This window comes from Schistocerca nitens, chromosome 1, assembly GCF_023898315.1.
Source record: "Schistocerca nitens isolate TAMUIC-IGC-003100 chromosome 1, iqSchNite1.1, whole genome shotgun sequence".
NCBI lineage: Eukaryota > Metazoa > Arthropoda > Insecta > Orthoptera > Acrididae > Schistocerca > Schistocerca nitens.
Window position 1 is genome coordinate 579035895 of NC_064614.1, and position 144179 is coordinate 579180073.

Sequence of the window (144179 nt, forward strand, 5' to 3'; positions counted from 1 at the left end):
TCAATTTATTGAACTACTTAATCACAGTGACTATGTTGCAGCTACCTCTGGTTTTACCGATGTAGAATTTTAAAGTAATCATTGACCACTTACACGGTTTTAAAATAAAGTTTGACTGTTGTTGTTGGGCACAAGTACTTAGTAGCATGTGGCAGGCAGAGCTGAATTGGGTGAGCTGCACGGTCTGGTTGATAATATGAACGGGCCAGCACTGTCCAGTTGAAGTTGCTAATCCGTATAGTATATGATTATTCATGCTAAGTTATTTCGTATGGGAGTTCCAGTGTGAAAAGATCAATGTTGTACAGTGGCATGCAAAATATTAATTAACTGGTTATTTCAAAGTATTTGCTATGAGTTGTGTTTTTGATAATAAATTGTATTGTTTGTTATCCACTAACAATCACTTCTCTTTATCATGCCAGACATTATCCACTTCCTTTAATTTTCAATCACTGTCTCTGAATTAATGAAGTTGAAAGAGACGGCAATATTGGTGTAATATAGCATGCAGCTGACTGTCCCAGAAAAACATTCTCCTCAGAGGATGTATAATTATTTTGGACAATATTTGTAGCTCTGATTAGTTTCAAAAAGCACAAATACGTCCATGCCATATAGATAGTTATGTTTTACTGCAACCTGAATATTGACACCCTGGAATGACCACTTGCAAAAATGAATGGGCATGGACAAACATTCAACAATAAAGGAAAAAAATATGCTCTGCAACGCAAAATGTCTCCTGTCCCCTGCACACAAGCCATATGGATGGCAAATTTACATCATGAGATGCATAAACAACAACTTGATCACCTCACTTATTCACCAAAATTACTTTATTTCCTCTATGTCCTATATCTCCAGTTAAGAACACAATTCACAACTGTACTTTGTTCCTATCATTCATATACCTTCTTTCATGCAAACCTATTTTATTACTTCCCCCTTTTATTCTTATGCACTATAGTTCTTCCTTCTTCTTCCTGAGTTCGCCCTTTAACTAATACTATTAGCATCTTCTCTTTTCTTTTATACATAGTTTTCTGTGATTCTCATCAGCTCCATGGCTGTCAACAACTATCTCTTCTGCTGTTAATTGGCTTCTTAGGGTTCCAAAATAAATATTTGACTTCTCTTTGTATCTAGCTGAAGATAAATGTCCTAATGTTTATGGCTCTCTATTGGCTGTATTCTGCATTCCCCCACTAGCTACTGCATTTCGACCAATTTTCTGAATATTTTTTTCCAGTTTTACGTAAACTTACTTACTCTCAGGTTTTTCCGAAGCCAGGTTGAAGTCTACATTTTACATTGTTAACTGTTCAACTGCTGCTTTACAAAAACAGATCTTGAAATAATTTCTTCTAGGGGATTTAGAAATATTTAACACTTTTATTCACTTCCTTTGGAAGCAATTATATATATACAAACAACGCAATCGAGTCTTACATTACAATTTTACCAAATATCTATTTTACTCTACATAAATAAATTTTATGATAAAGGAGGAAATCTTCTCAGCAACTGATTTATTTGCTTGTGACTTAAATTTCTTTCACCAGGTGTTAAAATACCCAGCTTTTCCTGTGTATCCTTCAATTTCTTCTTTTCCTGTAAGCATAAGAACATAATATAATAACCCCTTCACAGATAGCAAAATCTGTGAGTTACTTTTTTCCTTTCACCTGGTGTGTGAATAGCTTATAAAAGATAGGATAACAACAAACACTTCAAGTACAGCACAATGTTCATTCCAGACCAGTACAGAGATACCTTAAACAGCAAAAATGTCACTGTGAAGAAAATAAATAATTACATAATTACATTCAAGACACTAGGGAGGAAGGCAGAAATGTCCCACTGACAATGAGATCACAAGGGATGGAGCACAAGCTTGGATTGGAAAATGGTATAGTAGTAATGATATACCTTTTCATAGGAACCACCCTGGCATTGGTGCAAAATGATGTAGAGAAATCTAGAAAATCTGAATGGTTGGGTGATGATCTGAAATCTTATTCCTTTTGGATGTGAGTCCAGTATCTTAGTCACTGTGTCACATTGTTCAATTCATTATACTAGTGAATGCACTAGTGAAACCTCTATAATCTGATTTATTGTATTCTCATTTGAGGAGTATATCTGTTTGGTACACATATTTTCTTTAAGTGTGTTTCCAGTTCTTGTTTCTCACTTTCAAACCTAAGGCCATCAACTCATGCTTGTATGGTTCATTATTACACAGAGGCATCTGGTCCAAACTCATTGGTAGAAATAATTTTTTTTCTATCCTTTGCTGCGTAGGCAGAAAACAATTTATGATTGCTTGCATTGGTGGTAACACAGAGACCAGTGGAAAAAACAGTGAATGGCTAACTGAAAACATGTCCAGAGTGTAACAAAATTGTCTTAAGCATATACAAAAGCCCAGGGAGCAATCCAAATAACAAACATAACACAGGCAAGGTCAAAACTCTACTATTCAATGGTGCATAACTAAAGGCTTCAAAGACTAGCAAGAGATTGGCTAGCAATGGTCAGACTGCAGTATTTACCAGCATAATCTCATCAGTGGTTGGCTTCATATGACATGCTGGTCGCAGCGGGAATGTTTTGCATGGGAGCAAGCTGCAGATGGAATACTAAGCCTGAGTATTGCTGTCATGTTCTCCCTATTGATACTTGGGCTGTGCAGTGAATCTGAAACACTGTTGGATACTAAATCCCTCCCCCATTTAATTGACATTTAGGGCTGGAAATGGCTAAACCTGCACTGACCTTCACCAGAATTGGGGGAGAGAGGTGCTGGGATCCCCGCCAAAGTTTCCTGTGGTAGTTACTCAATGAGATCGGCTGGGCCAGAAGGCAATGCAATATGTGGGAGATATGGACGATAGATGGGTTCTGGGGCACAGCTTGGGCCTGCCTATTGGGTACTGAGTGCCAGCCATGGCAGAGATGTTGCCAATGATTCAGCCTCCATGGGGGACTCAGTCTGGAAATGCTCAACTTCTGTCAATGGCATGGTGAGGGACCACCGTTGATGGTTGTGGGAGCCAGAAGCGGATTAGGAGGAGAAAATGGTTCCACCCCTATCAATGGTCATTGTCGACCCCATGTCGACATGTAAGACAAGGATTAGGAGGAGGAAATGGTTCCACCCCTATCAATTCCTATCAATGGTCATTGTCGGCCCGATGCCGACACGTAAGACAAAGGTATAGGTTGTATCATGTTGTGGATGGAGGTGATTCCAACGCTGGACAAGCAGCTCTTGGTACGCTACAACCTCAAACAGTTGCCACCCTGTACTGCTGAGGATGAGGCCTTGGGTCCACCTGGGGTTCCAGCCAGAAGTACGAGCCCACACACAAAAGACCACATTGTAGTACAGCTGTGTATTGGGCCCACTGCGTCAAGTGCAGCAGATCGAAGTGGGTGCACAGTTTGCACCCAAGTAAAGAATCGTCCAGGCTACGTCCATGTTTGGAGGTGAGGTAAATGATGAGAACTTCCCCACAGTCGGCTGTCATCATTATCTTGTGCATCTGCGTTTTCAAACTCCTGACCATCTGCTCAACTTGGAAATTGGATGCAGTATGGAATGAGATGGTGGTCAAATGTTAAGTTCCACTGTATTTACAAAAATCCTAATACACAGATGCTGTTTATTGAGGGCTGTTGTCAGGGTGGAATGTGGCCATTATATCCAGCACAAGAAGTTTCATTCAAGCTTTATCATACTAAGTTTCATGCGATCACCAAGCACAAGCCTCTCATTTCACTATTTAGCCCCCACTCCAAATTTCCTGATAAGACAGTGCAGCAGCTTGAAGAGTGGTTATTGTTCCTTGTTAAATATGATGTGCAGGGTGCAGACAGTAGCTGCTGTGGCAGTGATAGTTATCTATGTCACATACGGAAAGTTAGAGGAGGCATCAACAACCAGAAACAACATTGCTCCCTGGAATTGTCCAACAAAATCAACATGCACTCTTTGCCACAGGTGGTCTGGGCATGACCAAGGGCTGAAACACTGTGCCAGACCTGGCAATTCCGGACAGTGTGTTCTCCGAAATGTTGACACGAGGCCAATACATTGCCTTCATTCTGCAGAGTTGTGAGGATCGCTAACTACTGCACTACTATGTACTGCGAACTACTGGGCAAATGGATGCTCCATAAATCAGATGGTGACATTGACTGGAAGTCATCGGTTCATCACAGAGCACAAGGCGACTAATACCAGAAACAACGCAGACACCAGAGGAATAGTGAAACAAAGTTTTTGCTGATGTAGTTACTTTGTGAGCTTTGTCAATTCAGAACACATTGCTCAGGGCTGGATCATATGACTATAAAGCTTTTACACTACCTCCTCTATCAGGAGAATGTCAGATTAATGAGTGGGCATACGATGTGCCACACTGTTTACAGGAAAAATCACACTTGGGTGCTAAGCCTTGCAAGTAAGCAGCCCACACCTGTATGTCTGCTGATGCTGCTTAACACACTGGCTAAATTGGAGCCTATTTACAACTATGTGGGTTTAGTGACCATAACAGCAAGCATCAGAAAAGCTCAAAATACTGTTTTGGGAGTAAGCATAGTTTTTGCACAGCTTTTTACAGTTTGTTACTAGATGACAGTAAAACTGTACACTGATATTCATGGTCAGTGACTTGAATTGCCTTGCAGTGACAAACAAAACAACATAAATAGAACTCCTAACTCTCGCCTGCCTCTTCGAAGCAAGCAAATGGCTGATGGGCAAGCGAGAAAACTGAAGCTGCAGACTTTTGTTAGTTTTGCAGCAGCTGTGTCCGCAATTTCTGCTGTTGTTGATGGAATTTCCACTGCTGTTGCTGAAGCTCCCACTGTTTTTCGAGCTGTTGCTGCAGCCACAATTTTAGAAACTCAGGATCCATGCTTCACTGGGTTAGCTGCATGGTGAGAAAGTACTAATTGCCATTTTGCTATCCTACACTGTGTAGGTAGAACACAGCTTATGATCACTTGCAATGGTGGTAACGCAGAGACCAATAGGACTAACAGGCAGTTCCTGAGGTCAATGACAGTGGGTTTCACAAAGACAATGGCTAACTAAAAACAAGTCCAGAGCATAGCAAAGTCATCTTAGGCATATACAACAGCCCACAGAGCAATCCAAATCACAAATGTAATACAGACAAGTTCAAAACTCTACGTTCAGTGGCACATACCTAAAGGATTCAAAGACTAGCAAGAGATTGGTTAGCAAGAGCTGAGCCACAGTATTTACCAGCATACTCTCATCAGCAGCTGCCTCCAAATGAGGTGCTCGCAGTGGTAGCAATGCTTCATGAGGGAGCAAGCTGTGGGTGGAATATGTAGCCCAGCTATCTCTGACATGTTCTTGGATACTAAAATTTCTATCCTAAGCATCTGGCTGACAAGGAGGGCAGAGGTAGTGGTGTAAAGCTCCTGGTCCTTTGCTTAATTGCCCTCAATTAAATTCCAAACGTCTCTTCAATGTCTTATGGTGAGAGACCAAATAATACTGTTGAATGTGATCTGTCCTTTGGATAGGGGCATTTGACTTGGCAGCCCTCTTGGTGTTATTCAAGAAGACCAGGCTAAGAGCTGGTACCAAGTTTCAGTCACTCCTTTCTCTTATATTCATCATCACCAACAACAACACAAAATGACATGTTCTACATGCTCTCATCGCAGCCACCTACATTAAACACTAACATCAGTTACTTCAAACAAATTTATTTGTGACTGAAACATCATGATCTTCATGTGATCCCTCCCTCCCTCTTGTTCCAACATGACCATACCCAGTGCAGAGCTCATCCTTTTCACTGTAACAAGTAAGACAGTTCGCCTGTCATCTGGACCAAAATTAGGCAAGGGGGAGACAATTGTGTATTGTTATCTTTGCAGTACTAAGGGAAAGGTAAATCACTGGCCTGCTGTTCCAATTGCTGCTGCTTATTACATAATTTCACCAATGCTACTGTCAATTGGAGACTACATACAGTAAAAGCCCATTTTTACATTCCTAAATTTTACAATTTCCTGCTTTTTGCATTCATTTCTGCCGGTCGCAACACAAGTCTTATTCTCTCAGTACAATGCTTTCCTGTCATTAACAAGTCCGTGTTACAACATTTCCCACATTTTACATTTTCTTTGATGTTATCACGACCTTTAACATTGATTTTCATACAGATTTCTGCAAAAAGTGCATTATATCCCTGCTCAAAGTCGGCCTTGGAACAAAGCAGAGAACACAGATTCTACACAAAGTTAATGATCATGTAACATAGCATTAGCACAGTAAGCAAAATTTTAATTGTTGGCATGTTGGGTCATGGCCACCTGCATTATGGGTTTGTGGTATTTGGAAGCATGGGAAGTATGCTGAGTCACTGCCTTAATGATAATCACATTCTGACAATAGTGACCCTAGTAGCAACCTTCCTTCTGCTCACTGAATTGTATAACAGCTTTAATATAATTTCACAGTCATTTACACACATAAACACTGCTTCTGAAGATAGCCATCTCTATAATCGGCTTTCATGAATTGTCGTTACTTCAGCATGAAATACACTAATCCATATGAGGCGCGCAATTTTAGGTTGGTATGACCTGATGTCACACATAAACATTCCTCCTCAAGATGCTCCGTAACATAACAATTTCCACCCTCTTTTTCACACAATCTGATGTTCCTGAACTGAGTGAGCTCCTTGTTGGCAACAAGTTGCAGATTTCGTGTCTGTTGTTCTCTGTTTATGAAGACTATCAATTTCAGTGTTTTAACCAATATTGTGTTACAAGTTTTATGTACCGTAATTTTATAATGATTATCAATAAATAATAACTCTCACATTAGAACAAAAACATCTTTTTGATACTGTTTCGCAAAAGACTTTTGCTTCTGTGTTTTATTTACACCACTGGGCATGATCAAAACAAACAGGGAAACCCTCATTCGCATTCATGTGTGTCAGCATTCAGCCAAGGCCTTTCTGACTGATGCTTTGTATACTATGGAGTGACAAGTAGAGCTAATTGCTCTTAGAAAGAAACAGACACAATTAATTATTTCAGGTTTTTTAAATAGGCAAGATTTAAATTGGTTTAATTTCAGATTTTGAACACTGTAAAGAAAAAGGCAGTAAGAGCAATTTATTAAGTTTTGAGTGTTGTGTTTTCTATGCTTTCCTGTATTTTACACTTTTCTGCATTTCACACATTTTTGGTTCAGTCCACTGAAAAGTGTAAAAAGGGGATTTTACTGTTGTTGGAGTTTCTAACTCAGCAACTGAAATTAGATGATGGTGCTATATAAATAATGGACAAAGTAAAAGTAACAACTCCCCGTACACCTGAGGTACTGAATGGCCGATATCAATTTAGTAAACTAGTGGAGAAAATTGGAAAAAAACCAAAAAAATTCTGAGGGAATGTTGCTCTAATAAACAGCCATTTTTATTTACAATTACGGTACTTTTATTTATTTTTTAGAGAGTATCCACACCAGTTCCACTTTCACTTTTATTTAAAACTATGACTGGTTTTGGCTTCTAAGTGGTATCTACATAGTATCAAACAACGGAGTAAAACATAATTAGTCAAATGATAGCAATAAGCAACATCAACAATAATTTAAAGACATAAATGTTCAAAACAATTCTTCCATCTACTTCAAACAAGCAATAAACTAACATAAAGCATTGTGAACTAGTCGACTGTTAAAATATATATTATGTAAATTAAATACTGCTGAAAGACACTTTATCAACAAATATCATAAAAACACCATCTAACATAAGTCTCCTGACTTACATGTCAGGTGTCCTGAGTGGGTACAGGACAATTGCCCAGGTGTGCCAGGAGTAACACTCAAATAGAGGAGAGGCAAGTTACAAGTAGGGCCCACTGGAAGCAGGTAAGTAAGAAGCAGGAGGTAAAAGCTGACAAAATGTTTTAAAGGTTAAATAAAATACATAACACATTGGAATTAAATGACTGACATGGATGCACAATAAAGTTGTATAAAAGTATTATTATGAAAGGAGAAAGCACAGCAGATGGTGCCCAGAGACCATAAGATGAACGAAAAGTCCATCTAGGAACCAATGATTACAAAATAAATGGAAGTAGCAAAGAACATCTCTGCATGCAAACACAATGTTAAAATGACCTGTAGCCGCAAGGAACTAAGCACAGCCTACAGTTTACAATAAATGGACGTGCTGCACTGTGGAAAGAGACATAACAGCATTAAAATTAATTACATTATGATACACAAATGCGTTCTGAAAGCCATCCAAGTAAACGATATTTCCCAACCTTTTATTTTCATTAAGAATATTGCTCTCCTTGCTGTGCACATGATTGTAGATTTCAACTTCCTCAAAAATGTCTATTGGGTACCTTTCTCCATTTTTTTGCAATGTTGTGAGGTTATTGGCAGTACAGCATTAGTGACACTGTTGTTTTGAAATTAAGTGAAAAGTAAAGGTAGTTTTGTCTTACGCATCCTTTCTGCCTTCTTCTATATGCTCTTTGAGTATAGTTTTGAAATTCTGCCTGTTTGGCCAATATAACAGGTGTTGCAAACAGCGCAGCAGATTGTATAAACGCTTGCAGTTGCAGATTTGTTGTTTTCAGTACTGATATTGTGTACAAGTAACTGACATAGTGTGTTGTTGGTTTTGAAGGCAATTCCAACATCAAATCTGTGAAACAACGCACTAAGCTTATGAGAAACATTCCCATAAAAGGGAAACAAGAAGAATTTTATCTTCTCGGTCACATTGTCACCAGCTATGTTGCCTGTTTTGAAGAACCTCAAGTTTAGAATTATATGTCTTATTAACTATGGAGAAATGATATCCATTTTTGCAGGCAATCTGGCACAGCATATTCAGTTCTTTGCTATTTTCTGTATTATTAAGTGGAATCTAAGTAATATGCTTATCATTGCTTGGAAAAAATGCTTTCTTTTGCTGCTCTGTGTGGCAAGAGTTCTGAGAAATAATGACATAAATTGTAGTAGGCTTCTGACAAATGACTTTGATTGATGTTAGTAATGAATAATTTCAAAAAACTAACTGACATATTGTTGAGTATTAACATTAGTAATTCCATAAGTTTTATTACTGCACCTTGTGATAATGTTTTGTGGGCTAGGAGATGATTTTTGATTATCTCAATAGTTTTGTCTACAGGAATGTTTGTGTAGAGATTGGTAATGTCAAATGAGGAAAATCTAGCTCCTTGTGGAATGATAACTGGTCTAATTGGCTCAGCAATCATGTAGCAGTTTTTTACTCGGTAATTATTATACAAACCTGTCCTGGACAGATCACCTTAAAGAAGCACTGTCTGTGTGGGCAGAGAGGTTTGCGTATTCAGATGACACTAAGAGCTATGCCAGAGGTAATGTAGCTACTGGCATGGCCTCCCACACCAGACAGGCCTTAGTCGATGAACCAGACGAAGTGTGGCTCACAACGACCTATCTTTCCACTCCCTGTCCTTCATCCTTTCATATTTTTAAGAAAAGGGGAGATGATCCTCGACAGCTGAAGAGAAAGCAATTCACCTAGGGGAAGATTACACCAAAATCAAATACCCCGGTCCTCTAGGTTGGGGGTTGGCGATGGGTTACCATCCCATCATGGAAAATTTGTTAATGGTAAACAGACTACAAGGAAGCCTCGGAATTTGGTAGAGGAGGAACCTTGTAGCAGTGCACGGTCTCCTGGGCCTGATTGCATAAAGTAAAGTAAGTAATTATCATACAAAATGTAATATGTTTGAGACAGTGTGTGTAGTTATTTAGATATTAAACAGCTCAGATTGTCAACTGCATTAACAATTGGTCTTTAACTGAGCTCTCAGTCTTGGTGCCAATGGATTCATTAACTTTACAAACAATTCTCAATTTTATTAAGCAAAAAATGAGAATTTTCAACAGCCTTTTTAATTTATGTTTGAAATGTTTGGTAGGAGCAGACTTGATCCCAATGATGGTTATTTTCATTGAAAAGCTGAGTGTCTGCCCATGCTCAGTTTCTTATGGCTACATGTTATATTAACATCATGTTTGTACACAGAGATATCCTTTGCTTCTTCTGTGTGTTCTGCTATTGTTGGCTCACAAATTGACTTTTCGTTCACCAGAGTATCACTGAGCATCATCTGCTGTGCTTTCTCTTTTCGTAATAGTACTTTTTACATAACTTTTTATTATGCATCCATGTCAGTCATTTAATTCCAATTTGTTACATATTTTATTTAACTTTCAAAGTATTTTATCAGCTTCTATCTCATATTTGCCTCTTGTCTGCTTAATGGTCTGCCCCCTGCAAGACCTACTTGTAACCTGCCTCTCCCCTATTTAAGTGCCATTCCTAGACACGCCTCAACAGTCATTCTGCACTATATAGGGGGTGGATTGAGAACTCTAGTGTTGTCGAGATGATGGAGCATGGAGTGTGGTTAAACAAGCTGGTTGGCATGATAGATGCTTATGATACACCATTAGTGAAACAAAATTTATTACATTAAGGTTTACAATTGTATATTCTTCTCTATGGCGACACTAAGTAGAGTGGCAGCACAGCACACAGTCCGAGACTCATTCACATAAACATGTTGTCGCATGGGTGGCAGATCTTGCTGGTGGCCGGCGTAGCCTGTGCAGGAGGCATTACTGCCCTGGACAGTGACTACCTATTACCAGAGCACTCTTGTGAACATTGAAGGTGTGTGCTTGGCTACTCTCTCAGCAGCTCTGCACAGTTTGGAGATGGACAATGGACAACAGCATAGCCCTCCCTCCAAACGAGACCAGGGATGTCACTGACAGCTTTCAGGTACTAGTCAGCGACAGCACTGGCTAGCGTGCTTTCCGAATACTGCAACAGGTGGACACTGTGTTGAACATCATTCATTCCACTCAGCAAGCCAGAGGTGGAAGTATCCAAGTCTTTTCATCATTGGTTGCAAAGTTGGCAGCACATAGTGACAGTGTACAGCAGACCACACAGGTAGCACTTTCAAAGGCAGAAGTTATCTTGGCAAATAGTAACAGCACATCACAGGTTTGCCTTCTAGCTGGTGTACAGCTCAGAAGCCTGAATATTTATTCCTTCTCAGCTGAGGCAATGACATTAAGCTTAACCATTGATGATTGAATGGGGTCTACTTCTCCAGGCTGATCAGCAGTCTTCACCATCCCTCTATTTCACAAGAATGGGTTTCATGGCTTCAGCTTGTTACCATTCAATCGTATCAGTAGGTATACAAGTGTTCTTGTGAAACTTTCATTCTCTCTTGCAAAATTAAGCTGTGCTGTTAAAACAATGTTATGTCTCTTCCTTGCTGAGGTCAAGTTGCTGAATTTATGATTCAAGACCTCTCACTTGCACAAGGAGAAGAAATATGGATATGGTCTGCTATTTGCAATGTCAGCTTTCTGCTTGTTTGTTGTTCCGATTGTGATATAGGGCATTGGCCTGGCTTGATGCTGGCTGGAGAGGACTTTGAGAAAATTTTACATTTGCACATAATAATACATTTATGCTGAGTAACATTCCCCTTTCCTATAAAAAAATTCATCCCAAATTTTTCTTAGTTTGTATCTGAAACAATCTCATGACATGCATGTTGCATGGATGATTACATACTGTACAATTTTCTTTTACTTAAACATTTGAAAAGCATATCCATGAGGTTTTTATGTTCTGTTCTTAAGCCTGTATTATCTCTGCCGAGTTCTTATTCTCTAAAACAAGTTGACAGTCTTACTTATGCTACGCTTTTTAATTGCTTATTACTACTATTGACCCACTTGACATTTATTTGATGGATTGATGATTCAGGTGGATAAGTGGTTTTACATCTCAAGCAAAAGTAGAATGCACAAACTATTAGTAGAATCATGGTAGAATTGGTAGTGGAAATGCTTACAGTAGTGATGTTATATCATTTATCTCTATAGTTCTGAATATATTGGAATATTGGAACATTTGCTCTGCCAACAATCACCCTTTTTTGTGACACTTTTGCTTGTACATTATGTAACTTTGCTGATGACTTGAGGATGTAAAGTTCCCTTTGTTCTGAGATTAATAACACTTCTTGCATTTGTATTTGTTCTGCTTGTTTACAGTTCTCCATTTTATCACACATTGTAACATGCAGCAATTCTGCAGGGACTTCTTTTTGTGCCTGCCATAATCCTGCTAGAAATTGTGTTTGAAGCAATAGTGCAATCCTTGCACTGCATGGTATACTGCTTCTTGCAGTGTTGCTGCTTCTAGCCTAGTATCATTCAAGCTATCTGCTAATGCTCACAACAGCCCATCTGAATTCTTTCAAAGTCATTGATCACTGTCCGCACAATACTTCTTATACATTGTGCCAATTCCATAGTCAATTTTCATGTTATTACGCACATTCTGTTCTATATTTGTTAGTTGTGCAGTATGCCATTCTACTGTAGTTCTGGTGGTATCAATCACTTTGTGATTGTTTTACTATAATATTTAAGTTTTGTGTATCTTCACTGTCTGTCATGCCAAATATGCATCTAACCGTCCTCTTTTATTCCTGGTTAATGTCCTGTGCTACCATTCCCATTAACTGGTTTAGTTGTGCACTCAACTTTTCACATGACAGTCTTGGCTTATGATACTTATTTTGTATTTTCTCCAAACCATTCTCTCTCTGTGCTTCCTCATGTAATTTCATGAACATTTCCTGCAACCTGTGCATCTCATTTTGTATTTCCCATATGTCAAAAGTTAATCTTACTATCGACCAATGACTAGTTAATAGCACATCTGACTGTCTGGAGAATGAACTGTATTCTGTACTCCTCCCTTGATGAAGTGAAGCGTTATCAGGACTATGATAACCTTCCTGTATGTCCATGCTGCTACGCCATACAAGAGTACACCACATAAGAGAAAGGAATGTTTCATCAATTCCTTTCCTCTTCCAAAAATGTGTATACATGTAAAGAAAAAAGAAAATAAACTCTACTCTACCCAATACAAATTCCAGAACTCTACTGTGCATGATATGTCAAAAAGTACATAGCCACACTTAAAAATAATGAATGTACAGCAAAATCTAAACAACGTAAGAAAAATCTGATCATAACTTCTTATTTCACAATCTCAGTTCATAAGGAATATTATGCATCCCTTGATAGTCACTAGATACCTGCTTCCTAGCAGTTTTGGATGCTTTTTTTGAGACTGTGCAACAGATGGAAGTTGTGGTAAATTACTAGCAGCTCTCTGAATGGTTTAAACTGGTTTATGTGTACAACACATGCTTTTGTTGACAATTGCAACTTAACATTTACTGGTGATGTCACTTCAAAGACTTGTTATGGACCATGGTACTTTGTTAAAAACTTTTTCCTTTTGGTGTACAAGGTTTAATTATTTTCTTCTTTGCCAAACTTCACATAAAAGTTTTGCGAATTATTTTACTGACTCGCTGTTAGCTCCAAGCTTGGATTTTATCATGGCGAAGGAGATGGCAGCTTTTTGCCACATACAACTTTGTATGGTGAAAAACTGGTACTGGTGTGCACTTTTGAATTGCATGCCGAAATTATGAGTCCCAATTACCTTATTGGCTGTTAACATACTGGCTTAACATTTGGAACCCTTTCTGTTCATCAGAGACACGAGTATTGATAGGTGTGCTCCAGGGAAGTGTGATAGGACTGCTTATATTTCTACATACATAAATGAATTAACAGAAGTGGTAAGCAGTAATTTACAACCATCTGCTGATGACACTGTCATGCAGGGGAAGATGTCATCATTGAGTGACTGTAGGAGTATGCAAAATGGTGTGATGAATAACAGCTTGCTGTAAATGTGGAAAAATGTAAGTTAATGTGGATGAGTACAAAAATCAATCCAGAAACATTCAAATACAGCATTGACAGAATACAGCTTGACACAGTTAAATATCTTCGTATAATGTTGCAAAGTGATATGAAATGGAATGAGCCCTTCAGGTTGGTAGCAGGGAAAGCAAGTGCACTTAATTTTACTGGGAGAATACTGGGAAAGAGTAACTCATCCAAAAAGAAGATGGCATATAGAATGGCAGTGTGGCCCATTCTTGAGTACAGTGTTTGGGATCCTCACCTGGTTGGACTGAAAGATGACATCAAAGGAATTCAGAGGTATGCTGCTAGATTTGTTACAAGTAGGACTGATCGCTGCTAGATTTGTTACAAGTAGGACTGATCAGCATGCAAAGTGTTGCGGAGATACTTTGTAAACTCAAATGGGAATCCCTGTTGGGAAGATGACGTTCTTTTCACAAGGCTCTACTGCAGAAATTTAGAGAACTGGCATTTGAGGCTGTCTGCAGAATGATTCTACTGCTACCAACATACATTTCGTGCAAGTTCTATGAAGATAATATGCGAGAAATTGTGGCTTGTAAGGAGACTTTTAGACAGTCACTTTTCCCTCACTCTGTTTGCAACATGTAACAGGAAACAAAATGACTGGTAGTGGTATAAGGTACCCTCCACCATGCACCTTATGTTTGCTTAGTACGTATGTCAATGTAGATGTTCATTCATTTGCTTGTGGATGGAAGAGACTTGTTCTTAACTCTTGAATGCTAAGCAAAGACACAACTGCTTTATTAGATTCGATATGAAATTTGTACCTTGGTCTGTTGTAATGGTATCCAATACTCTAAACTTGAGGCTCTGATTTTTTACTATGGCTTGTACTACTGTGTCTAGCTGGGCGGTCTGAGGTTGCTACCATTTCATGTATCGAGAAAAGTGATCCATTATTGTTAATATTTACTTATACCGCACAGGGTCCCTATTAAATGGTCCTAAGAAGTCCAATGCAATCTTTTCAAATTGTCTGTCTGCTTCTGGTAATCCTTGCAATGGAACTTTTCGATAGCTAAATCAGCTCTTTGGGCACAAGTTACACAGTTTTTTTTATGTACAATTCACATCACATTTCCTAGTTTTCCAACAGTATTTTTCAGCATCTCTCCTAACCACAGATTTGCAACCACCATTACCTGCTAAAATGTGGTCATGTGCTTGTTGCAAAACATAGACCCTGAACACTGCTGCAACTATCGTGCGTGGTCCACATTTTGTTGGTCTGCAGAGTAAACTGTCGTGCATGATGAACTGTCACTGCAGTTTGAATGCCTGGTACTCTAAGCTTGTGCCTTCTACCAGTCAGCTACACTTTTATCTATTGTTTGCAGTACACCTGTTTTTCTGCTCAATGCGCCTCTATCAGTAAGCTTCTTTCCTGATTTATGAATTACTTAATAATCAAATTCACTCAGTTTGAGTGCCTATCTCGTTAATCTACTCCAGGCATTTTTTAATCCTAACAACCAGTTTTGCAATGCATTGTCTGTTACTACTTTGTACTTTTGGCTGCAAAAGTATGTAATTCCATAAATCGCTGCTAGCATCTCCTTTGCTGTCATTGAATAAGCTGTTCTGATATTGAGTTGTCTAGTCTTGTAAACCACAGGGTGTTCTTTACCATCTACATTTTAACTGAGAACGCACCCAAATGCACTATTACGATCATCACAAGAAAGGATGAATTCTTTTTTGTAATCCGGGAATATCTACACTGGATCTGATGATAGTCTGCTTTTTCAATGGGCTTTTTCAACTTTTGTTTGTGAAAATGGCAATTATCCATGCTGAGGGTCAGATGTGCTGCTTGTGGTCTGTTAAATACTTCTTCCAAATGCTTCACATGTTCTTCCACATCTCTCGAAAATACAATGCTGTTGTCTAAGAATATCATATAATTTTAGGTTTCAAACCATGAAGTATGCCATCCAACAGTCTTTGAAATGTAGCTGCTGCATTTTTAAATCCAAATGGCATTCCGTGATGCTGGTAATGACTTGATGGTGTCATGACAGGAGTTTTTGGCCTATGTTCTGGAAGTACTTCTGGATGGTGATACCTGCTTCTTAGACCCCTTTGTCAAAAAGTATCTGCTTCGTCCCAGACTGTCCAATGTCTCCAGAATATTGGGGATAGGATATGTGTCAGTGAGGGTTTTGGCATTCAAGTATCAGTAATTGTAACAGAACATGTACTCTTAGTACCATCTGGTGGTTCCTTCAAGACAATGGTGACACTTTCACTCCATGGACACTCACAATGTTCTATTATTTCTTCTGTCAGTCGCTGATCAATAAATTTTTCTATCAATAATTGTATACACTTCGGCACGTGGTATGGTTTCCTATAGACTGGAGAATTGTTACCTGTGTGTATATGACGATGCTTAACAGGCCTCACTGGTAAAGGACTGTTTGTGTTAAGCAAATAGAGATATTGCAGTAACAAAGGTTCCATCAACTGTCAATCACTTCCTTGCAGGTGATTCACTTTCTTACATAATACAGATTCATAAACAGTTTGCTTGTGACTGGTGGTCTCATGGCCTCTCAATACCTTTTTCATCCAGAAGATCTAAATTAGCAATCATCAATTTGGCAGACTGACCCTTGTCCATGCCAAAATTATCTGGGCTAACAGGAACTATATACTCTCTGCATATATTACTAATACACATCATGCGTCTGCACAACAAACAATGCATTTTATCTAACTCTTCATTACTCTGTAGTGGTCCTACCACATTCAACACTTCTTGTAGTACATCAGTACCTACAGGAATACAAAGCAGCTTTACTGTACCCGGTGGTCCACTATCGTGGGAACCAAACTTTAGTATACATGTTTGCAGCTCAGTCGGTAACACCTTCACAATTGGTGCCCCTTGCGGCACTGTCTCACTTGCAATTGTTGTTTCCAGTGGAAACAAAGTTCCACTGGGTTCAATTGTATACCACAAAAGATTGATTCTGGCATGATGTTTATCATGAAAGTTTAGTCCGAGAATTGTAAGATAACCTACATCAACATTCAGTAACCCTTTCAAGTACTCTCAAAAAATCTTTGCTCCAGTGATACAGTTGAGCTGTGTTGTCCCTAATGATTTTATGTCATTGTCATCAGCTCCACGTAACCTGTATTGTAGAGACCTAAGCCTCTTCCTGCCTAAGAGATCCAGATCGACCGACATGTGCACCCAGGGCTACTAAAATGTTATGCTTCTTGCCCTGTGTTCTACCTAACAAGCAGCATTCTATTCCCTTCTATTAGGAATGGCTTGCACCGGGTGATGTATTCCCATTTGTGTTTAACAGTCCCTTTTTCGGGTGATGTTTCCCTTGTTTCTTATTTCTGCATTTTTGTGATTTATGACCGACTTCACCACAGTTATAGAATCTGGTTGGCAACATTGCTTCTGCAGATGTCCCTTATGTCCATGTCTGTAGCCCTTTACTTCAGTGGTGAATACTTGATGGTCATTATGCCATTTTGTAGCAATACTTATTTCTTATAACAATGAGGCTATTCTAATAACTTCACTCAGAGTAAATGGATTCTTCATCCTGACTCTGTGTGACATTTCGGTGGATAAACTCCTTAAGAAAACACTGACAGCCTTATTTTCAGCTCCACACAAGGTAACTGCACGAGCTTCTGACCTTTGTGTCAGCTCATATGTTCATGCATTAATCTTCTGGATTCCATCCAAAAAAAGATTCCACTGACCATTTGGCTCCTGCACTAATCTACTCAGTTTCTCTCAAAAAAATCTAGCACTTTTTTCCTTTCGGTAGCACTGGCGCAAACCATCAGCCAGCTTCTAGAATGTCCCTGCCTTGCGAAGTACCTCATGATACATTACATACCTTTTAGCTTCACCCATGAACCATAAGTTAGCCATATGCAAACATGTTTCAATCGTCCAATTACACCATTTGATGGCAGTTAATATATCTCTAATGAAAACATACTCTGTTGTTTTTCTGGAAAAAGTCATTAAATTTGCTGCTGGTGGATCGAGAGGAGAGGAGGGTGCACTTAATACAATCTTAACTTCTCCTGACCCTGATTGTAACTGCTATACCATGGCCTGTAAGGTTTCAACTTGCTTAAACAGGTCTCCATTTTCCCATTCATATATTTTTACTCTCTGTTAAAGCAGTGACAGTTTCATCCACATGCTTCCACCATTTTGAGGATTCTCCTACCGCCATTACAAAAGAAACATAAGGGAAAACTACACTTATATTACACACAACAATACAACAAATTAGTTCCTACAGCAGGTAATGGCCAACACAACTCTAAACAGTCTTGTGCCAAGTGCCCAACCCTTCTACAAAAGTCAAACGTACCTGTTATTGACTTAGTGTGTGGCAACACATGACCTAATACATTACAAAATTTGCATCTCACTAGCTTTAAAGACATTTCCCTAGTATTTTGTCTGACCAATGACAAGTCTACAGGTTCTTGTGGTTCAACAAATGATACTTTGAGAGTAGAAATAATGTCCCTATGATTCAAAGGCCACAAACAATATCACAATCAGAAAGGCCAACAGAAAAGTGCCCGCTCATCACACTGCACTGAATCAGGATTGAGGTCCAGATGGTGATTATGATGCTGCTGCTGCTGCTACGATAAGGGCAGCCGACATAAACACCACTGATACAACATTAGCAGAACAAGACTATTACATTAAAGTTTACAATCATGTATTCTTCTCTGTGGTGGCATCCAGTCTAGCAGCAGTGCAGTGTATGGTTTCAGAATGTGCTGATGTTGTCTCAGCAATCTATGTTATACCTGGCTGCCAATGACCGAATATGGCCTATTTTTCCATCAGTGGTCTTCATTACTCCTTTATTTCACAAGAATGACTTTCTGGGCTTCAGCTTGTTGCCTTTCTGCCATGTCAACAGGCTCATATTTTTTTCTTGTGAAACTTTTATTCTCTCCTGTGAGATTCAGCTGTGCTGTTAAAATGACATTATGCTTTCTCCTTGGAGAGGCTATGTTGCTGAGTTTATGATCAGGCCTCTCACTTGCATGAGGTGAGGCAGAAATCTTCTGGGTTTGTTCTGCTATGTGCAATGTAAGCTTCCTGGCTGTTTATCATTTAAATTGTGACACGGGACATTGGCCTGGCTTGATGATGGCTGGAGAGGACTTTAAGAAAATTTTACATTTATCCATAATACATTTCTGCTGTGTAACAGCCCTCTCAAGACGCTTGACAACAGGAGACATATGAGGCGGTCCGTTCCAAAACTGGTCTTATCCAATTTTTTTACGAAATGAGTGAAGCCTACTCCGATTTTCTTCAATACCCAGTGCATTGACTGATTAGTCTATACTCACTCGAAAGTTGTTCTTTACCGTAGAAATCGTTAGCTAAAACTCGGTCATCGTTCCAAAACTTGCCTTATTTACTCCAAGTGTCGTTCCAATAGTCGCCTTATCCTAACAGCCAATGAAATTCTTCATATTCCAGTCAAAGGAAACTCGCGATATTTTTCCCGCGTTTTTACAGCTGTTGTCAGTAAAGTCTGAAGATGTGTGCAGCTTTGTGACAAAATAGGATTACGATGGAAGAAAGAATTACTCCAGCTTCAAAAGGCAAAGCAAGATGCCGTAAAAGTGATCATGCTTTATGGAAGAAAACCAAGGAAAAATATAAAAGGTAAGAAAGACGTCAAATTTGTGCAGTGTGTTTACATGACTGCTTTAGGCTCTGGTGTCAATGATCAGTGAATGTATAAAGGTTAACAAAACGGTGGTGGTGGCTGCTGAAAATAAATTTTAGGTGTTCACAAATTTTTAGTAATACAATAGATTGTTTGAGCAGATATTTTTTTTAATTTATGGTGACGAGCAGTTTCAAAACTCTCAGGGCTTTATCATCTGCAGTAGATCGCCCCAACATTTACTCCATACAAATTTTTTGATTCAGATAAACCTCAAAGTGTGAAATAGCATTTTCTGTAACAGTTATGACGACGGTCTGAACAAATTTATACAGCTACAACCACTGAGAATAATAATAGTAGTAATAATGGTAGTAAAAATAATTATTCGCATATTTGAGGAGTGTGCTACCATCTAGCGGGATTTATGTCAATCAAATGGGGACATACGTCTTGCAAATGTCTGTCGTAATGTGCTGCCACCTAGTGGCATTGACGTAAACTCTGTTACATTTAACAGTATTCAAAGAATTTAATAACTACTACATCCACAAGGTGTCAAAACTTTGGGTGTCCACATGCTCTTGTGCTCTTACACAGCAGCTGCCACTGCAAAACGGGAATGTAACAATATTATGTTCCTCTGATTTAATCAAACACCACGTAGGGCATTTATTATTAGTGTCCTCTTCATGTCCCATTTACATCTGGAGCTATTTTCAGGCCATTATTTTTATTGTTACAGGCATGGGCCAATGGAACCACCACAATATCCACAATGCAGTCATAATGGACCAACGTACAAATGCAGGAAATTAAGAATGTTAGACATTCAACAGTTCCGTAAGAACTTCTACAGCTCTCCCAATAAAGTTGAGCAAGACACTTTTATACTGAAATATCTGAGAGCAGAAAAGCCTAAAAGAGACAGACGTGCAAAAGAAGGTAGCAGTAGGAAGAGTGTTGCTATTGAGTATTTTGTTAAACTTGCTAATACCGATAAATTTCAAGTAAAAGTGTGCCAAAAAACATTTATCAATAGTTTACATGTCAGTAAAGATAGAATTCAGAGAGTTGCCAGAAATCACTACCAAACTGGTGAAATGCCTAAAGAGAAAAGAGGTGGCACTAGAGACAGGCCACAGTATGATGCAAAGAGACAATCTGTAAAGTCTTTTATTGAACGTTTGAAGTGCTGTGAAAGTCACTATTGCCGAGGAAAATCGTTGCAAATAAAATATCTTCCCGGAAACTTAAGCATTGCAAAGTTACACAGGATGTATAATGTAGAGGTTTGTCATGATATGAGTGTGAAGCGATGGTTCTTTCGCAACATTTTCACAACAGATTACAACATCGGTTTTGGTTCACCTGTAAAAGATGCATGTTCTAGGTGCATTGAACTTAAGGGAAAAATTGAGCATGCAAAGGATATGTCAGAAAAGAATTTGATGATTATTCAGTTTAGGATTCATAAGTTAAAAGCTAAAGTTTTTACGCAAAGCTGTTAAGAAAAAAGGGATGATATGCTCACAATGTCATTTGACTATCAGAAAAATCTGGTTAATCCTAAAATACCGGATCAAATTGCCTACTACAGTCGTCAGATATACACCTATAATTTTACAGTTGTGATGGGCCATTCACATACTGAATTGACAGTACAAAATGTTTTCACATATACGTGGATGGAACACGAATACAAAAAGGGATCAAATGAGATATCCTCTGCAATATTTGACAGACTTTCTAAATGTGATTTATCGAACGACTTTGTGCTGATGGCTGCGGAGGACAGAATAGAAACTCTACAGTGATAATGATGTGCTGCTATTTTCTGTCAAAAGTGAGTCCCCCAAATGTGAAGCGTAGTGAACTGATATTTCCCATTCCAGGACACTCCTTTCTGCCATCGGACCGAGTATTTGGACAAATAGAGAAGGACATTAGGACCAGGCCAGTAATTTGCAACACAAAAGAGTATGAAGATATTTTCGCATCACATGCTCAGATCTCTAAATTGGGTGTGGATTTCACAGTGAGAGACTGGAAGAAGGCTGCTGACAATATGATGAAAAAAACCAAGTAGCTGGCATTTCAAATTTTCTTCAGCAAAGTGGTTCATCTTGTGTAAAACATCTGAAGGAAACGTGACAGTACAAGGAGAACCGAATTACAATGTAGACTGTGGTTCAGGAAGGTCTGTGATGAAGAAAGGTAAACGTTTGATGAATATGGATGTTCCACAAGTTGTGTCCTCAGGAGTGCCCTTGAACCCAGTCAAGATTAAGGATGTAGAGCATTTGCTGCAAAAAAATTTTGGATTGCAGTGGAAGGTGAATGAAGAACTGGCTTTCTCAAGAATTTGTTAGCGTCCAATACTGGAGAAACAAATTACTCCCGTGAAGAGACAATCAACGAATATTGTGAAACTCATGAGGATTTGACAGACTTAGTTATTTGAATTCTGCTCTATGAATAATTATGTAGAATCATTATTGTTTACTATGAACTGTGTTTTTTAGGTTCTAATAAATGAGTATCAACTGAATGCATCAGCACTATCACAAATGCACAAAAAAAGTATATTCCTGAGTACATGAACTACGCACTTGCAGTTTGCTGCAACAAAACTTGTCTAATCCTGGATATAAAGCAACATAACCAATTTCTCAATGGGAATAATTATATTCCCAATTAATCACGACTTTATTTATTAAAATTATGCATTCCTACCAGGAAAAGAGTTCAGTTTCTGTCGGCATTAAGAAGTTTTTAGTTTTTTGTGTCTCCTGTAAAATTTCTTATCATGGATAAGGCAAGTTTTGGAACAGACTGCCTCATATGTTGATTTGCTAGACCGTAAGTGACTTCTTACAGTGTTTAAGTTACTATGATGTGTTTATGATGTTTGTTGGCAAGGTGCCTTTCAACATTATTTAATTTACATAACATCTTCGTATTTTGATAGTGGATGAGTTCACACTACATTACGATATCCATTGCTTTTATGAAGGGTGTGGGAAGTGTTTGAACATTTATGCATGTGAATTATTACTGAGAATACTTGATATTACCATTTGATTAATTCTGTTGTACTTTGTTGTTTGACACTATGTTGAGGCCACTAAATAATGGCCATGGAGATCGCAACTGATCATGGTTTTAAATAAAAAAATAAATACAATGTGTACAACTTTGCTTCCGCTGCTTTTTCGCCAACATTTGAGGCTTTACAAATTGGTTACACATGTATCATTCAGTGTACAACTTTGCTTCCGCTGCTTTTTCACCAACATTTGAGGCTTTACAAATTGGTTACACATGTATCATTCAAAGTATTTTCCATTGCTGGCCACTACTTTCTCCCATCTTTCGGGCAGTGTCCGAATCCCGCATTGAAAAATTTTTTCATATTTTGAAGTGATCCACGAATCGATCCCATTTGTGACATCTTCATGAGATCAGAAGTGTTGGTCAGCTAGGCCATGCGCCACTGATCTAAACAGGTGATAGTCAGAGGGAGCAATGTTTGGAGAATTTGGTGGGTGAGTAGGACTCCCCATTTTAACGTTTCCTAGTACATTTTGACCTCTTTTGCAATGTAGGGTCATGTGTGGTCGTGCTGCAAAATCACTTTATCGTGCCTCTCGCTATATTGTGGCTGTTTGTCTTTTAACACTCTGCTCAGATGCATTAATTGTGTTTGATAAACTTGGTTTTAACACCTCATGGTACACGACGCTGAGCTGGTCCCACCAAATGCAGACCTTGATCTTGGAGCCATGAATATTTGGTTGGGCCGTCGACGTGGAAGCATGGCCGGGATATCTCCATGATTTTTTTCATTTAGGGTTATCGTAATGAACCCATTTTTCGGAACTGGTCACAATGCAATGCAGAAATATCTTCCGTTTTTGCCTCTGAAGCAACTGTTCACAAACACACAAACGTCGTTCAACGTCTCTTGGTTTCAGCTCACGTGGGACCCAAGTCCCTTCTTTCTGAATCATGCCCATAGCCTTGAGACATTCTGAAATGGCTTGCTGAGTCACTCCCACTAATTGTGCCAATTCTTCTTGAGTCTGACGCAAGTCTTCACTCAGCAATGTCTCCAATTCTGCATATTTGAAAACATTCTTTCTTCCACCACTATGCCGGTCTATGACGTTAAAATCACCATCTTTGAAGCATTGAAACCACTCACGACACATTCTTTCACTAATAGCGTCCTTACCATATGTACTTGAGAGAATTTGATGAGACTCAGCCATTGTCTTCTTCATATTGAAACAAAACAGTAACACCTCCCACAAATGACGAGAATTAGGCTCGTAAACTGACATTTTCAGTCAAGAAAAGCTTTATGATGCAGTCACAAATCGACTAATGGTTTAATAAGGTTATGTTGACCGAGGTCCAAGCTAACTGCCTAACATCCACGATCTGTTTCTTTCGACCACTAATTACCGTTGTCGCCACCTATCGGCTAATGGTGGAAGCAAAGTTGTACACCTTGTAAATAAAACAAACTGAAATTTGCATGAACATTTTCATCAAAAACATTAATTTTAATTTTTGTCATTGCAATAAGAATGTGATTTATAAGGAGTGTACATAGTGTTCAAAAGCACTATTTTGTTGTTCACTTTTTTCACAAAATAATGTTATTTTAGATTTGCTATTCTGTATACTTCAAAGCATTTGTGACACAGTTAGCAAAAAATAGCATCAACGTAATAGAAAATAGGTTTTTTAATGAAGTGTTTGGTTCTGATAAATGATGTTATGTCACAGATCTGCAAAGTGTTGCAATTATCATGTAGCAATTTCATTCTTCCAGTGGTAAAATTTACCCGTACAGGAGGAGGTAACCATTCACCATGTAGATTAAGTCTTGAATAGCTGACAGGCACAAAAACAACGAATGAATATGTATATGAGTTTTCCTTCTACAGAGCTAACAAATTCCTTTTTCCACACTTCTCTCCATTCCATCCCAGTTCTTACATTTCACTCAATTACACAGTGAAACAAATCCTTGCATTCAGACCATACATGATGAAAATAAGATGGCATGACAGAGGATGAAGAACTGTGGATTTTCAATATGTTTGAGGCCTTGAGATGCAAAAAAGTCTAGCCCCATCTTGACAGACAAAACCATTATTGAACAACAGAAATTCGAAGAAAGGACATGAGATATGTATATTTCCAATGACGAGAGGCGGTACAATGGATAATGTACCACACTAGTATTCTGGGGAATGAGATTCCTGTCTTCATCCAGCTTCTAGACTAAGTTTTCCATGATTTCCATAAATCAATTAAGGCAATTATCAGAAAGATTCCTTTGAAAAACAATATGATTAATTTCCTGTTCTATCTTTTGTCTATCTCAGCTTGCAATTCATCTCTAGTAACCTAGTCATCAGGGAGAAGCAAAATCCTAATCTTTCTTCTTTTTCTTTCGTTAATGTTTCCATATTTGCACAGGCAAGAAGAGAACAGAAGCGTTTGAAATATTGTGTTACAGAAGAATGCTGAAAAATTGAATGGTAGGTAGGATAACCAATAAAAAGCTGTTGCATCAACTTGGAAAGAACAGAAATTTATGACACAACTTGACAAAAGAAGGTGTATCAGTTGATAGGACACATCCTGAGGCATCGGATTCAATTTGATGTTGGAGGGAAGCATGAGGTCTAAAAATTGTGAGGGAGGCCAAAGCATTATTACAATAAACAAGTTAAAGTTGATGTGAGTACTGTAGTTATGCAGAGATGAAGAGGCTTGCACAGGATAAACTAATGTGAGAAGCTTCGTCACAGCAGTGTTCAGACTGGAGACAACGATGACAAGAATAAAAACAAGAACAACATTTCCGGAACTTCTATGGAAGGGATGGATAAAGGCAAAGAAAAATTTTGGAATTTTAGTTTATGAACAACTCTGATATACTGATGTCTTAACATTTCAGTTTTTCTAATACCCGAGAAAGTAAGAAATCTAATGTGTTCCAGAGATTCACAAACAGAATATATGTGAGAGAATTGTTCCTTCTCCATCAGTCATGCAGTTAGGCACAAGAAGTCATGAAATTTCTCAGTGGCCACTTTACATATTCTGGAATCCTCTGCAGCGGTTTTTATGATTATGGAACTGAGTGTCATCTAACTTAAGAAACCCGTGTAAATTTTACACATAGCCATTTTTAGCATATAATCCAACTCTAATCCATTTAGAAGGACCTTACACCTGCCACACTTAGCCACAATCACTTTTGTGAATCAATTATTTTCTTTGGCATTCCAGCTTATTTATTCCACAATTGCTATGTGTTGACATTTCTTCACTTTAGGTTATAGCACGTTATTGGGACTGCCTCTGAAACTTATTTTGGTTGGTGGAATCATGTCTTCTTTCTGACAGTTTTTTTAAATTCAGAAACAATTTTTTCAGATTCAATTAAATTTAATTATTTGCCACATGAATACCAATTACAGTTATGACCATTGTTTTAATAATACAGCCTGCAATTTTATAAGTTATTACTTTCATTTACTACGTTACTAAAACTTTATGATTGCACATTTAATCAAAAGAAAAAGAAACCTACTGTAGAATTTGGTAATTATGCAAACAGTAGCATACAAAAAATTCTCATCCCTCCTAATTTCTTAGCTGCAGATTCTTTCTCGAGATGCAAAACAGAGAAAATGGAAAAAGAGAAGCATATAGAAAGTCAAAGTAAGTCCTATAATACTCAGCTTCAGTGACAGGACAGACACTACCCATCTTTGTTGATTAGTAGAAATAGTTTGCTGTGCATTCTGCTGGCAAGTCAATGAAGTAGAAAGTGCATGACAGTATTAAGAAGAGGAATGTGATTAATGTGTGCACTAGTAGTAACATCTAGTGTGTTAGCAAGCAAGTGTTGAGTCTTTGGCTATGTGATAGATGGCAGTTGAATTGTATATTACTATGTGACTCATTTGTTTTTATACAGAAACAATCAGTCTGAAGGGTGGTTCTGTCAATCGGAGACTTTTGAAATATATATGGTTTTCGGGCAAGACGTCGGATGTCATAGTGAAACCTCCACAATATTTCATCAGTGCAACTGGCCGACATCTTCAGGTGCGACGAACACACTGCTAAGGCAGGACCAGAGCCCCCTATTTATGCCAGTGTTAGGCAGGAAGTGCGTATGTGTGGAGGCGCCAAATTCAATGGCCAATAGTGACGATATCAACTGATAGCTAGAAGGACAGCAACGCCACCTACAGGATGAAGAACCAAAGACTTCGGCGCACGCGAGGAGGCTACCGCCGCTGCTCTGCACTGCCATCGGCCGCCCCAGCGACCTCTGTCGGAAGCCGCAAGTGCGGAGGCTGCCACTGCTACTCTGCGCTGCCATCGGACGCCCCAGCGACCTCTGTCGGAAGCCGCAAGCAAAAATGCGCGTCCACGTAGGCGCCTCGATTATCCTCCCGTTGTCAACAGAATATTTATGTTGCTGGTGAATCGTCATCCGTCTTATGACCAATAGTACTCCTCTCTGCTCGGAGCGACTTCAATATGACCAGTGCAGGATCCCAAGCTGTACTAAGCTGAAAGCCCGTGTCTCTGTTTACAAGATTCGTCGAGCTACGTATTTCCACTGCTTCCTTAATAACACTGTCCCAGTACGAACTCGTCGATGGAAGAATTTTGGTATGCTGATAATTCATAGAATGGCCTGTACTGAGACAATGCTCGGCCACTGCAAACTTTTCTGGTTGCTCCAGACGAGTGTAGCGTTGGTGTTCAGTACATCTCTCTCCTACAGTGCGACAAGTTTGTCCGATGTATGACATGCTGCAGCTACAAGGAATCTCGTAAACACTGGCTCTTCTTAGGCCAAGGCTGTCCTTAGATGAGCCCAAGAGAGCTCTGAGTTTTGCCAGCGGACGAAAGGCACGTTTAACTTTATGCCTCTTCAATAATCTTCCTATTTTTGAAGAGACACCGCCGATGTATGGCAAGATGACCATTCCCCTTTGTTCTTCGCCTTCTTCCACTTCCTCATGTTGGGTAACCCACTTCGGTTGTAAGGCATGACGAATCTCCTGTTCGGAGTATCCATTTTGTTGGAAAGTGGTACGCAGATGGAGCAGCTCATTGGATAAGCTGTCTGAGTCTGATATGGCTCGAGCTCTGTGAACCAACGTCCTCAGTACGCCACTTTGTTGCGAAGGATGGTGACAGCTGGTGGCCTGTAAGTATAAGTCCGTATGCATTGGTTTACGGTACACTGCGTGACCTAATGTGCCATTTTCTTTTCTCCGTACCAACACGTCCAGGAATGGAAGTTCGCCGTTTTTCTCCATCTCCATGGTGAACTTGATGTTGGGATGAAGCGAGTTAAGATGCTCAAGAAAAACATTCAGCGATGCAATGCCGTGAGGCCAGATAACAAAGGTGTCGTCCACATATCGCCAAAAACACATAGGTGTCAAATCCAACGTCTGGAGTGCTCTCTCCTCGAAGTCTTGCATGAAAAGATTAGCCACAATGGGTGACAAGGGACTACCCATTGTGACGCCGTCAGTCTGTTCAAAGTACTGTCCATTAAATAAAAAGTACGCCGAGGTGAGCACATGTTGGAATAAGTCTAAAAGTTCCCCATCCAGCTTCTCGCTAATGAGCAACAATGATTCCTGCAATGGTACTCGAGTAAAAAGTGAGACTACGTCAAAACTTACGAGTATATCTGATGGTACAAGTCGTAAGTTCTTGAGCTGACGAATAAAGTCTTGTGAGTTAGGGATATTGTGGAGTTTTCACTATGACATCTGACGTCTCCCCCGAGAGCCATATATACAACATGTCCGTCGGGAAAGCCTCAAGCAACACACTTTTTAAATAGTTGTTTGTCTTCTGTGATTTGTGTTTCTCTGTCAGTGTGGAGATAATTTTAAATATATGTGAAAACATGATATTTCAAATGTATTACTCAGCTATAAAGACATGAACAGATGAAACTGAAGGAAGTATGATGACAGTTACTTGAATTTTCGTTTCACGTGTACTACTGTTGGAAATGAATGACCACAATGTGTCATTTATTTCAAAGTCCTAGCTACTGGAAGCAGGGTTTATAATAAAATAAAAGGACATTTTGAGACAATTAACATGGTAAACAAACTTATAAAATACTTTTCCACAAGTCAAAAGAAATGAAAAAAGAAAATCACTAAACAAGCGATGATTCCTACAAAGGCTCTTTTTTCATCTTACAAAACCACATACCGTGTAGCAAAGAGCAAGAAACCTCTCGTCACAGCTGAAGACCTTATTTTATTAGTTGCTCTGGACATAGTATCAACAGAGTGACAATTATTGAACTACATGAAATAAATCAGTGTAACTTCTGAACAGTTTGTGTTAGGTTAGGTTAGGTTAGGTTAGGTTAGTGTTGTTTTAACGTCTCGTCGACAACGAGGTCATTAGAGACGGAGCGCAAGCTCGGGTTAGAGAAGGAAATCGGCCGTGCCCTTTCAAAGGAACCATCCCGGCATTTGCCTGAAACGATTTAGGGAAATCACGGAAAACCTAAATCAGGATGGCTGGAGACGGGATTGAACCGTCGTCCTCCCAAATGCGAGTCCAGTGTGCTAACCACTGTGCCACCTCGCTCAGTAGTTTGTGTTAGGACATTCAAACTACACAGTTGGCTGAGGGACCTGATGGGAATTAGTAAGCGCAAGGAATCCCACTTTCTTTTGTATGTGTTTGTCAATAAGCAAAATTGGCGCATTTGGGGGACTGAGAATCCACGTTTCAGGATCGAGAAGTCTCTTCACCCTCAACGGGTGACTGTGTGGTGTGCAATGTCCAGTCACGTAATAACTGATGTGATATTCCTTGAGTACCAAGCAGTACATGAAGGTTTTCAAAGATGATTTCATCACTGTTATCCAAAGTGACCCGGATTTCAACAAGATGTGGTTCTTACAAGACGAAGCACGACCCCATCGAAGCAGGAGAGAGAGTGACATCCTGGACGAGCACTTTGGTGGCTCTAGGGTAGCCGAGGCCACTGGCATGGGTCTGATTGGCCACCATATTCTCCAAATCTGAACACATGCAACTCAGTTTTGTGGGGCTATATTAAAGACAAGGCATACAAAAATAACCCCAAAACCATTGCTGAACTGAAAACAGCCATTCAGGAGGTCATAGACAACATCAATGTTCTGACACTTCAGTGGGTCATATAGAATTTCACTATTCGTCTGTGCCACATCATTGCCAATGATGCCAGGCATGTCGAGCATGTCATAACCTAAATCTGAATATCTGTAGTGATGTTTACATGTTGAACCAAGTGTGTGCATGCCATAGTTTGTAAATAATTTACTTTTTTTTCATACCGTTCAATAATTGTCACCCTGTATTATGATAGGTGAGTCAGCTGCTAAGTAAATGGCAAGTGGACCTTTGTTAGACAATACTATTAATCATCAAATACTCAATAAAGCTGACATTCATGATAAATTGGTTGAAAAAGTCAAAGGTAATGGTAATTATACTATTCAGTAGGCTGAAGCTACAGTCAAACACAATGATGCACATCTAATGTGTTACATGTGGTTTATACATGACAACAAATTTTGTGAAGATCTTTTCTGCAGGAAAATAATTCTTGGGACAAAAAGTATTTGTTTGAAATACTACACTTTTACACAATTGTGTCAGCTTAGCTTGTTCAAGAGAAATATTTGAGTTCTAAGAAGTTTATACACAGTGTCTTTGTTCTGCAGCTGGCATATCTTTGCGACCTCTTTGAAAAACTTAACTCACTGAATGTATCCTTTCAATGTAATTAGACCAACATTCTGCGACTGTAAGACAAAATTTCAGCTTTCTGAAAGAAAATACTATTGTGGAGGAAAAAGTCTGATGATAAACATATAGGCCTACTTTACATTTTCCCTGCTCTTCGCGCGGTTTTAGAAGATAATGACATTTAGTTGAGTGACAAACTGAAGTCTGTTTGTGGATCATTTAACTGAGTTCAGTGATTAGTTTCTAAAGTACTTTCCAGAAGCAACTGATCAACACAATGGAGTCAAATATCCTTTCAGTAAAGAATTTCTATCAACGCTTACCACTGAAGAACAAGTGTAATTTACTGATATTTCTTTAGACTGCACACTAAAATCAAAGTCTGTTTCCTTGTCGCTGCCTTAGTTTATGGCTGGGGTATGGGTATCTAAGAGTTTTGACACCTTTTGCAGCCTCCTCCTTATGTGAGGTAGTTTTTCAGCTTCAGCAGCCATGAACATGAAACACAGAGAGTGAATGAATGTGGGAAAAAAAACAAAAATTCAAGTCACAATTTCATATCTCGTGCTGAAATTTGAAGAACATCCTTCTCTTTAATTTTGTTGCAAGGATGAAATGTAATAACATTAAAAGTTGACTAAAACATGTTGTGTCAAAAGTTAATACAAATGAAATATCTACCCCTATTCATTTTTTTAAACTCAGGTTTGTTAACCGACATACTGCAAAAGGAACTGCATGTGTTTATGTTCAGGTCAAGGGAGCCATGGACCCAAAAGTTTGAAAACTACTGTTTTAACCCATAACTCCAGCACACTGTGTGTCAGTCAGAAACTGTAGTGAGTGAAGTGTTATGGAACAATGTGTGTATAGTGTGTGCAGTGACTGATAGTGAGATATGAATGAACAGTGTGGCATTACATTATTTAATAAGTTATTTGAAAAAAAAAAAGTATTGTATACCAGGAGTAAATCTAATGATTGTCTCTAACTAGAAGACTGTAAATATGTGTGTATAAGAATCAGCTTATTTTAAATTGGTCTAACCTTTTAAATACGTTGACATGTCCTATATCCTTGTAAAAAGAGATCTACGGATGAATAAAGCTGCTGCTGCTGCTACTGCTACTACTACTATTACTACTATCTCACTCATTATAGAGGGCTGTGTTATAACCTTTAATCACTAATAAATTGCGTGGATATACAAAAGTAGAAACAATAGCGGGTTACATGCTATTAACTCCGTATCTGTCATTCGACTGCCGTGCCGTGACATGCGGCCGGCGCCGTTCATAGCCAGGTGGCGCTCCCGCGCTCGGCCGAGCTGCGGAGCACCTCTATCGCCGTGTTCAGGTACTGACGTAGCGGCACTTTTAAATCTCGTGACACTGTCACAACACTTTTCCCCCCCTTGAAAAAAAAAAAAAAAACACTCACTTCCTTGGAGACACGGACAGTGCGGGGACATCCATGGCCTCTTGGGAGGCCCCGAGAAGATCCCGCGGAGAAACACGAGAGTATGGTCGAAAATGTCCAGGACGGAAGCTTGCGCGTGGAACGTGCCACCTGGATGAGATGATGGGTGAAAACTCCGGAGCAGCATCCATAGGTGTCGTGGACCTGGGGGTGTGCTCCAGCGGAGGAGGCGGCGTCGCGACTGGGGCCGGTTCCAGCGTACTTGGAAGCGGTAGCGATGTCGGCTGCAGCAACACGCCCGGAAGATCGGCAGCAGCGACAGGACTGGCTTCTCGGGCTGGTGGAGACGAAAGAAGGGGCAGTGGCACTGGCGTGGCCACCACTCGTGGGCGCATCTGGTCGTAATGGCGAACAACCATGCCGTCGTCCGTACGTATTTCACAAAGCCGGCGGCAGCGAAGAGCCTGGACCACCCCTGGAATCCATTTAGGGCGAGATCCATACCCTCGTGCCCACACGTCGGCGCCCACCGAGTATTTTCCCGCACTAGGGGACACAGTACAAGGCCCGACAGGGTGAAGCAGGTGCAGTAGAGTGCGCGGTTGGCGGCCATGCAAGAGTTCAGCAGGGCTGCGATCACCCAGAGGCGTGAAGCGATAAGAACTCAGAAATTGCAACAGAGCGTCATCTGTGGAAAAATCACTAAGGAATTTTTTCATCTGGCTTTTGAAAGTGCGGACAAGGTGCTCGACCTCCTCATTCGATTGCGGATGGAAGGGCGGTGCTGTAACATGATGAATCCCCCAATGGCCTTCATGCAATAGTTTGAGAACATCTTTGCGAAGAGAGGCTGGCACCACGACCCGTGGAGATACGCCATCCGTGGCCAGAAGAACAACACCCTCACGAACAGACAGACGAAGGCACAAGGCATGGTAGTTGCGAAGGGGATCCGATGCCCGGCCCTTGGTCCTGTCCGGCCAACCCCGTTGAACAAAACCGATCACCTGACGCAGGACCGGGTCCCGCGCAGTAGCTGACGCGACCTGCGAACCTGTAAGTGGAAAACCCTTGACCACACGATGTTCTTCCTCATCAATGTGGAAACAGAGTAGTTCATCTTGATCGAAAACCGGGTCGGGGCCCATCGGCAAACGCGACAACGCGTCAGTGTTGGCATGCTGGGCCGTGGGGCGATAGTGAATCTCATAGTGAAAACGAGACAAGTATAAGGCCCAACGTTGCAGGCGGTGAGCTGCCTTATCTGGAAGCGACGCCGAGGGGCTGAACAGAGAGACCAGCGGCTTGTGGTCGGTGATGAGGTGAAACTTAGAACCATACAAAAAAACGCTGAACTTTTTTAGAGCATAAATGATAGCGAGCACCTCCTTTTCGATTTGAGAGTAACGCCGTTGGGCATCGTTGAGGGTCTTGGAAGCGTAGGCGATGGGTCGTTCCGACCCATCCTCATACCGATGGGCGAGAACAGCCCCTAGGCCATACTGTGACGCATCAGTCGCCAGAACCAAGTGCTGACCCGGACGGAATGTGGCAAGACAAGGCGCCGACTGCAAATGAGCCTTCAGGCGGACAAAAGCCTGCTCACACTTGTCGGACCAACACAAAGGAACGTTTTTGCGTAACAGCTGATGCAGAGGATGAGCCACCGCCGCCGCAGAGGGAATGAATTTGTGATAATAAGCAATCTTGCCTAGAAACTTAGGGCGAGCTGTAGGTTTAAGAGTAATGTGGGCTTCAAAATCCTTGGCACGACCCAGACCAGCAGAGAACACGGACGAGAATTCAGAACACAATCCATCCAGCTGTTGATACGGAATATCTTCAGATATGAGGTGCACATCATCAATGGAGAACCCGAACAACTGGAAAGCATCATAACCGAACAGGTTTTCCGTGCCCGCATGATCCACGACATAAAACGTGAGGGGCCTAACAACAGACTTGTAGGCAGCGGAAGCATCAAACTGGCCAATGATAGGAATTTTCTGCTTATTATAAGTTCGCAGATTTCACGTGACGGGAGACAAGGGAGGGGATCCCAACTCCAAATACATGCGAGAATTAATGAGAGTTACTGCAGAGCCAGTGTCCACTTGCATGCGAATGTCTTTATCCAGAACACGAACAGTAACAAACAACTTATTTGTTTGAGAAAGCACACAGTTAACATCCATGTCCGATGCCTCGTCCTCGTCGACAGGAACTTTAGGGGACTGACACACAGAAGCAATGTGACCTTTTTTCCTACATGAATTACACGTGGCCCAACGTTTTGGACACGCGGCCCTGTCATGCTGTACGAAACAACGTTGACAAGAAGGAAGTGCGGAACGAACCTGCTTCTGTGGTTGCTGTTTTCGCTGCGAGCGTGGTGGCCCAACGCGACGTTGTTGATGCGAGTGAACCGCCGCCACATCGTCGTTCCCCTGTGAAACAGGCAAATTGTCTGCGTCGAAAGTGGTCTGTACAGCGCCTACATCACACCACGTGTCTATTTGCGCACCAACAGCGTGAGACACTTCAAAAGATTGAGCGATGCTGAGAACTTCCGACAACAACGGGTTTGGCAGTTGTAAGGCACGTTGCCGAACTTTTTTATCAGGAGCAAGCCGTAGAATAGCGTCCCGAACCATTGAATCAGCATAAGACTCATGATGAGTGTCCGTGACAAACTGACATTTCCTACTCAGACCGTGTAGTTCCGCCACCCAAGCCCGGTAAGATTGATGGGGCTGTTTACGACATCGGTAGAACGCGACGCGGGCGGCAACGACGTGGGTGTTTTTTTGGTAATAGTTAGACAATAATTCACACATTTCTTGGAAGGACAGAGAGGCAGGTTCCCGCAGAGGGGCTAACTGAGATAGCAGCTGATAGATCCGTGGGGAAATCCAAGATAGAAATAACGACTTACACATAGGAGCGTTGACAACGCCAAAAGCCAAGAAGTGTTGCCGCAAACGCTTCTCATAATCTTCCCAGTCTTCAGCGGCCTCGTCGTAAGGAGGGAACGGAGGCGGAGAAGAGGAAGACAGATGATGAGTAAGCGACGTCGACAACGCCTGAATAGCAGCCGTCAGCTGTGTTTGTTGTGCCCGAATAGCAGCCGTCAGCTGTGTTTGTTGTTCAATGAGCGCTTGCATAAGCTGTTCCATGTCTGCCCCGACACGAATACACAATTCCACAACGCAGGAAAAAAAAAATCCGACCTCGTCGCCAAAAAGTGTTATAACCTTTAATCACTAATAAATTGCGTGGATATACAAAAGTAGAAACAATAGCGGGTTACATGCTATTCACTCCGTATCTGTCATTCGACTGCCGTGTCGTGACACGCGGCCGGCGCCGTTCATAGCCAGGTGGCGCTCCCGCACTCGGCCAAGCTGCGGAGTGCCTCTATCGCAGTGTTCGCGTACTGACGTAGCGGCACTTTTAAATCTCGTGGCATTGTCACAACAGGCTGCTGACTCAGTTTTTCAGGATAGCAAATAGTAAGTTGTGGTACAGAAAATGGCCCAGAGATCACCAGTGCATGTGTGTTTGTGTGTGTAGTGAATGAAGTGTTATGAAACAATGTGTGTCTAGTGTGTACAGTGACAGATAGTGAGATATGAGTGAACAGTGTGGCATTACATTATTTAATAAGTTATCTGTAAAAAAAAAAAAAATATTGTATACCAGGAGTAAATCTAATGATTGCCTCTAACTAGAAGTCTGTAAATGTATGCGTATATGAATTAGCTTATTTTAAATTGGTCTAAACTTGTAAATATTTTGACATGTCATATATCCTACAAGAGATCTACGGATGAATAAAGCTGCTGCTGCTACTGCTACTACTACTACCCCACACCTTCGCTAGTCAAATTCTGGCATTAAAAATTTCTTCCACTAACAGGATTCAAACCTATTCCCTCCGGGCTCAAAGTCACACTATTAGTGACCTTCATTGTGGAGATGGGTGATGTGGAAAGTATGAGGGGCACACAAATAAAAACCGGACACCTGTCACACTGGGATCATGGAATGGTGCCACTCAGCAGTAACCATCACACATGTTAAGACATTTATCGCACTGGGAGATGAGACAGTCAATTCCTGTTCTGCAGAACGCAGTAGGCTGCTGATGGATCCACAACCACACCCACTCTTGCACTTCCTCGTATGACTGAACCTGACATCCCTACAAGTCTTTTTCAGGCTGCCAAAGACATGACAATCACACAATGAAGGATCCAGGCTTATGGAGGATGCTGCAGTGTTCCCTAACCAAATCACTGAAACGTAGCCTCTGTCCAACTGCCAGTGTGGAGACAGGTGTTATTTTGCAAAAGGATGATTCCATCCAACAGCATTCCCGGGCCTTCTGACTTCACAACATATCACAGTGTCTTCATAGTGCTGCACATTGATTGCAGTTTCATACTCAAGGAAATCGAAGAGCAGAGGTCCCCTGCTGTCAATGAAGGAGGTCATCATAACCTTATCAGAACTAGTGTGAACGGCTTATGACTTCTTTGGTGGGGAGATGTGGGATGCTTCCACTGCTGGATTTGCCATTTGCACTTGGGATCGAAATGGTGACACCATGTTTTGTCCCCTGTGATGAGACAGGACAGAAATGCATGCCCTTCCCCCTGGCACCATAGCAGATGACTCAGACTGATACTGTCCATATTCTGTTCCTCAGTCAGGTAATGCGACATCCACTGCACACAAATTTTGCAGTAATGCGAGTGGTCTTTGATGATGGCATGTGAGGAGCCTTGGATAATGCTGACCTAAACATGAATTTCACCCTCTGTGATTTGTCAGTCTCCCTGGATAAGGGCATCAATCCGCCCCATCACATCAGGAGTAATGGCTCAAAGGGACTTGCCTTGGGCACAGATAACCTTGGAGTGATGTATGCCCTTCCCGGTATCTCCTTTTCCATTCACGCACACACATCAGGGACATGCCACATTCACCATACACAGCGGACATGCAAGAATGAATTTTGTGTACTCCAGCACCCTCAGCCACCAGAAAATAGCCACACTTCTCTACCCTTCTTTGAGTGCCTCTATGTCAATAGCTTGGTGAACATATTAGACCAGTCCACCAACAACCAAGGTCGTAACACAAAAACTGCGTGCACCTGTGATGTGGCACTATACTGTTCCCCTACCACAGTGGTGACAGTATCAAATGTAAGAATAGTGGGGCCATCTGTTGCGTGGACTGTGTACTACAGTGAGTGTTCAGTTTTCATATGAACTGCCCTTTATAGATCAAGACAACGTCAAGAAAAAATTACTTAAACCTCAAAATCCACTGACAGAAAAAAAAAAAAGTGTAACTAACATCAAGCAGGGAGAACAGAGGACAGGTGATGACTTAGAGGAAACAGGTCAAATAATACAGTACAAATGTGAGTAGTTGTGTTACGACAAACTCAGCACCATTTTCAATCTTCAGCCTGTTGAATTCTAAATGCATCAATTAAAAGGTGAGTATAGTTATTATTTGTTTTCAATCCAGGACTTTCAGTATCATTCCAAAACAGAAATTTGTCATATTTTCAATTGACTTGGAGTAACAGGTTATTGAAATTGGTCCAGCACTTCAGAAGTATTTATGTGTTTAGGAGACCAACACTTGGGAACTTGATACTTGACTTCAGTTTTAAGTTGCCCACAGTGATTCAATAATATGACATTACATTTTACATGTAGACTATGCCAATATGGTTCCTGTTTACAGGCTGTGTGGTGGATGTTTTAAGTGCCAAAAGAATGGTTATTAATACCCAAGGAAGGTTGAAATGATGACTAGTTGAGTGTTGTGTGGTCGACCGGCATATAAACAAGACTAAAAACATTGCTTGGCTCTCAATGTCCTGCTTTGGGACTAACCAATACAAAAACCACTAACACACACCTACTTTGTCCCAGCTTTTTACATTGGTCCAGCACTGCAGCACAACTGGAGTTAGGCACCATCTCGGGGCATATTTGAATGGAGGGAAGGGTAGCTGAGGGCTGGGAGGAAGAAGCAGCATGGGAGCAGGACATGAGCAGGACAGCAATGTGGTAGAAGTGGGCTTGCCCTGCCACATGCAGTAGTAGTAGCAGTGTGTACACACAATGAAGTGGAGGAGTGAGTTGGGAAGGGAGTGGGATGGAGCAGAGGAAGAGGGAGACAGTACAGAAGAAAGTGTGAGTGTAAACTAATAGGGTAAAATGGGAGGCACAGGAGCAAGGGTGGAGAAGGGTGTGAGCAAGGGGTGCTGGAAATTTATACCGGGAGGGATACGGGATCAAAGGTTGTCTTGCAATGGGAACCCCCCATCTATGCAATTCAGAGAAGCTGGTATTGGGAGTTAGAGAGAAGGGGGAAGGGAATTCAGATGGCACAGATTGTGAAACAGTCACTGAAGTCGAGCATTATCATCGGCTGCCACCAAATGAACAACTCTGCTCTTGGCCGCAGGTTTGCAGTGGCCATTCATTCAGGTGGGTTACTGATTGGTGTTTATGACCACATAATAGTCTTTGTAAAATAACCTGCTGGTATATGACATAAGAGCTTTCACAGGTGGTCCTGCCTCCGATAGGGTAGGGTATGCTTGTGACAGGTCTGGAATGGGATGTGCTGAGTTAGTGTGTAGAGTAGACCTGGCACAAGGGTATGACCCATATGGAAACGGGTTAGGAGAATGTGTGGAATAAGGTGGGCAGAACAGAACCAAACTTTCACTTTGCAGTGGAGAGGGCACTGATATGAAACATCCCAGCAGATTAAAATTGCACCAGAACGAGACTTGAACTTGGAACCTTTGCCTTTCGGGGGCAAGTGCTCAGTCAGGAGAGTACTTGCCCACAAAAAGCAAATGTCCTGAGCTTCAGTCTCAGTACAGCACACAGTTTTAATCTGCCAAGAAGTTTCATATCAGTGCACACGCCACTCCACAGTGAAATTTTGATTCTGGAAACATCCCCGGGATGTGGCTAACCCATGTCTCTGCAATATAATTTCTTCCAGGAGTGGCTCAGGTAGCTCAGTCAGTACAGCAATTGCCTGCGAAAGGCAAAGCTCCTGAGTTCAAGTCTCGATCTGGCATAGTTTTAATCTGCCCGGAAGTTTCTGGACCAGAATATTTTGTAGGTTGGATGGGTGGCATAAGACCACCTGGGCACTCCTCCAATTCGTTGTGTGCCACACACAACTCTTCCTTGGTCATCTTCCCTTCACCATTCCCTCCCCCTTGCTGTCTACTTTTCTCTCTCTTCATCCTTCTTCACAGTTGAGCTGCAGTATTAGAATGATGTAGCTATCATGTGTACATGTATTTTGTATTAGTTAACACCACAGAAAAAGTTCAGCAACATTTTCAGTCTAATTTATTCACTTGTTGAGTGATCAGCACCTCAAACATATGGTGAGTGGTTACCTTGACTCCTCACATTATTCATATTCCACCCAGGACTGTCCAGCATCACAAGAGTATCACAAGCAATTTATAATCTCAAAATGATGGACTCAAAAGTGATGTGTTGTTTTTTTAATAAATTTTATGACAATGATACAATATTCCACACACATATTTCATTTGAGTACACCAATTAACATGGAGTAAATGAATCTCTTTCATAAAGTAGCAAGTAGTTCTCTGACAAGTGCATGGAAGAGCTATGATGGCTTTCAAAGTGTTCATCAAATACAGGTTTAACACAGTCAGGAAGAGAGACAAGTAACATTGAAATTTGGTTGACCAATAAATGTACTGTCAGTTACATTTATACTGTTTACAGGAGAAGCTATTTTCATTGTGACAGCATCAATTTCTACAAATCACATTTGTGTTTCAATGTAGATAGAAATGTTCTTTGCAAAAGACATTCTCAGCTTTACATTGTTCTAAATGTATGATGTGCTGTATTTACATTCTGTAATTACCATGTGTCCAACATATACAAACCTACAACAAACTGCAATCTGTTCCTTATAACTTGCCATCCATTTTCCATAGACTGCAGTGTAATTAATTTAAAGGAACTTAAAGATGGTATGAAGTTTTTATCAAATGGAGTGTTCACCTTTCTGAACATTCATGACTTATTGTGAAACTGTGACTCAAATGCAAACATTTGCCAGAGCAGGTAATTCTGTTTGAACTGAAACATTCAGAAATGTCTACTGGTAAGGAACACTGTCTAATATATCATGAGTGTTCTATTTAAATAGTGTTGCATGTATTGCACTGCACAATTCCTGTCCCAGCACCTCTCAGGAGTGATGGTTTTCTCTATACTATAACTTCCTAACATAACGTTCCTCCATTTTGATCTTTGTATTTGCAGAAGGAGACTTACGGCGTCAAAACTGACATCTGTTCTAAGTCAATACTTCATTTACTGCAAAACTTATATGTACGGTATTTGGGAACACACCACAGTATCTGTCCCTAGAAATTACAAATATTTCTGGTGTCATAAGATAGAAGTCATTAAACATGTTACTGGTGCTAAAGATGTAACATTTACTGCTGATAAGCATGATGCAAAGTTAAAACTCCTGCCATACTTTCCTTAACATAAAAATACTTTCCCTCAAAAGACTACATCATATTTCACCAAAAAATTACTATCTCACACAGCAATATCATCTTCACATCACACAATAACTGAAAGGAATAACAAAAATTATTACTTACATCATATTCCTTCACACAATCTTGGAAAATTTTAATTTCACTGGAGCACATTGCCTGATCAAATTCATTTTGCTTCAGGCATGCTAGCATGACTGCCATTTCTTGTACACAGCTAGCCTCTGAAAAACATGTAAGAAATACATATGATATCAGGTTTCAATTAAGGGGCATGGTGTAAAAACCTGTTAAGTCCTTTTTGGTCAAAAATGAGTTATGGCATGCAAAGTTATTTACACTTTTCAGTGTGCAATGATCAAACTTCATGACCTACAGGCAGAGTGATACTAGTTATCCAGTAGATTCCAGGGGAAAACACAGCATCAAGCGCAACTGGGTCAGCGAAAGTGATTTGTAAATGTGAGACACTACAAACAACTGAAAGAGCGCTCAACAGCAAGAAAGATAATCTCAAAAAGGTTTATTTGCCACTAAAGCTCAGTGATAAATAAAAGTACAACATTGTAGCCTACTTACAGTAACATGGGCCTGATGTACTTAAGCATTTGAAAGCTGAAAGTTGTAAAAAGAAGAGCAAGCTATAATTTTTACCACCATAGGTATTTCAATGTTAACTTCAATATTTCATTTGGAAGACCAAAAAGTGATACTTATGAAGAGTTTGTTTCTTTAGAAAATTGATCTTGGATTCTGCAGGCAATTTTAAATGTATGACTGATATATACTGCTGCAAATTACATGAAGCACAGATGTTCATGTAAACAGAAGGTGATGCCAAAAGGTCACTGATGAGGTTGTATCTGGCTTACAATGGTATCTAAGGAAAGTAGTTTCATCTGTTTATTTTAAGACAACTGTGATTTATAAAACAAAAACAGTACAGTGATGCACTATCTGTTTAGCTTTACATCAAGTGGAAAATTTCACAAAATTTTGCACTACTTCCTGAATGAGGCCACTTTTTCTTACCATGTGATGGGAATTTTGGCATTGTGGAGAAGAAAAACAGGTTTTATGCAGCCTTCATACTAATGAGGAATGGCATTCAGTGATTATGAAGACAGCAATGTTTTTTCTGTTACTCCAGTCATACAGAACATGTTCAGAAACTTCAAAAAGTACTTCAAGCTGATGTTTAAGACAAATATGAACTCAATAAACAATGAGCCTTTTAAAATTTCTGAATACAAAATATTTCAATACAGCTTGGAGGATAAATATAAATTAACGTCAGTAAAAAACAACAGATAACTGCCATTTTACAATTCGAGCCTCTCAAGAAAACATTTAATGTTTATAGCACTTTCCCAGAAAAATTATTTTATGATGGAGTTTGACCTCTGACAAATCTGACTAGAGTGTTGTTATGAAACTAGTACATAAATGCACTGCTGTGCAAAACTTATGGATAAAAGTAATTTCCACATGATGTGTCACTGCCCAGTAATGTAACTCAATGAAACTTAGGCCATACATAGAAAAGATTGCTACAGTTGAGTACAAATTGTAAATGAAAGAAATACTCAATAAAACAAACAGAATGACACTTTCATTCAAAGACAATAATTACACTGAAGTCACAATAATTTATGATGGCACCCTGGACATTACAAATGGTGGAATCGTGTTCTTAATAGGGTGTGTGATCACCTTGGACAGCAATGTATGCTCTGCAATGTGCTCCCATGCTGGCCACAAAGTTGATACGGTGTTCCTATGGTAGGCCATTCTGTTCTTCCACTAGCATGGTTCACAATTGCTAGATGGTCACTGGTGCATGCGGACACACTACAATACATTTCCCCAATAGGAGGAATAGGCAGGCCACCTGTGCTGTTCAATGTGGCTGTACACTGTCACCCATAAAAGAGAAGTCAAGGCCAAATGCACACCTGAAAGACACACATGAGAAAGGATTACAGTGTCACGATAACATTGACTGGTGAATGCCTCCCACACACCATAACAACTGGACGACCACAACAATATTGTTCGGCAAGTTCTTTTGTGCGTTAAATGTTTCCACCTCTCACAATATGAGGATATATAATGCACCCAAATACATTGTCAAGCATGATAGTTTTGGTGGTCCAGCAGTTATGGTGTGGGGAGGCATATGTTACATGTGTGTGCTCACCTTCTTTGAACATGGTACACTCTCTTGGAATGAGAGGACATTTGGTGAATGGATTAGCTTTCCAATTCCCCTGACTTAAATCCCATCAAGCACATGTGGGATGCATGCACCAACAACCATCTACCGGTTGTCTACTCCACTGGTGGAGGAATAGAACTCTCTACCACAAGAACTTCTTATCAACTTTGTGGCCAGCATGGGAGCACATTGTAGAGTATGCCTTTTTATCATACACTGTATTAAGAATCACACGCCACCTTTTTTGATGTCCTGGGGGCCATCATAAATCACCATGACTTCAGTGTAATTATAGCCTTTGAATGAAAGTGTCATTTCTGTTTGTCTCATTGCACAGTTCTTTCAGTTACCTTCTATACTGTACTGTGGCAGTGTTTTCTACATATGGTCCAAGTTTTATCGAGATAGGTTATTTGGCAGTGACACAACATGAGAAAGTTACTTTCATCCTTCAGTTTTGCATATCACTGTACATCCCATCAGCGAACTTCAAGTTTTATAACAAATGTCTTGTGTTTCTCGCTGTAACAGATGAATGTAAAATGGTCAGTAATAATGCTGTATAGTTCTCTGAATAAAAAATCCTTGACATGCAGGAGTTTATCTATGAACACACATTAAGTTTATTAGCACTGAAGTACACACTTTCAACTTCATGTTAAATAATTTTGCAGTGAGGACATTCTACATTGAAAACTGAGGGGCTATACAGAGTAATGATTGTAGCATTGAAACAAAGTTTTACTCCATACTCAGAAAAATATGCATATTCTATTCCTGGAATATATATGCATATTCTATTCCTGGAACAAATTTTAGGGTTTGGTTCACTAATCAATCAAGCTTTCAGTTCTGAAATACTACTGGAAAATCATTGCAGATTGGAAGTGAAGGAGAGGAGCAGTGGCAGATTGGTGAATATTTATTTTCCAAGCGCTGTCTTGGAGTCACTGGTGTAACAAGTGGACATCAACTCTGGCAACCTGTACCTTCCTAATCAGTTCAAAAAGATAAAGCAAGTTTAAAAATAAATACTGACTTCGTTAAGACACTAACTTTAGAAGAGTTTGTAGTAAAAAGTTACCATTGCAAGGCTGTGTTAAGAACCATCTTCCTTTATATGGGTTAAACTGGAACACTTTCATAAATAACAAGTACTACTAATGTTCATATTTCTTCATTTTCTTGTTGTTACATAGACTTATGCACATTTAACATAAATTTAAATATTATACGTACTTGATGTTTTGTCTCCTTTCCCAGACACACTTCCTTTCAGCTTCAGGGGTAAAATCTCTTGAAAGGGAACAGGTTCCATTTGTGGCCTACGGCCTGGACCTTTAAATAATGCTGTAGTTAACTTCATGCCTGGTGTCTGACAACCTGTGCATGAAAAGGAGATAATACGTAACGTGACTTTTTAGTTTTCCTCAGTGTGACTGATAGCTGGTATGCTTTTAGGTTCCTAGCTGAGTCAATTATTTCATTTCTGCACACAATATTTCAATAACTTGCTGATGGTATAAGATTGGTTGCTGAGCATGAGGTCTATATCTGGTTTGAGTGAAGGTAGTGAGTATACATAAAAGGACTATTTAAGGAAATGAAGACTGTGATGTTACCATATTGTGCTCAAAAATGAGATGATCAACTCTGAAATAAACCTAAAAACTTATCTATATTTAGAAATTAATGCAGCATTTGAAACACAGGAATAGTGTATGTAATCTCTCAGGTTTATCAGCATGTTTGATTAAAGGTGGGCTTGTGTGTGTTCTGCCATTTTATGCATAATATTTCAACATTTGACCCAGCTATTTTCTTCATGCTCTGCGAATGTTGGTGTTATGCGTACTCGCTGCCTGGATTCCAACCAGACTGTGAACTATTGTTAGTCCCACACAGCTATTTAAGCTGAGTGACAGGATCAGTTACCTCTCCTCGATGTGTTGGTTAAGAGAAGAAAGGATGGATCCCTTGGTATCAATGTATGTAGAAAGTCGATGCACACTGGCCTCTAAAATTAGTAGACGAGTTATGCTATTTGGCTAGCAAAATAACGAATGAGGGCCGAAGTAGAGAGGATATCAAATGCAGACTGACAACAGCAAGACAAGCATTACTAAAAAAGAAGAATTTTTTTAACATGAATATAAATTTACATGACAGGAAGGATTTTCTGAAGATATTTGTCTGTGCCCTTAAATGGATGTCAAATATGGACAATGACCAGTTCAGATGAGAAGAAACTATAAGCTTTTGAAATGTGGGATTACAGGAGAATGCCTACAATTGAATAGGTAAATTTAATTCCTAATACGAAAGAACTGAACCAAACCAAGGAAAAAAATTAAAATTATGGCCCAAGTTAACTAAATGAAGGGATCAGTTGATAGGCATAGCTTGAAGCACCAAGGAACTGTCAGTATGGTAATTGAGGGAACTGTGTGTGTGTGTGTGGGGGGGGGGGGGGAGGAGGCTGCTGCTACTACTACTACTATTACTACATGCGTTCTATTCTCGACTGTGATGGAAACTTATTTGCATTATGAAATTATGTATATAACTACACACATCTATTACTTTATAAAGCAGCTTCAAGATTAATCATATAAAAACCTTTAAGTATTTTTTACCATTACATCTAATTCTTCACAATGATAATTGCAGTGTCTTATTTCTCCATATTTCTGTAAACTGCAGCAATAAGCGTATCCAGCAGAGATTCCTGCTTCTGTTGCTCCATAAACCTAGTCAAGAAAACTGAATAGATTGCAGTAGTACTGATATTTAAATAAAGTCGTTAGTCAACATTATTTTCATACCTTTTTCTATGCTTAAGGTGTCTGCTGATACGGGATTTGGAGCAACATTCTCCTGATGAAGTACTTTTATTTATTAGTTTTAGATACGGAATCCAAGGATGTCACCTGTTTTTCAATTTGCAGATCTGTCAGCTTTACAACAATAGTTTATGTTTAAAGAACTGGTATGTTGACACTCATCTTCAGTCTCACATACTATAATAATATTAAACATTTTAAAGAAACAGTAATGTTAAATAATGTGAGAGGTTTCAGTTATTTTCACTTATGTAAGACAGCATGGACAAAGTTTTCAAATCAACCCACAAATCTATTGCATAAGTTTTTTGTTTACATCAGTTTGTAACAGGCTAATGTTGAAATACAATCTGTGACTCATATATAAAAAATAGGTTTCATGCTCCTTTATGATGACTGTTGGCTGGTCAGATCCGACTGCAGTTTCCTATAGGACGGTAGCTAGATAAAATTATCAACAAAAATAAGACTCTCAAACATTTTAAAACTTAGAACTGTGACATTTATTAGGAAAGTGTAAAGGTCAAGAGGCAATGTCAATAGTAAAAGCTGACAGACAATGATGTTTCCCTCTCTGAACTGGATACAATATTAACATAAAAGTTTTTGGAGTATAGTGCTGTGTCATAATGTAAAAAACTATACTAGAGAAACCAACATGTCAATCACAGTTACAGTGGTGTCCATCAGTAGACGCAGAAACATTATTTCTTTAGTATATGTTTTTATATTATGACACAGTATAATACTCTGACAACTTTTATGTCAACTGACTCTGGCCACGGAAGCCCATGCAATTTAATGGTTATAAATTGTTTCGAGAATAATCACAGTGGTACGAGTCTATGCCCTTGAAAGTTTCATTCATAAAGCTGCCACAATATGTTGTACTTCAATACGGTATTGCAGATGATTGGTGCCAGGAGGGTGCAGGGGGTTGGTGTGTAGTTCCAGACAAACAGTCAGAAGTACGAAAATATCTTGCTAAAATCATTCGACAGCCAAGATCGCATAAATATTTGTTTATTTAAGACAACCAATTTTAACAGACTTTGCTGTTATCTTCAGGTCTTAAAAAAGCTCTTTGTTATGAAACAAGTTCATTTTACGTTGGACTTGATGGCACATTGTCATGTGGATAAAAATCAGCACATTATAAAAGGTTTGTCATAACTAAAATATTAAAAAACATAATGCACCTCGTACAAATGGCCATGTCCATTTATAATTGCTCACAGTTGCTTATTACATCACAAATATTTTAGTTATGACAATCCTTTTATAATGTGCTGATTTTTATCCACATGACAAGCTGGCATAATACCTCTCAAAAACAGTTGTTTTAAATAAAGAAATATTTAGGCAATCTTGGCTGCTGAATGTGTTTTAGCAAGTAAAACAGATCACTCCTTTGGTCTTCTCAAAACAAGAAAATTCAACCAAACTATCTTTATTACAGCTCCCTGCAGTCATTCAGTACAGGCAAGAGAAGCTGGCTGAGGTGTTCAGCGGCTTCCTGCATGTGTGCGTGTCATCCCACAATGCTGACAGAGTGCAGCGACTGGCTGAGTGGTAGTGTGTGAGGCAACAGCCTTTGTCAGTGACAACTCCAGTCCCAGTGGCTGGCTACACAATGAGTGTGTTGGCATGACTTGCCTGTCGTAGCCCAGAGGCGACATAATGGCCACGATCCTCTGCTCTGCGAGGATGGCCGGCAAGCTGCTTCCCAGGGCCGGTGCTAGTATGGTGATATGGTAGCTACAGCTCCTGTGGTTTCAGGGCAGACTGCTCTATCATACAGTCGAACTGTGGTCCAAAAACAGCATTCCAAATGTTGCAGCAAGTATCACAGCCCGTTGTTGTAGAGCTGCGACACTAACACAAGAGACTTTAGTACAGAATGGATAGTTATTTATACGCTTTCAGGCTGCACTTCCTTGAGCTTTGCTGTGCCTTGCGGCACTTATGCTGAATATGCTTTGCAGACTTATGCCAAACACCTCTGCAGCTGATGGTGTGGAAAGGCTTCCACCTTCTTCCTCTCATGCACTGTTGGGTCAACTGCATCCACACCTCGCCAGGCCGGTTCACCTCACATAGCTGCAACGACTCTGTTGTACTTTGGAAAAAAAAAAAAAAAAGAAAGTGTGGTGTCACCGCCAGACACCACACTTGCTAGGTGGTAGCTTTTAAATCGGCCGCGGTCCGTTAGTATACGGCGGACCCGCGTGTCGCCACTGTCAGTGATAGCAGACCGAGCGCCACCACACGGCAGGTCTAGAGAGACATCCTGGCACTCGCCCCAGTTGTACAGCCGACTTTGCAAGGAACGGTTCACTGACAAATACGCTCTCAATTGCCGAGACGATAGTTAGCATAGCCTTCAGCTACATTTGCTACGACCTAGCAAGGCGCCGTATTCAATTGATATTGAGATTCTATTAATGTATCATCAAGAGTGATGTTCTACAAATGTGGATTAAAGTTAAGTATTCCAGAAGCTACGTACTTTTCTTTATAGCATTCATTACGTATCCTGTTTCAGACCTCACGCCAGCCTGCGTGAGTTTAAGCGCGTTCCTTTCGGCTTCCTCTCATTGTGTCTAGGCTGTCTTGTCTAGACACAACATATTTGGCGACGAGTCTCAAAAGAGGATTTAGCGTTCGTATTGCCCTAATTTACTTGTGTCATGGCTTCGCCACAATCTCCAGATGTACTGTCCGAATTTTATCGCTTGCAGAATCAGCAGACGCAGGCGTTATTGGATGCCCTTGGACAGCTCGTCCAGGGTCAACGTGCAATGCAAACCGATGCGGCAGCCGCCGCTCCACCGCTACCGCAGCCACAACACGCAGTTGCACCACCTTTTCGTCAATTCGATGCGGCGATGGAAAGCTGGACGGAGTGGTCACGCCAATTTGGATTCCATCTCGCCGCCTACAGAATTCAAGGTAATGAGCGGCAGCCTCACTTATTATCATGTGTCGGCGTCCAGACGTACCGTGTGATAGTGAAATTATTTCCCCGACGTGACGTAGCAACTCTGTCCTACGAAGAAATTTTGTCTGCATTAGATGCATATTTCAAGGAATCAGTCAATGTAGTTGCAAAAAGGTATACGTTCTTTCGTACAAAACGTACGGCCGGTCAAACTAATCGGGAGTGGGTTGCAACCTTGCAAGGCCTTACAAGGGATTGTGCTTTTGAGTGTGAATGTGGACTCCCTTATTCAGATACTATGGTACGTGATGCAATTGCACAGAACGTTTCTGATGTTCGTATAAGAGAACAGATTTTGAAACTAGTCAATCCCTCCCTTCAACAAGTGATGGACATATTGGATAGGCAAGACACACTTGACTTTGCTCAGGAATCGTTTGAAACTTCGCCGGCTGTGTGTCACGTTAACCAGCCCGCTGGGCGAGCTGCACGGAACAGCCCTCGCGCTCGTCCGCGCAGCTGCCGCCAAGCTCTCAACCACGTGTCCCGCGGCAGCAAGCAAATGCAGTGCTAAAATCATGCTCGCGGTGTGCAACCAGACATTCGCGTGAGAATTGCCCGTCACGCCAGGCTATCTGCTTTTTCTGTAATAAAAAAGGACATGTTCAGAGTGTTTGCCAGAAAAAGCTCAGAACTGACACTAAAAACCATTCCAGGCCCTTTGCTTCGCGCCGGAATCGAACCAAGAATACTCAGGCTCGTGAACCTTTGCCCATGGACATTCATGTAGTTAATTCCACTCCGCCCAGTGCCACTCTCTCTAAAAGTGACTGTGTGCGTCCCACAAAAAGTGTGCGTCGACATCGCCGGAAATCACGTCAATTAGCAAGTGATTCTGTACCAGTGTCTGTTCAAATTGCACGAGACAGTCGCTCTTGTCATCAACAGGACAATAAACATTTTGTAGATTTGGACTTTCATGGCAACGTGATCCCATTCCAGCTCAATACCGGAGCTGCAGTTTCATTGATCAATAAAGACACGTACAAACAACTGGGCACAACTCCGTTGCGTGCCGAAAATGTTACGTTAAATAGTTATTCAGGTCAGAATATCCCTGTGTTAGGACAGTGCAGCCTTCTTGCAACGTACAAGGGACAAACAAAACTTGTGTCTTTTTACGTCCTTCGTTCTTCTTCTGCAGTGAACTTGTTTGGTTTAGATTTATTTCAGTTGTTTAACTTGTCTATAGTAAATCAGGTCCTATCAGTGAACCAGACTGTGCCTTCAGCCAGTGTTTCTCGTCTATGTGAAGAATTTGCAGACATTTTTGCACCGGGCCTCGGTTGCACTAAGAACTATAAAGCACATTTGGAACTGACAGTAAATGCGCAACCGAAATTTTTCAGAGCGCGCAATGTTCCTCACGCATTGCGTGATGAGGTCGCAAGAACATTAAATGCTTTGGAATCACAAGGTGTGATTGAACGTGTGCAGGCTTCTCTCTGGGCATCACCCTTAGTAATTTTGCCAAAACCTTCCAGAAAATTGAGACTTTGTGTGGACTTCAAGGCAACGGTGAATCCACAATTAGTGATTGCAACTTATCCTTTACCCCGCCCGGAAGATCTTTTTGACAAACTGTGCCAGGGTAAATATTTTTCGAAGTTGGACCTAGCAGATGCGTACTTGCAAATACCAGTGGACGACGAATCCCAGCGCGTCTTGGTGGTTAACACGCATCTTGGTTTGTACCGATTCAAAAGACTGCCATTCAGGTGTGCATCCGCCCCTGCATTGTTTCAGCAATATCTGCAAACTGTTTGTGCGTCGGTCCCTACTGCAGCAAACTATCTGGACGATATTGTGATCTCCGGAAAGACGGAAGAAGAACATTTAGCCAACCTCCGAACATTATTTCAGGTCTTGCGACAAAATGGTCTTCGCTTGCGGAAGGACAAATGTGTGTTTTTTGCTCGCGACTTACCCTATTTGGGACATGTAATCAATGCACAAGGCATACATCCGAGTCCAGAGCACCTCCGTGCCATACAAGACTTGCCTTCACCGCAGAATTTGAAGCAGCTACAGAGTGTGCTGGGAAAAATTAACTATTATCATAAATATATCCCACATGCCTCTTCCATTTCAGCTCCGCTTCATCGCTTACGCCGTAAAGGTGTTCCGTTCGTCTGGACGACGGAATGCGAACGCGCCTCTCGCCAGTTGAAATCGGCGTTGCTTTCAAATACTTGCCTTACGCCATTCGATCCCCAGAAACCCCTTTTGTTGATGGTAGACGCATCGGATTTCGGGATCGGTGCTGTGCTTGCGCACAAAGATGGTTCGCATGATCGCCCTATTGCCTTTGCGTCCAAATTGCTTTCGTCTGCGCAAAGAAATTATTCTCAGATAGAGAAAGAAGCTTTGGCTCTCGTATTTGGTGTTACAAAGTTTCATGATTTCTTGTATGGTCGTCACTTTACCATCATCACAGACCACAAACCTTTGACGTCTCTTTTTCATCCGAACCAGCCTGTACCTCCATGTACAGCGCAGAAATTCATTCGCTGGTCTATTTTCCTCTCGCAGTACCGCTACGATATCTTGTATCGGTCCACTGCTAAGCACGGCAACGCTGATGCATTGTCCCGTTTGCCTGTTGCTGAGGATAGAGCATTCAATTCCTCCGAACTTGCTTGCATGTTCATTGATTCGGAAACCGATGACGTGGTCGAATCGTTTCCGATTGATTTTCGTCGTGTAGCTACAGCCACAGCTGCTGACCCTGTCCTTGCTACCGTTTTGCGTTTTGCTGCCACGCAATGGCCCTTGTCAAAGTCACGGATCGAGGATCCGTTGGTTCGCCGATTTTTTGCTCACAAGGAGAGACTTTTTGTTCGACGTGGTGTTTTGCTGTTGCGTTCTGATAATGATCAGTCCCGGGTCGTGGTACCACGTTCGTTACAGTCCTCTGTCTTACGGCTTCTCCACCAAGGTCATTGGGGTATAGTGCGAACGAAACAACTTGCTCGTCAGCACTGTACTTGGTCCGGAATCGATGCTGCGATTACGAACATGTGCTCTTCTTGCATGGCGTGTGCCGAACAACAATCCGCACCACCGCGGAAATTCTTTGCATGGCCGAAAGCCACTTCCCCTTGGCAACGCTTGCACATAGATTTTGCTGGTCCATTTTGGAATGCTCGATGGTTGGTTGTTGTAGATTCCTTCAGTAATTTTCCTTTTGTTGTCAGGATGTCTTCCACGACGTCATCTGCCACCATCCAAGCGTTATCCGTTATCTTTTGCATTGAAGGTCTTCCCCAGACTATTGTTTCAGACAATGGCCCACAATTCATGTCTGCAGAATTTCAGTCATTCTGCAAGGCCAATGGTATTCAACATCTGACATCCGCGCCGTTTTCGCCTCAGTCACACGGTGCCGCTGAACGATTGGTCCGGACTTTCAAGTCACAGATGTTGAAGTTGAAAGCGTCGCATTCTCGGGAGGACGCGTTATTGCTCTTTTTGTCTTCGTATCGCTCTCAGCCCCGAGATGGTCGCTAGCTGGCTGAGTTGCTCCACGGTCGTCCTCATCGAACCTTGATGTCTTTGTTGCATCCGCTGCATCAGGTTCCTGTGCAGCGGCAGCCACCTGCTTTTGCTCCAGGCGATGTTGTATACTATCGCAACTATCGAGGTTCACGGCGTTGGCTCGCAGGGCGCATTCTTCGCTGCCTCGGCCGGGCTATGTCTCTGGTTTTGGGGGCCTCTGGTGAGGTGCGTCGGCATCTCCATCAGCTGCGCCTCTGTCGTCGCACGGGTTCTGCCGCTCCCCGTCTGCTTTCAGCGACAGTGCCGTCCGGTCAGTGCCCTGGGGACCCATCTACTGGCTCGCCTCATCCCCAGGTGTTACCGACGCTGCCTTCCATTTTGCCCCATGGTGACGCGCCGCCGCCGCCTGTTCTTCCGCCGGCGACGCCCGCAGTGGACGCTTCGCTGCAACTGCCAGGTGGATCCCTGGGTCACACGCTGCCGGTCGCTTCCCGTGACCAGCTGTCCTCCGACATGGAACTTTTGCCCGCTCCGGACCACATGTCGTCTACGCCCGTCGGGTACCCCGACGCGATGGAGGTCGACCCTTCGGCCCCTCCTGTCTCTCTACGGGCGCATACACCGCATGTTGACGTGCACCCTGGACTAGGTTTTCAGGCGTTTCCTAGCTCCCCTCGGACCGAATGGCAGGGTGCGGGTGGCACAGCCTTGCCTGTTGTTAGGCTACCCACCTCGTCGCATACGTCAACATGGGGTCCTCTCCACGGCGGGCGGAAGCCTTATAACACCACCGTTCACCGATTTGCGGGGGAGGAATGTGGTGTCACCGCCAGACACCACACTTGCTAGGTGGTAGCCTTTAAATCGGCCGCGGTCCGTTAGTATACGGCGGACCCGCGTGTCGCCACTGTCAGTGATAGCAGACCGAGCGCCACCACACGGCAGGTCTACAGAGACGTCCTGGCACTCGCCCCAGTTGTACAGCCGACTTTGCAAGGAACGGTTCACTGACAAATACGCTCTCATTTGCCAAGACGATAGTTAGCATAGCCTTCAGCTACATTTGCTACGACCTAGCAAGGCGCCGTATTCAATTGATATTGAGATTCTATTAATGTATCATCAAGAGCGATGTTCTACAAATGTGGATTAAAGTTAAGTATTCCAGAAGCTACGTACTTTTCTTTATAGCATTAATTACGTATCCTGTTTCAGACCTCATGCCAGCCTGCGTGAGTTTAAGCGCGTGCCTTTCGGCTTCCTCTCATTGTGTCTAGGCTGTCTTGTCTAGACACAACAGAAAGCATAAGACCTGAACTTGCCTGTCAATGACATTGCTGTAGTTCACTTCCTACTCTGCATGTTTCTGACCAAATACAGTCAGTGTGCTACATTGTCCCCCTCTTTAACAAGATCTGGTTCCTTGGGTCACATTAAACTAGATTATCCTCATGCAAAATCAGAGAGAGAAATTCTCTGGCAAATGGCTTTGACCCGTCTTCTTTTTTTGCCAAGATTACTTTTATCATTACATTTTCTTATGCACTACTTATCCTAAGCTCTGTCTAGTACTTTTTAGCTTAACTTATAGTTGTAGTTCCCTCTATGCCTCCTAAGCTCTGGGAATTAAGTCAGCCATGATTTGAACAGTGGCTGGTGTGAACTTCGTCTTGCGTTTCGCTTCTTGTACATGCAAACAAGGGCTACACATAGCAGAGAAACTGTCATGTTACCTGGTATTATTACTGTCAATGTTAGTCCTTTTTGGTACTGGTTCTCCCTGTACTGACCCACATGCTGCATCAATGTCTCCACAGAGACTCACCCCTCATGCTTGTTAATGAGTTTGTCAATGGCCGAATTAACTTGGGCCTTAAACTCTGGTTCAACACAGTCAAATTCGTGGCTGGCAACACCTCCATTAGGTTCCTCTGGACAATACAATAAAGGCTGCAAAACACTCAGCTGGGTTACTCCCTTTGTGGCCGGTAACGGAAAATAGGTCTCACTATTTCACAAAGTGTCACATTTATTAATAATCCACTCTTGTATAGCTCTAACATTTTCACAATTGTGAGCTTCCCCCGTTCAAAACAACTGGCTACTATCCTGTCACTTTATCAAAGGTAGATTACAAGCAATGCGTCTCAACCTGTTGGAAGTACAGCTCAGGCCCAGTCACCTCTTTTCTGTAATCCTTCTCTGCTTTCTGACTCTGCAGTAACTTCACTGCATGGAAGTTCTGACTTCCTCTCACTACCCTCTTTGGACAAATGGTAACTTCACCTCTGTAACATTTCTGCAACTCTGCTTTTCCCATTTCTGCATTCCTGTTCTTGTCCTCTGCAATCAATAACAACTGCTGCACTTTTACCCTGACAAACTTCTTCAGCATCTCCCATTTAATGGGATGTGTGAGGACTACCTAACATTGGTACCATAACTGCTTCTATACTACTGGCATGTACACCTTTGCTCCATTGAACCTTGTTTCTACCATGAATTGGTTAAAATAGAAGGGCAAGTTTTCATGACTAGGTTCCAAGACCAACGTTAATTCTGGTGGTTGCTCTTTTTACACTTTTTGTAGCCCCTCCAGCTAATGATCTGGCAATAACAAGTTTACTCCCAGTGATCCTCGCACTGTCTTGTCTCCTGATGTACCTGACCTGAGGACAGGCATACACATTACCCTTTCCTCATCCTTAAGTCCTTGGCTGCCTTGCAGCAGTTCACCTCACCTACATTATACCTTATGCTATACTTATATCTAACAAACACAAAATGTAAATCTACTCTTAATCCTAGATAGAAATGTATAAGAACTACTTTTCAATTGGTTCATCCAAAATTTCTCGCTTGCTCTTCTGTACCTTATTTTCCACTTTTCCCAACCAGTCCAAATCCATAAATCCTGGAATAACTTCTGGACTACCTCGAAATGGTTTCAAACATTTCACTAGTAGAACTTGTTATCCTCATTGGCATCTGAATCTTGACATACACCTGTGACATGGTTTTCACAACTTGATATGGCCCTTGATACTTTGCAAAAAAATTTTCGTTTTCCCCTTTTGGAGCATAAGAAGTTGATAACATTACCCATTGGGCAAACTTGTATTGCAGCATTCTTGCTGCACAATTCACTGCTTTTCTAGTGATGTGATATTAGCTTTGCGCATCCTGTTACATGTTTCCCTCTCTTACTCTAAAAAACTCTTTAACAGACTCTCCTGTTTTACCCTTCTTGTTTTTTAACAATCAAGTGGTGATGGCATTTTACAACCATATCTTACCTCATAAGATGACAATCCTGTGTCTGTGTGCTGAACCACATCCCATAAATACATGTTTCACCTGAAATAGTCTGCATCCTATAGTAACCTAGCATCTGTCCTATTAGTTCTATTCACTCTCTCTTTTCTTCCATTAGCTTGAGGATGTAAAGGACTCATCTTAATAGTTTTCACATTCAAAAGCTTACACAAATCCTTCAACAAATCTGACATAAATTTGGTTTCCTGGTCTGTCATTGTCATCTCATATATCCTGAACTTCAGTAACCAATAGTTTACTAACGCCTACACCACTGTTGCTGCCTATTGGTTGGGCATCATGACCACATAATAAATGGTCTATTAATTGTGAGTGCATATTGATTTCTTGCAGGTGTTTTGTTGGAAGAACCTAAAACATCAATCCTGAGCAACTGAAATGGTGCTAAAGCTTCTGGTAACCTCTAATGGTATGCTCGTCTGACACAAATCCGCTCTCTGTACACAATGTATGCAATTCCATACACAATAGTCTATGTCTTCCACCATCTCTCTCTGCTACTCTCCTGTTGGTAGACCTATACAAGGTGAAGCGAAATTCGCGCACTCAGGCTCTGCAGCGCGACACCTCTCATGCCAGTGATAAAAAAATCTCTCTCCCAAAATTTTGTCTGGCGAGTACATCAAGCAGAAAAAGGATGTTAAAGAGTGACAATCTGGCAACACTGTGACCACATGTATGGTCACTACCTCTGTTAGCACATATTGGTTGTACTGTGCAGTTGGTGCAGTGTATAAAAGTTTTGGGTTAGCATGCAGGAGGTCGAGGGTTCGATCCTGGGTTGTGGCATACGTTTTTTATTTGGTAAATGTAGTCCAGATGGTACGGTATCTAGCGTCTTAATCATCAACAGCAATTGCAGCGGGTCCTCTAGAAAACATTTGCACTTACATACTACAATCGTAGAAATGGAAGAATGGTCAGCTTTGGAAGAAGCCCTTTCCACATTGTGGGCATGAATTTATTCGCATCTATTAGATGCGAAACCTGTTTTCTTTGTACCTTCCTCCAATGGTCCCATAGATTATTCTTGCCTCATTCAGGTCCATTACAATTCGCTAGGGCCTTATGTTACCAGTAGGACAAGCAACGTGCTTTGTGAATAATGTCCAAACTCATTTATGCCTTTCAACATTGAGTATGGTAACCGCATGCTGTTTAGTACGTATCTCAATGCATTATTGTTATTATTATTATAATAATATCGATAGGATTGTGAAAACATCACGTCTATTACGGTTAGGGAAACAGTGTAATTCGAAACCAAACATTTCACATTTATCGGTGTCGGGATGAATCATGCAGAACAATATCTTGTCAGGAGGGTAACGTGCATTAGGTGGAACAGCGCACAGGACTGACGGAGTGTTTATACTGTATGCGCTGTCCACCAGACAGGAACTAGTTGCAAGCGGAGTAAAACGGTTTTTGTGACAGACTCCAATGTACATGTGTACACATACTGAATTTTCTCATTGTAAATCTCTAAATCAGTGTGGCAGACATATGGCATGGACAAAAGATGTATATGTGGATATGCTTCTGGTCCAACGTGCATCTGATAACCGGGCTGGTGTTGCCACTCGTGAGTATGCTGCTTGATATCCTTGTCGACACCATCCAGAAAAAAACGCGTTTTGTCATATGGAGCTGCACCTTCGGGAGTCAGGTTGTCTTCATCCACCATCACGTGACAGAGGTCGTCCACAGACTCTCTGTACCCCAACTACTAAGGAAGCTATACTGGAGATCATACACCAAGAACCTCAACGAAGTACACATAGTGTGGCAAGACAGCTGCTTGTCTTGCAAAGCACGGTTGTTAACATGCTGCACCAGCATCGGCTGCACCCCTATCATTATGCTTTCACGCAACACCTGCATCCTGCACATCACCATTAGAGAATGCAATTCTGTGAATAGTTCCAACAACAACAGGGAGCCAACGATGACTTTGTGAACACCATAATTTGGTCAGATGAACCAGCATTCACTCGTGAGGGTGTCTTCAATATGCACAATGCCTACCATTAGTGTGAGGTTAACCCACACATCACCCACGACTGTGGACAACGAGTTTGCTTTAGTGTCAACGTCTGGCCTGGAATATTGGGCGACAGGTGGTTGGGCCCTACATATTGCCTGGCCGGTTGACTGCACGAAGGTATCATGCATTCCCCTCGAACTATCTGCCTGACGCGCATGAAGATTTTCCGCTACATGCTCTGCAGGGGATATGGTTCCAATGTGATGGTGCACCTCCACACTCTGGAATTAATGTGCGACAGTATTTGGACAGGAAATTTCCATGGAAATGGGTCGGACGTGGAGGACCAGTTGTATGCCCATCACTTTCACCTGACCTAAATCCCCTGGATTTCTTCCTTTGTAGTCACCTGAAAGAGCATATGTACTCTACTCTGTCAATGAACATGGAAAAATAGGTAGCGCGTGTTCATGCTGCTCTTGTTACTGTGGCTGCACCTTTGGTGCAAAGGGACCAGAGCTGTATGATTCGATGAGTTGCGCAATGTTTGGACATGGAGGTGGGTTGCTTTGAGCATCTGTTGTTCTAAGGACAACGTATTCTGTTGTGAAGGTCATGCAGTCATTAATATGGATAGTATTATTGTCACTGGTTGCTAATGTGCGACGTCTGAACGCTCATATTACATGTAGTCATGTGACTAGGGCCTCCCATCAGGTAGACCGTTTGCGTATAAATGACAAGTAGGTGTTGTGTTATTGCACTGTGATGTCATCTTTAGCATTTCGAAACTAATATTGTTTCTGTAGTTATTCTGTACTATGACAGGTCATTTGTTTCAACTGTCTATTTCTTATTTGTCTAACCACGTATTTGTTATGTTCAGCGTTACAAAATGTTGTAAATTTAGGATTTGGGTGACCTAAGAAATGGCGTATATTACAGAATAAAATGTCAGAATGAAATTAGGGAATAAAAAAATGCACCCCAAACCCAGGATCGAACCCTCGACCTCCTGCATGCTAACCCAAAACTTTATACATTGAACCAACTGCACAGCACAACTAACATGTGCTGACAGAGGTAGTCACCATACATGTGGATACAGTGTTGCCAGATTGTCACTCTTTAACATCCTTTTTCTGTCGGATGCACTCGTCAGACGAAAATTTGGGAGAGAGATTTTTTTTTATCACTGGCATGTGAGGAGTCGCGCTGCGAAGCCCGAGTGCGCGAATTTAACTTCACCCTGTATATCCCATGTTCTGCTAACACGTGATCACGTGTCACCTGCAATACACTATTTCTCAGCTTTGATGGCTTCACCACTTATTTTCCCCAACTTGGTTTCTCTGCACAGTAATCCATCCTGTATACAAAACTATGGCTGTTTACTAAACTGCTTACGTTTACTATCTGTCTTCTGTGCTGTCTGCCATTACTTCCTATTTGTAACACTGCTACTTTCCTACTGAATCTGTCTGCACACCCATTGATTTTTTCAGTGATTATGTATGACCTCAAATCAAAATCACTAAATTGCTTGATCATATTATCAAACTACTAGGTGGATAATTCAAACCCAGCAATCATTTCAATGTTGCACGATCCATTAACACTCGAAACTTTTCCCTAAGACATAACATTTGAGGTAGGCGACCCCATAGATAAGGCTCAATATTCCTTTTCCATCATGGAGAAATTCTTCTCTGCTGATTTCATTTGCCTTGAAGCATAGGATACCAGCAGTTCTATTTCTTCCATTTCTTGAGACAACACACAACCAAGTACATGGTTGGAAGCATTGCATAACAGAATAAAATTCTTATTGAAATTTGGAAACATCTAGATTGGACTCGATATTAAGCTTCTTTCAGTTTCTCAAAAGCATGTTGACAATCCTGCGATCAAATAAATTTTGAACATTCCTTTAGCAATTGCATCAATGGTCTGGTGACATACGCAAATCCTTTTACAAAACTCCTGTAAGAGTTTGTGACTCCAAGAAATGATTGTAGTGGCTCCACTGATTCATGTTCAGAAAAGTCAAATATGGCTTTAACCAACCTCATGTCTGTCCTAGCCCCCTTCCTTACTAATTATGTGACCAAGGTACGCCAACTCTTTCACACAAAATTATACTTCTCCATACTCAACATTAAATTTGTCTCTCTCAGTCTAAGGAATAGTTCCCTTCCGTATTGTATGTTCTGCTCCATATCAGTCGCAAAGATGATTGTTCATCAAGATATAGCATGCACTGACATGGTTTCAATCCTCTGAGAATTCTGTCCGATGCCCTTTGAAATGTCACAGGTGCATTTTTCAATCTGAAATGTGTCCCCTCAGCGAAGAAAGTGCTGTTTTTGGTTAGGCCTCTCAAGCTACATCTAGCTGATGACAGCCACTCCTTACATCCACCACTGAAAAATATTCTGAGAGAAAAAAATCGCAAAACCAAAAAATAATTACTGTAGAGTAATTAAATTCCTGGAATACATTTGTCTAGGTAACAAGTTTAAGTGATTAACATTGCAACATCACAGGTTAATGTAAGCACGAGATAAGCCACTGCAAATGTGAAATGCTGGTACATTAATAACCTGTGTAACAGCAGAATATTAAATGCAAGCATGCAAATATCCATGTATTATAGATGCCAGATGTCAGCTTGTGGGATGAAGTTTCACACATGTTGCATTTGATCAGTCAATACAAGAATGGTTAATGCTGTTTGTGGATGACACTGAAGATATCATACGATGATGTCCCATGTGGGTTCAGTATCTGGTGCTCGAGAAGGCCAAGACACATGTTGACACTCTACAGAGCATGTTGGGATACAACTGTGGTATGTGGGCAATCCGACTGGAAAATACTCCCTGGAATGCTGTCCATGAATGGCTGCACAACAGATCAAATCAGCAGACTGACGTACAAATTTGAAGTCAGAATGCATGGTATAACCACGAGAGTGATTGTGCTGTCATATGAAATCACACCCTCCCAGTGTGTCTAGCATATAGACAGGTTGGTTGCATGCCCTCAACTGGCCCCCTCCTAACCAACACACACCCTCATTGGCACGGAGGCAGAATCAGCTTTCATCAGAAAACACAGCAGATCTCCATCCTGCCTCCAAGAGCTCACACTTGACACCACTGAAGTAGCAAATAGCAATGGCTTGGGGTCAGTGGAATACATACTACAGGGTGTCTGGCACAGAGTTGTCCTTGAAATAATTGATTTGTAACAGTTCTTTGTGTCACTGTAGTGCCAACTGCTGCTCAAATTGCTGGCACCAGAGCCATTCGCCGAAGATGATGTTCTTCCCTCTCGGTTGTGCCATATGGCCATCTGTAGCCTGGTCTTCCTGCGACCATACAGTCTCATGATCACCACTGCCAGCAATCTGAACAGTGGGTACATTCCTGCGACAACTTTCTGCAATATCGCAGCAGCAATATGCAGCTACTCAAAGCCCTCCAACATAACCTCGTTCAAACTCAGCAAGGTGTTGATGATGTGGTCTTTGTTGACTTAAAGGCATTTTTGACTAATGTCAACTCACTGCATCAAATCTCAAAGATAACTCATGATCGTTACAACGTATATTTAAAGCAATCTGTTTTGCATCCTCCTAGTGGCACTACTAGTGCCACTCTTATGTGACTGGTGCAAAATCTCAACAGACATCACTTCCAGATGTAGGAACGTGCCTACCAACTTCTGTTTATGTCGCATTCTTGATGTTATCTCTCTTTTTCTGTCAGTGTACTTGCAATGGCCTAACTAGTTTATGGTTTCTGTAATTTTTGGCAATGGGTAGTCATTCACCATAGCCTTGGAATTCAGATGTTGATAATTGCAACAAAACCTAATTTTTGTGGTCCAGCTGCTTATTTCTTCAGCACAATAACATTTCTGGCCACCATGGGCTGTTACTTTCCTCAATAATTTCACGTATCAGCTTCAAGTAGCTAAGGACACTGTATGGTTTGCGGTAAACTGGTGATTCATTTCCTATTGGTATCCAATGCTGTGTAATATGTGTCAATGGCTGCAGCCCTTTTAGAAACAACAAAGATCTGAATTCCAAGAATAATTCTTCCATTCACTATGTATCATCCCCTTTTGGGTGCTTCACTTTCCTCATAATGCAGTTTCAATGGTGTTTGGTCACTGTCCATGGCCGCCACCCCTTGTGTTCCACTCTTCCTGCACCAGGATATCCATTTAGTGATCAACCACCTCTTTTCAACTTTAAATCATCCGCACTGAAATTATCCACAAAACAGGTACCATTTTAACATCATCTATCTCCTATACATGTAAAACACTTCTTTTCACTAAGCAACCCACCTGATTCAATACTTCATTTACTTTCAACAGTTCCACCACACACAACATACTTAACAGTAAGTCAGACGTAACATTAATCCAAAGCATTTCTCATGCGTGGCACAATCTCTACATATTATCTGAACTGAACCACACCTAGGCAGAAATCCATACTGCAATCTATGATGTGGTGGGTCCAATTGCTATGTTCCACCAGATATCCAATGGCAGCCAACACATTCACCCTTGTCCAATATCCTGCAATTCTTCTTCCCTGCTATTCCTCTGACTCCACAATCCACCTTGGCATATAACTTCACAGCACTTAATTTTACCGAGAGTGCCCATAAGTGAACTTCAGATTCCCATTGGCATTTAACGTCTGTCTCTTTCCCGGTCCTCTACCTTTGAAACTAGAGTTTCCATTATGCTGGTCTCTATTTCTACTTCCACTGTCCTGTGGTCAGTGACTATGCTTCCACACGTGCCCCCTCTTTTCACATCCATAACATCTGAAAACACTGTCCGTCCAGCACGCAGTCCAGTTGACATGTCAATTTTCTCGCATTCTACTGCCAATCTGACAGCTGTACATAAATTAATTGTAACCCCTGTCCGAAATCTCCTTGAAATTTCCGAAGGCAACCTGCTTACAAATGGATCAAGCCCCTTGTAAAATTACTTTACGCCTCAACCCTTATGTACAGTCATTAATCTTTCTTATCATAGCCACAAATTCTTGTACTGATTCCATATGCTTCTTCATTACAATGCCCAACTGTTCTCTAAAAGTGTGCACTGTTTTGCATTGTATGCCTGTGAACTAACCTCTTTCTACATTCCTCAAATGTTCCAGCTCCCTTGAGAGCCTCCATATAATCTGCATAAGCTTCCACTCCCCCAATTAATCTTAATTGTACTACTGTAAAAAGTTCTGCATCAGACCACTCTTCCATTTCTGTCAAATTCCTGGGATCCTCCACAAACACTTGCACACCCTCTGTTGATTTACTAGAGAAAGGAGCTACTGAACTTGTGGCTGCCAAATCCATATTTCACTGTGGCAACTGTGATTGTACCAGATTATGTAACTCTATGTTATTTGCTGTCAGTTGCACTACTTTATCCAACAATACATGCTTCTGGTTACAATACTCCTTGCATCCCTGATTCTGCCAAAGGTTTGCCCTTCCCAGCACTCACTTTGAAACATTAATAATTACAAGATTACAAGCACACAAAATAAAACACATTAAATTAATTCTTACATCTAATCATTGACCATTTTGATTCCCAGCACTGTCTAGCCACATGCCTGTAATGATTACACATGAAACACACTAATGATACTGATTCTGTACATGGTGCTGAATGACCTTCCAAGTTACACTCCATAAATCTGACAGGTACAGGGTGTTTCAAAAATGACCGGTATATTTGAAACGGCAATAAAAACTAAACGAGCAGCGATAGAAATACACCGTTTGTTGCAATATGCTTGGGACAATAGTACATTTTCAGGCGGACAAACTTTCGAAATTACAGTAGTTACAATTTTCAACAACAGATGGCGCTGCAAGTGATGTGAAAGATATAGAAGACAACGCAGTCTGTGGGTGCGCCATTCTGTACGTCGTCTTTCTGCTGTAAGCGTGTGCTGTTCACAACGTGCAAGTGTGCTGTAGACAACATGGTTTATTCCTTAGAACAGAGGATTTTTCTGGTGTTGGAATTCCACCGCCTAGAACACAGTGTTGTTACAACAAGACGAAGTTTTCAACGGATGTTTAATGTAACCAAAGGACCGAAAAGCGATACAATAAAGGATCTGTTTGAAAAATTTCAACGGACTGGGAACGTGACGGATGAACGTGCTGGAAAGGTAGGGCGACCGTGTTAGGCAACCACAGAGGGCAACGCGCAGCTAGTGCAGCAGGTGATCCAACAGCGGCCTCGGGTTTCCGTTCGCCGTGTTGCAGATGCGGTCCCAATGACGCCAACATCCACGTATCGTCTCATGCGCCAGAGTTTACACCTCTATCCATACAAAATTCAAATGCGGCAACCCCTCAGTGCCGCTACCATTGCTGCACGAGAGACATTCGCTAACGATATAGTGCACAGGATTGATGACGGCGATATGCATGTGGGCAGCATTTGGTTTACTGACGAAGCTTATTTTTACCTGGACGGCTTCGTCAATAAACAGAACTGGCGCATATGGGGAACCGAAAAGCCCCATGTTGCAGTCCCATCGTCCCTGCATCCTCAAAAAGTACTGGTCTGGGCCGCCATTTCTTCCAAAGAAATCATTGGCCCATTTTTCAGATCCGAAACGATTACTGCATCACGCTATCTGGACATTCTTCGTGAATTTGTAGCGGTACAAACTGCCTTAGACGACACTGCGAACACCTCGTGGTTTATGCAAGATGGTGCCCGGCCACATCGCACGGCCGACGTCTTTAATTTCCTGAATGAATATTTCAATGATCGTGTGATTGCTTTGGGCTATCCGAAACATACAGGAGGCGGCGTGGATTGGCCTCCCTATTCGCCAGACATGAACCCCTGTGACTTCTTTCTGTGGGGAAGACCAGGTGTACCGCCAGAATCCAGAAACAATTGAACAGCTGAAGCAGTACATCTCATCTGCATGTGAAGCCATTCCGCCAGACACGTTGTCAAAGGTTTCGGGTAATTTCATTCAGAGACTACGCCATATTATTGCTACGCATGGTGGATATGTGGAAAATATCGTACTATAGAGTTTCCCAGACCGCAGCGCCATCTGTTGTTGAAAATTGTAACTACTGTAATTTCGAAAGTTTGTCTGCCTGAAAATGTACTGTTGTCCCAAGCATATTGCAACAAACGGTGTATTTCTATCGCTGCTCGTTTAGTTTTTATTGCCGTTTCAAATATACTGGTCATTTTTGAAACACCCTGTACTAGACAATTGTGACCCCCATTATCCCTTAAGTGCAACAACAGATCTACTGGTTCCTAACTTTTAACAAAATTCACCTTACAAGGAGCACGGCAGTCAAGATTCTTTCCCATGACCAAGTCACTTGACTCGCCTTACTTTAGGCCATAGGTCCAGACACTGCTCTGAAACAGTGACATCAATACTTTCACAAGTGACGAGTAGTGGTGGATTTGGGGGGAGGAGACCAAACAGCGAGGTCGTCAGTCCCATTGGATTAGATAAGGAAGTCAGCCCTGTCCTTTCAAAGGAACCATCCTGGCATTTGCCTGGAGCGATTTAGGAAAATCATGGAAAACCTAAATCAGGATGGCCAGACGTGGGTTTAAACCTACATCCTACTGAATGTGAGTCGAATGTTCTAACCAGTGAAGAAGAGCCAGGGGGGTTCACAGGGATGCTTTGTGGCACCAGACAAACAGCAACATCACTGAGGCATCCAGCAGCTTCCTGTGTGTGCATGTCATGAATGGCACCAGCCGAGCAGTGGTGCGTGATGTAACGGTCTCTGCTAGTGGTGACTCTGGTCCCAGTGGCCAGTTATGGCTGCAAGTGTGTTGGTGTGACTCACCTTGGAGCTGTCCAGCAGGCAACGGGCAGGTGACATATTGGCTGTGACCCACTGCTCCATAAGGATGATTGGCAAGCTGCTTCCCAGGACCGGGGCTGGACTGGAGAGATGGTGGCTACAGCTCCCATGCTATCAGGATAGACTGCCCTTCACAGAGTTGAACTGTGTGCCGTGAACAGCATTCCAGATGGTGCCCCTAGCATCACAGCTCTGTTGTTGCAGAGCTGTGATACTAATCCAAGTGACTTTAGTATAGAGTGGCTAAGTATTTATGCACTTTCGAGCTGCGCTTTTTTGGGCTTTGCTGTGCCTTACAGCATGTGTACTAAACACTTCTGCAGCTGCCGGTGTCAAAACTCTTCATCTTCAACTGCATAGGTACTGCTGTGTCAACTGTTTCCATGCCTTTCCAGGCTAGCTCGCCTCACAACATTGCGACGGCTATGTTACATTTTGTAAAGCATAACACCAGCGCTTGCCTGCGGCTGGCACTGCTGCAGTTTGTTTCCAACTCTGCGTGTTTCTGAACAAATATGGTTGGTGCACTACAGTATCAACCATCAGCTCATCCCTAACAAAATCTCCTTGCTTGTGTACAATGCTTTCTGTATGTCACCTCCAGCGTATGAAGGATTACTGATCTTCTACATATCAGGGCTAGCAATTGTACCAGAGGACAGAAAATGGGAGAACAACAGGAATAACAGTTGTGTTTGTGGAGAGAAGCTATAAAAGAAAAATAAATAAAATATTTGTGGATGAAAGATTGATAATAAATGCAGCACCACTATGAAATATCACAATACAAACAATATGCTCTCAGAATCAAGAGTATTTTTAATTAGAACTGGTCTGTGGAGAAACATATAATATTTTGTGTTTGGCAAATATTATTGAGGAGTTCTTTAAAAGTTTGATCAAATGCAAATCTAAAGAACTGTTAAGGTTTCTGTAACAAACCATCTTTCTCATCAGAAAGTGTTAGTAGTACTAATGCTCTGAGGGTTCTGTACAAACTTAATTATGTATATAGAAATATACAGATAGTTCATCTATAGATTTTGATGAGTGAGTTTGCAAGTACCAAAAAATTTGAGATATAAATGGTACAGTAGTATATTTTGATTGCACTGACTTAGAAGCTTGAAATTTTTGCACTGCCAAGTGACCACAGACCACAGTATTTGATATAAATTTCAACTTGATACCTCAACTGCCTCCTGGAAAAATGGTGTCTTAACAGGCAAGCAGACAGACAGACAAGAAATGAGAAAAAAATATTTTCTTAATGTGATATAATTACAAATTACTGATATTTTAAGTTTTTTCCTTTACTTGTACTGCGGAACATTGTTTCTTGCTAAATTTCATGATCCTTAGTCAACAGGGTGTATCCTGTAGATATTGATTAGTGAGTTTTAAGTATCAAGATGTGTGACATAAATTGTCATATAGTTTTTTGACTGCACTGACATAGAAACTTAAATTTTTTACACTGCCAAGGGAACACAGACCTTAGTATCTGACAGAAATTTCAGTCTGATACTTCTACCTGTTCCTCAGAAAAAGAAATCTTAACAGAAGGACAGACAAGACAACAAAATGATCCTATGAGGTTTCTGTTCTTACTGAATGAGATGTGAAATCCTAAAAAAGGAGGTGATTTCTACAAGTAATGTATATTGAAAGAGCTCATGCAGTAGGAAATATAATAAATTTAGGCGTTTTCACAAAATAGTGCAATATCTTATGACCTCATCCCCTTTTTGGAGTTCATTCTATGCAGTCTGCAAGGTTCAAGAGAAGAGCTGATGTAAGAGCAGAAAAAAGGTGACTTATCAAGCTTTTCACGATCAGCTAAATCAATGTAGATCTCTTAGCACCTGGTGAGGGGACTAGTGCATGATGTTAACTTTCCAGCCTGTTCAGTCCTTCAACAGTGTACTAAAAACAAACCAAATACTTGCAACTTAATATGCCCTCACTTTACAGGTAGTGATGCATCCATGGACAAACACTGTGTTTGTTGCCATTGTCACATCGTCTCTTCAGCTGCCCCCCCCCCCCCTTTTTCTTTTTTTCAAAAAAAAAAAAAAAAAAAAAGTGTAGTTTACAAAAGATATTCTTCTATGAACTTATGAATCCTAGGATTGTGGTGTTACACATAACTCTAGCAGAGTGATGTGTCTCCCTACATCAAACTGTCAGTCGCCTGGTAATGCTGCAGTAGTGTATCATCCCAGGAATGAAACAAATAAGTTAATTCCATTATTTTGACCTCTCGTTTGGAACTGTTAGCTCTTATTCTGAATTCAAATCTTGTTCTTAGGGTTCTCAACTTTAACATGGAGGATAAAGTATTTGTTGTATGAAGATTACTGTAATAGTTTTGAAGAAAGCAACTGAACACACTCAGAATAATATTTAGTAGTCACTGTTTGAGATGAATCTAAACTTTGAAATACAACAGGAAAACTCCATATTGCAGGAAGAACCTGTAACTTCTTGAGTAATATGTACATTAAATGGTAGGTTTGGTTGAGCATAATGTAGGTGGCAAGTTGCCATGCAGCAGCTACGTCAGGTAGGTAAGTGAGCACTGGGAAGTGCCCTGAGTCCCTGCAACAAGCCATGAGAGGAGGTGAGGGTCACTATCCAGTGAGCTGCTGGGCAGACACAACTTGGAATTTCTGTGATGTTTAGATAAACTGTACCATCACAGACCTGGGAATTCTGAGCAATGTGGCTGTGGTCTGACTGTGCTAAAACTAAAGGCATTGAACATTCACTAAAAGCTTGAAAACCAGTTCCAAACAAGCTAAAAAAATCTGATGACAGAGTTCAAACAACAACAGGAAGACGAATTTCATAAAACTATTACCACACCTATAAACCAAATATTAACAAAGTTATTAACACTTATATGGAAAAATGTTTGGCTTACGACAACAGTAACATAAGTTACAGACACACTAGATATGTGTGTGACATGTCGTTGGGCAGGTCTTTGAGTTAAGCTATAAAGTGACTGTATTTATCTTAATATTGAACAAAAACTCTAGTTGTTACAAATAATTCATTTGATATTTATTGAAACAGAGCCACAACAAAGACTTCTCCTCTGATACACAATAGATTAGCATCAGCATGGATGATGTATCCTATTCTCCTAATTTGTTTATGTTTCTTTAGTAAGAATTTTAAAAATTAATGGTTTTAAGGTGTCTGAGTAGCACAGTGTAGCAGTGGCAAGCTGAATAAAGACACGAGTCTGATCACCTCTTGCCATTCTCCATTCTGTCTTAAGATGTACAAAATGTAAATAAAAGTTGATTATGCTGTAATATTTAATGTGCAATAAAACAATATCAGACTGAAAATTATCTCCTTCTTTTTCTTTTGCCTTTACCTCGTATACCTACTCGGGATTGGCATGGTTATTGTCAGATTTGGCAACATTTATATTACAGGGAGGCCAGATGCCCTTCTTATCATTACTCCTTTTGCATCCCCCCCCCCCTCTCCACCCACGATGGAATTTGTGTAATGCAACTGCCTGCATGTAGTGTTATCCACGTAAAAGTGTGTGAACGTTTTCGAAGTGTTCGCAAATCATATAACTATGGTGGGAGGTGAGTACCAGCCTGGTATTGGCCTAGTCAGGTACGGGAAACTGTCAAAAACCACATTAGGCTGGCTGGCATGCTGGCCGTCATTATTAATTCAGCAGCTGGATTCGATCTAGGACCAGTGTGCCTACCCGAATCCTGGAAGCAGCATGCTAACCCGTGTGGCTATCCAGACAGGATGTCTGCAGATTGTTTAGAAATTTATATTATGTATGTCTGAAATATGTAAAGATTGTAAAATATGTACTCATTATAATGGTGGCCTAGTTTTAAGATGCTCACTTGGCTGCAATGGTTGGTCACAAAACAGAAGTTCTATATACGCACACAGAGCAGGGGTTGTGGTCTTTTGATGTTTATGTCTTGGTGGGTAAGGTTTGCATGGCTGTGGAGCTATGTAAGTGTTCAAAACACAGAATTATTTTGATGTGCCCCTATTCACAACTTAGGAATTTTTCAGTGTAGCACTTCAGGCCTCACAAAATATTTATACATTAAGCATCTGATGGTTATGTAATAAAAAACTGATCTCATGTGAATCTGATTTCACAATATTTATCTTTTGACATGTTTTCTTTCTTTAACCTGTTAAATCTGGAATTTGGTCCGGTATGTTTTGAACTGATTTTGCAAGTTTTTATACACTTGGTAAAGAGGTAACTCGAGAAAGAGAAGAAGATGAAAAAGAAGCAGACAAGGCATTGCGCAGGCAAACCTATGTATCCATGGTTAATTCATACTGCTGTGGGCTGTGTGTCATCTATCTTAGTGTAGCAGCTGTAGTGGTTGGCTAGTGATGTGCAGAACAGTTTTTATTCCTGCTTTTTGCAATTTGTCATTTAACATATATGATTTGTGGAATATTCTGAGATTTACTTATTTATGGACTACAGGAATTTGCTAGAACATTTTAAGTAAGAATAAACAGGATCACTGTCTGCCGAGGCAGGTTGTTCAGCTTAGTGTGTACTGTCACTTGTGTTCAATAAACGTGCTTTCAGTGTGAAATGTTAGATCTCGTTGACGATCATGTTCTCATTGGCACCCGACTCTGTATTCTATGTGACATGATTGGTGGAGACATTGTGTGCCTCACATACTGACACTGCCATGGCTCCACAATCATGCCACACAAATGCTGTCACTTTCATGGGCAGAAACCTGAGTACAAATAGTACACTTCTCCTATGGTCCACACTATCAAGGTACCAATGGATGCAAAAGCATAGGTTAGTCAGATACCAACCAGGTGTCCAGCAGTGTTTCTGAAAGATGCTGGCCAGGACTCGACAAAATGAATAAAGGGATTCAAATTTCAAAGGTAAGATAACAAGATGAGTACTGCCCGTGTCTGCTTTTATTTGGACAGTGCAGCCTAGCAGTAGTCTGAGAAAAATGAGGAAAACCTCAAGATCTGGGATAAACTTACACCAAAGTTAAGAAAACATTTGGTGACAATTGGCTGAAAGTTTGTATAGCCAAAAAATAACAGAGGATACATGTGCCAGAGGAAGACGACACACCGGTATTTTAGTGCTGTATCATATAGTGTACTCGAAATTGAAGAAAATGATAAGAGTTTCACATGAAATGAAGCATGTGTCAGGGAACACCTAACAAGTGCTCCTTTGAAGGATGTAACCCTAACACAAGAAATACTCTCCTCCACAATTGATACACTCCTCCCAATGCTGTTTCCACTTCCAGAAGCAGTCTTGGCATGCCTCTTGCTATATCATGTAAAGTGCCGTCTCCGAATTTTCTTTTACCTCATCTATCATTGCGAATATTCATCCTTTCAATTTCTTTTCTTTTTTTTTCTTTTTCTCTCTCTCTCTCTCTTTTTTTTCAATAGTCACACACCAAAGGGGTGAATGTGCAGGTGTGCTATCATGATGAAAAAGCCATGAATTGTCTCACCACATTTCAGGCTGTTTCCTTCTCACATTTTCTCGCAGGCATCACAACAAATCCTGATAGTACCATCAATGTAAAGTTTATACCTGTGGCATAAATTCATGATGAACTAAACCTTCAAAGTCAAAGAAAACTATCAGCATGACTTTGACCTGACCTGATGTGCTTTTTTTTTGGTCTTGAAGGATCTCTCCCAACCCATTGTGAAGATTGAACCTTGGTCTCAGCATCATAACCATAGATCCACATCTCATCACCAGTTATGATTCTCGTTCTCATACGCATGATCCAAAAGCTCTTCACGGATTGTAAGGCAAAGATCTTTCTGGTTTTGATTCATGAGCCATGGAATTAACTTGGCGGCAACACAATGCTTTCCAAGATGCTGTGTCAGGATTTAATAGAACTTGTAGCCTATCTGACTATGAGAACTTCACTATACAAACTCACAACAATATCACCCCAAGAAACAATATCGGGCCGAGCAGCATGCTCTTCTCCAGTCCAGGTCTACGGCTTGGAAGAGGAAGTCAAGGAACCATGTAAATTTCATTTCATTTTTACAAAAGTTCATTATTCACAAGAATCAACAGTGGTACTCTAGATTTTTCAAATGCATAAAGTTTCATGTATTAAATATTAGGCTGATCATTGTTGGACATGATCTAAGGTGCTTGCTTGTGTGAATGAATATATATGTTTGTTTCTTTTTCTGGTGAAGACTTGGCCAAAAGCTAATGTGTAAGTGTTCTTTGGTAGTGTCTTTCTGCAAGAAAACATGTCATACTTATGGTAAGTAGCAATCTATCTTTTCCGTACCTGTTGGTGTTCCTACCTGGAGTTCCCATTGTATGATTCTGTCATTAATAGCTATTCTCACAAAAAACAGATTTCTTCCAAATGGATTTATTTTCCAATTGCATCTGAATCTGTCACATAGTCTTCTTTGGATAGATGTGATAAGTGTCAGACATCACAGAAAATGATACTCCAGAATTAAATATTGCCTTGAGGGTTTGGTCTTTGGTGAGGCTGTCACTGCTTTCCATGGAGCACATTCATCTGTGGTAGGAAATAACTATGGCACACTGGAGAGAGACATCAGAATAGGGCAATGTAGTTAATTCCATGGATCAGCTGTAATCATATCAAACTGAAATGTTGCATTCTTCTGCAGTCTTTCGGACTGTGAGTCTTTGACTGGCATTCAAAATTTCGGCAAAATTTAATGCAGATGCGTTGCTCCTCTAACTCTGCCGTCTCGAAATTTGCAGACTGTGCGACACAGCATTTTACTCAATACCACACTGAACAATAGCTAACAGACATATCAACAATGAAATTTCTGGCAATTACACATTAAACACAGGGATGCCAACTGCATTTCGCTTCAACACATTGTTGGTGCAAAATTACAAATGTTCTGGAATTTTCTGAATAGACTTTGTACATTGTGGTAGCACACAAAGCATTCGACAGACTTCTAAATTTTGTACCAATGGCAGTCATGGAAGACCATCAGGACCTCGCATGGCTAATATGGCAAATTGTAGATGAGGAGATATGGAATTTTATTATGTCTGGTACTGTTGAAAGCAAATTACCAATAGTAGCACCACTGAATGTTGAACTTCAGTCAGGAGGTAGCAGAACAAATTCAACAAGTGTTTCTTTGATCGTTGCTACAGATCTCTGTATGGCATGCCAATTTGAGGAATGGAGTCAAAGAATGTGCAATTATGTCACAATCATCAGACAACATTCAATGTTCTCAATGACACATACAAAATTGGCTCACTTGTCAATCTGATTGCTGTGTACAATAATGGACATTTTAGGAACAGAAGACAACACACGGGTTTTGTTTCTACTATGAAAGCCCTAGAAACATCATACTTTGCTGTAAAGAAAGAATGAGGGTGTTCAATCATAATTATGCGATATGAAATCATACAACAGAGCAATTCTATGTGTGGCAATAAAATGCATATGATTACAGCTGATCCATGGAATTAACTACATTGCCCTATTCTGATGTCACTCTCCAGTGTGCCATAGTTATTTCTTACCACAGATGAATGTGCTCCATGGAAAGCAGTGACAGCCTCACCAAAGACCAAACCCTCAAGGCAATATTTAATTCTGGAGTATCATTTTCTGTGATGTCTGACACTTATCACCTCTATCCAAAGAAGACTATGTGACAGATTCAGATGCAATTGGAAAATAAATCCATTTGGAAGAAATCTGTTTTTTGTGAGAATAGCTATTAATGACAGAATCATACAATGGGAACTCCAGGTAGGAACACCAACAGGTACGGAAAAGATAGATTGCTACTTACCGTAAGTATGACATGTTTACTTGAAGAAAGATACTACCAAAGGACACTTACACATTAGCTTTTGGCCAAGTCTTCACCAGAAAAAGAAACACAAACAAATATATTCATTCACACAAGCAAGCACCTTAGATCATGTCCAACAATGATCAGCCTAATATTTAATACATGAAACTGTATGCATTTGAAAAATCTAGAGTACCATTGTTGATTCTTGTGAATAATGAACTTTTGTAAAAGTGAAATGAAATTTACATGGTTCCTTGACTTCCTCTTCCAAGTCGTAGACCTGGGCTGGAGAAGAGCATGCTGCTCGGCCCGATATTGTTTCTTGGGGTGATATTGTTGTGAGATAGGCTACAAGTTCTATTAATTCTATGATGTCTGCGTTCATCAAGGTAACCACAAGCCCCTCTCCATAAATCCTCTGACAAGACTGCCATAAAATTGTCATCTACCATTTCTCCCTCAACAACTGCAAAATCCCATTACTACCTGGAACCAAGGACTATTACAGTATCTGCCACATTTTTACTGTTACAATAGTGTTTAGTTTACATCTACATAAATTCCCTGCAAACCAGTGTGGGCTGCATAGCAGAGGGAACTTAGCATTGAATTAATGTTAAGAGTCTCTTCCTGTTCAAATCACGTATGGATAGTGGAAAGAAAGACTGCTTAAATGCCTCTGTGGGCACTATAATTATTGTACCTTGTCCCTATAGGAGTGATATGTAGGGTGCTGAAGAATATCTCAGCATTCTCCACTTAATACTGGGTCTTAAAACTTTATAGGTAGGCTTTTTCAATATAACTGGGGCTTATTTGCAAGTTTTATTTCCGTAACAATTTTCCATCAGTCAAGTAAACCTTCCCTGTATTTCTTTAATACCCTCTATTAGTCGTACTTGGTAGGAGTTCCATACACTTCAGCAACATTCTAAGACAGGAAGCACAAGTTATTTATAAGCAATTCCTTTTGTAGTCTGATGGCTTTTCCCCAGTATCCTGTCAATGAACTGACATCTGCCATCTGCTTTAGCTACAACTGAGCCTATGTTATCCTTCAATTTCATATCCCTAAAAAATGTTAGACTCGTGTATTTGTATGATTTTGTGGGAAGTTATGAGGTCACTGGACACCGTGAGGTGCACCTAAAACTCAGTTCGCTACACACACTCCGCAGTGTTGTGTTCCATGAAGTGTCACTGGATGCAGACTATGCTTCCAGTATGTGAAGGTAAATGGCAACTGGGAGCCATTGATGAAATCTATCACACTGAAGAGACAGGAGTGAAGAGTTGATAAGCTGGAAGGGAAATCTTAATGGCCAGGAACAGCCTCCACTGCTGTAGGTATAACATGTACAATCAGTGGCATAAAACAGGTGAAAACCAGTGTCCCAGAAGTTACAGAAGTGGGTAGAATGTATGAGTAAAAATGCAAACATTTAATGCTACTGGCTGGCACAGAATTCTTCCTTTTCAGAGGGGCAGAACATCACTCTGTTCCTCAATAGATATAAGTAAAACAGGCATATACCTGCATTCCGGGGCCCACATGAAATAATTAACATACAATTTATTTTCCAACCAAGTAAGGCACTTTGATATGTGCCAAAGAATTATTTAATATCATTATTTCACTAAAAATATGGGTTAACAATAAATTCGGAAAGGATATATTGCCACTCACCATACAGAGAATTGTGAGCTGTAGACAGACACAATGAAAAAGATCGCCGAAATATTAAAGCTTTCAAAGTCCTTCTTCTGCAGTACAAACACACACACACACACACACACACACACACACACACATGGAGCCACTGTCTGAGAGCACTAGAGCCTGACCCGTGACTGCACCCTGAGACAGTGGCCGTGTCTGTGTAAGTTGTGCTTGTGTATGCATTTTCTAGTGCAGGAGAACTTTGTTCGAAAGCTTTAATATTATAGCAGTCTTTTTCATTGTGCCTGTCTGTGGCCCAATGCTTTCTCCACATGGTGAGAAGCAATCCAACCTTTCCATAGTCTTGTTATTCCAACCTGGACTTCCCATTGTTTATCAATGAATTTGTTTGTTCTAAAATATGTGGTTCCATAGTTTGGTGCTTTCCTTTCATGTAATCTTTTCCCTACCCTATAAATTTGATTCAGCAGTGTGGCACCTAGCAATAATTAAAACAGAGTGATAGAGCAGGACTGTTATTATATAATTGTTTTCCCAATCTGAAAAATAATACTTCACAACTGACCGCCAACATGGGGTTAGCAAAGCATGCCAGTACCTCACTGAGAACTTTATTAACTTGCATACATTTGAGGGCATCTGTCACTGACTAAATTAAACCAAACAAATTATGTGCTATCTGTTGCAGACTTTCCCAAGATCTCCTGTCACACCAACACAGTAACCAAGCATGGGGCATATGACAATTTTGTACAAGAATTTCTGGTCGACAAATTACACCTGCTTAGAAATCATCAAATAAAGTGTATTATATAACAAAAACAATCAATTATTGACAAAATTATTTAATTGGATGGATAAAAAATCTACTCACCAAGTGCCAGCAGAACACACACATAATAGATGGTTGTAATTGGCAAGCTTTTGGAGCCAGTGGCTCCTTCTTCAGCCAGAAGGGTTGAAGGGGAAGGAAGAAGGTGAAGGAAAAGAACTGGAGAGGTCTAGGAAAAGTGGTACATTTTGGGAAAGTCACCCAGAATCACAGGTCAAGGGAGACTTAGCATATGGTGTGAGAAGGAAGGACTGATTGTTGGGGACTGCATCAGATGAGATTTGAAAACCAGAGAGCTTAAAGGTGGAAGACTGGGTAATTCACAGACAGAAATGACTGCTTAAACATCATGCATGATTTAACAGGAGTGACAAGCTAAGTGCATTGTACATAACAGAGGTGGGAGGGGGGTGGTGAAAAATAGACGGGAAAGACAAGAAAGATATAGAAAACTAAAACGGAGTGAAGCAAAGAGAAGTTACAGTGAAGAAATGCTGAGATGGAAGAAATTAATGTAAATTAGGGTCAGGAGGGTGGCGTGAACCAAGGACATGTTTTAGCGCTCATTCCCACTGCAGAGTTGTGAGAAACTGGTGTCTGGTGGAAGAATCTATATGACGTGTGGTGAAACAGGTGCCGAGGTCACGAATGACAGGTTGTAGAGCATGCTCTTCAACAGGATATTGCGAGTTACACCCCCTGCTTATGCCCATTCATCCTAATTTGGTTGTAGTCTCGCTAATGGGTGTAGGCAGAGGGTGTATACTGGCAACTCACAATATCCTGTTGCAGAGCATGCTCTACAACCTGACATTCGTGACCTCGGCACCTGTTTCACCACACGTCATCTGGATTCTTCCGCCAGACACCACTTACTACTCTGCAGGTGGGAATAAGCACTACAACATGTCCTTGGTTCTCGCCATCCACCTGGCCTTAATTTACGTTGATTTCTTCTGTCTCAGCATTTCTTCACTGTAACTACTCTTTGCTTCATTCTGTACCATTTTTATATATGTTTCAATGTCTTTCACATCCATTTTTCACCGTCCCCCCTCCCACCTCTGTTACGTACAATGCACTTAGTGTTTCACTCCCATTAACTCATGTATGATGATTAAGCAGTAATCTCTGTCTGCATATTACCCAGTCTTCCACCTTTAAGCTGTCAGGTTTTCAAATCTCATCCAATGCAGTCCCCAACAATCAGTCTTTCCTTCTTAGTTGCAGTTAGAGTTTGCTGAACGTTGGTATACTTATAGTGGGTGCTGAAACTAAGAAAAATACTAAATTTCAAGTTTTTACCTCAAATCATTCCTGAAATATGGTTGTTTAATCTTTCCAAAAACGTGTGGACGGACTTTTTTTAAATTGCCCTAGGAACTGCCCTAATTGAGCTAGAGAGCTGGGAAAGGTGCCATTTTGCAGCACTTTTCATGCTCTTTCCAGTGATATACAACAAAACATAGCTTCCAATTAATAATCTTTTTCAAAATACTAATTAATATTTTGATTTAATTTTTTTACAAAAAGTACATAATTGAAAATTTTCAAAATATTGCCATAACTACTTCATACTGTTGTTAATCACATGGCAAAATATAAATGTGGGATGATGAGGAGTTCATTGTTAAAAAAAAAAATTATTCCGGACTCTTGTTTTTCACTAACAGCCGTAGTTGGATCAAATTGACCTTTAACAAACAGGAATTTCATTACAATATTCTGAAAGGTAAGTGAAAAAGTACTAGAAAAATCAAAATATCACCTTCTTGAAACAAAACTAAACAACATTTTCTATAATTGATTGCTTATTTTTTTAGTTTCTTACAGTTTAAACTAATAGTCTATTAACTGGCAGAACGATATGTTGAGTGTGGGATCTATAGCTAAGATTTAAATACGTTTTGAAAAACTTGTTAGTAGGTTATTGATGTAATACTTCTGGTCCAAAAATGTACACTTCATTAGCACAGGCTTTAGCCACTGTATGAAGGCTGAGCATGCTTGTGTTCCTGTCTATGTATGCAGCAGGCTGTGAACAAGTTGAAACAAGCACAGTGCTTGATGTCTGTACAATCATTCAGAGACTGGAGCCATTGTTGAGTGGATGTAAGACTGTTACCTTCTAAGGCTTAGTGTGCCTACGGCATTATTGTGCACTGTGGTTTTAGTGCAAATCAATTGTTACCTCTGTGTTGACCAGTTTGTATCTAGTATATTTAATAGTTCGTTTACAAGTAAATCTATAAATTGAAGGAGAGTTTATAAGTGGTTTTTGTATCAATATGGAACCAAGTAAAAAGTGCAGTGCTGTAAGAGTGAAGTGTTCTAATCCATTGAAGCAGTCAAATCATTTTATTAGAGACAGAAAAAAAAAAACTGAGAAATGTCACAGCATGGATGACCAAATTATTTCAAAATACCTAGTGGTGGCAGGATTTGCGATAAATGTAGGAAAGATGTAACACATTGAAAAATACATCAGAGTCCATCAGTGATAAAAGTTGATTCTTCTGGATCAGAGATAATCATCCCAGACCAAGACCCTGACTTCACTGCATCTTCAGTGGTTGCTCAAACACTTAACACTTCACTACAAGAACTACGTGAGTCCCCAATTGATCAGAAAAAAGTAACATCTACGCGTTACGCCAAATCAAAAGTGAAAAAAATCTCCTCATCAGTGACCCGTAAACTTCTGTTGCTGCTGAACCTTCTTCATCAGATACTGATGAATCTGTTCTTCACAATCTCAAAACAAACTTTAATAATTCTATATGTAGAGCAAAACAAATTAATGATTCTTACAAGTTTACCTGAAAATTGGAGTGTCAGGAAAATAATGAGAGAATTTAATGCTCCTAAATACATTGTTTGGCAGTCCAAAAAAATTTTGAAAGTGAAAGGATTCATGGAAGGTCCAAACCCAACACCAGGGAAGTGTTTACCAACAGAAACTGTCAAAACTGTACATTCATTTTATGAAAATGATGAAGTTGGCCGGGCAATGCCAGGTATTAAAGATTGTGTGACAATTACAGAAACAAGTGGATGTAAAACAAAAATATCAAAAAGACTTATTTTGTGTAACCTTAAAGAAGCTTACAAACATTTTAAAGACGAGTTTCTTAAAATAAAAATAGGTTTCTCTAAATTTGTTGAGTTGAGACCGAAACATTGCGTATTTGTTGGCTGGAGTGGCACACACACTGTCTATGTGTGCACAACTCACCAAAACATAAAATTAATGACAAACTGCCTATTGGCTTCTGTCTCAGGTTCTTCGGCCGACATTCATCTAATGATTTTACTGATGTTTCGCCAGCACGACTGGCTGGCATTGTCAAAGCTTCACCCTCCATTGCCAGTGGTGAACTGCAGCCGAGCTCGCAGCCACAGACTATATGTACCTGGTGCGCCAACGTCCGAGGGCATCTCTGCAGTCATTTCCGATGCGGTTCTCCTCTTGTTATCTGTGACGGTTGTTTGCTGCAGTACGGGAAGCCAGGATCTGTTTACCTTAAGGCTTTCCTCTTTCTTGTTGAAGCTGTTTGCATGTTTTTGTATTTCTACAGCTTCTCTGAACAAGTGCGTGTGATAGTGCTTCTCTACAGCCAGATCTTCCGTGTCGGCGAATTTTATTACGTGGTCGGTCTGACTCAGAGTGCGCTCTACCATGGCCGATTTCTCCACCTGCCCCAACCTGTAATGTTGCTTATGTTCTTTGATCCTGGAGTTGATTGATAGTACAGTCATTCCGACAAAAACTTTTCTGCATGTGCATGGTATACGGTATATTCCCTAGTCACAAGGGATGGCAAAAACCTGGGACACAGCGTGTATCGAAAACCGACACACACGGACCGACACCTGCTGAAACTATCAAACCACCACCCGAGCCAGAAAAGAGGAATGCATAATACGCTTTTGAGGAGAACTGCACCGGAAATGACCACGGAGAAGCCCTCAGACATTGGCGCGCCACGTATATATAGTCTGTGGCCGCGAGCTCGACTCCAGTTCACCACCAGCAATGGAGGGTGAAGCTTTGACAATGCCAACCACTCGTGCTGGCGAAATGTCAGTAAAATCATTAGATGAATGTCGGCCGAAGAACCTGAGACAGAAGCCAATAGGTAGTTTGTCAAGAAGTGGCCATGAAAGTCTTAACAATTTTGCATAAAATTAATGATAGAAAATTCCAAACTAAATACAGTAACAAACAGCAGCTTAAACAATTACAAGCAGTGCATAGCAAAAATGGTTTGTAGCCCATTATCGGTTGAGTGCAACATAAGAAACTGTGAATATTGCCCAGGAGAAACTGTCATATGTAAAATTTTACAAGACTCTTTTGATGAAAACCTAATTGAACGAGTTCAGTTCCGACAGTGGATGTCAGTTGACCACTGTAATCTGGAAATTGTTCAGAAAACTTCTGAAGAATTCATACATTTATTTTGTGGTAAGATGTCTAATTTGATTCGGAATGGCTTCATTGCCAAGCAACAACGAACATTCCTTAACTCCATAAGAGAAAACTTTATGGAATCTGAACTTCTTGTCGTATGTGATTTTTCGGAAAATTATAGTATAGCTCTAGGGGATGAAGCTCAGAATTACCACTGGACAAGACAACAGATTACCATTCATCCTTTTGTTATATATCACAAATAGGAAGACAAAATTGAGCATATGAGCTTTGTCAGTGTTTCCAATTGCCTGGAGCACAATATGTTCAAATGTGTGTGAAATCTTATGGGACTTACCTGCTAAGGCCATCAGTCCCTAAGCTTACACACTACTTAACCTAAATTATCGTAAGGACAAACACACACACTCATGCCCGAGGGAGGACTCGAACCTTCGCCGAGACCAGCCGCACAGTCCATGACTGCAGCGCCTTAGACCGCTCGGCTAATCCCGTGCGGCGGAGCACAATACAGTTGCGGTTTACCCCTTTCAAAAGAAGCTTATTTCTTATCTAACAAATAAATTTCAAAAGCTTCCAAAAAAGTTATACTATTATTCTGATGGTTCTGCTGCTTAGTACAAAAATAAGAAAAACTTCCTGAACCTTTGCCTTCATGAGGAAGACCTCAACATAAAAGCTGAGTAGCACTTTTCAGCCACAGCACATGGGAAAGGGCCTTGTGATTGAGTAGGGGATTCAGTTAAGAGACTGGCAGCTCGTGCAAGTTTGCAAAGGCCATACCAAAGTCAGATCTAAACCTCACAAGGTCTATTTGAGTGGGCAGTAGGTAATATTACAAATGTTGATATTGTGTATTCCACTCAAGAAGACTATGCTGCTTCAGAAATATTATTAAAAAGCCGGCTTGAAGAGGCATTGACAATCAAAGGAACACAGCAATTTCACGCTTTCGTTCCCAACACTACATGTGATATGCAGAGTTGGAAGAGGGAAGTAACTGCATCACCAGACAAACTGAAGTTACAAGATGTATCAGGCTATGTCACCACTGTATATGGCAGAAACTGGTGGCTTGGATACATTTTAGAAAAAAACAAAGAACCTGACAAAGTGAAAATAACTTTTCTTCATCCGTGTGGACCAGCTAAGTCAGTTTCATATCCTGCACATGCAGAAGTCCTGTGAATGTCAGTTGTGGATGTTCTCACAAAAGTAAATCCATTTACTCCGACAGGGAGAACATATATTCTTAATGAAAGTGATGTAAACTAAACCCCGCCAGCTTTATTAAAATGTAATCTGTGAAGTTCCAAGACAATTTATTGGGAACCTGCTTTCAACTCAAAACTTAATTTTTGTCTCAGGTTAGTGTTAATGTATATTTTATAGAAAGTTGTTTCAAAATTACTGTTAGTACCTATTGTGTTAAATTTAGCTACGTATCAATACCTGTTACTCAAAAACAAGCATTATGTATTTAATTTTTTTAGGCCCTAATAGTTTAGTTCCAAACATCATGGACCAGAACTATTATGTAAATACTTGTACTTTTTAATACTTTATTTCAGTTTGCAGTTAAATGCTCAAACTTTTTTGTTTTATCAGTTAATATGCTGTTAGTTAAGTTGTATGAAATTATAAGCAATCAATTACAAAATATGATGATTAGTTTTGCTTTAATAAGGTGATGTTTTGATATTTCTAATACTTTTTTTACTTACCTTTCAATAAATTTTAATGAAATTCCTGTTTGGTCAAACTATGGCTGTTAATGAAAAACAAGAGTCTGGAATAATTATTTTAACAATGAACCCATCATCATCCCACATTTATATTTTGCCATGTGATTTAGAATAGTATGAAGTAGTTGTGGAAATATTTTGAAAATTTTCAATTATGTACTTTTTGTAAAAAAATTAAATCAAAATATTAATTAGTATTTTGAATAAGGTTATTAATTAGAAGCTATGTTTTGTTGTATAGCCCTGGAAAGAGCATGCAAAATGACACCTTTCCCAGCTCTCTAGCTCAATTAGAGCAGCTCCTAGGGCAATTTAAAAAAAGTCCATTCACACATTTTTGGGTGGTTTTGGAAATGTTTACATAGCCATATTTCAGGAATGGTCTGAGACAAAAAATTGAAATTTGGAATTTTTCTTAGCCTCAGCACCCATTACAGGTATACTAAATTTTAGCAAAATCTAAATGGTGAGGTAAAATAGGTGTGTTGACTTGACATGGAATGATCCACTTGGTAATGGTTTGCACAGTGAACAATGGGAATTGGATAAAATGAATGCTGAATAGGACGATTAGACAATGTGGTGGAACCAATGAGAAAATAGCATTCAATAAATACTGTCGTGATGCAGAGTGTATAAAATTATATAGTGGCATAATAGAATGGTTTGTGCAGAATGTCATCATATAAAACTGATAAAACAGAAGTACACTTGAAATTGTGCTCTTATGGATTTTCAACCCCCAAATCTTAAATGTTAAGAGAGCGCAAGTCAAAACACACATGAGTATCATTCTGAAAATCTGATTTCTATAAGGCAGACTTTCATTCCTTTAGAAGTTAACAGACAAGGAAAAAATGTTTTCCATGATTATATAACTTACGATCTAGTGATGCAATACTGTAATTCTGTACATCAGATTTTTGAACCATCTAGGACCTTGTTCCACCATTTCACTATCAATATAAAAGTAGCTTGTTAGTCACAGTGTTTCACAGACAATACATCAGAAGTAGAGTTGTCTGGTTAGTTAACAACACTAACTCTTTGTTTTACAACCAACATTTTCCTGATTACCTATTTCATAAACATGGTGGTTAGTGGAAGCTTGCTGCTTCCTTCTTGCTATAAAAGAAAAGTTAAATCATCATCATAACTTTTCTTGTGTATGACACTTTAGACTTTCTGTATTTTTAGTGGTTGACCGACAGTATATTATTTTGTATCAAAAGCTGCCTGTCACCACTACTGAAATTTCGCCTTCTGGAGGCAAGAACTTGCCTGAAGTTCTGTCTCATAATTTTACAATATATTATTTTTCCAACTCTGAATTGAGTTGGGAATAAAACTACTATAAGTATCTGACCTGAGAAGTTTTCACCAATGAAGATAAAGCAGCCCTGCAATGTTATAGGCCTAGTATCATGGAGAATTTTCTCCCTGATGGGAGAGCATTCTTGGAAGCACTGATCCACGGCCAGCATTAAAAAAAAAAAAAAAAAAAAAAAAAACTTTCAACAACTCCGACAACTACTCATCTGAATTAACCAACAACTATGGAAAACTAACTGTATTTGTTAGTGTGCATAATGCTAATATAACAAAAGTTTGAGACTCAAAGTTCCAAGTGCCTTCAGGCAGTAAGTCAATTTCATCCCTATTTTTCTCTTGTTATAATATAAATCAATTTATCAGGAGTAGCTGCTTCAGTTCTTGAAGGGAACTTTTAGTCCTTGGAGCACAAAAGATTCAGAAACTAAAAGAGTATCAACAAGCTTAGTTTAGAGGTATTTGATTACCTTACTAAAAACATTCACCAACTTTAATACAGCACCATTCTGAATGCTGCTCTTGGGCACAATATGAGTTAGTTACTATTTATAAGTAGCTGGAAATCACCCTAATGCCTGTCATGTGACTGGAAGCTATAGTGAATGAATGTTCTGGGAGGGCTACCGAGAAAGAAATACCAAAGATACCTAAATTACTACCATCATCTGTGCATACAGTCTACTATCCAGGATGTACACGACCTGTCATTGCCTATCAAGTTGACTGTGAGAGGCACATCAGTGGTAGATGGGACTCAGTATAGGGTAGACAGGGACAACAAAGAGCTATTACACCCATCCCCCCCCCCACCTAATCAACATATTTCAGATGCTGTCTCCCACTAGGATTGAGCTAGTGGAACATATTTCATCTGTTGGGAAGCCTACTGCATCCCACATTAATGAGAAGCAAATGCAAAAGGGTATGGGGTTTGTTGTTAACCATTGGCAGCACAAAAATGTGGCAAATAATGGTAACCCGTACAGAAATGGCAGCAAAGGATAGGGAGTATCACCTCAAGCACTCAGTATGTTTGCCTCTTCGCCTCATTCAGCTTGTTGAAGAGCCTGTAACTCTCCATTCAGTCCACATAATGATTGCAGATGGGCAACCTGAAGAATCAGGGTTGGATCCAAAGACATGACTCCCATTTTCATAGATGAGACTGTTAAAATCACAGTATAAAGTACAGAAGCATTAGTAAGAAGCACTGTAGCTCACATACTAATTGGTACAGGAAGTTCTCTAAGACCCAAAAATGGCAATAGTAAGATTTTTGGGTTAAAGATAAGTGTATATCAAAAGGATTGGCTAACAGAAAGTGGAAATACCGTATCTGCCACAGTAAACAAAAAGCTCAAATGCACCAAAATAGAAATGAAGCTGCATGTTAGATTGCTTGGGTAAGACTTAATATCAAGGATGGACATAAACTCATAACTGGATACTTCTGTCAACCTTAAGACTTACCCCAGATGTAAACAACAACTTTAAAGAAAATCACAGCTCATTACTATGTACCATATGTTCTCCAATCATAATGCCATTATTGGAGGAAACTTGTATCATTTAACTGGTTGGGAAGACCATAGTTTTGTATGCCACAGGCATGACAAAACATACTATGATAGAACACAAAATGCCTTCTTTGAAAATAACACAGAACAGATAATTCAGAAGCCCACTCATAAATATAATATGTTAAATGTAATGGCAACTAATAGACCAGACATCTTTGAGGATGTCTACAATGAAATTTTTATCAGTGACCATTACACAGATCTACCAACAATGAGTACCAAAGTCAAAGGGTAAATAAACAAGTAGAAAAATCTACACGTCAAGAAAACTAGACTAAAGAGGCAGTACTGTCATAACTCAAGGAGGAATCTGAAACACTTCGCTCTGGACAGGAGCATGCAGAACTGTGGCTCGTGTTCAGAATAACAATGGACCAAGCAGACGATAGATATGTGTACTTAATAGCAACATACATGATTGGAGGGGCTTGTAGACCCATCTCCAAATACTGTTCAAATGTGTGAGACCCATATCAAAAAGGTCTAACATAGGATACTGAATATATACAAATAAGGGGAACAAAAATTATCATAGGTTTATATGACAGATAGGAGACCGTAATGGAGAAGCTGAAAAAAAATGAACTGGTGGATGCTTGAAGATACGACTCCAAGTTTCAAAGTTTCAAGAACTACTATTAAGTGAGGAGTTGAAATGAAATTAACTCAGGTATTATAAAGCTTCCTATCTTTGGAAAATTTTCTCTTGGTAGCACTATCTATAGTTAAATTTAATAGTTGATATCAGAATAAAGTGTTATTCATAGTCGAAATTTTAGCAATGTTTATAAACCATGTACTGTGATTCCTCAGTTATTTTTTTCATGTGACTCTTTTCATCTTCACTTTTAGAGGTACACTACAGTGAAAATTTGACTCTCGCTTTTAAACTTTATGACTGAGCAACCACTTGAGTCCTCGTGACGCAGAGGGTAATATGAAAGTATTCCAGTATTTAGCAGCTGGAGGAAAAGTTACGGATGTGTATGTGCACTTGTACTTGCCTATATTTGCACTGTTGCCAAGAACTTGAGTCAATCTCCATCCATAGTTTTCAGAGCACTGAGAAGCGCGTGGCAGAGAGTATTTCTCATTGTACTACATATCTAGGTATCTTTCTGTGCCAATTCGGTGTGGAGCGTGGGGTCAAATTAAAGTTCAAGTGCCTTTATGTACCCTATGGTTAAGCAAGTCCTGTGTTTGTAATTCCTAAGGAAGCGATACATAGGAGCCATAGTACCTATATCCCTAGAGGAATAAGGGGAACTTAAATCATACTCAAAACAGGGAATGATGAAATGTCAATGTACCATATCATATCCAGTTGGGCTGCCCGCAATGTATCACACACTAGACAAAACTCAGTTGAGAGTTGACGAAGCCCATACCCCCTAAACTGTATAAGTGCCCTAGAAAAGTAGCTATTTTTGAAGGAAACGCGTATTTCTGGAGATATAAGCATATATATAACCGGAAATACCAAAAAATTTTTATTTAAAAAATTGTGCGTTACAGTCATATCTGATGCGCTCGTCACCAAAAAAGTACTTATTTTCAAATGGGTGCAAAAAAAAAAAAAGAAAAAAAAAGGGGTCAATTAACTGTCACCAACAATGGTTAGGATGTATGAATCTGTAAGAAATCTGTGAAGAAATATATTAAAGTGTTTGCAGCATATTGGCATAGCAACATGAATAAGTTGGTGAAAGCAGGTAGTTAAATGGTTTTTTTTTTTTTTTTTTTTTTTTTGCATCCATATGAAAATAAGTACTTTTTTGGTATTCCATGCATATATATGATTATATCTTCAGAAATACGCGTTTCCTTCAAAAATAGGCACTTTTCTCGTGATCTGCGCATGTACCCCCTAAACTGCATAAGTACCCTTTTCTCGTGATCAGCGCATGTGCCCCTTAAACTGCATAAGTGCCCGAATGTGAAATAAAGATTGTTGTTTTGTAACAGACTGGTCTCTAGCGTAGCGTGATGTCTACCTCCTCGCGCTATATTTAACGCACTTTTCGTTATAGAAAGTAAAACCGCAACATAATCTCAGAAAAAGCTATTTCAGATAGCTGACAAATCTCCGGTGATTACTTCGATGCATATTATGCACATCTACAGCATAAGACACTACAAAAACTTTAAGGGGAATCCAACAGCTCACGTAACTTATACCGATTAAAAGTGAAACACTGACTGTCAGTTAAGTACGAAAAGGGGAAGAAATGAGTAATTTGGTAGGAGAACTTTTCACTGATATCACATTCGTAAATGTAGCACACTGTAACGATACTATCAATAACACGTAATCTCGCAACCTGAGGAGTAAAAGTATTATAGGTGCTCAAGCAAAACAACTATACCACATACGTTGTAATTGCAAAAGCAAAAGTAATTGTTATAATAAAGCAATATTCATCTCAATTTTTATTTAATTATTATATAACTGTTTGTAATAAAACTAGCTATATTCTAGTCGCACCAACACTTAACCTACTGTGAAAAGTAGCACAAAACAACGTTTTACCCACACTTCTTTTAAAAAAATAAATGTGTTGTATAGAAATCTCAGTTTGTAAACATCGCGTGGATAAACAAGAGCCAAAGACATTATAGCTCTCAAAGACGTAAACTCATTTAGTAGGTCCCAGGCCGCAGCAATAAACTCGACCAGTACGACTTGTTACAATCGGAACTTCATTCGTCTGTCACATGGGGCTCCCAAAACCGGATTTCGTAAACGGATTCTCCAATATCGCTTCTGGGTAGTCATGTAAACACACAGTAGTTCGGTGACAGCCGTACTGCGTGGATCGCCTGCTGAGCTGCTAGAGTGCGTACGGTACCACAGTCTAACATAACAGTCGCGACACTTCGCCTCGATTTTGTTGCCTTCAGCGCCAGAGCGCCCCAAGCGGCCGTTAGCTTGAACTGTGAGTTCGGCGCGATCGTGATAACGAATAGTGATTGTTTTGATTTATACAATGGTTTTCACCATCGGGAGCGTTTGTAGCGCAATAAATTGCAACAGCAACAGGAAGAAGACACCACAGCTGTCTTTTTTAGGTTTCCTAAGCATCCTGAGAGGTAAATACCATCATGTTACTAAACTGTATCGTCAGGATTCACTCGCAAACTGTATGTGTATAAATGGTGACTGTTTCGTTTTAGGAGCAGAAAATGGCTAGTTAATAGCAGACGAGAAGAGCTTATGAAGAAAGACCCAGTTTACCTGTATAATAATATTAGGTTTTGTTCGCTACATTTCGAACAAAACCAGTTCATGAACGCAGACAATAACAAACTCGTATGGAATGCAGTACCCACAGAGTCTGACATTCCAAATAAGCCACCTCAGCTGACGATGAAGAGGAAACTGCCACAAAGATTCTACAGTCAATCTAAAGCTGTAAAACAGTCCTATGACACAGAAGCAGCCAGTTCAACTCTCCATGTATCAGTGCCAGATTCGTGTGAATCATCAACACAGACCTGCTTTGACGATGAAGTGGTTAGATTAAGTGCAGCTGTTCGTGTCTTACAAAAGCGTGTGAAGTGTCAGAATGTGCAGATCGCTAGACTTCGAGCGAAACTATTATTGGACAAGGAAAATGCCTACAGACAGATTGTTTGAAAATTATTCAAATATTTGGTTTTTCGTGAAATGTAATGTAATCAGCTCATTATAATGTTTTCAGTATATTTCTCCCACTATTTGGCAGTTGCTTGTCCCACTTAGAATAATATAAAGATGAAGGTCATACTTGTGGGGACAGGCGACAATGACAAACACAGTAGGCCTACAGAACGATAAACGAGCTGTCGATCGCTTTTGCATGTAGAGGTACATGTCTGTGCTTCTTACATGTGAATCTGTGTGTTTATATTCTTTTGATATCAACATGGTAAGCTGCAATTCTGTCCAATGTCACAAGTGTTTCTTCACGAATGTGTTGTAGCTTGCCACTCTGTTCATGGTTTTTGTCCGTACTTGCGCTTATTTTAGAATCATTTTTAGAAACATATATGTAGGAAATGGATGCAAACAAACATTATGCTTACGACGCGTCTGACGTTCACCTTACCTGCCGCTTGGAGCGCTAGTGTCGCTCCATCTGTCAAACGGCAACAACTATCACAGCAGTGAGTGTCGCGACTGTTATGTTAGGCTGTGACGGTACTGCATAGAGCCATAGGCACCTGATTGCGGATTACATCCTTGGCATACCAAGGACATAGGAGCGACCGACTACATTTTTTGTAAAAATACAATTTGGCGCTCAAGAAGACTATCTGTGGGCGAGGAGGCTTTGAAGACGCCTGAAAGCAAAATTGTTGTGCTACCTCGCTTGTTTTGGAATGTCGAGCAATAGCGGTGCCTTGGGGCCGCGGCGGTCTACTGCTGTCGACAAAAAGCGAGTCTTGTTGTTGCCACGGGCCGCGCCGCCGGCCATTTCGAGCATCTCAGCTGCCGCAGAACCAGACTCTGCTCTCCCCAAGATTAGGGAAATTGTGGGCCAGGAACTGTAGTCCGGTCGTGGAACCAACGAGAAGGTTGCCGCCGCCGCCATCCAGACCTCCTTGTCCACTAGCTGATTAGTGCCAGCAATGCAACCCCGAAATCTACCAGTGCCAACGAAGGTTGTAACTGGCACTCCTCTGGCAGAAACCCCCAATTCAGCTCTGGACATTTCAGCGAATACACAAAATGCTGTTAATACACAAAACACAAACATCGTCATACATCATCATTACTTGCGATCCCCTCCCTCCTCCCCCTCTCCTAAGTCCGCTCCTGCTTACCAACACCCTAAATCAACTCCCCAATTACGTCAAATCCCTAAATAAAGGCAAGCAGACGTCCCGTCAGCCGACTGACATCCTTCCCAAACCCACTGCCTTGACCCCACCGTCCATTCGATCCCAATACCTAAAATCCCCCCCCCCCCCCCCCCCCACAAATCCACGTCCTCCATAGTGCAGCGTGCCAAAAAGAAACGCGAAGATAAACACTCCAAGAATAGGAAAAAGTGCACCACCCCTCCCCCAACTGCTCCCTGAACTCCTGAGGAGCCTGCGGTTCCTAGGCCACCAGCAGCACCTGTTGTCGGCCCGGTAGGAAACCAGGAAACCATTGCCTTGGAAGGGAAATGTGAAAGCGGGCAGGATTCGGATGGATTCGTGTTGGCGAGGAAAACCTTCAGCCAACCGAAGCTTCTGCCGACCCAAACAGGTTTCAGGCGGTGGCTGATGAGTCAGAGACACCATGCGAAGCAACGACACAAAAGCATGACACACACCACCTCCCTCCGATCGTCGTGAAGTTTCCCCATAACCATGAAGAAGTGTATGACAAAAAAAAGCTATTAAAGGAAACAACTTTAAAGCTAAATCAGCCGAAGGAGACAAGATAAAAATAACACTCAACGCTATCGAGAATTACAACACCATCAAGAACCTACTCACAGACAAAAACATACGACACTACATGTTCCCCACAACCAAAACAGGAACATTGTCATAAGGGGCCTTCCGAGACAGCTGTCTCCTCAGGCAATCAAAACAGACCTGACTGCCCAGGGGTATGTCGTCAAAGCTGTACAACAGATGTGCAAACCCAGGGCAGAGAATAAGTGACCAGTATATTAGGTTACTCTCCTCGATATCCCCCAAAACAAAAGGGAGACCAAGGTGTTCATGGCCGTCCCTGTCAGCACAGAGCCCCTGCACTGCAGAAATAAGAAGGTGCAGAGTTTCAGGTGTCAGGGGTTGAATCACATAGCTGCATACTGTAATATGGCGATGCACTGCGGAAAGTGCCCCGAGCCCCACGACACTAGAAAATGTACACTGAAATTCGAGGACCTGCAAATAAGGTGCGCACTGTGTGGCAAAAACCACACAGCAGGTTACAAAGGTTGTGAGGTCCACAAAAAAACAAACATAGCAGGCAACTGGTGCAAATGTCGCCTCCCCCCCCCCCACACACACTAATAAGACACCACCACCCCCTAAAGACACACAGAAAAAAGAAAAATGACAACACACACAGACAAGACTTGGGTAAAACCAAGACCCAACACACCAAGGGCAACAAACGCTGAAGTGGTTTCTTCTACAAGAAGCCATGAAAACATAGTCCTATCACCACAACACCCAGCACAGACGCAAGAACAACTCCAGGAAAGACACAACAATAATGACCAGGTCTCCCAGAACAGAGAAAGCTCAAGGGAACCCAAACACAAGCTGCAGCAGAGAGCACAAGCCTCTTCTCAGCAGCCCCCAAATCTCTCCCCTCAGATCAGCTATTAGGCATTATGGTCCAGACCATGAACCTCATCATGGCGATGATGAAGGAATTAAGGGAGGCCCAGAAGCAGAACGTGCAGATCCTCGTTGCCCCTCAGACAGCAGTCAGCAGTTACATCCCTCTGCAACCTCATCAGTAGTAACGTAACCCTAGTATGGATAGACGACCAAATATTCAAGGCCTGAGAATCGAAGCAGTGACAGTAGAAGTACCCCCTGCCACCGGAACCCTAACAGTAGTTGCAACCTACCGACCCCCAAATGATGAGATCGATGAGGGAGATGTAGCAGCTTTAGGCCAAATTGAAGCAAACTCCTAATTGGATGCAACTTCAGTGCCAAGCACCCAGACCGGAACCCTAGAATAACCCACAGAGCAGGTGCCAAACTGCAGCAACTAGCGCGCAATCACCACTTTGAAATATGGGGTCCAGTTGAGCCCACGAATTTTCCTAAAAACGGAGGTAGGCCTGACATATTAGACATAGCTCTCACTAGGAGGATCACAGGGTTTGTAGCTGCGAAGACAGTCAACTGAACGTCCTGTGACCACAATCCTGTCATCTTCGAGGTCGATGTGGGAGACGTCTGTGTCAGATGTACCCCAAACGCTGAGACTGGGAGCGAAACCACCTACTGGTTAAACAGTAGAGCAAGCGCTACAAGACCTAACAGGCACCATCTTGCAGGCAGCGGAAGAGGCCACCCCCTTTACAAAAATAGAGTAGCAATAGGGTGGAAGGTCACCAGAGATCAGGCCACCAGGAGGCTGCTCAATAGTCTACAGAGAGAGCTGAAGGCGGCTCTCAATGAGAACAGAAACTAGCAATGGTAAAACCACTTCTCAGCCCTCAAAACAGACGATCACACACTCTGACAAGCTACCAGACAATTCACCAAATGCCGCACTAGGATATTGCCCCTGCCCAGCGAGCAGGTATGGTGTACAGCCATGCTGAAAAGGCCAACGCCCTCGCCAATGCTTTCGAGAAGCAATTCCAGGCGGCAGAGCCCCAAGATGATGAGCATGAAGATGTAGTTCACTGTCAACTGGCTGTCTTCCTCGATGCTGAGGAAGTCCCAGAAGACGAACTCCCACTTTTCGCCCCCAAAGACGTGGAAAAAGTAATTAGGTCCCTTCCAACAAAAAGGCGCCAGGATATGGCAGTGTCACCAATCAATTAGTTAAAAATCCCCCGTCCTCTGTGATCACACACTGCGCGAACGTCTTCAACGAAATTGAGTCCTCAGCTTGCTGGAAACATGTGGAACATAATACAGGGAAAGACCCTATATTCCCACAGTATTACAGGCCGATTACCCTCCTGCCAACTCCCAGCAAGATCTATGAGCTCCTCCTAATACCCACACAAGAGCACATTACCAACGAGCAACTTTTGCTAGATTTCCAATTCGGATTTCAGCAGAACAGTTCCGCCCCACAGCAGATCATGAAAGTGCTTGTAGCAGCCACAAAGGGCTTCAGCCATATAGGCTACTGCGGGATGGCGCTACTTGTTGTTGTTGTTGTCTTCAGTCCTGAGACTGGTTTGATGGAGCTCTCCATGTTACTCTATCCTGTGCAAGCTTCTTCATCTCCCAGTACTTACTGCAACCTACATCCTTCTGAATCTGCTTAGTGTATTCATCTCTTCCTCTCCCTCTACGATTTTTACCCTCCACGCTGCCCTACAATGCTAAATTTGTGATCCCTTGATGCCTCAGAACATGTCCTACCAACTGGTCCCTTCTTCTTGTCAAGTCGTGCCACAAACTCCTCTTCTCCCCAATTCTATTCAATACCTCCTCATTAGTTATGTGATCTACCCATCTAATTTTCAGCATCCTTCTGTAGCACCACATTTCGAAAGCTTCTATTCTCTTCTTGTCCAAACTATTTATCATCCACGTTTCACTTCCATACATGGCTACACTCCATACAAATAATTTCAGAAAAGACTTCCTGACACTTAAATCAATACTCGATGTTAACAAATTTCTCTTCCTCTGAATTACTTTCCTTGCCATTGCCAGTCTACATTTTATATTTTCTCTACTTCGGCCATCATCAGATATTTTGGTCCCCAAATAGCAAAACTCATTTACTACTTTAAGCGTTTCATTTCCTAATCTAATTCCCTCAGCATCACCTGATTTAATTCGACTACATTCCATTATCCTCATTTTGCTTTTGTTGATGTTCATCTTATATTCTTCTTGAAATCTGAGGGTATTTCGCCTGTCTCGTACATCTTGCTCACCAGATGGTAGAGTTTTGTCAGGACTGGCTCTCCCAAGGCCGTCAGTATTTCTAATGGAATGTTGTCAATTCCCGGGGCCTTGTTTCGACTCAGGTCTTTCAGTGCTCCGTCAAACTCTTCACGCAGTATCGTATCTCCCATTTCATCTTCATCTACATCCTCTTCCATTTCCATAATATTGTCCTCAAGCACATCGCCCTTGTATAGACCCTCTATATACTCCTTCCACCTTTCTACTTTCCCTTCTTTGCTTAGAACTGGGTTTCCATCTGAGCTCTTGATATTCATACAAGTGACTCTCTTTTCTCCAAAGGGGAGATAAGCCTCTACATACTTACATTTGTCCTCTAGCCATGCCTGCTTAGCCATTTTACACTTCCTGTCGATCTCATTTTTGTTACGTTTGTATTCCTTTTTGCCTGCTTCATTTACTGCGTTTTTATATTTTCTCCTTTCATCAATTAAATTCAATATTTCTTGTGTTACCCAAGGATTTCTACTAGCTCTCGTCTTTTTGCCTACTTGATCCTCTGCTGTCTTCACTACTTCATCCCTCAGAGCTACCCATTCTTCTTTTACTGTATTTCTTTCCCCCATTCCTGTCAATTTTTCCCTTATGCTCTCCCTGAAACTCTGTACAACCTCTGGTTTAGTCAGTTTATCCAGGTCCTATCTCCTTAAGTTCCCACCTTTTTGCAGTTTCTTCAGTTTTAATCTACAGTTCATAACCAATAGGCTGTGGTCAGAGTCCACATCTGCCCCAGGAAATGTCTTACAATTTAAAACGTGGTTCCTAAATCTCCATCTTACCATTATATAATCTATCTGATATATTCTAGTATCTCCAGGATTCTTCCATGTATACAACCTCCTTTTATGATTCTTGAACCAAGTGTTAGCTATGATTAAGTTATGCTCTGTGCAAAATTCTACCAGACGGCTTCCTCTTTCATTTCTCTCCCCCAATCCATATTCACCCACTATGTTTCCTTCTCTCCTTTTTCCTACTTTCGAATTCCAGTCACCCATGACTATTAAATTTTCGTCTCCCTTCACTTCCTGAATAATTTCTTTTATCTCATCATACATTTAATCAATTTCTTCATCATCTGCAGAGCTAGTTGGCATATAAACTTGTACTACTGTAGTAGGCATGGGCTTCATGTCTATCTTGGCCACAATAATTCGTTCACTATGCTGTTGGTAGTAGCTTACCCGCACTCATATTTTTTTATTCATCATGGAACCTACTCCTGCATTACCCCTATTTGATTTTGTATTTATAACCCTGTATTCACCTGACCAAAAGTCTTGTTCCTCCTGCCACCGAACTTCACTAATTCCCACTATATCTAACTTCAGCCTATCCATTTCCCTTTTTAAATTTTCTAACCTACCTGCCCGATTAGCTACTAGATGTTGCTAAAGCCTTCAACTCAGTATGGTATAAAGGGTTACTCTACAAGCTATACACAGAAGGGTTCCCTGGGAGCATAGTCAAGTTAATACGAAACTATCTCATGAGTAGAACTTTCTCTGTTAAAGTATAAACTGCCACCTCCACCAAAAGGCGTATCTGTGCTCGGGTGCCACAGGTATCGGTCCTGGGACGTGTACTGTACAGTTTGTACACCGCAGACACCCCCACAGCCCCCCTGGTGCACGCTGCACAATATGCTGACGACGCAGCCTTCTATACATGCAATGCAAATAAGGAGCTGGTCGTCGGTAGGCTACAAATGGTTTTAGATGTCATGGAAACTTGGGCCTGCTGCTGGCATATCACCATCAATTCTGAGAAGACACAGGCTATGCTGATCACCCGGAGTCTTGGGAGATGCAGACCCCCCCTCCCCCTGATGCTCCCCCCTCCTCGTTCAGCTACATGGAACCCAACTCCCCTGGTGCAGTACCGCTAAGTACCTTGGCGTCACCTTGGACTCATGTCCTACTTGGAATCTCCACATAGACGAGGTCCACAGGAAGGTCTGTGCCAAAATGTCCATCCTCTATCCTATCCTGAACTCAACCAGCACCCTTCCCTGTTCTATAGGGGTAAATGTATTCCGGGCGCTTATAAGGTCAGTTATGGAATATGCATGCCCTGCTTGGGGATGTGCAGCGAAGCAGCATCTGGACAAACTCCAGAGTCTGCAGAACCATGCCCTCAGGAGGGCCCTGCTTCTACCTTTTGGGTTCTCAATAGATGATCTGCACACCACTGCTGAAATTCCCTTCCTTAAAGAGCGTTTCCTAGATCTGGTAAGGGCTTTCTATGAGAACTCTTCCAGATCTGGAAATGACCTCATCCACTCCCTAGGTCGGTATAACATGTCCCGTGAGAAGCACAAACCCCTGATGACGATCTTCGATGACTTAGTCGAAGGGAAAATCCAAATCCCCAAATCCTAATTCCGTCCCCTCATTCATAAAAATCAGTCACCTCACCAACCTCAGGCAAGTACCATACACACACACACACACACACACACACACACACACACACACACATACACACACACACAAGTAAACATTTGGAGTAAAAGCCATAAGGCTACACACTCTGCCACACACTTCCCCAAAGACGGGTAAGTACCAGATGGGAGAGAGAGATGTAATCACTTCAAAATAGATTCTGGAAATCTGTTCTTGGTTGCCAGTTTTTCAACTCTGCAGTCGATTTTCGATCCTATGGGAACGTTCCTGATTTCGAAACGTGCTTGGGCTGTCAGATTTCTTCTTGTTTTTAAAAATAATCGGCTAATATGGACGAAATTGCTTTTTGTACAGTGAAAGATAAGTAGATATATTAGACTAAGCTGTTTACATCTCATCTAAAAACATGCAGGTGGCAGAAGTAGCGACTGTGCCATCTAAATCAGAAGCTGGAAAGGTCAGTTCACACTGGCCCTCACTTCATGTCACACTGGGATGTGATTCTGCAATGCATTTCAAACGGCAGCATCCACACTGGCCATCCCATCCTGTCATGTCACGGCACTCTCAAGGTTTCTCAGTGAACTCACTGAGGTTTTTTGGCAAGAAAGTTTTAATGACTGATGTCATCCATCCACTGTTGATCACATGAGCCCCAAACTCATTTCAGGTGGGCCAAATGGTTATTTTGGAGTAACTGTTATCACAATTACAGCTATTTTTATGAACATTATTTTTAATGATTATAAATAACTGTCAGTTATTTTTCACTACCAAATATTGCAGATGGGGTTATGGTTAAATAAAGAAGTTGGTGGAACCAATCAGTTGAATGCAAATAGTGCAGAGTGGCAGGAATGCCGTTTTAATCATGCCATAACCTCAGCTAATTAACTGTCCAGTACATTTCAGTTGATGATTGTATGGTTATTAGTGTTTCATTTTATGTGTTTATAGGTTATCTGTCGCTATTAGAAATATTATCGTCGCAACTGCAACAGAAAGTATGTGGCACTTCGCCACAGCACTGTTTAAGTGACATGTTAAAAAGTGTTTTTAATGTTTGAACTAACATGTAAACTGAATACTGCAGAAAAAATTCGAAGCTAAATTTCTTGTGCTGCTTGCTTAATAGAATAAGTGTATGGCCTTGTAATACAATATAGAAATATAATTAATGTGATGGAGTTGTTTACTCTTGTACTAGATAGTCCATTTGAGAAATGTGTGAGTACGCTAATACAAATTTCATGTGAGATTTGGAAAACTGCTAGACTTCATCATCTACCATGAGGGTCTTAATTTTTTGGTGGGAGAATGACTAATTACATTCCTCCAAGTCTTCAGTTTGTTGTGTATCTCTTACATTTGGAATTATTGTAGACATAATTCCAGTGGGCATTGTAAGGATAACAGATTTACATGCCCAAGATGTCACTACAATACCCCTTTACTCGGTTGACCTAATTCTTCTTTGCATATCCAGATTGTGAGTCTGAATTAATAGTATTGATGTGGGGAATTCGAATTTGCAGTTAGTTATTCAGCAATTTCTCAATACCAAAATTTCCTGTCCTATGGAATATTTTACACGTCGATTCCATATTTTGCCTTTTTTCCCCATCTGTCACACAATGAGGTAATAATAAACACTTCATATGTCAATGCCACCTGCCTGCTTTGAATTTTTTTCCTTTTTGCAATTTCATGTCATGACAGTTAACTGTCTGAATGTGTAACAGACAAATTCATGAATGAGACGGATGAGCACTCAAAATGAAGGGCTAAGTTTTTCATATAACACAACCTCAACACAGCAATGAGCGCACCTGACACAGTTTTTCAGCATTGCCTAACAAAATAGAAAACGAACTGAGTTGAACTCTTTGAAAACAAAAAAAGCATATATTATTAAAAAACGTTAATGTAGTATTACAAATCCTAGTAGGCCCTAATATAAGTAAATCTATATTATTATTTAAATACCACTGACAAAGGTATTCATTCCAAATATGCCTCCAGCAAATGGTTAATTTCCATACATGTGTCTGAAGTGTAAATATCCCATTGTACAGTTTTCCTTTGTAAAACTGATGTGCTCAATACTATGTACAAAATGTTTCAAAGTCAATGGCCAAAAACTAATTAAATAAAAAAAGACCATTGGCAGCAGATGAGCACAAATTTAGAAAACTCATTTTTCCCGTATTAAACCCACAAAGCTAAGGTTCACCAAATTACATAAGCTTTTTTGTACTCAAGTTGATAAGATACACTTTAAGGGGAGTCAGAATGGACATTTTTTTCTTGTACATTTTACGATTTTTATCTCATTATAAAATTTGCAATTTTCTGAATAAAATGATACACATATCCCTTACAAACTCACATGGGTGGTAGGGAAGTATTTTATTTTATTTTTTTAAATATAGCCTACACTGATTAAAAACGTAGAAATTTTTACATGTATTACTTCAAGATCCAATAAAATTGGTAATTTTTTTTATATAGAACGCTGTGGATTGCTGTGTTATAAAGGTTAAATAACGCGTTTGTATTGGTAGCACTGTCAAAAACAGTATCGTATCGTTTCATAGTATAAACATGTGCTGTATGTCGAGGTGCTAACATTTTTCCAAGGAAAAGTGACGAATAGATTGGTAAATCTCTCAAAAAGTAAGTATGACGCCAAAACGGAGTGTTTTTAAGAAACGTGGGTTTCATGCTAATATATTTTCGAATAAAGGGAAACATTGTGTTCAACATGTGGCATGTGAAGTTACAGACAATGAAATACAGGCAAACTCGTCAGTATATAGACGCATTAGTGCTTCGAAACTTAAAATAAAACGTCGTGATACACAGTTTTTTCAAAACGAATGTGATGTAAATGGTAGGTTAAGTTATATTCTGATAGATTTACACATCGCAACAAGGGTGTTAGGTGAATGTGTGTGTTGTAAAATATGTGGAGGGCAAGTTAGTTTACATGAAGACAGTGAGGGTATCAAATGGACTAGCCAGGAAACTTACCATAAATTGTGCCAGTTGTAAATATACTCATTCATTTTGGAATTCTGATAAGTGTAAAGATAATTATTTTGAAGTTAATGTTAGGTGGTTTTATGGATTGATAGCTATTGGCAAAGAACACACTGCAACAGAAACAATGTGGGTCATGATGAATATGCAGCACCCACCTTGTAAAATCGACAAGTATGCAGGATTTATTGGAGCTGCTGTGGAATCTGTTGTGTGTGAGTCAATGAAGGTGCTGCAAACGAAGCTATTGAAATAAATGATGGTATGATTGACATACCAGTAGCTTTTGGTGGCACTTGGCAGAAGTGCGGCTACATTTCTAAGACTTCTGTTGCTACAGTGACCAGCATGGATACTGTAAAGGAATGGATTTCCAGATTTTAACCAAATATTGTTGTAAGTGTAAATCAGGGAAGGAAGAAGGGTATATCTGTGAAAGAAATTATGAAGGAACATGTGGTGGTATGGAGGCCTCTGCAGCTACTGTTATTTTTAGTCGATCTGTGATCGAAAGGGGTGTGTGTTACACTAAGTTCTTAGATCATGGAGACTCAAAAGCATATAACAGTGTAGTAGCTGCTCAGTCAAATGGTGAGAAGATTATCACAAAACTGGAACTTGTTGGTCATGTCCAGAAGAGGATGGGCACCAGCTTGAGGAAGTTGAAACAAAGTTTGAGAGACAAGAAACTTTCTGATGGTAAAATCATAAGGGGCAGTCTGATAGACAAAATGACTGATGAACTACAGCAGTATTATGGGATGGCCATTAGAAATAATACTAAAGATTTGTTGAAAAAGAAACAGGCAGTTAGGGTACCCTCTTCCACAGACTGTCAGCTGATGAAAAACCAGTACACCACCTTTGCTCTCCTGGAGCTGATTCATGGTGCAATTACTGCAATTCCCAGTACTCAAACGGTTCATACAACCATAACCACTCCATCCCAGCAGCAGTTAGAGATATCATAAAACCTATTTACAGAGACCTGGCAAATCCTGAATTACTGAAGAAGTGTCTGTGTGGTCAGACTCAAAATCACAATGAGTCGTTCAATAATCTTATATGGACTTGCTAACCAAAAAATGTTTTTGTTGGAATGAAGACACTAAAGTGGGGGTCAGTGATGCTGTTATTACTTCTAATGATGGCAACACTGGTAGGGTTAAAGTGCTACAGCATATGGAAATTAATCCTGGAGCAAATTGCATCAGAGAACATGAACAGATGGACATGGGTCACATTGATAAAGCAGAGTATGCAGCACATTGGCCGCTAAGGAGCCCAGAAAGAAGAAAAGAAGAAAAAAGCTTGGAAAAAGATGAAGAGGATGATATACAGTATGGTGTAGGGTGCTTCTGAGTGGCTAAAAATAAAAAAAAAACATGTATTAAGTGAGTTACAGTCTTTCAAAACTTTAGAAGGGACTCCTGAAAATTTACATTTTCTGTTGCATTTTTCGCTAAATCTCGGAAAGCACTTAGAGTATAGTATTCAAATTTTCAGGGAAAAGTAACATTCATATAATGAGTCTACTGAACTAAAAGCAGAACATAATGTGATGTATAATTAAAATTATTTAGGATAATGTACAAAAAAGTACATAAAATTTTAACAGTGTAATTAAAAAAATTGTATTTCTGAAAGCAGTGGCTGAAATGCAGTTATTATAGTTAAGTAGACTCAGAACATACCGTTTAATGTTCTGTAAAAGTTTCATGTGAATGGCTACAGTGGTTCCTGAAATACAGGGAAGCCAAGTCACTAAATTTAACATTGTTGGATAGGGCGTTCCAACTCCCCTTAATGCGATTGACCTGATACAGGACTGGCACTTTTTCATCATAATGATACCACTAAGTATTACAGATATGTTATACTCTGAGAAGGTACTCAACTATGTTCAGGTTTTTAGATCCCCTACAATAGTCAAATATCTCAGTAAACAGAAAATTCCTAAAAATATTAACATTTGCATACTCTTTACAATATTTCATAGATTTCCATACTGTGTATAAGACGATTGCTAGTACTACTAGCCTAATAGCAAAAACAAAAAGAAAAACAAGAACACGAAATCAAAGTCAGTACCCTCTAATGCAACCAAAAACCGGAAAGAGTGACACCTTTCCAGAACTGCAAGAAATGGAGAGAACAGAAGTCCTTTATTTGTCAACTCTCTCGAATCCCCTATGGCCAGCGGTTATTTCCGTAGCAGTACGAAAATATTTTGTTCACTCCAGTAACCATCCTCTCTGGAAATATCACCGGGTTCTACGACCTTTAACTGGATCAGGATCACAGTTACCAACTTATAGGTTATCTCTAGCAGTGGCCTGTTAACTGCCAGAGAAAAAGAACTGTGAGCAAACATGATAACTGCCAGTGAAAAATACTGACATCTGACAGTTATTTCCATATGTGCTTGAATTCCTTAAAGTAACTATTTGTACTACCCACCCACACTAAATTGACACACAGAGCAGTGACTCAAGCGAACAACCGTACATGTGCAATGCCTATATGCTTGCTCCTTTCGGCCACCACTCTGGCATTAACTTTATTTAATTGTTTATGCTGAAAGTAGTGAGAGCGCACGAAATGGTACACAGCTCTATCAACAGATGACATGCAGTCTCACGGTTATTTCCATGACTTATAGAACACCTACCAAATGGTCTGTCCCTCTCCATCATAGCCAGATACAGATGAGTTGATGTAAAAACATAGTTCGAACTGCGATAAATAGATGACACGGTGCACTGTTGGCAGTTATTGAAATAACTGCTTGTATCAGATGAGCGGTTATCTCAGTAACTGCCACTTCTCAATAACCGGTTATTTCTATCAGTTACGTTACTTTTTGCCATTTCTGAAGTCATTTCCCCCCAATATATGGCCTTGTGCAGATCTCCACATTTCATTTATTGTGGTTTTAGTGGTTAATACCAGTTGTTTTTTGTTCGTTAATTGTTATAAAATTGTTTCGCTTCGTTATTTCTTTTGTTAAAATTTATAATAAATGACGAAAGATTAATTAAAGCAGTGAGGCAGCAGACTGAATTGTATGACATGTGCATACTAAACTGCTTGTCATCTACTACATTTATAAAGTGGATTTTTGTATGTACCAGTACAGTATTCAATATCTTACAATGAAATGCACGCAATATGGCTGCAATTCTAAGTGATAAAAGTACTGTGGATAGAATCAGATTGAGTAATAGGTGGAATTTGTTTGCATACTGTCAGCCGTTTGTAGCATTTCGTAAAGAAATGGCCTGAAATCTTTAGCCATTGTAAGTTGTTTGTTTAAATGTGTGTTTGTGGAATGTGCTTATTTATTGTTAGGTAGCTCTCTGGATTGTGTGTGAAACAGTTTTGGAGACATCAATGGTCAATATTTATGTGGTTTCATTAGCTGACTCCAGTACAAATAAGGCACTTAAACTATTAAAAGCCAAATACAAAATGTAAAGAAAGCAAGTAAATCTTGAAGGGAAAGGTATTGATGGAGATAAGACTATTGCACAAAAGTTTGCACTGGAATAACAATGATACTTAACCTTAAACAAGCCAATTGTTCACAGGATGTGATGAGAGCTCATAACACCGCGTTTCTTTGAGTAATTCTGGATGCAATTTGATGTAACAAATAAAAAATTCATCCTTCGACTTTCTAAAATATAAAATGAAGATTCCTTTTCCTTGAGCTCCTTGTATAGTGTGTGAAATTTCCTTTCTGTACCTTGCAATGATATTTTTCGAACCGCGCTGTTTTTTGTGATGTTTTGACATCTGTCTTCCTTTTCTAAAATACGGGCTATCCCTGCAACCTGCAAACCATTTGAGTCCAATAAATGTTGTTTTCGTACAAATGTAGACTCAAATATCCACAGATATAAGCTACAGTGCCGTGTATGTGCACTTCGCGCATAAAAGCAGTTGAAATCATCTTGCGAAGATCGCAAGTCCCGCCAAAAGAATAGTTGGGGACAGCCATGCGAGTTGAGATCATGTGACCTGTATTGACTTGACGTGCCATGACGTGAAGGACAGTGTGAATACACTTTGACAGGACAGTGCCGTGACAGACAGTGTGAATCGAGCCATAGCTATTTTCCAGGCACCATATTTAGCTGGGTTAGCAAATCCGCTTCAGACCTTAACATGTAAACACGACAGTAAAAAAGGTTTTCGATATGCGGTTTTCGTCTTTCAGAAAATGTGTCGCATGTAAACATTGTCTGTGTGAAGTAACAAAGACAACGAAAACTTGCCCAAGCACGTCCCCCTCCACCACACCTGCCAGCCAAAGCCAACTGGCCTGTGGAAACATCCTATTGGCAACTTCGCCGGGTGACATGACAGTCAGATCCGTTTACTTATTGATCACATGTGATTCCTATAAAACTGTCCAAAATAGTCAGCATTTACTTTGTCTTCAACTATGTAGGCTACTGGTCGTTAAATTTTTGTGGTAAAAAGCCAACAATTACATTATGTGGTAGCACCTCAGGCCACACATGTTCCGGTCATACTATTAATTGATAACCTACATAAATTAGCATGTTATGAGTCCCCCAGTACTCTGGCTATAGTAAAGAATGTTGGCTACTTGCCTCAAGTACTGGTCCCTAAAAGCCAACCCTATTTCGGACACATATTCCTTGCTACAGATATGTACCGCATTTGAAGATGACCGTCTCTATAAAGCGCACTAACGGATACATATTGCTTTTGTATCAAAATTTATACCTCAGCAAGTGATTGGTTTGAGTCACACATGTCTGTGAGTTGCCAGTACTGTAAGACAAAGCATATTCCCAAACTGCTCAAACAGTTTTCGGCTACATCTGGTTTCTGTACAATTGCTAGCCTTGGAAACAGCCAAATTAACCTTCTGACATACTTCGCATTTTTCCACTCAATGTCTTATGGAATAATTTTCTGGGGCAAGTCATCACATAGAAAGAAAGTATTGCTTGTACAAAAGCGAACAGTAGGAGTAATACGTAGTGTTCACCTGGGGTCGTCATGCAGGTACCTAGTCAAAGAGTTAGGTGTTTTAACTGCACCATCACAATATACAGTATATTCGCTATTGAAATTCGTCCTAAATAATCAGTCTCTTTTTGAGAAGAGAACTGATGTCCACACCTACAACAATACAGGAAAAATAACCTTAATTATAAATTAATGAAGCTGTCAGTGCCTGAGAACGGAGTTCAGTAAGTAGCAAAAAAAGTTTTGATAGTTTGCGCAGTAACATAAACTGTATGACTGGCAGCAAAGCAGTTTTTAAATATAACTTCAAATGGTTTCTCCTGGACAGCTTCTATCCCACGAACTAATATTTATTTAAAAACTGTTGGTCTGTAAAAAGAACATAGTTTATATATGCAGTTGCAAGTGTAGGCCTAAAAAATATGTTCATTAACATTAGCACTGATGATGATACACGTCCAGTAAATTGACTCGTTCCACATCACATCGATAACAGAACCGTAGTAATGATCTATGGAACAAGAAACTAAGTAACTATAAATAAAACGTTTCCCCGTCTTACATCTTCTAACAACATAGCGACCGTACTACTTACGCCTTGTGATATTCGCTATTTTTGACTTCATTAAAACAGCAAATACGAGTAGTTAATACTTTCAGCCAGAAGGCAAATACTTGTTTATAAATAATGATTAATGTATAATGAGGCGTCGCATGGCGACGGTGGAATTTTCTAAATAATGTAATTCGTCGTCTTTGGGCGGCAATATAAACAGAAAAATACGGATAGATATGCGATCCTTCACTATTTTGTTCGCTGGAGAACAAATGAAGCCTTGAACGCTAAAGACTTGTACTGTTTTTCTCAAGTAAAACGGACGCAGATTTTTGGCAGTCTGATCTAATTTTTACTAAATGTATAAAAACGTGTTATGTCTAAGTTTGAGTGAAGTGTAAAGAACTGTTATAACTTACCGTGACGACGCACGAGCGACTCAAAGAAGACAATGGCTATATGAAAGAGCGCTCAATGGACATGATACGGACATAAAAATCTACCGTCATTGTAGTACTAAGCTTAAGGTACGATATATGTTTTAGTTATAATAAATATTTGTTCTGGGAATACTGAATCATTTAGGAGTGCTCATTCCTATTATCTCCTCAGTATTATTTTCATTTTAATTATGTATTTTGCTAATATTACAGACACCAAGATCAGCAGTCCAACGTGCGTGTTACATTGATAAAAAGAAAACTGTTTTATCGTCTTCTTGCATCAGCTTTAATATTGAATTTCCCTTTTGTGTGATGTTACAGTTGTTTTTGCGCCCTTAAGAACTTTATGGTCCCTTAGGAAATTGTTTTCTCATAACCATAACTTCACAACCGGGTATGATCGTATCTACGATCATGAAGTAATTAGAAAGACGATAACGCAATTTCTTAATCAATAGCACGCTAGTTGTGACTGCCTCAAGCCACGCGAAACTGCAAGTAAAAAACTATTCACATCTCATAATGCAATATTTTATGACAATGGTCAATCCATGATTCTTACGCCAATTGTGATTGATAAAACAGTAAGCTAAATCTCAATTTCCAACTTTCCATTGAATAACAACATCACTTTTATTTTGTAACATCACAGCCTCTGCCCCTGATGTAAACGCCAACTTTCACTTAATTTACGGCCAAATTCACCGACATCGATTAAAATTAAGCATATCTTATAATATAGCTGATTCTGTTTGCTTTGTTTATTGCTGAGAAGGAAAATTTTTTTGGATTTTGGGCGTTAGTTGCCAAATGCATATTCTTTTAAAATACGGCTGAGAACCGTGGGCTACACGTACATTTGATTCGGGATGCATATGACCTGTGGGCCACAATTTGATGACCACTGACGTAAGCCTAAATAAACGCCCTATAGTGTGTAAAAAAGTTGTTAAGCCACAAAGAAATGTCATTCTAGCCTTTAGAAAGTCCTTTTGGTTTAGCTTTTAGGTGACGCAGCATCATATGCAGTAATGCAATGTATTTCGTAACTACTGTAACCAAGACTACAGACTTGCTATTTTTCGTATTAAGACCAGTTCACACTGGCTGTGACATCACGTCACGTCAAAACATGCCACATGCGTTTCAAATGGCACCATTCACACAGGCTATCAACAGACAGTCACATCATATAGCGTGATGCCAAGGTTTCTCGTGAAGAAAGTTTTCAAAGTGTCATCATCTGCTGACATCGGAAGTTAACCCATTTTCGCAACGCTCACACATGTAACAGTGTTTTTGTGTCTTCTTAATCTTTATTTTATTTTTGTGCTTTGTTTTCATGGAAAATTGCAAATGTCATTAGAACTTGGCTAATTCTAGCACTGCATATTTTTCCACAAGCGAGATCTGATATCTGGAAGCAAAAAACATTTAGATTTTACAATAATGGAACTTAGCTGACGGCCAGACGATAAATAAATAAGAACAAAAGTCGATGAAGCAATTTTAATTAAATAATATTTTAAGTGAAAAAGTCAGCTCTAATGAATGGGAAAAAGATAGATGTTTGTGATGTTATTAGTCATGTGAGGAAAAAAAAACAGAATGAATAAGGTAAACAGGCTCTATTTATTCCTTCATAAATATTGTTTGAGATGTTTGTATGTGTGGCGGCAGCTACTTTCGACAGTGACACCAACCGTCAGTTTCTACAAAATAGAACGAAGAAAATGAACAACTATCCCTCTTTGGAAATTATTGTCTTTATTGTCCTATCCACTATTGTTTTTGTGTCTCATGACATGATGTTAAGTGTGCTCTGATTTCATTACCTATACAAGAATTAACGAAGTGTCAAAGTGTATAATTCGTGGTTACAGAACTTGAAAATCAATTGTATTCACCGCCACCCGAATCCCTACACTGATGACTCCGATAATGGTTTGTTCTAGCGAACTCAGTGAACACTTCATGTGGGTCATCGCTGTGACTTATTGAAGAGGATAAACAACTATTAGGGTCTTTCAACCGTTAGGACGTTGTGTTCCGAAGATTACATAGTGCATTGAACTGTATGGTACCACAAAGTCCGAAAGTGAGCGGGTAAGTGACTACCTAACACTTCTTTTATGTGTATTCTTGCACAGGCTGATGGCTTGTGGCAACAGTCAGTGTAACCTGACCTCACTGACTTTTCTTCTACGGGAGAACATCAGAGGTTTATACCTATAAGTGCTGCAGAACCTGCACTCGATACTAGTATATGAGCGCGACAGCAATGCTTTACTCCTCCCATCGTGACGTGGGCTACCATTCAGGTGACGAAGTCGTTTTTAACTGTCGGCGGAGTTTGGGCAGCCGAGCCACGCCACAGGATTTCCAGGGTTGCTACCGCATTGAGGACGATCGACGGGGCTCCGCTCACTGAAACTCCCGGGCTAATGATGTTGGTGCCATACAGGCAATTTCCCAACAATTACACTTTACAATGCCCTCCCCTAAGGCTTCCACAGCTCTTATCAGATCAACCACATTCTTGGTTTGTGATCGTCGAAACTGTGCTCGCTACTAACGATTTCGATGCTGCTGCAAAGGACACCACTTTCCTGTGCCACGTAACTGAGCACACAGCTACCATCAGTGCCGCTTTTCAACTAGTTTGAAGCAACCAAGGCTTTGTTGCTTCATAGACTTGGTAAATAACCTGAGCAGAAAATCCAACAGAATACCTATTCCGAACAGTTGAACAGCAGGACACCCTCCCCGTTTTGAAGCCACTTACGAACATTGATGGACTCTACATTAACGCCTGACACTGTGGGCAATATGTACAAATAAAGTGCCTCACAAAATTCAAACACTTTTAATACACAACAAAGCAGTCCCACGAGAAGTTAAGTTACGGTTAGCAGATTGTGTTTTCATGTTTCAAGATGGCTGTGCTTAATACCCAGCATCCACCATCAGTATGTATTCTCAGCACCCATCTTGTGTGTTGGCATGGCTCAATGTACCAAGTACATCCAATCACTTCACACGCCTGCAGACCCACAATGCACAGAGCAGGAGCAGCTATCTAGTCCTTCCCTACAGCAGGCGCCGCCCAATTAGCACCGAGTATGCCTGAAAATCCCTGATACTACCCGTTCCGGTCACCACCCTCTGATGGCAGATAGACAGCATGTCCACCTGATAACAAACCTCCAGACACTGCCCTTCTCTTGGAGTATGTATATTGGCCAACAAATCTAGCACAGCTTTGGTTCCATGCACACGCAAGCACCACCGGACACAAGTGAGTTACATCTTGTAAAACACACAAACGCCATCTGCAAACTTCAATAGGCATCAGAGGTCACGACAAAAGCAGACCATCGAGCCAGCAGTGTGAACCAAACAAGTTTGGTCCTACCATCCGCCATCAGCAGTGGTCGACTCTATTTGCATGACTGGCATTCCAACCAACATTTCCTGGTATTGTCCACGCAGGATACAGTGCCCAGGGCACAGTGACCAATTTTCGTCCAAAGCACTGGGCGAATTAATTCTTTGTTTGAAAGGGGAGGCTGGCAGAGTCTGAAACCTTGAAAGTTAACCTGGCATGGGACACCACAACGATAGTTAACACTTGGGGTGACTATATAAATATAATTGACAATGTTTGCAAAATCTAAATTTACTGACATTTATTTTGCCAAAAAACAAAGGCTAACATAATTTATGCAAAACACGTTATGATACAATATCATAAACAATTTACAGGTGGTTTAGGACCACAATGGACAAGGATCCTGGTGGCAAAAGTGAGGCCAGTACTCTGGCCCTAAGATGTGGATAACGCAGTCTGAATTAATCTGACGCTGAGCCGACTTTGACTGATAAAATCTACAAAAGTTTATATTGGTGCAGCTGAGAGAAAGTGGCGATTGGGATTTTTACGCCCTGACATGGCTCGAGCAGCAGTATATCACCCTGTTTGCTTCATGCAGCGATGTAACTTGCAGCTGGCGAGATGAGTGTTATGAAGGCGAGGCGTAAGGCGGCAGCTGTGAATCGTTCAAGGCCACGAAAGAAATGCAAAATCTCACAACCTAGCAATCAGGCAGACGGATCGCAATTTACTCTCTCCCAGAGCTCTGAAATCACGGTAGATTTCAGTGTGTGACACACCCGTTCACTGGTCGTACCAAGGAACAATTTGGCTCACTTATACGACAGAGCACACAAGGATTCCAAACGTCAAGACCGGTAAATCAGAAACGTATAAGTGTGCCTTTGGCAAACGAGTAGTTCGAAATGTTTGAAGTCACAGTGCTGGGACAGAAAGAACTTCACCACAGGCTCCCAAGTCTAACTATTCGCAAGTGATGTCAATCTTAGGACAGGTCCCAAGCACCAACAACACATGCCAGAGCTTCAACCAGAAGTTGCTTCCAGACCGAAGTACAGAACCTCGCAACTCTCCCAGAGAAAAAAATTCCGTTTTTCCGCAAAGTGCACGAACGACACCGCCCTCAGCCCATCTTGAGCCAATTACTGGGCTTTAGAGGCGCTAAATCTCCCCTCCTACACGACAGCACAAACTCATGTCGAACCAGTGCAAGAGTTAAGAAACCTGCGTCTCTGAAAAAAAAAAGAAAAAAAAAAGAAACCGCCACTTACTGGTTTTATAAGTTTTCGCAGTGGGAGAAGATGTTTTTCACCAACACCCAGCAACAAACGGATACAATCTTAAAGATCTTTATCTTAATTGTCTCTGCCTTGGAGCATGTTAGTCCTAGGTATGAGGTGTCATAAAGATTCTATCTATAAACGTTTCTCAGACGCCAGAGTCTCTTATATGACCGAGGTGGCCAATGGAAGTGGGTCACAGGCCTATTTGCAGTATCGGCGAAAACGAAAACTTGTGAATTTTTATTTGGGGTGGCGCTGCACACAATGCCCGGTTTACGACTCCACTGTGTAGACGGGTCCATTCAGTCCGTCGCCCCCAGCCCAGCCTTCTGCTGGTGCCAATGTAGGTATAGCGGCACTGTCCTGCTGGAGACCTGTCTCGACTAGGGTGTGCTCTGTCTGCCTTATGCGGCTGTGGGCCTTGTAAGTAGGCTGTTTATGTTTTCTTATTGGCAAAGTTACGTAGCGCTCTGTATGAAAATCACTGGCTGTGCTGTGTGCAGTCTGTGGCTAGTTTGCATTGTTGTCTGCCATTGTAGTGTTGGGCAGCGGCAGCTGGATGTTAACAGCGCGTAGCGTTGCGCAGTTGGAGGTGAGCCGCCAGCTAAATAAAAGATTCAAACTACGGAAGGCACTAACTACTGATAGGCATAGTTAGCAAATGAAAGATTTTGATAGAGAACAAACAATGTATTTACCTTAATAGTCATCAAAAGTCATAATATATGTAAGAGTTCATAACATCCATTCTTACAAATATCAAAACTCTGCCATTTCTCTCCCCAAATCCACCACTGCTGGCGGCTCACCTCCAACTGCGCAACGCGACGCGCTGTTAACATCCAGCTGCCGCTGCCCAACACTACAATGGCAGACAACAATGCAAACTAGCCACAGACTGCACACAGCACAGCCAGTGATTTTCATACAGAACGCTACGTAACGTTGCCAATAAGAAAACATAAACAGCCTACTTACAGCCTGTCCGGCAAGATTTACTGAGGGATGTGCTCGCCGCCAGTTGTTTTCAACTTCCAACATGCCATTGCTACGAACTAAGAACCACAAAAATACCTCATGCTTTTAGCGCCATAGCAGGCTCCATCAACACCTGCCCAGACCGTTAAATTTCTAGAGTCTCGCTCAAGTTGCGTAATGTTGTAACAAAATCTTTATGAAAAATAGGTATGAGAGTAACTTGTTCTCTCTCAATCTTTCGGCTGGTCGGTGACGACAGAATCGAGGTGTACACCTGGCAATCTTTCTCAAAACGTTTTACAGAAACAATTCGGTAAAAAAATTCGTTTTTGCTTTTCTTACAGCTTTATATGTCAGGTTCATGATGGTGTACCGATCATTTCGTTAATGGTCATAGTTACTGTGATATTTACATGGTAGTAAGACATTGATTCGAAAAAGTTTGTAATGGAAAACAGAGATCGCTATGATTTTGCGTTTGGTGTATATTACATAATATGTTGCAGCATATGAAATTTAGCTAACATATTGAATTTTTCTTTAGACTTGGCTAGAGATCTCTCTCTGTCACCAATCTCGAGAAAATTTATCTGACTTAGCACACCAATTTGCGATCACGTCGCGCCAGTGATAAAGCCAGAGTGAAATATCCACAACATTTCTCATACTTCGTAAACGTTTTGAGATATCGAAATGAGATTACGGCAAACATCAGCACGCAAAGAGGAGAGCATTTTGGGATATGGGTATTACGCAAAACATCATTATCTACCGTTTTATACCACTAACTACAAACTTTTCCGAAGAAAGAATGCAATTTCTAAGGGTCATCGATAGCTGGTGAAACAAGAAATGCTATGCATTTAGAGACAACATAAGTGATGACATTACACGTTTATTTAGTCCCGAAAATGTGCTTTTTGATAAGCTACTAGTCTTAATTTTCCTCAGTTCTTCACTTAAGATACTTAATAAACAGCTTTTTCAGAATTCCTTTGGAACTGCATCTGAATAACATATTAGTGAGGTGAGACTGTGCAAAATCAGCTCTGTTTTGGCAAAGAAGCAAATTTTAACATAGCAAGCAGAGAATTGTGTAGATTTTACTCAAAATTCGCCTCATGACGTATCTGTGAGAGTTACGAAATTATTTTTAGATACTAACCAAAGCAGAGGTGACAGTAGACCTTATTGAAAGACCACCATACAAGTGTGGGCGTGGAGGGCCACCACTTAATATTTACAGAAAATGTGAGAGTAGTCTTCAGTTTAGAAGAACACTTCCCCTCCAACGCTCTCCATTTTGCCTACAGCGCATGCCCATAACCCCAACCTCTACCACTATCCCCACGCGTGCCCAGCCGTCTGCGCATGTAGCGGCCACGGCATTCTGCACGTACTGTACACCCTGGCCCCGAACTGAGCATTATTCCTGTCACCTCTAATACTCAACCGAAGACAGGTATTTCGCCTCACATCGAGGTGAGATCTTTAAGTGGATCTTCATACAAGCAGGCGTGAACAAGTCGCTGTTAGGAGTGGGTTTTCTTCATCACTTTCATCTGCAATCAGATTTACGGAAGCCAGTACTCTTTCGTCAAACGTCTCATATTTGCATCCCGGGTACAACTGGGAGACGTCCGACTCAGGCTGTCCCACAGCTCTCTGACGCCTTCCAAACACCAGTGTGGATGCTTCAGCAGTTATGTTCGGCACTCGAAGAGCGACTATAGAAACCAATAAATTGTACTACGCTACCAGAGAAGAATGTCGCATTGGAAGAAGAAACTTCATCATTACAGGCGTCACTATGCAAAGGATGCACTCAACTAGCAGACACCAAACGTCAGTTCCTATCATTATTACCTCAACCTGCCGCCAAAGTGGAAAGCCTAACTTCTCGGGACTTCAACCTCAGGCACACTCAACGCAACACAGCGGAGCTATAAATCAGAACACAGAACTTCATCCACAGGCCTGAGGATAACAGAAAGTACATTCATCTCGGCGAGTTACTGACCTAGGATTTACTGAATTCGGATTCGATAGACACTTCCAACAACGTAAGGACACACTGCTTCTGGAGAGTTACTGTGAACACCGTTCCACATTGCATAAAGCTATTAGAATCACTGCAGACTCCTTCATCTTCCCACAGCAACTACCTCCTTTCTGTCCTACGAATCTCATACAAGTTGGTGACAGTACAACGTGTGACTGCGCAATTGGTGATGGTGACTCCCCCAGCCCCTAAACCACCACAGCGTTAAGGGTAGCACGGTCTACTAAACTGAACACATAGAGGGGGCTCCTGTCTCATACAAGGCAACGTGCCTTATCCCGGGCGAATTATCGACCGCTAAAGGAGCAGTAGACGGATTGCTTACTAAGGGAAATATCCGCTCCTCAAACAGCTCTTGGGCTTCACCAATACATTTAGCTTCAAGAAGAACAGCACATGTCATATGTGTGGGAAGTACAGGGGCCTCAGTGCCAGAACCATCCCTGGTTGATATACGGTACCCAGAATCCCAGACTCTTCAAATGGTCCAAATGGCTCTGAGCACTATGGGACTTAACATCTGAGGTCATCAGTCCCCTAGAACTTAGAACTACTTAAACCTAACTAACCTAAGAACATCACACACATCCATGCCCGAGACAGGATTCGAACCTGCGACCGTAGCGGTCGCGCGCTTCCAGACTGTAGCGCCTAGAACCGCTCGGCCACCCAGGCCGGCCCAAGACTCTTCCCATTCACTACTGGATGCCTCTGTTGTAGTGTAACAGACTGCAAGAAGACGTACTTGCAAATACCGAAGGCAATAGAGGACATTCCTAAAACAGCTGTTATTACTCCCTTTATGTTACTTGAATCTTTATACGTGCCATCTGAACTGAAAAGCGCGGCGCAAACGTGGCAGAGTTTCATCGACTCTTCACTGCTCAAACTGCCATTTTGTTTTCCATACGTGGACGGTGTATTCATTCTTTCTTATTCACTGCAGGAGCTCTAAAATCACCTTAAATAGGTTTTTTAACACCCTGGAATAGTTAGGCGTAACAACAAAAGGAAGTAACATTTCTGTGTTACTCTGTTGCGTCTGAGAGGATCAGACCAGTGCAGGAAAGGACTGAATTAATTCAGCTAACAGTGGAACTTTATAGACTTTTGGGCATGATTAGTTTCTGTTGGCATCACATTCTACCTGTAACAGCACAGCACCTCTCACCAACGCCCTTTCCAGTATGAACGCCAAGGGAAACCAAACCATTCTGTGGTCAGAGGATATGCTATGAGCTGCTTAATCTATAAAACGGTCGTTACTGAAAGCGTGAGACGTTGGCTCACCACTCGCACATGGTGTCACTTGACACTGCCATTAGTGCAGCTTTACAACAAACGGTGAATGGTATTCAACAACCACTACTTTCTCTCTCACGCAAGTTAAAAGGACCCCAACAGTTGTAGACAGCGTAAGACTGCAAGTTACTGGCGCTTTAAGAGGCGGTGAAATACTTTACGAGAGACATCGAGGGCCAACTCCTCACACCTTCCATGAATCACTGTCCTTTGGTCCATGTCATCTACAACCCTAGGGATGTTTCTCCCCTCCATTTCCTATATCTCGATTTTGTTGCTCAGTTTTCAACCAATATCCACCATGTGAAAGAGGGAGAAAACGTAGTTGTGGACTATACATTGAAAAGCCAAAACATCATTACCACTGCCCACCGCTAGGTTGGATGTCGTCTGGTGGCGTTGTGGGAACGTGACGTGGTAAGGAAAATATATAAGTGGATCATTGACAGATAGGGAATCATTCTAGCAACGACATGGGTCGCAAATGGGTAAATCTACTGACTTAAGTGATTTTGACAAAGGTGATATTACTATTAGCCAGACCCTGTGAACGAGTACCTCGAAAACGGCGTAGCTGGTCGAATGTTCATGTGCTACTGTACTGAGCATCTATGAAAAGTGGTAGAACGGTGGTGAAACTATAATTCGGTGATAATCGGTTTGACGTCCACGGCTCTTCACAATATCTGGGATTTGTAGGCTTGTCTGCTCTGTAAAGCAGAATAGGTGGCGATCTGTGGCATCAGTGCCGAAAGTGCACAATGCTGGTGCACGCACAAATGTTTCAGAGCACACTGTTCATCATACATTATTGAAGATGGAACTCTGCAGCAGACCACTGCTTTGTGTTCACATGTTGGCCCAACAAAATCGACAATTACGATTGCAGTGGCCACGGGATCGTCGAGATTGGACTGTACATCAATGGAAACATATAGCCTCGTCGGATGAACCACATTTTTGCTGCTCCAGGTCAATGGTCGTGTCCATAAACACCGTCATCCACGCGAACGGCGTTTCGAAACGGGCACCACGCTGGTGGGAGCAGTGTTACGTAATGGGGGTCATTCTGCAGCGCTGGCATGGGATCTGTGGTAGTAATCGAAGAGACTCTGACAGTTGCGGACCACCTGAGTCGCTTCATGCTTAATGTTTTCCTTGACGGTGATGTCATCTTTGAGCAGGATAATTTCCATGTCTCAAAGCCAGAAAAGTGCTAAAGTGTTTTGAGGAACATCATAGTGAACTCACGTTGATATATCTTGGCGACCAGATTCGCCTGATGTGAATCCAGTGGAACTCAACTGGGTCGCTATCAGGGGCCAACGCCGCGCTCACAGATCAGCAGCCCATTCTTTATGGAAATTACTTGACTGATCCTAGAAAAGTGGTGCCACATACCTCCACAACCTACCAACAACTTGTTGGATCCATGATACGTGGAAACGGTGATGTATTGCGTTCCAGAGATAGCGGAAAAAGCTATTAGGCAGGTGGCCATAATTTTTTGGCTCATCAGTGTATGTCTCTTAGTGCGCTCATTGATTTTGGTGATTTGGACGCAGCACAAGAACAAGGCAAACAGTTACGAGGTCTCTTACATGACCAACACAAACTTGCTGTCCCAACACATTAAGACATCGGGCTCTATAGTACAGTTATGATGGGACATATTATAGGGCAGATCACGACTTTCAATCTCGGCGTCGTTCAGGAAAACGGTTTTTGGCAACTTAAGCAGTCAGTCCCATCCAGCGATTCGCCAAACCATGAGACTGATAACAGAACACGGGAATTAAGGCAGACTGCTGGAAATGGTTACATACCTGCATTCCATGCCAGTGCAGCAAAGCTAGACGACACTCATTTCCACTGCACGGCACTCTTAAAGTACCAAAATGGCTTTTACACCATGTTAGTCTGGATTTAGTCCGACCTTTGTCAGAATACAACACTTAATACACCCTTTGGTTCTTGACTGTAGAACTCATTGAGTAGAGACCTCCCACTATATGATATAATGCTAGAATCGGTAGCACAGACGTTCGTAGACTAGTGGATATCTCACTGTGTGTGTACCGAGAGAGGTGGCGCAGTAGTAGCACACTGGACACGAATTCGGGAGGACGACGGTTCAATCCCGCGTCTGGCCATCCAGATTTAGGTTTTCCGTGATTTCCCTAAATCGCTCCAGGCAAATGCTGGGATGGTTCCTTTGAAAGTGCACGGCCGACTTCCTTCCCCATCCTCCCCTAATCCGATGAGACCGATGACCTCGCTGTTTGGTCTCTTCCCCCAAACAAACCAATTCACTGTGTGTCCATCTTCCATTACAACTGACCAAGGATGACTATTCGAGTCACTCCTCTTTGCAGAGTTGGGCAAATTGTTTGGCGTGCAATGCTTTCATACAACTGCTTACCACCTATAAAGTAACAGTTAAGTGGAAAGATAGACAGCACTCTCAAGACTACTTTGATGTGACACAATGTACAATGAACTGACACATAGCCATGGGTACTATTGGGTGTCCCCGCTGCATTCAAGAATGACCTCAAGTCCTCCCTTGCAGAGCTTTTATATGGTGAATGCATAAGCTGCTCGCAGACTTCCTCTAATCTTCACCACCAGCGCCCGCATCAGACTTACTGGTCTTCGTACACAAAGTTAAACGGCTCATCTCTATCATCTGCACACCACCCTATGTGACGGCACAGTTCATGAGGTGTTAAAGCATCCATATTCCAGGACCTACAAAGACCTCCTGTTCATTTTTGGAACACAAACTGCGACCAGGTTAGAGACAGAAGTGATGACACTTTCTGCAGGACCTGACCATCATCTTGCAGGACAATGCTCAAGCACGTACAGTGCAAGCTGTTACTGATTTGTTTGACCTATGGGGCTGCTAAGCCACCTACTGTTATACCACCTACTGCAATCCTCTGACTTAAGCCCTCGTGAGTTAGATTTCTAAACTGAAGGGAACACTAAACGGCATTAGCTTCAGAACTGCTATAAATTCGTCGGGCAATAGGCCGCGCTGCTCGAACGGTCAACACAACTGACACTGCTAAGAGTATCATACGACTTCCACGTCGCTGGCAACGGGTTATTCTCAATGCTGGTGACTACTTTGAAGGTCAATAAAACATTGAAACACGAATCTATTTTGTACGAGCTGTAAATACACTATTGTCCATTAAAATTGCTACACCAAGAAGAAATGCAGAAGATAAACGGGTATTCATTGGACAAATGTATTATACTAGAACTGACATGTGATTACATTTTAACGCAATTTGGGTGCATAGATCCTGAGAAATCAGTACACAGAACAACCACGTCTGGCCGTAATAATGGCCTTGATACGCCTGGGCATTGAGTCAAACAGAGCTTGGATGGTGTGTACAAGTACAGCTGCCCATGCAGCTTCAACACAATACCACAGTTCATCAAGAATAGTGACTGGCGTATTGTGACGAGCCAGTTGCTCGGCCACCATTGACCAGACGTTTTCAATTGGTCAGAGATCTGGAGAATGTGCTGGCCAGGGCAGCAGCCGAAAATTTTCTGTATACAGAAAGGTCCGTACCAGACCTGCAACATGCGGTCGTGCATTATCCTGCTGAAATGTAGGGTTTCGCAGGGATCGAATGATGGGTTGAGCCACAGGTCGTAACACATCAGAAATGTAACGTCCACTGTTCAAAGTGCCGTCAATGTGAACAAGAGGTGACCGAGACGTGTAACCAATGGCACCTCATACCATCACACCAGGTGATATGCCAGTTTGGCGACGACGAATATACGCTCCCAATGTGCGTTCACCGCGATGTCACCAAACATGGATGCGACCATCATGATGCTGTAAACATAACCTGGATTCATCTGAAAAAAATGACGTTTTGCCATTCGTGCACTCAGGTTCGTCGTTGAGTACACCATCGCAGGCCCTCCTGTCTGTGATGCAGCGTCAAGGGTAACCGCAGCCACGGTCTCCGAGCTGATAGTCCATGCTACTGCAAACGTCGTCGAACTGTTCGTGCAGATGGTTGTTGTCTTGCAAACGCCCCCATCTGTTGACTCAGGGATCGAGATGTGGCTGAACGATCCGTTACAGCCATGCGGATAAGATGCCAGTCATCTCGACTGCTAGTGATACGAGGCCGTTGGGATCCAGCACGGCGTTCCGTATTATCCTCCTGAATCCGCTGATTCCATATTCTGCTAACAGTCATTGGATCCTGACCAACGCGAGCAGCAATGTCACGATACGATAAACCGCAATCGCGATAGGCTACAATCCGACCTTTATCAAAGTCAGGAACGTGATGGTACGCTTTTCTCCTCCTTACACGAGGCATCACAACAACGTTTCACCAGGCGACGTCTGTCAACTTGCGAGGTGCCGGGGCTAGCAGTGTATTTAACACTAAATTCTTCTAGAATCTACATATGTAAATGATGCTCTAAGCCCTCCCTATTCTAACTCCGACTTTTGCTGTTGCACATGGATTAAGAAGATACGCGAACTGACTGTAATCAACCCTGCAAGTGGAGTAGAAAAGAGTTTGGCACCTGCAATAATTTAATTTGATAAATAAGTTAAATAAAGGAAGGTTTCATTAACGTAGTGAGAAATGATAGGGTTGCTCTACCAATTAACAGAATGAAAGTTCTGTCCAAAATAACAATATGATTTATTAAGACTAAACACAAAATAATAAACAAAAACACATGAAACATTTACAATACATCAAATTGGCTCAAATTGGATACTCAAACAAACGCTGTGAAGGTGAAGTTGTTCCTAAACTAGATTGTGACGTTTATGACGAAGTGGTATGTGGAGCCAATTCCTTGCCACTCAAATCTTAAGAGAGGCACACAGCTAACCCAACATTAATTGCTGCTACATTAGTGAGAACTCAGACAATGAACACACAAGACAGAACAAAGTTAGAAAAGACGAACAGGCGCGCTCTGCTGAGCTCTGATTATCACAGTGCAAATTCCCTAGTCTGCTGGTGCTGCGAACATACATTACCAAGCTGTCTTCTTAGCTGCAAGGACAGGATCTGGCGTACTGGAAGCGAAGGCTGGTTGCTTCGACGTCCCGTCGTGGTGATGATAATGTCGCGAGTATAGCCCGAAACAAATTGTCCTGGTCTGGTTGTTCCAGACTAAAGACTTCCTATCAATACAAACGCGCCTCTGAGGGAGACGAAGAAGGCTCCCCACACAATCACTGACGGTACAGTGATTGATTTTCACAAGCGAAGTCACCCAGTAACTCCGATACAGTCAACTTTAGCCAAAACTGCCGAAGACAGACAACATAGGCCGCTTGTACGCAGAATGCTCAATTGCCAACTGTACTCGGAAAGTTACGTTGAAGTGGAAACTTCAGCAACTTTGTTAAACAGTTACAATCAAATAAAAGTATATTAGACAGCCAACGGAAGGCAGGCTGTCCAGAGCAGCGAGAGCTCAGTGTTGTAACCTACTCCGACTGAAAGGCGAGAGCCGACCACCCACAAGAGCACCCGTACAAACCGAACACAGAACATTCCCACCCCCACGACAGTGGCTGTGGTTAACCGTTCCAATCAGCAACTCGAAAACCGGCGGAAAATTCCACTCTATTGCCGGAGCACTATCATTCCACCAATGGAGATTCTTGGCGCCAATTTCTGCGCCGATTTTGCTACGTCACGTAGCTATGCCCTGAGCAAGCCAATCACTGTTACGATTTTGCAGAAAGCGCGGGAATTTGCCTGCCACAACTGCCTGGGTACACAAGTCATTCCCACGCCTCGCTGGTAGCCCGCCAGAAAGTGTTTTCGCTAAGTTTCTGCGAAGTAACGGAACCTCTAGCCCAGCCGCTACTTCAGGCCCCTCCGAGCGTGTCTGCCGCTATTCTACAATGTCGGCGTCTGGAAAGCATTCACTCGACTCCCTCACACCCGTCCGCTTACCCTTTCAAGATCAGCAGAGCCCGCCTGTCACCGGACCACCCGGGTGACGAGAGAAACTGCGTAGGAAACCCGCGTGTGAAGGAATAGCAACTTTTCACTGCATGCAATTAGAGAGGAAAATCGTAAGATAGAAAAATGAGAGGAGGCTGGATAATTTCTGCATGGATATGGTTAGTCTGTTGAAGAGTTTGTGATTGCCACGTTAGAGGTATCAGATGAGAAAGATATTGATAGGTCATGTGATGACCAGAGCCGGAAGCAAACCATCGGTGAAGCAGCATTACGAGGAAAAGTGGGTCACTTGCGAGGCAGTTATTGGGGGGGGGGGGGCAATGGAAGCTTTTCTGCTACGTTTTACCAGCAACACCAGTTACCCAGCACCATATATGCATAGAGAGCAACGTGCCAGTTTATAGGGCACTGTACCAGAGAGAGAGGCATTTTCAACCCGTCGTAGAGGAGTTTATAGACCAGCAATTAGCGGAAGGTGTAGTAGGGTACAATGATAGCCCTTGAGATGCAAGTATTGTCATCATGCCAAAGACGTCAACAGATGGTACCGCTACGTGAATGCGAAGACAGTATCAGATGCATATCTGATCCCAAATATGATGGAAACGTTAGGCAACCTAGAACAGTGCCAGTAAACTACAATAATAGATCTGAGAAATGGGTATCACCTAAAGAGTAGACAAAAGACCATTTTCACAGTTACGTGGAAACATTACCATCATAAACAGAGGCCATTCGGGACGAAGAACGCTCTAGCCGCGTTTCAAAGGCTGTTAGCCGGAGTTCCACATTGGTTAAAGCAAAAAAACCTTGAATGGTATATCTGGACAAAATCACTACGTTCTCGAAGAATATGTCAGAGCACGTGAAACGTTGGTAGATGTATCCAGCATGGTACGATCTGCACATCTGACGCCTAGCGTAGACAATTGCCATTTTGCAAGATCATAGGTTCTGAGGTGTGGGATTGATCTGTTATTCTGCGCAACGGATTAATCTGAGATGTACCCTTTATCCTGTGGCTCCTGCAAGATGCAATTTCCACCCCCACACTACTACAGAAGTCAGACAGACGCTCCTAACGTTCTAAAGAGAAATGCCTGAAAAACTTTCAGCAGTAAATTTCTTCTGGAGTCGTCCGCTGTAAGGAAATGGCAAAAACATTCACAAAATTTCTTACGTAACTAGTGGGATACTTGGGTACTGGAGTAGTGCTAGTTAGTGTAAGAAAAACATGAAACTAACGAAAGTTATTATTTATTTTGCAAAAATTGTGAGAAATCACAATGACACTTTTAGTTATGAATTGAACAAGTTATATTCTGATTCTTTTCGGAATGTGAAGTTACATCTCAAGGATACAATTCGCTAATGAAATTTCTATACAAAGCTAAGATGGCTGTTGACTTGGCAGAATGGCTGAGAGGCACGCCTACTCAACTTGAATAATTATCCTTTAGAATGTTGCTAGGTACGGTTGAGGCTGTCGCGTGTGAAATGCAGTGAAGTGTACCGTTGTGGAGGAAATATGGGGCTCGCAATAGCTGTAGCGCACAATACCGTAAGCTGCGATGACTGCTGTCTGCGCCGCTCGCTGCTGACAAATAAGATAACTCTCGTTCTATCTGGATTGACCTTCGCCAATCAAACTCTCCCTATGCCTTGATGTAGTCAAGGATTCCTATTCGCCCCTAGTCTAACTATTGGCGTGGTACACCGGTCAGATAACCAGTCCACCGCGATACCACTCAAAATTCGCTCGCAGGCGTTTAACAATAACTCTATCCGTTCACACCACACAGTAAGTGTGTCGGCCAACACAGTGATCAACACTTAATCGCAAGGACTCAACATAGAGTAGCACTTCGATTCGCTCTCGACAGAGGTGCTCTCCCAGTGAAGTACTGAGGAGGACTTGTTCCTCGCTCCAAGAGCGACAACGGAACGGCGCCTCTCTATGCCAGATGTGAAGGGGTATATCTTTCGGTCTCTTCCATTATTCCTTCAGCTCAAGGCGTCAGAAACATCATCTGCCAATCAGCATTGCTCTTCTAAAATGGGATAGTGACGTTTCGTTTAAGGCAACCAATCCGAAAAACCTGTAGCATCGGCGTTTGGCGTTTGCTGGCTCCCTGTGAAAATCTCTGAAGCTGCATGCTAAAAGAATGTGTAGGCTGGCCGCTCCCACACAATGTAGCGGATTTTGCTTTTAAGCCGAACATGGGGTTGTTCCCCCCTTTCACTCGGGCCCACGCTGTCCGCTACACGGGTGGTCACCGGCGGATGTAGGCTGGGTCGTCCTCTGAAGGGACCAGCGTCCCATTGTGCGGTTTCTCTCCTGAATTAAAAGCTTCTGTGAGCGTTGTGTCTGGAATGTATGTGTGTATGCCAGCCTCGAGTATTTCAACCACGGTGCGCTTACTTGTAAATTGCATATTGTTTACATGAATTCATACAACATTGACTTTATCTTATCACGTTTGGGTTCGAATGAAGCGTCTTGATGTGCGGAATATGTTTGTGAGGGCGGAATATGTAAGCAATGAAGGTCAGGAGACCACGACGTCTTACAAGGTAAATAACCTGGAGCGTATAATTAGCGGGAATTGTGTTTAAATAGATCCTCACCTAACAGAGGCAATCCAGGACTTTGCAGCAACTAAAATTATTGGATCATTGCATATGTTACGATACACTGAGCTGAGACATTCAGTTATGTCAATATGGAAGAAATATTGTAAGTTATTTCAGATATGTCTATGTTCTAAACAGAAAACGTAACAAGTTCTCTAACAGTAATTGTGGGAAATGAAGGCAGAAATAATAAAGGACTAGCTGAGAAATCCAGCTATTTATTTATAGCTGTCCCCGAGACTTCGTACGTATGGAATTTATTTTTTACTTATAAAGCTCCTTTGTGTTCAACGTTTGAAGCCGTATGATTGTGGACATGGACGAAGAAATTGTTCAAATGGCTCTGAGTACTATGGGACTTAACATCTGAGGTCATAAGTCCCCTAGAACTTAGAACTAACCTAAGGACATCACACACATCCATGCCCGAGGCAGGATTCGAACCTGCGACTGTGCGGTCGCGCGGTTCCAGACTGAAGCGCCTACAACCGCTCGGTCACATCGGCCGGCTATGGATGAAGAACTTGTTTGCTTCACTAACATGGAAGAGAGCCACTTATAGCTGGCCATGCGAAAAGCAACTGACACTAAAGGCCACGAGTTCAGAAGGCAGCGTTTGGCCTTGTACTTTGTTTATGGTCACAGTGTAACATGAGCTCACCAGGAAATGTTTAAAGCGAAATGATAAATTGTGAGAAATACACTACTGGCTGTTAAAACTGCTGCACCAAGAAGAAATGCAGATGACAAACGGGTATTCATTGGACAAATATATTATACTAGAACTGACATGTGATTACATTTTCACGCAATTTGGGTGCATAGATCCTGAGAAATCAATACCCAGAACAACCACGTCTGGCCGTAGTAACGACATTGATACGCCTGGGCATTGAGTCAAACAGAGCTTGGATGGCGTGTACAGGTACAGCTGCCCATGCAGCTTCAACACAATACCACAGTTCATCAAGAGTAGTGACTGTCGTATTGTGACGAGCCAGTTGCTCGGCCACCATTGACCAGACGTTTTCAGTTGGTGAGAGATCTGGAGAATGTGCTGGCCAGGGCAGCAGTCGAACATTTTCTGTATCCAGAAAGGCCCGTACAGGACCTGCAACATGCGGTCGTGCATTATCCCACTGAAATGTAGGGTTTCGCAGGGATCAAATGAAGGGTAGAGCCACGGGTCGGAACACATCTGAAATGTAACGTCCACTGTTCAAAGTGCCGTCAATGCGAACAAGAGGTGACCGAGACGTGTGACCAATGGCACCCCACACCACCAAGCCGGGTGATACGCCAGAATGGCGATGACGAATACACGCTTCCAATGTGCGTTCACCGCGATGTCACCAAACACGGATGCGACCATCATGATGCTGTAAACATAACCTGGATTCATCTGAAAAAATGACGTTTTGCCATTCGTGCACCCAGGTTCATCGTTGAGTACACCATTGCAGGCGCTCCTCTCTGTGATGCAGCGTCAAGGGTAACCACAGCCATGGTCTCCGTGCTGATAGTCCATGCTGTTGCAAACGTCGTCAAACTGTTCGTACAGATGGTTGTTGTCTTGCAAACGTCCCCATCTGTTGACTCAGGGGTCGAGACGTGACTGCACGATCCATTACAGCATGCGGATAAGATGCCCGTCATCTCGACTGCTAGTGATACGAGGCCGTTGGGAACCAGCACGGCGTTCCGTATTACCCTCCTGAACCCACCGATTCCATATTCTGCTAAAAGTCATTGGATCTCGACCAATGCGAGCAGCAGTGTTGCGATACGATAAACCGCAATCGCGATAGGCTACAATCCGACCTTTATCAAAGTCGGAAACGTGATGGCACGCATTTCTCCTCCTTACACGAGGCATCACAACAACGTTTCGCCAAGCAACGCCGGTCAACTGCTGTTTATGTATGAGAAAGCGTTTGGAAACTTTCCTCATTCAGCACGTTGTAGGTGTCGCCACCGGCGCCAACCTTGTGTGAATGCTCTGAAAAGCTAATCATTTGCAAATCACAGCATCGTCTTGCTGTCGGTTAAATTTCGCGTCTGTAGCACGTCATCTTCGTGGTGTAGCAATTTTAATGGCCAGTAGTGTAAGTGGGCTTTGGGGTATAAAAACTCGATCGCCTGCACCACTTTCCTTCAAAATTTCCACTTCTATTATGTTACATTGGCGGGAACTAACATTAAGCCTCTATAAGTGAAGGGTTCTGAGGGGCGAGATAATACATGAAGCTCGCAATCAGAGTTTGGTCGCGCCTCGCTTTCGAAAGGAGGCTCCAAAGAATGAGTTAAGCCCTCATGTTCTGGAGATGCAGCAAGTTCCGCCTCACGATCTTCATTAGATTTTTGAGACTGCATAGTCCTCAGTCTTTTAGCTATTCTGGTGAATTCAGAAATACACGACAATTTTCTACGTATTTTAATTTGGAAACAAAATGAAATCAAAATGATATGAGTAGGCACCCGAATAACAAAGCAATTGAGAGTTTTCACAAGCTTATTAATATTTTCACACACTTCTACAATTACGTCACTCTCATTTGTGGTTGGCATGTATTCAATGTCTCCTAAATATCTATTCAATTTATATATCGCTGTTCTGTATGCTGCTGCAGATAATCCTTTCCATTATTCTCTATTCATTATTATTGCTATCCAAGCTCTACCGCTGTCTGACCAGTATGAACAATCTTGACGTCTCCACTCCAAAAATCCCTCTGTTCTGGACGTTGCGACTTGCTGACTCCCAAATTATCTACAGCCATACTTTCCGATTATACCTTTACATTTTCTAGTTTCTACATCTACATCTACATTTATACTCCGCAAGCCACCCAACGATGTGTGGCGGAGGGCACTTTACGTGCCACTGTCATTACCTCCCTTTCCTGTTCCAGTCGCGTATGGTTCGCGGGAAGAACGACTGTCTGAAAGCCTCCGTGCGCGCTCTAATCTCTCTAATTTTACATTCGTGATCTCCTCGGGAGGTATAAGTAGGGGGAAGCAATATATTCGATACCTCATCCAGAAACGCACCCTCTCGAAACCTGGCGAGCAAGCTACACCGCGATGCAGAGCGCCTCTCTTGCAGAGTCTGCCACTTGAGTTTATTAAACATCTCCGTAACGCTATCACGGTTACCAAATAACCCTGTGACGAAACGCGCCGCTCTTCTTTGGATCTTCTCTATCTCCTCCGTCAATCCGATCTGGTACGGATCCCACACTGATGAGCAATACTCAAGTATAGGTCGAACGAGTGTTTTGTAAGCCACCTCCTTTGTTGATGGACTACATTTTCTAAGCACTCTCCCAATGAATCTCAACCTGGTACCCGCCTTACCAACAATTAATTTTATATGATCATTCCACTTCAAATCGTTCCGCACGCATACTCCCAGATATTTTACAGAAGTAACTGCTACCAGTGTTTGTTCCGCTATCATATAATCATACAATAAAGGATCCTTCTTTCTATGTATTCGCAATACATTACATTTGTCTATGTTAAGGGACAGTTGCCACTCCCTGCACCAAGTGCCTGTCCGCTGCAGATCTTCCTGCATTTCGCTACAATTTTCTAATGCTGCAACTTCTCTGTATACTACAGCATCATCTGCGAAAAGCCGCATGGAACTTCCGACACTATCTACTAGGTCATTTATATATATTGTGAAAAGCAATGGTCCCATAACACTCCCCTGTGGCACGCCAGAGGTTACTTTAACGTCTGTAGACGTCTCTCCATTGATAACAACATGCTGTGTTCTGTTTGCTAAAAACTCTTCAATCCAGCCACACAGTTGGTCTGATATTCCGTAGGCTCTTACTTTGTTTATCAGGCGACAGTGCGGAACTGAATCGAACGCCTTCCGGAAGTCAAGAAAAATAGCATCTACCTGGGAGCCTGTATCTAATATTTTCTGGGTCTCATGAACAAATAACGCGAGTTGGGCCTCACACGATCGCTGTTTCCGGAATCCATGTTGATTCCTGCAGAGTAGATTCTGGGTTTCCAAAAACGACATGATACTCGAGCAAAAAACATGTTCTAAAATTCTACAACAGATCGACGTCAGAGATATAGGTCTATAGTTTTGCGCATCTGCTCGACGACCCTTCTTGAAGACTGGGACTACCTGTGCTCTTTTCCAATCATTTGGAACCCTCCGTTCCTCTAGAGACTTGCTGTACACGGCTGTTCGAAGGGGGGCAAGTTCTTTCGCGTACTCTGTGTAGAATCGAATTGGTATCCCGTCAGGTCCAGTGGACTTTCCTCTGTTCAGTGATTCCAGTTGCTTTTCTATTCCTTGGACACTTATTTCGATGTCAGCCATTTTTTCGTTTGTGCGAGGATTTAGAGAAGGAACTGCAGTGCGGTCTTCCTCTGTGAAACAGCTTTGGAAAAAGGTGTTTAGTATTTCAGCTTTACGCGTGTCATCCTCTGTTTCAATGCCATCATCATCCCGGAGTGTCTGGATATGCTGTTTCGAGCCACTTACTGATTTAACGTAAGACCAGAACTTCCTAGGATTTTCTGTCAAGTCGGTACATAGAATTTTACTTTCGAATTCACTGAACGCTTCTCGCATAGCCCTCCTTACGCTAACTTTGACATCGTTTAGCTTCTGTTTGTCTGAGAGGTTTTGGCTGCGTTTAAACTTGGAGTGAAGCTCTCTTTGCTTTCGCAGTAGTTTCCTAACTTCGTTGTTGTACCACGGTGGGTTTTTCCCGTCCCTTACAGTTTTACTCGGCACGTGCCTGTCTAAAACGCATTTTACGATTGCCTTGAACTTTTTCCATAAACACTCAACATTGTCAGTGTCGGAACAGAAATTTTCGTTTTGATCTGTTAGGTAGTCTGAAATCTGCCTTCTATTACTCTTGCTAAACAGATAAACCTTCCTCCCTTTTTTTATATTCCTATTAACTTCCATATTCAGGGATGCTGCAACGGCCTTATGATCACTGATTCCCTGTACTGCACTTACATAGTCGAAAAGTTCGGGTCTGTTTGTTATCAGTAGGTCCAAGATGTTATCTCCACGAGTCGGTTCTCTGTTTAATTGCTCGAGGTAATTTTCGGATAGTGCACTCAGTATAATGTCACTCGATGCTCTGTCCCTACCACCCGTCCTAAACATCTGAGTGTCCCAGTCTATATCTGGTAAATTGAAATCTCCACCTAAGACTATAACATGCTGAGGAAATTTATGTGAAATGTATTCCAAATTTTCTCTCAGTTGTTCTGCCACTAACGCTGCTGAGTCGGGAGGTCGGTAAAAGGAGCCAATTATTAACCTAGCTCGGTTGTTGAGTGTAACCTCCACCCATAATAATTCACAGGAACTATCCACTTCTACTTCACTACAGGATAAACTACTACTAACAGTGACGAACACTCCACCACCGGTTGCATGCAATCTATCCTTCCTAAACACCGTCTGTACCTTTGTAAAAATTTCGGCAGAATTTATCTCTGGCTTAAGCCAGCTTTCTGTACCTATAACGATTTCAGCTTCGGTGCTTTCTATCAGCGCTTGAAGTTCCGGTACTTTACCAACGCAGCTTCGACAGTTGACAATTACAATACCGATTGCTGCTTGGTCCCCGCATGTCCTGACTTTGCCCCGCACCCGTTGAGGCTGTTGCCCTTTCTGTACTTGCCCAAGGCCATCTAACCTAAAAAACCGCCCAGCCCACGCCACACAACCCCTGCTACCCGTGTAGCCGCTTGTTGCGTGTAGTGGACTCTTGACCTATCCAGCGGAACCCGAAACCCCACCGCCCTATGGCGCAAGTCGAGGAATCTGCAGCCCACATGGTCGCAGAACCGTCTCAGCCTCTGATTCAGACCCTCCACTCGGCTCTGTACCAAAGGTCCGCAGTCAGTCCTGTCGACGATGCTGCAGATGGTGAGCTCTGCTTTCATCCCGCTAGCGAGACTGGCAGTCTTCACCAAATCAGATAGCCGCCGGAAGCCAGAGAGGATTTCCTCCGATCCATAGCGACACACATCATTGGTGCCGACATGAGCGACCACCTGCAGATGGGTGCACCCTGTACCCTTCATGGCATCCGGAAGGACCCTTTCCACATCTGGAATGACTCCCCCCGGTATGCACACGGAGTGCACATTGGTTTTCTTCCCCTCTCTTGCTGCCATTTCCCTAAGGGGCCCCATTACGCGCCTGACGTTGGAGCTCCCAACTACCAGTAAGCCCACCCTCTGCGACCGCCCGGATCTTGCAGACTGAGGGGCAACCTCTGGAACAGGACAAGCAGCCATGTCAGGCCGAAGATCAGTATCAGCCTGAGACAGAGCCTGAAACCGGTTCGTCAGACAAACTGGAGAGGCCTTCCGTTCAGCCCTCCGGAATGTCTTTCGCCCCTTGCCACACCTTGAGACGACCTCCCACTCTACCACAGGTGAGGGATCAGCCTCAATGCGGGCAGTATCTCGGGCAACCACAGTCGTAGTCCGATCGGGGGATGCGTGGGACGAGCTGGCCGTCCCCGACAAACCCCCATCGGGACCCCCACAGTGATGCCCATTGGCAACAGCCTCACGCTGTGTGACCGAAGCCAACACTGCCTGAAGCTGGGAGCGAAGGGATGCCAACTCAGCCTGCATCCGAACACAGCAGTTGCAGTCCCTATCCATGCTAAAAACTGTTTTGCAAAGAACGTCTGAACTAATCTACAGAGAGCGCAAACAAATCGACAAAATTTAAACGGTTATTAAAATACAAGATTGCCTAGTAAATGCAGTAATGCTGCTACTTGCGCACTGCTGACACACTGCTCGACAGCGGAAGGAGACTACGCGATTTTACACTATTCAGGTACTAAAACGCGATGCTACAACTCTCAAATACTATAATACGCCCGAAATTTATGTATCAAACAATGCAAGTACCAAAAACACGCAAAGAAATTAAGAATTAAACTATGTAAGAAATGAGTGAGCTAGGAGTATACGACTTGCTGACACTGCCTTAACATTCTTACATTCCAAGTGCTCATCTCCAGAATGACACTATCACGTAATTCAGACTTTACCATGCCCTGAGGTTTCCCTTTCCTATAGCAGTTCATAGTTACATTTTCAGGTAATAAGACTCAATATATCGTGTGTGCTCCTATCTTTTGAAAATGAGGCCGTGGTGCCATTATTTCTTTCTGAAATTTCGTTGCCTTTGGTTTCCCCAGAAACAGTGGCATCTCACATGGCTGTGTGTCAGTCTGCACCTTTCTGGCTGGACAAATGGTGATATTCTCCTTCAGACTGTCTTGTAGGTCACTCAATGATATAAGAGCGTGAGCGTCTCCATGCCTACAAATAATTAACACGTCTCACATCATTACTTGAATCCATTTTCGTATAGCGGTGCATCTTCCTGTATGGATAACATCTAACATTAATACCGCGCATTCATTCTTACCCTGATACTGGAACTAACACGAATAACTTACTCTACCTGTATATATTTCTATGTCTGCTACGTGGTAAAACACTGCTAAGCCTTTTTCTGCAAGCTGCAACCCTGTGAAGAATTGTGGCGACAGTAATACCGAACTCAGTTGTCTGTTTACCGCATGGTAGATTGCTTCTTGTAATGACCCCACCTCAATTCTTCCGTCATTAAGACGATCTGCTAATTTTCGTAAGAGTCCGGCTACTGCTAATTCGCTGTCCAGTAAGCTCAGTCATTTCTACATTTCTCATAAACCACAGTTCACTGTTATCATTGTATCCCGAGTGTGTTGGGCTAACCCGATGGTTAACTCACGTACAATCTTGGTGCTGTTCAGACAGGAAAACTACATCTGCGCTGACGCTCTATCAACGTTTTTTGCGTAGTCAGGACAACATAACTTGGGCAGCGAAATACATTGTTATTCCTTTCTATGGTACTACGACTTACTGGATAACTAGGAAACAAACAAGTCCATCGCCACGCCACTGTGGGATGACTAAGTCGAGATGGCCGTCGCAGGAGAATGCGAAAGTCAGGAATCGGCGATGGACTGACTCCCGACAATGGACGAAAATCACTCCTTCTTTGTCGTAAGAGGATCGCATTGTTCCGGCTGAGCGAAAGCGGAAATTGCGGCGGCGAACTTGAGGACGCTGCTGGCTGACAAGGCCGGGCTCGAGGCGTACGAGGTCTCTCTCCAGTAACTGACAATTTCTTGTTCCGAACGCATTCCCTTTCTCTCTCGCTTTCTTCAACCATATAAACTGCGAATGAAGGAAATGTTGGTCCTTACGATTAAGGGCTACTGTCTGATCCGTTGGACAAGAGAGTAGTAGCCTTATGGAAGCAGATGGAACGGCATTCCACGAAACAGTGGGAGTATGCTTCGCAGTCTCGCAAAGCTAAATAGGTAAAATGTTTAACAGAAAAAAATTATATCACTTGCTGGGCACATGCTATCTTTGGATTCGTAGTTACTACACATTTAAATTTCTTAAACGAAAGCGTGGCTCACTGGTGTTTTTCGCTTTTGACAATGTTTGTAAACATGAAAAGGAATTGGTTGCACCGTGGTTCGGAGTACTATAGGCCCCCCTATAACTGGCTGGGTAATCAGACCAAGAGTCTTAACAGGACAAGGTCTGGTAAAGCGGGTTTTCAGAACAATCTTCACAGTGATGACAACTCTAACATTTGAAACTCTAGAGTTACTATCGCCGGGAACAATTTTTTTTATTCTGCACAACACTGGGTATGCTTTAAATCCGTAGCTCCTCGTTATGAATACCATTACAGTAATTTAACTGACGTAGGAACTTCTTCAGTTTAAACTTCGCAGGCTGAGAGGCTGCAGTCGAAGTATAAGACTCTTCATGACGTTTCGTCTCCAATTGCGGGAAACATCTTCCGTGGTGAAACGGCTAGTGGCCCTAAGGCTTGAGGGCTTATCGCAATCATAGAGCACATAGAGGGCACCACAATACGTCAGGCGATTCCGACAGAGTGATTATCTCTGGATAGCCTCATCATTCTCCGTTAAAAATAATCGACTGTCATTTTGTTACGCAAAATCGACATCTTTAGTTTATCAAATTTCAAATCTTCCTCTTTTCTATTACAGTTATGGTATTCATGAAACTCTAATGCTTCTCTATACAGTACATGAGTGCACGATAATGCGATGCCCTTGATAAAAAGCTTGTCCCACTGAATTTTATTTCGTGGTTCCCATCTCGAAAAACATCTTCTGCTACGGCCGGTTGTTCGGTAAGTCCCAGACGGCAGTTCCTTTTACGTTCGACTATGCGGATGTTGACACTTCTTTTCGTGGTTCCAGTACACACTTGTTCCCAACTGCACGGAATTTTATATGCCCCAGTTATTGCTAGGAGTGCCGTGCACCTATTGCCTTTCTTAAAAATTCATAATCTTCTTGGTGGATCTAAAGATAGTTTAGCTTGTACCAACTGAAACATTCTTCCCATCTTTAGAAACTTCGGAACTGTCGCAGTATCCTGGCAGCGTTACAGGAAAGTAAACGTACACAGCTGTTGAGCTTTCTTCTTGCGCTTTCGTTCCATCTGTCGAACCAAAACTGACATATCCGACCCGTAGGGGGGCTTCATTACGCTACTCTTTCACAGCCGGGGCCTTCTTTACTAAAAATTGCGGACATGAAAGGTCGTGGTCCTGACGTACTTCCCATCTGCGGGGTACGTCCTCCGAGGTGCAACGGCTACTGCCACTAAAACCTGCAGACCTACTAAGAGGATTAATGAATGTTTAAGAACGGCAAAACAAGCACGTTACCCACTAGTCAACCCTGGGATGTATAAAATTCCGTGCATTCGCGACCAAGTGCGTGTTGTAACCACGAAAAGAAGTATCAACACCCGCATAGCCGAACACAAGAAAAAGGAACTATCATCGGGGACCTACCGAAAAATTGGCCTTAGCAGAACATAAAATTCAGTTAGACGAGCGTTTTAGCCAGGACATCACAGTGTCATGCATGCATCTATAGAGACAAGGAGGTAGCCAAAGGACTGGATCAGGGTGTCCGGAATCCGGAACCCCCCCCCCCTTTTCCCTCAAATAAATAAAATTACTCAAGACCTAATTGTGCTGTAGTGAAACTGGAAGATACTTTGATTTTCAGCCATAGTAAGAAAATGGGATACGCACTATCGTTAGCCTATAACGACAGATTTAAATTGTCTGTATGTTCATAGCACTATCGGCTATCGCCTATCCATATTTTAGCCAAGATCAACAACTGTAGGTTTTTTTGCCTTACTTGAGCTCAGTTGTTGTGTTGCTAGTCTGTTCAATTCTTACCTGCAGTTGAATTTAACGTAAGTGCTGCCGTGTATTATTCTTATACTGTGTGAAGTAATACACTTTCTGATTATGGGTAAGTTTGTAACAAGAAAGAAGAGGAAAACCGATTCTGGTTCATACGCACTATTATAATAACCTGATTACCTTTCTATAGCAGTGTAATCTTAGCACTGAAGTAGGTATTTGGAGACTGGCAGAACTCTGGGGTTGCAATATTTCAGTATTCCACAAGGCAGCGAAGCGGTAAATATCATTCAAATGACATCAAATTAAAATTAGTACACAAAAATGCACTTGGACTTCTCTGTGTCGCCCAAGAATCGCGTTGATCAACAAAAATATCGTTCAAAGGTCAATAGCTGCATTTCTTTAAAAATTGGTAAATATTCTATCATTAGTAGCCCAAATGGCAAAATTCGCCAATCTGGTGACCTAGGCGGTACTCAGTTATGAAAACCATTTCCTATACGGAAACATAGCGAGGGGTTTGTGGACAGCGGATGGGGTATATGATGACAGCACATCCTACAGTTCGTTCGTTTCTAAAAGATTCTTTGAGCAGGTTGCTTGAATTCGTCCGAGTCAACTGCGTCTTGCATCCCCCCCTCCCCGCCTTATGTCCAAAATGTATTTATTTTCTTGTAATACTATAATAGCTGCACAGTTCAACCTTAAAATATACGTGCATTCATGCGCTATCAAACGACTAAACATGCAAAATTAAAGGAAAAACATGCAGTGTCAGAATCTAATCTTGTGATGTGTTTAATTTTATTTTAAAATAATCTACAACCGCCAGTTTTTCCAACTTCTCTACCGATCGGGATAGTTCTGCACGTTGAGCCGCTGAGCTAGCAATCCCTGGATTGGCGAGGTGAGGTAGTTTGAAACCATCCGCCAGCGACCCTGAAAATGGCTTCCTGTGGTTTTCCATTTTCAGTCTAGGCAAATGCCGGGATCGGTCCCTTATCATAGGCCTCAGCCAATTCCTTCCGAATTCCGTTCTTTCCTGGCTGATTGCAGTTCCCTTAAAGATGCAGCCCCTCTGCTTAAGTGAAAACAGGTGCATCGAAGGTGAGCCACACATCTCTTCAGAGACTCATGGCACTAAGAGCCACAAGATAAATAAATAACAATCCAAATTTTCCTCATTCAGGCTCATGAATTTGTCTGTCATGGCATTTTTTAATGCAGAAAATCATCTTTGTACATTGCAAGGAGAGACAGATGCATACTTAAATGAGGGAATTTGGGAAAGTGTAAGGTTGAATGAGTACAGATCCTTTGCACTCTTTCTTATCTTTCTTTTTTTCTTTTGCTACTGCCTTTATCCCGCATTGTTCGCAGGGCCGGCAGGGTTAAGTACGGATTTGGCATGGTTAAGTTCAAGGGGTGGCCGGATGCCCTTCCTGCCGCCACACCATACCCCCCGGGACGGAATGAGTGTATCCCAGCCGTCTGCGTCTAGTGTAAATCGTGAAATAGTGTGAATGTGTTTCAAATGTCTGCGAGTCGTGTAACTGAGGTGGGACGTGGGGACCAGCCCGGTATTCACCTAGGAGGATGTGGAAAACCGCCTAAAAACCACATCCAGGCTGGTAGGCACACCGGCCGTCGTCGTTAATCCGCCGGGCGGATTCGATCCGGGGCCGGCGCGCCTACCGGAGTCTAGGAAGCAGCGCGTTAGCGCCCTCGGCTATCCTGGCGGGTAGATGCTTTGCATTCTCTCCAACAAAAATTGTTCTAGGTTCTCTGTCGAACGTAAATCTCTTTATTCCAAACTACTTGTAGGTAATAATCATGGTGTCCAGGAAAGTTCGCACTCTTCCATTTCTGATCACCTCCTGAGCTCAGATCCAGACTGGAAGAAGGAAAGTGTAAAATGACCTTTGGGGGTGAAGAGAGATTGGAACATTACTGTTTTGTACAGGATTTTCAAAATACAGCACTCTTAAGTAACGAAATTATATTTCTGTTTGGTGAAAACAGTGAAATCATTGTCGAATAAAATGGTTTATTGTTCATTATAGAAATTTTTAGAATAAATAAAAAAAAAGAGTTTTTTTAAGGTCCTCTTTAACAAATTGGACCCCGCCCCTTTGACAAAATCGTGGCTACGTTTTTGATAGGGAAACAATAAAGATTCGTAAGTACCATAATAATTCTACCCAGAGATATCACACAGCCGGCATCATGTTACGTATGGTGGTGCCCTCCATGTGCTCTACAAATGCGAGAGCCCCTGAAATCCTAGTAGCAGTAGCCGTTTTACCTCGGAATACATCGCTCGCAATTGGAGATAAAACGTCAGGAACTATGTGAAATTTAAAATTTTCCCGGCGAACTGAATAATCAAAAAGATTTCGGGCTTGCAGCCGGTCGTCGTTAGCTTCCATCCACGATATTTCGACTGGACAACTGCCAGCCATCCTCAGGTGAGCCGCCGAAGACTGACGAAGAAGAGACGTCTCTCCATATGATTTTGACGCATGCGCGGAATACTCGCTGCACGCTATATATTACGGAACGGAGGGCGTCTTCGTCAGTCTTCTATGGCTCACCTGAGGATGGCTGGCAGTTGTCCAGTCGAAATATCGTGGTTCGTCTCTCCATATGATTTTGACGCATGCGCGGTATACTCGCTGCACGCTATATATTACGGAACGGAGGGCGTCTTCGTCAGTCTTCGATGGCTCACCTGAGGATGGCTGACAGTTCTCCAGTCGAAATATCGTGGATGGAAGCTAACGACGACCGGTTGCAAGCCCGAAATCTTTTTGATTCGTCAGGAACTAGTTTTATACATCGCCCGCGACCTCTCAACCCGGAAATTTTAAGTGAAGAAGACGCCTGCAGTGAAAGACTACATTAAATGATATAGGGACTTCTTATTTTTTATTTTATTGTTTTACCAGTGGCCTTAATATAGGTGTTAGTTCTCAATAACTCACTGTAAGTTTCGTACTGTTCGGTTTAGTTGAGTGTGTGTGGTGACTATACTTCATGGACTATCCATTAATCTTTTCCTATTTTCATTTCAGGATTTCAGGAGTGTTAGAATAAACGATATTGTCTTTAGGAAAGTTTTGAATTAGTTCAGCATTATTTATTTCGTTCAGATATTTACTGGTTGGTGGATATCTTAGAAACATACTCCTTCTGTGTGTAGTAGCACAGGGTCTTTCAAAAAGAATGACCTGATTTCAAAACTCCATATTTATTGATAAAAAAATACTACAAACATGGGATGCATTGCAAAATACTCACAGAATGTTTAAGTTTTAGCTATGGTATTACAAATGTTCTATGCGTCGACCAGCAGCAGGACGAACAACATCTAGACGATAGCTAAATTCTTCATAAAGTTTACAGAATGTATCTGCTTTTATAGAAGTATTAGAGGCTATTATTCTGGTCTTTACTTTTCTCTGTCAGGAGGTAAAGGGCGAAAAACAGATTTTCTTTCACATATTCCCACAATGAAAAATCGCATGTGGTCATGTCTGGCGACCTTGGAGGCCAAGAAAGCAGGGCAGTGCCCTGGCGGCCCATGCGCCCTATCCAGCGTTGAGGCAGAGTGCCATTGAGAAACTGACGTACGTTGTTAAGCCAGTGTAGTGGTGCTCCATCCTATTGGAAAATGAAGTCATGGGAGTCCTCCTGAAGTTGTAGAAAAAGCCAGTTCTGGAGCATTTGAAGATAGCTCATTCTAGTCACTGTTTTTTTCTTGAAAAAGGAGGGACCCTACGCTTTTTCACGAGAAGTGGCACAAAAAAGTTGACTTCAGGTGTCTCCCTTTCGTGTTCAATAACGTCATGAGGGTTCTGGACCCCATATGCGCACATTGTGTCGGTTTATTTTACATGTAACACGAAATGCTGCTTCATCACTGACATTGTTCGTGCTGCAGCTGGTGGATTCGTAGAACAGTTGTAATAGCATAGCTAAGACTTTAAGATTTTGTGAGTATTTTGGAATCCAACTCGTGTTTGTAGTACGCTTCTATCAATAAAAATGAAGTTCTGAAGTCAAGTCATTCTTTTTGAAATACTTTGTATTTTATTGTGCATCTGTTGGTTTTCGAGTTAACGATAAAACAATTACTTCGAAATTGTGTATTAAATTTTTTATAAACAATTATTTGCAAGGTAAAACGTTAAGGAGTGTTTACACTTAAGAAGGAAAGTTCGTTGACTCTTTCGTTGCTGGTTAGCGGAACATGTTCATTGAAAAATAGTGATGGATATCAAACAATCTGCCATAGAGTGAATTTGTCATCAAATATCCAATTACTGTCGCCTCAAAGAGCAGTATGAGGTGTCTAAACCTTGTCTGACGTGTTCTAATACATCACAGACTATAACGGGACATCAGTTTTGGGTAAAGAATGTGGTGACAAGCGAAGGAACTACGGTGTGTAATCGCCGTCGTGTTATATTTGACCAAGATCTTGAAAGTAAATCATTCTCCAATTTCTTACATTTAAACTGCTACCTTATTATCTAACTTCTACAGACTTTCAGCATTCAGTATAAAAGCTCACTAAAGCTATGGGCACTAATGCTAGTAATCAAATAGCAGGGGATGACTGTTTGATAGATTTCTAGAAATATTAATGTTGAGGAAAGTTTGTGGCAGTCAGAAAAAAATTTTTGCATTGCATCCAGAGACATTTAATAAGATTTAGTCCTGAGATTTTCATTTCTTCTGGCTTGCATAGTAGAGAAACAACATCCAACATTAATTTAAACCTTGGTTGTGTCAGAACTCAATACAGCAATGAAGCATTTGATGCACAGAAAGAAAAAGACATCGGTGCCCCAACAACGTGATTTTTATGATAATGATGTAACTTGTGGCAATTCCAGTGAACTGTAGCTTCAGCCTCCATTAACATCTTCAAAGAAGCTAAAGCTAATTCTCTACGACGCAGATTCAGACGGGGACCTGAGTGTGTGCAGTTAAAGTGGGTACACGTCAATGACTGCTTGTATGTGACTGCAGCACTTTGATTCGCCGTGACACGAGACAAAATAATATTAATATTTAAAGACCATAATACTCGTAAGATCATACACGCCACTGAATTCACTAAAGATACTGGGGTTCTCATGCTAGTTCTTCCAACACATTGAATCCATAGGCTTCAATCGCATGAACTAACAATATTTCATCCACTTAAAATATATCAAAGACAGGTAATAAGAAAATGACTGGGGAATAGCCCAGGAAGAACAGTGTAAATAAACTGAACTGGGGGACATATCTATTTCGGAGGACATGTCTCATGGAAGCAACTACAAAAAATAAAAAACGACAATGGGTCGAAGTTTAATGAATGTTTCCATTGAATCCAAATTCCAAAAAGTTTATATCCTTTTAACAACGAATTAATCACATGAAATCCATCGAAAGTGACTAACATTCTCTTTTGAAAACCTGCGATTTATTCCTACTATTCAAAGGAAGGAAGTCTGGTTGAAGCTTATGATCTATGCAGTCATTTTGATCATTATGAAGTGTCTAAGAGACCAGACTAGAAAAAAATGTATATGACTTGTTTCTGGTACTTGAATAAAAATGCTGTCGACAACTCCAGTAATGGTGAAATGGTTATTGGAGTTTAGACTTTCAACGTTTCTAGAAATAATTTGTTGCAAATTACTGTTTTTATTCCATTATTTTATGTAATTAATTTGCGAGGCCTGCACTAGAAATCATAATTTATTGTTTACTTACCCTAATCAGATTAGAGTCTTAAAACCCTCTCTTAAACCGGACTAGAAATAATACACGCCAAAAAGTATCACAATACATTGTCAATTTTTATACATACGAGGGTCAGTCAAAAAGTAATGCCTCCTATTTTTTTTTCTACGTTTAATTGTCAGGAAATTTAAATGCAATTACATAGGTTGAAAACCACAACATTGAGGATCATTTTGTCATTTTTCAATGTAATCTCCGCCCATCTCTACAGTTTTGGTCCATCTTTGAACAAGGGCATGTATCCCAGCACGGTAAAAATCACAGCTCTGCTTCCTAAGCCATTGACGCACGGATGTTTTGACGGCCTCCTCATCTTCAAAATGAATCCCACGATGAGCTTCTTTTAGTGGCCCGAACAGATGGAAGTCTGATGGTGCCAGGTCAGGGCTGTATGGGGGATGAGGCAAAACGTCCCATCCAATTTTGACAATCTCGTCAGAGGTGTGACGACTGGTGTGTGGTCTTGCATTGTCATGCAAAAGAAGAACATCTGCCATTGATTTTGTTGGGCGAACTCGCTGAAGACGTGCTTTAAGTTTTTTGAGGGTTGTGACGTATTGAACAGAATTTATTGTGCATCCCTGCTCCAAAAAATCAACCAGAATCACACCCTCTGTATCCCAGAAAACTGTTGCCATAACTTTCCCTGCCGATCGCACAGTTTTGAATTTTTTCTTCCTCGGCGAGCTTGTGTGACGCCACTCCATTGACTGCCTCTTTGATTCGGGTTCAAAAAAATGCACCCATGTTTCGTCCCCGGTCACAATTTTTTTCAGAAACTCATCTCCCTCCAAACGGAAGCGCTGCAAGTGTTGGGAGGCTATTGTTTTCCTTGCCTCTTTATTCTGATCGGTTAACATTCTTGGAACCCACCGTGCACAAACTTTTGAGTACCCCAATTGTTTAATAATCGTGATCACACTGCCTTTACTAAGAGAAATAATGCGACACACTTCATCTGCAGTCACCCGACGGTCACCACGAATGATGTCATCAACTTGCTGAATGTTGTGTGGAGTCACTGCACTCACCGGCCTGCCGCTCCGCTTTTCGTCAGTCAACGGTGTTTGCCCTTCAGCTTCCTTACAACGACGAACCCATCGTCTAACAGTGCTGACATCCACTGTCACAACACCATACACCTTCTTCAGTCTTTCATGAATGCGTATGGGCGTTTCACCTTCTGCATTCAAGAATTCAATCACACAACGCTGCCTCAAACGAACATCGATGTCGGCCATCTTACAAACTTCTGCTGTGCTGCCACCTGTTGACACAGAAAGTTACTACTGCAGTGGATTGCAGAAGAAGGTTTAAGGAATGGCGCCAAATTCAAATTTTTCACTTAACTTAATTTCTTTAAGTAGAAAAAAAATGGGAGGCATTACTTTTTGACCGACCCTCGTAGTTTTGGTTCAGTTATGCAGTAGGTTTGAGAAATTATTATGAGAATAATTGTAATTACTAACGCAAATAACAACAGTGAATATTAATTACTGGCATTAATGTAGCCGCGGGGTAGCCGTGCGGTGTGGGGCGTCTTGTCACGGTTCACGGTTCGCGCGGCTCCCCCCCCCCCCCCCCCATCGGAGGTTCGAGTCGTCCCTCGGGCACGGGTGTGTGTGTCGTGCTTAGCTTAAGTTAGATTAAGCAGTGCGTAAGCTTAGGGACCGATGACCTCAGCAGTTTGGTCCCGTAAGACCTTCTCACAAATTTCCAAAATTTTCCATTAATGTTATAGTAATTGTAATAATAAAGGACACTAGGAATAACAACAGCATTTTAGTTCATTTGGAGCCATACTACCATCAGAAACGAAAGGGATAATGAAAGAGGATGGGATTGAAATGACTGTGACAGTAGTTGTTGAGAAAGAACAGACTTTTAGTAGGAGACTCTGTGGACAAGGAGGAGGGAAAAGTGATGGAGGACGGGGGTTGAAAGACTTTGAGGCAGAGAGGTATGTGGGCAAGATTACTGTTGTGATAGCAAGTGGACCATTAGCTGTCTTTTGACATTTGATAGGAATTTAATTTCTCTCATATTCTTCCAAAGCCAAGTTCTTGACACAGAAAATTATTTTGAGAAGATGGCTGTATTATGCATTGGTACAGACAACCTTTTAATTTGTATTCCTGCTGTGATGTTCCAATAGTAATGTAGGAGTTTTAGGTAAATAAAAGAGAGTGTAATGGTTGAGAAGAAAATAGAGGAAACACAGGGTATTGTAGTCTCTACGCTCGTCGGCATGAATCTATCATAACTGTTCATAGGCAGGAGTGATATGGTCGAAATGCCGAAAACAACAAATGTGTCACAAACAAGCATTCATCGCGAATTCTGTCTGCGTTGAGCTCTCTTTCGAAATTCCTTGACGAATAGCATCATCATGATCAAGTATAGGAGGGGGATGGGGGTATTAACGATCGCATAACTTTATTTTTAAAAACGAGAGAAAATAGTTTTTCATATTTCTGTGGTGAACAAAGTGACACTGACACCTTCTAACAGACTGCTGTTGTGTTTCTGGTCCAAGTGATGGTCCAGAATTATCCCCAACTTCTTTGCGGAAGAAAACAACGATGTTTCTGAGCTGCGTAGAATGGAACGTATTCTATAAACTGAAGACTAATTGCGTGTTAGATGGGTACCATTCACATTTATATCCTGCGCCCACTCTGACAAGGTAAGTCAGTATATACATACTGATGGCTGAGTACTAGTCTGTTGGACTTGCACTTAAATATATCTGAAGTTGGTCGCATGTAAATGATATTGGCAATGGGAGAGAAGTATCATCAACATATAACAAGAAACCTAACGGATCTGGTACCGATTATTGTGAGATCCCTGATATTACGTTTCTCCGCTGTGACCTTTTTGTTTCGATCAATACACGCTGTTGGGAGGATATAAGGTATGAATAGAACCATGGTACAGCATTTTAAAAAAAAATGGCTTTTGAGTCTAGCTAGTACACTGCACAAAAGAACTGAAACAGCCACATTTTCCCCAGTCTGAATTTGGCTCAATGATGCCTACAACTTTCCTATGCCATGGTGAAAACGCGAAGCGCCCTGCGACGTTTGAAGGCCACCGCGGGCGATTCACACACCTACAACTGAGTGGAGCTAATCTGCTGCTCTAGCACCTGCTTGCGGGCGTGCGGAATCTGAAGGGTATTTAGGAGGTTGCCTGGCCGCGGGTACGTAGGAATCGGTTTACAATTCTCACTGTATAGGTACATTTTTAAAGTTCTCAACAAAGTTGTGCCGCACGCACCAAGGATGTTGCTGAACTGGGGGCTCTTAGAGGGGCCCTTTGGCATTTTATTCATGTACGTATCAGTGTCACCCCCCCCCCCCCCCCCCCCTCCGCCACATCTGTCTGAAACGTTTTCCTCAGCCAACCACAAGAAAACCTCGTGATATCAACGATGGAAGTCGCCGTTCTGACCTCCATGGCAGACACGTAAAGAGAAGGGATGAGGTATGGGAAAGACGGGAGGGGATGGGGACGACCTTCCCATCGCGCGATCGCGTGTCACCTTCACGATGGCGTGGGGCAGAATTGCGGCAAAATGTGGTGGCAAAAGTGACACCATTAGCCCACCTCACACCTCACGCAAACTTCTGAGCTCTGGCGTTTTTCCGGATGTATCGATACTTTGGCGTCTGAAGCGTCGCCGAGCCCGAGGACGATCTCGCATTGCGCTGTACTTTTGCACCATCACATAGAAAGGTTCCAGGTACTTTTGAGACAAATTCAAACTTCTGCGTAGCACTGGAGGTAATCGACGGGATTTAGAAAAAAGTGACCTTTTACTTCTTTTGCGCAGTGTGGAATATCGAAGTCGACATTGTCGTAAGCTTTGCTGAAGGCCAAAAAGACATAATACACACATCAAAAAAAGTTTTGCATCACCTCGGTTCCGAGAGTTCTGGAACCTGTACAGAAAATTGGAATAGATATCAACATAAACATGATTTCCACCCTTTTTATTGCTCATGAAAACCACACATTGCATGTTGTACCACCGTACAGCGAGACCTTCAGAGGTGGTGGTCCAGATTGCTGTACACACCGGTACCTTTAATACCCAGTGGCATGTCCTCTTGCACTAATGCTTGCCTGTATTCGTTGTGGCATACTATCCGCAACTTCGTAAAGGCACTGTTGCTCCAGATTGTCCCACTCCTCAATGGCGATTCGGCGTAGATTCCTCAGGGTGATTAGTGGGTCATGTCCATAAACAGTCCTTTTCAGTCCATCCCAGCCATGTTCGATAGGGTTAATGTCTGGAGAACATGCTGGCCGCTCTAGTCGAGCGATGTAGTTACCCTGAAGGAAGTCATTCACAAGATGTGCACGATGGGGGTACGAATTGTCGTCCACAAAGACGAGTGCCTCGCCAATATGCTGCCGATATGGTTGCACTATCGGTCGGAGGATCGCACTCACGTATCGTACAGCCGTTATGGCGCCTTCCGTGACCACCAGGGCGGTACGTCGGCCTCACATAATGTCATTCCAAAACAGTAGGGAACCTCCACCTTGCTGTACTCGCTGGAAAGTGTGTCTAAGGCGTTCAGCCTGACCGGGTTGCCTCCAAACACGTCTCCGACGATTTTCTGGTTGAAGGCAATGCGACACTCATCGGTGAAGAGAACGTGATGCCAATCCTGAGCGGTCCATTCGGCATGTTGTTGGGCCCATCTGTACCGCGCTGCACGGTGTCGTGGTTGCAAAGATGGACCTCGCCTTGGATGTCGGGAGTGAAGTTGAGCATCATGCAGCCTATTGCGCGCAGTTTGAGTCGTAACACGACGTCCTGTGGCTGCACGAAAGGCATTATTCAACTCGGTGGCATTGCTGTCAGGGTTCCTCCGAGCCATAATCCGTAGGTAGCGGTCATCCGCAGCAGTAGTAGCCTTTGGGCAGCCTGAGCGAGGCATGTCATCGACAGTTCCTGATTCTTTGTATCTCCTCCATGTCCGAACAAGATCGCTTTGGTTCACTCCGAGACGCCAGGACACTTCCCTTGTTGAGGGCCCTCCCTGGCACAATGTAACAATGCGGACGCGGTCGAATCACGGTATTGACCGTCTAGGCATGGTTGAACTACAGGCAACACGAGCCGTGTACCTCATTCCTGGTGGAAAAAGTGGAACTGATCGGCTGTCAAATCCCCTCCGTCTAATAGGCGCTGCTCATGCATGGCTGCTTACATATTTGGGCGGGTTTAGTAACATCTCTGAACAGTAAAAGGGACTGTGTCTGTGATACAATGCCCACAGTCAACGTCTGTCTTCAGGAGTTCAGGGAACCGGGGTGATGTAAAACTTTTTTTGATGTGTTTAGTTGCCTTTTGTTTGTCTATAGCTTTTATAACAGCAGTACTCGTTTTGGAACTGTTACGGAAACCTGTCTGGTAAACGGTTATTTGAGGCTAAATAATTAATAAGCTGATTGTGTATTCTGTACTCTATGGACACAGATTGCAAATGGGCATGTAGTCGGAGGGTTACTTGACAGATTCCATCTCAGATATAGATGTTTTGAGT

The 144179-nt window shown here is 41.6% G+C and overlaps 1 protein-coding gene across 3 annotated transcripts; it reads right to left on the minus strand.

Annotated features, from left to right (window-relative positions):
- Positions 1 to 1375: 1375 nt before the first annotated feature.
- On the minus strand, positions 1376 to 87651 carry LOC126255312 (coiled-coil-helix-coiled-coil-helix domain-containing protein 1). 3 transcript variants are annotated; one of them, XM_049955385.1, is made up of 4 exons: positions 87335 to 87651; positions 43977 to 44120; positions 40625 to 40743; positions 1376 to 1614 (listed from the first exon to the last, which is right to left on the minus strand). In XM_049955385.1, the coding sequence occupies exons 2-4, from the start codon at positions 44101 to 44103 to the stop codon at positions 1498 to 1500; spliced, it is 363 nt and encodes a 120-aa protein (XP_049811342.1). In that variant the 5' UTR covers positions 44104 to 44120; positions 87335 to 87651; the 3' UTR covers positions 1376 to 1497. The 3 variants fall into 3 exon arrangements, with proteins under 3 accessions (XP_049811342.1, XP_049811341.1, XP_049811340.1); XM_049955384.1 differs by having other exon boundaries at positions 87305 to 87650; XM_049955383.1 differs by having other exon boundaries at positions 87339 to 87645.
- Positions 87652 to 144179: the final 56528 nt, after the last annotated feature.

Coding starts and splice junctions, on each gene's coding strand:
- LOC126255312 (XM_049955385.1), bottom strand. CDS start 44,103: ATGAAGTTAACTACAGCATTATTTAAAGGTCCAGGCCGTAGGCCACAA. Junction 40,744..43,976: donor GAAAGGAGACAAAACATCAA/GTACGTATAATA, acceptor CATGTTTTTCAG/AGGCTAGCTGTGTACAAGAA. Junction 1,615..40,624: donor ATTGTGTGAAGGAATATGAT/GTAAGTAATAAT, acceptor TTATGCTTACAG/GAAAAGAAGAAATTGAAGGA.